Raw genomic sequence first — 144,179 nt, 5'->3', positions numbered from 1 at the left:
ATTGTTTCAGCTGTTAATCATTGTTCATCTTCAATTACGGCACCATAAAATTAATTTTTTCCTTGTACATTGATGTGGATGGTCTACTGCTGTGAGCTTCATCTTTAATATTGTCTCATTTCTTCTTAATAGGAGTTATCCATTTGTAAACTACTGATTTATTTGGGTTATATTCCCTATAAACTTTTGTTAAGCATCAATAATTTCACCATTCTTCTACCCAAGCTTTACCATAAGGTTGATGTTTGTTCTTGCTTCAGTTTTAGCAGAATTATGTTCTTCTGATAGAGACTCAATTCAAACTAATGTGTTATCACCCTTAGTGTTTCAAGCTAGATCCTGTTCAGATATATTGTAAAAAGTCAGTATACCTTTATTTAGCATAAAGATTTTCAAATCCATGCATAGCTTTTTTATAATATGCATTTTCCACAAACATTTTGAACCACCTCTCATGCATGTTGATAAACTTCTGTTTGTTTTTTCTTGTCTAATCTGTCTTCTGTTACGAACTTAGAAGAGTAGAGGGAAAAGAATATTTTCCTTCTGTATATCAGCATGTCTAGAGTAAAATATAAAATGAGAAGTAGAATTTAAAAAAAGATAGCAGTAGCCCATTTTCAGGAGCCCTTTAACTTTACTTTCCTTATTATTATTTTTTTTTTATAGAGACAGGATCTTGCTCTGTTACCCAGGGTGATCGCGAACTCTTGGCCTCAAATGATCCTTCTGCCTCGTACTCTCTAAATGCTGAAATTACAAGTATGAGCCTCCATGCCTGGACTGCTTTCCTTATACTGTGACATAGTGCTCTTTTTCTAATGTATTATGTAGGATACTTAAGTCATTTATTTTCATACTTAAGACTTGTAGGGATGGAAAGGTTTTGATACCTATTCTCACCCCTCCTGAAGGTCATGGCTAACACTCTTACAGCAAAAGACAGGTTGACACAAAATATACATAATAAATTTATTTAGTTTTATTAAACACAAGAACCTTCAGAAACGAAGGCCCAAAGATCCAGAGAAAACTGTCCGTTTTTATGCTTAGGTTTGATGAAGAATGACTAGCCACATACAAATGTAATTGGGCAAACAGTTATGATCTAATGATAATAGACTAAGTGGGGAAACCCAGCAAGGTCTATCTATTCATATTTTTCTAAGACTCCCTATGTAGCATTCCTTGTTTATGAGTATGAGGCTAGACCCCTCTGGAAAGGTCTTCAAGGAAGAAGGAAGGAGGCAAAGAGTGACTCTTCTAAGTTTTATGGCTTACTTTGGGGGAGAGGGGTTTTAGTTTCTATTTCCTGTCTTGGGGAAGAGGAATTTTTATTTATATGACTCACTTCCAGGGGAGAAAGAGGGACAGGAAACAGGAAGATAGGAGAAGGTCGGAAAGAATTTGCATCTGAGATTTTCCAGTCTCTTTTAGTTCAAATACTCAACATGTCTAAACAACATGCTTTGGGTATTATTTTCTGTAACCCACAGATTAAATTTTCTTCCTGGTGCCATTTAGAACTTGTCCCATCTTTTACGACACATAGTGCCTCACTTAATTGCAGTCCTAAATTTTTTTTGATTTAAAACTTGTGTCATTATACTCCCAAATGTTTCAGAAATTTTTGTCAATGTTATTGTTGTTTCTGTTTACTCTTAATTAATATGTCTATGCTCTGGATCAAGAGATTGAACTTTATGCTACCTCTGATTTTTGGAATATATTACATTTTTGTGATCAAATTATGTGTTTGTGTCCATCTTTTAAAGTATGTCGTAGTTATTTGATAAGAGAGTATATTTTTATTTGCTGACTAAATAAATATGTAATTATTTATGTTATTTATTTCTTCTTTGTTCCTACTACTGTTTATCTGCTTGATCTTTTTTGATCAGATGAAAATATGTTTAGCTACTGCTTTTAGTATTTTCTGTCATTTTTTTCTTTATTTTCAAGTATTTAGTGCTTTATAGGTTTGATGTAAAAATCCGATGAAAATTCAAGACATAGTATTACTATTTTGAATGATATACTTTATCTTTACATCAATGATTAACCTTTTGAGTTAAAATCTGTAATTTATTTTCATATGAGGATATGTATATACATTATGCAATTCAAATAATTTAAAAAATGTCATTTTAGCAATTATTTGAGATAATTTTATGTTTTTTTTCACATATAATGTCTTATATATATAGTAAAATTTCTGGACTCTCTTTTCTGTTTTGTTGCTATAATTGGCTATTCCATAACATTGCCATGCTATTTAGATCATTATGACTTTAAAATGCATTTTAATATTTGAAAAGGCATGTATCCTTTTTAATTATTTTTTCATATTTTTCTGCTTTTATGTTTATATACAGATAAAATTAGAATAATTTTATGAAGTTCCAAATTTAGCCAAATTAATTTTTGCAATAGATTGTAATAAACTGATCTTTTCATCAAGGAGAAAGATTTTTCTCAGAGTTTGGATTCAGATATTCTGAGTTTGAATTCTGTGTGAAAACAAGTAAGACCACCCAAATGAGAATAAACAATGGCTATTTATTCAATGCTTGCTACAGCAAGGCAATCAGCCATTATCACTTGCATTTGACAAAGACTCAAAGGCAAACAGAAAAGTGTAAAAGCCTCACAATGAATTGAAGACTTCATTATGCCCTCATTGTAGGCTGTTGGCATGGGGAAGCTGAAACTAGGCTAACTAGAAGCAGGCTACCTTATGTTATTGGTTAAGGATGCATGTGTAGCGTTCTCAGATTGGCCTTACGTTACAGGAGTGAAAATTAGGAAAGCTGTCAGATATTAATCAATTCCTAGTCATTTGGGGCTAAGTGTTATAGGGGTTTAGTTTGACTTCTCACAATTGTTATTAGAATTAGTAATCTGGCTTCTGGGAACAATTTACTATAAATAATGGGTTGGCTAGCTGGGCTGGTTGCTGGAGATTGAGGGTAAGAATTCTATTTTTATTTATGGTCTGGTTATTGTCCAATTTGTATGTTCAGTCTTCCACCTGGCTCTGATATTTACTACCTGCTTGATCTTAGGTAAATGATTTAAGCCCTTCCTTTCCTAATTTTTATCCAATGTAAAATAATGTTAATATTAATATCTATGAAAAAGATTTTTGGTGATGATTAAAGGGTAAAGAACTTAGACCAGTGTCTGGCACACAGTAAGTGATATTTACATGCTTCTTATGTATTTTTTATTTCCTTGAATAGAGTTGGATAATTTTCTAGTTTTATTAATACAATTTCTGTACATTTATCTTTCCTGTTCATACTTTTAACAAAAGATGTTTTAAAGTATGTCTTGAAACTTGTATTTTAAAATATCATAAATCTATTTACTTTGCATGTTTATTTTATAATTTATCATTTTCCTAAACTCTCATTTTAATGCTTTTCAAATACTGTTTTTCAGTTTTCAGCTCTACACTATATTATTTACAAATCGCATGTGCTTTCCTTTCAAATGTTCATACTTGTTTTTTTAATTGTCTAATGGCAGTGGTTAGAGCAGACAATGTTTTTTAGATTTAATGATAATGCTTTTTATATTTTACTCATAAGGACGATGCTGGCTGTTTGTAAAATTTATATTTAAATATACTAAGAATTATTATTCTATTTATTCTTTGCTAAGGAGTTTTATGAAAAAAAGATACTGAATTCTATCAAATGCTGTTTCCCACATAAATCAAAGTTAGTATTTTCTTTTAACTTATTAATGTGGTAGATTATAGTTCTCCTAATATTAATACATATTGTTATTCCTGAAATGAATGTCAAAAACTCAGCTCTTGGTATTTCTGCCTCATTTCCCACCTACTCTTTCCATGATTCACCTTAATTAATAGTAACTCCATTCTTTCAGTGTTTGGACCAACATCATCTGGGAAGTCTTGTTGGTTCTGCCTACAAAACTGAGCACCTCTCATCACTCCCAAGACCACTGTCTTTAAGTCACCATTACCTCCTGTTTGAATCTTTGCAGTAGGTTCCAAACACCTGCTTCTGATTTTATCTACTCTTACTCAGACAAATCTCGGCAGCCATGAGTAGACAGATGTATCATATGCCAAATGCCAAAATCTTTCTCAATGAGGAAATGCTAGAAAGATGGTCATGAAAGTAAGAAGCAATTCAAGGATACCCAATATTGCATTATGAAACATTTTGTGGAAGGGGTGAAAAATACTATTAGATAAGAAAAATGACTGAAAATTACAGATATTGGAATAAAGATGTATTATAGACTGTGAGTTTGAAAATATGATAGAAAAAAATCAAGTACTTAATTTACGAAGGCAACAAAAAAGAATAAAATATATAGTTATAAATTTAATGAGAAAGGTACATGATTTATATAAAAAGTTATTAAAATTATATTAAGACACACAAACACATATACAAATAACAGAACAAATGAAAAAGTATGCCATCTTCTTGGACAGGAAAACTAAACATCACAAAGATGTCATTTTTTCTACAACAGAAGAGTAAAAATAATAATTTCCAAAGAAATAAAAACATTATTTTCTATATAGCTGAGCTAATTCTATATTTCATATATAGATAATATAGAAAATAATAATAGAAAATTTCATTGAAAAAGCAACTTACAATAAAAACAAATTGTAAAACTACAATGTGTAATACAGAACATTACTAGGGTACATTTTGGCATAATGATTAGAAAGACCAGAAATAGAGGAACATACCTTTTGAATCTAGAACTTGATATATTGGGTGAAATAATTGTTCCATAAATGATATGGAGGCAATTGGATAGACTTTTGCAAAAAATGTGATTCTGTATTTAATAGCTACACCAAAGTGAATTACAAATGAGACATATTTAAATATGAAGAATAAAAGTATAGAAAATGGACTGGAACAATACATGACAGAATGGATGTTATCAAAAAAAACCTGTTAAAGAGAGTCTTTGTAGGTATTCCACATAACTAAGAAGCCTAATGAGAAATACTAGAGAAATTTGAGTACGTGAAAAATTTTAAAAATTAAATATAATGAAGAGATTCCAAATATAATATCAAACTGATCATCATAATTCAGAAAATAGAATAATTTATTTCATGTGCACAACATTTAGAGATGTACATTGACAACTGCCAACAGTCAAATAAAAAGTGAGAAAAATATGTAAAGAGAGATTTTACAAAAAGGAAAATGCATGTTTTCTTAACTATTAGTTGTGTTCAATCTTTCACACATGGAAATATCTGAATTAAGGGTTTATTGATATACCAATGTTCAATTATCAAATTAGTAAATAACAAAAAGTTTGATAACACATTATAGTGGAAAATGGTGGGGAAATATGTACACTTATTTTTGATCTGTTGATGGGAACAATGTCCACAGAATAAATTTTGATGGTAAAAACAAAATTTAAATAATGTAGGTTTTATTCCTGAAATTCTATTTTTAGGAAGATATTCTACTAACATACACAGTTTTGCAAAGTAGGTATGCTAGAAAGTATTCAACACAGAATTAAATGTACAAAATTGGTATATAATATGAATGACCACTACTAGTAAACCAATTAAATAATATACTATGCATCTTTTATTGTAATAATAATGATACTGTTCAAAAACATGAAATTTAAGTATCTCCTAGATATATTTAACTGAAAAAGAAAGATCTTTCAAGTATAAAAGTTACAGTATTGTGAAAAAATGTGTACACATAAAAAAGAGGAACAAGTCTTTAGAGATGGCTCTTGCAAAAGACTGGCAAAACAACTAAGTTCTATCAAAATTGATAAAATTGGCCAGGTACGGTGGCTCATGCCTGTAATCCCAGCACTTTGGGAGGCCGAGGTGGGTGGATCATGAGGTCAGGAGATCAAGACCATCCTGGCTAACACAGTGAAACCCTGTCTCTACTAAAAATACAAAAAAATTAGCTGGGCATGGTGTGGGCGCCTGTAGTCCCAGCTACTTGGGAGGCTGAGGCAGGAGAATGGCGTGAACCCGGGAGGTGGAGCTTGGAGTGAGCCGAGACCGTGCCACTGCACTACAGCCTGGGCAACAGAGCAAGACTCCATCTCAAAAAAAAAAAAAAAAATTGATAAAATTTTAAAGAAAAGGCACAAACGAACAATATTAGAAATAAGGAAAGTAAGGGTATAATGTCAAAAAAGATGCTTTTTTAGTCATAAAAAATATGCACAATTTTATGTCAACATATTTGAATATTGAACAATTTTTTTTGAAAAATTATAAACTAGCTAAATTTACTAAAAAGATGAAAAAGGGCCAGGCACGGTGGCTCACGCCTGTAATCCCAGCACTTTGGGAGGCTGTGGTGGGCAGATCACGAGGTCAGGAGTTCAAGACAGCCTGGCCAACATGATGAAACCCCATCTCTACTAAAAATTTGAAAATATTAGCTGAGCATGGTGGCGTGTGCCTGTAATCACAGCTACTCAGGAGGCTGAGGCAGGAGAATTGCTTGAACTGAGACCCAGGAAGCAGAGGTTTCAGTGAGCCAAGATCACACCATTGAACTCCAGCCTGGGCTACAGAGTGAGACTCCGTCGCAGGAAAAAAAAAAAAAAAAAATGAAAAAGACCATGTACTTTAAGTGAATTGAATTGTTATTCAAAAAACTATTCACAGTCTCTAGGCATGTTTTACCCTTCTTGAAGGAACCTATTTCTATTAAGCTAGAATCATAGTATCTAAACAAAACAATAGCAAAATAAAAGAAAATATAGATAAATCTCACTTGTAATGGTCTGTTTTCTGTTGCTATAACAGAGTGTCTGTAACTATCTTAAATTCCTCTTAAAAAGTAATTTATTTCTTACAGTTATGGAGGCTGAAAAGTGCAAGTTCCAGTGTCCACATTTGTTGAAAACTTTCTAGCTGGAGAAGACTCTCTGAAAAGTTTCTAAGCAACTCAGGGTGACACATGGTGAGGGGCTGAGTGTGTTTCTCAGGTCTCTTCCTCTTCTTTATGAAGCCATTAGTTTCATTCCCATGATAACTTATTAATCAATTCATCTATGAATCCATAAATGAATTAATCTATTCATGAGGACTGTGCTGTCATGACACAATCACCTAAGGCCCCCGCTTTCAATGCTGCCATATTGGGGATTCTCAAACCATAAATAAAATCACTTGAGAACATATCTGCAAAAACACAAAAATGCATAACTTTATATGTATGTACATACAAGTCAGCCTAACCATATGTTTTTTAAAACTATGAACATGTAATGTTCATCATAAAATGCAAAGGTTTAAAAATAGAAAATTTATTTGTTACAGCATGAACAAATAAAACAGTATAAATTCAATCAATGAAAATAAGTTGATAATATTAAGCATACAGAAAATATTTTAACAAACCAATATTGTAGAGTAACTTACTTCACTTTACAAAATTATCTTCCACGAATCCATAGCAAACATCATATTGGATCATGAAACATGATTTTCTGTAAAATCGGAATAAATATAAGAATGCCTGCTACAACCATTCTATATTCTGTTCTTACGTCAGGTCCTAGGAAATTGATTGAAGCAAGCATAAACAGATAACCAAGCGCTATTTTTATTAATTGAAGATGGAATACTTTTCTAAATAAGAAATTCAATAGAAACTAAAGACAAACTGAATTCATTAGAGAGTTTAGCTAAATTGCTGGATTCATGGTGGATATTTTTAAAATCCATGAATGAATTGAAAAGTTTGTATTCAAAAGTTTAATTTTAAGAATAATGCTGCTTTTCAATACATTACTACAGTTCCAGTCTGTCATTTTCCCCTTCCAGCACTGGCGAGACTGAGCAGTTTGGACTCTGGAAGAATTCCCCACAGCACAGCACAGTGGGTGTGGCAGATTGTCACCACATTGCCTCTTTAGACTTAACGGAACCCATCCCTCCTCACCGGGTAGGGCCTCCCTGTGGGAATTTTAGTAGCAACTCCAGCCAGGAGATATGGACAGAACTCCTATTTCCCTGGGACAGAACTCCCATTTCCCTGGGACAAAGCCCATCGGGTGAGGGGTGGCTGTGGTTTCCATGGGTCAACAGAATTAGTCTTTTCCCCTGCTGACTCTGAGGAATTTGGGCAGTCCAAATGAGAGAGATTTCCACCAGCACAGCACACCCACTCTGCCAGTGGGCAGCCAGAATGCTTCCTTAAATGGGTATCTCGTGCCTCCTGACAGGGTGAGATTCCCCCAACAGGAGTCGCCAGACACCTTATATGGGAACATTCCAGCTGGCATCAGGTCAGTGCCCCCTTGGGACGGAGCTCCCACAGGAAAGAGGAGGCAGACATCTTTGCTTTTCTGCTGCCTCCACACCTCCAGGAGCAGGAGGAAACCAGGAGAAGAGGGTCTGGAGTGGAACCCTGGCAAACCACAACAGCCCTGCAGAAGAGGTGCCTAACTGTAAAAACAAAAACAAACAAACAAAAAATAAAGCAACAACTAGAACAACATCAACAAAAAAGTTCGCACAAAAACCCCATCCAAAGGTCAGCAGCCTCAGTGATCAAAGATAGATAACTCAGGAAGATGAGAAAGAATCAATGAAGAAGTTATGAAAACTCAAAAAGCCAGAGTGCCTCTCATCTCTTCCAAATGATTGCAACACCTCTCTAGCAAGGGCACAGAACTGGGCTGAGGCTGAGATGGATGAATTGACAGAGTAGGCATCAGAAGGTGCGTAATAACAAACTTTGCTGAGATAAAGGAGCACATTCTAACCGAAGGCAAAGAAGCTAATAACCATGATTTTAAAAAATTACAGAAGCTGTTAATCAGAAAAACCAGCTTGATCAAGCTGAAAATAATGATCAAGCTGAAAACAACACGAGAACTTTACAGTGCAACCACAAGTATCAATAGCTGAATAGATCAAGTGGAGGAAAGAATTTTAGAGCTTGAAGACTATCTTGCTGAAATAAAACAAGCAGACAATATTCAAGAAAAAAAATGAAAAGGAATCAACAAAATCTCTGAGAACTACGAGGTTATGTACAAAGACCAAACCTACAACTGATTGGGGTACCTAAAAGAGATGGAGAGAATGGAACCAAGTTGGAAAATACACTTCCAGGAGAACTTTCCCAACCTAGCAAGACAAGCCAACATTCAAATTCAGGAAATCCAGAGAACCCCAATAAGATACTCCATGAGAAGATCAACCCCAAGACATGTAATCATCAGATTCTCCAAGTTTGAAATGAAGCAAAAAATGCTAAGGGCAGCCGAAGAGAAAAACTAGGTCACCTGCAAAGAAAAAACCATCAAAGTAACAGTGGACCTCTCAGCAGAAATTCTACAAGCCAGAAGAGATTGGGGACCAATATTCAACATTCTTAAACAAAAAAATTTCCAAACCAGAATTTCTTATTTACCCAAACTAAGCTATATAAGGAAAGGAGAAATAAAATCCTTTTCAGACAAGCAAATGATGAGAGAATTCATCATCACAAGGACTGCCTGGCAAGAGCTCCTGAAGGAAGCACTAAATATGGAAGAGAAAAACCATTACCAGCTGCTACAGAAACTCACTGAAATACACAGACCAATGACACTATGAAGCAACTACATCAGCAGGTCTGTGCAATAATCAGGTAGCATCATGATGACAGGAACAAATTATCATAATAATATTAACCTTATATGTAAATGGGCTAAATGAGCCAATAAAAAGACACAGAATGGCAAGCTGGATAGAGACAAGACCCATTGGTGTCCTGTATTCAAGAGACCTATCTCACGTGCAAAGACACACATAAGCTCAAAATAAAGGGATGGAGGAAAATCTACCAAGCAAATGGAAAGCAGGAAAAAGCAGAAGTTGCAATCTTAGTTTCTGGCAAAACAGACTCTAAACCAACGCAGTTAAAAAAGACAAAGAAAGGCATTACATAATCATAAAGTGTTCAACAGGAAGAGCTAACTTCCCTAAATATAGATAAACCCGATAAAGGAGCACCCAGATTCATACAACAGGTTCTTAGAGACCTACAAAAAGACTTACTCTCCCACACAATAATGTTGGGAGAATTTAACATCCCATTTTCAGTATTAGATCATTGAGACAGAAAATTGACAAAGATAATCAGGACTTGAATTCAGTGCTGGATCAAGTGGACCTAATAAATATCTACCAAACTCTCTACCCCCCTCCCAAAAGAGAATATACATTCTTCTCGGTGCCACATGGCACTTACTCTAAAATTGATCACATAAAGTCCCAACAAATGCAAAACAACTGAAATAATAACAGTCTCTCAGACCACAACATAATCAAATTAGAACTCAAGATTAAGAAAGTCACTGAAAACCAAACGACTACATGGAAATTGAACAACTTGTTTCTGATTGACTCTTGGATAAATAATGAAACAATGCAGAAATCAAGAAGTTATTTGAAACCATTGAGAATAAAGAGACAATGTATCAGAATCTCTGCGATACAGCTAACGCAGTGTTAAGAGGGAAATTGATAGCATGAAATGTCCACATCAAAAATCTAGAAAGATCTCAAATAGACACCCTAACCAAAAGAACTAGAAAACCAAGTTCTCTTTGTTGCAAACAAGCCCCAAAGCTAGCAGAAGAAAAGAAATAACCAAGATCAGATAGGAACTGAAGGAGATAGAGACATGAAAAACCCTTCAAAAAATCAATGAAACCGGGAACTTGTTTTTTTGAAAAAATTAATAAACTAGATGGACTGGTAGCTAGACCAATAAAGAAGAAAAGAGAGAAGAATCAAATTGTTACAATTTAAAAAATAAAGGCGATATCACAACTGACCTCATAGAAACACAAACAACCATGACAGAATACTATAAATACCTCCATGCAAATAAACAAGAAAATCTAGAAGAGATGGATAAATTCCTGGACACATACACACTCCCAACACTGAAACAGGAGGAAGTCAAATCCATGAATAGATCAACAAGTTCTGAAATTGAGGCAGTAATAAATAGCACACCAATCAAAAAAAGCCAAATTCTACCAGAAGTACAAAGAGGAGTTGGTACTGTTCCTTCTGAAACTATTCCAAATAATTGAAAAGGAGGGACTTCTCCCTAATTCATATTATGAGGCCAGCATCAACCTGATACCAAAATCTGGCAGAGATACAACAAAAAAATAAAATTTCAGGCCAGTATCCCTGATGAACATCTATGTGAAAATCCTCAATAAAATATTGGCAAACATAATCCAGTAGCACATTAAAAGCAGCACAATCAAGTCAGCTTCATCCCTGGAATGCAAGGCTGGTTCAACATACACAAATCAATAAATGTAATTCATCACATAAACAGAACTAATGACAAAAATCATATGATTATTTCAATAGATGCAGAAAAAGGCCTTCAATAAAATTCAACATCCCTTCATGTTAAAAACTCTAGATAAACTACTAGGTATTGATGGAACATATCTCAAAATAATAAGAATCATATATGACAAACTCACAACCATTATCATACTGAATGGGCAAAAGCTAGAAGCATTCCCTCTGAAAACCAGCACAAGACAAGGATGTGCTCTCTCACCACTCCTACTGAACATAGTATTGGAATTTATGGCCAGGGCAATCAGTCAAAAGAAGGAAATAAAGGATATTTAAATAGGAAGAGAGGAAGTCAAGTTGTCTCTGTTTGCAGATGACATGATCCTATATCCAGAAAACCCCATTGCCTCAGCCCAAAAACTTCATAAGCTGATAAGCAACTTCAGCAAAGTTTCAGGATACAAAATCTATGTGCAAAAATCACAAGCATTTCTATACACCAAAATAGACAATCGGAGAGCCAAACCATCAATGAACTTCCATTCACAATTGCTGCAAAGAAAGCTAAATACCTAGAAATACAGCTAAAAAGGAATGTGAAGGACCTCTTCAATTAGAATTACAAGCCAATGCTCAAAAAAATCAGAGATGACACAAACAAATGGAAAAGCATTTCATGCCAATGAATAGGAAGAAGCAATATCATGAAAATTGCCATACTGCCCAAAGTAATTTATAGATTAGATGCTATTCCCATTAAACTACCATTGACATTCTTCACAGAACTAAGAAAAGTAATTTAAAATCCATGTGGAATGAAAAAAGAGTTCCCATAGCCAAGATAATCCTAAGCAAAAAGAACAAAGCTGGAGGCATGCACAACTCGACTTCAAACTACACTACCAGGCTACAGTAACCAAAACAGCATGGTACTGGTACCAAAACAGACACATAGACCAATGGAACAGCGTAGAGATCTCAGAAGTAGGACCACAGATCTACAACCGTCTGATCTTTGACAAACCTGACAAAAACAAGCAATGGGGAAAGGATTCCCTATTTAATAAATGGTGCTGGGAAAACTGGCTAGTCATATGCAGAAAATTGAAACTGGACCCATTCCTTATACCTTTTGCAAAAATTAAGATGGATTAAAGTCTTAAATGTAAAACCCAAAACCATAAAAACCCTGAAAGAAAATTTAGGCAACACTATTCAGGACATAGGCATGGGAAAAGATGTTATAAGAAAAACATCAAAAGGAATTGTAACAAAAGCAAAAATTGACAAACGAGACCTAATTAAACTAAGGAGCTTCTACACAGCACAAGAAACTGTCATCAGAGTGAACAGGCAACCTACAGAATGGGAGGAAATTTTTGCAATCTATCCATCTAACAAAGGTCTAATATCCAGAATCTACAAGGAATTTAAATTTACAAGAAAAAAAAACAAACAAAAAGTGGGCAAAAAACATGAACAGACACTTTTCAAAAGAAGCAATTTATGCAGCCAGCAAACATACAAAAAAAGTTCAACATCATTGATCTTAAAAGAAACACAAATTAAAACCACACCTGTCAAAATGGTGATTTTTAAAAAGCTATAAAACAACAGATGCTGGTAAGGCTGTGGAGAAATAAGAATGATTTTACACTGTTGGTGTGAATGTATATTAGTTCAACCATTGTGAAGACAGTGTGGTGATTCCTCAAGGATCTAGAACCAGAAATATCATTTGACCTCACAATCCCATTACTAGGTATATACCCAAAGGATTATAAATTATTCTACTATAAAGATATATACAGTCATATATTTACTGCAGCACTATTCACAATAGTGAAGACATGGAGTCAACCCACATGCCCATCAATGATAGACTGGATAAAGAAAGTGTGGTACATATCCACTATGGACTACTATGCAGCCATAAAAAGGAATAAGATCATGTCCTTTGCAGGTACCTGGATGGAGCTGGAAGCCATTATTCTCAGCAAACTAATGCAGGAACAGAAAACCAAACACCACATGTTCTTCCTTATAAGTGGGAGTTGAATGATGAGAACACACAGACACAAGGAGGGGAACAACTGACACTGGAGCCTGTTAGAAGCTGGTGCAGAGTGATGAAGAGCATCAGGAAAAATAGGTAATGCATACTGAACTTAATAACTAGGTGTTGGGTTGACAGGTGCAGCAAACCACCATGACACACGTTTACCTATGTAACAACCCTGCATATCCTGCACATGTATCCCAGAAATTAAAAAACAAAAACAAAAACAATATGCTGTTAAAATAACAGAAGCCACCTATGATTCCTATAAATACATTTATAATAATGCTGCAAGAATTTTATAGAGAAATTATAAGCAGTATATGAATTCAGAAGTTTAATTTTGAGGTAATTGTTATTACAATAATAAAAACTATGATACCTACAATTTATAATAATTATGTAGGAATTTTATACGGAAATTATAAGCAGTACTAAAGGATGTAATGGAATCTTTAAATAAATGTAGATATATAGTATGTCCATGGATGGAATACTCTATATCAGTATTGTTCTTAAAAATGTAAGGAGAGATTCATGTATAATTTTGAATTTTCAATGGCCATTTTTAAAGACCAAAAATAATAGGTGAAGATAATTTTAATATTTCATTAAAATTATGTTCACAATATTATGATTGCAATATATAGTCAGTTAATGAAATATAGCAGTGATGTATTTTAGAAATAAATTTTTAGGTCGGGCGCAGTGGCTCACGCCTGTAATCCCAGCACTTTGGGAGGCTAAGGCAGGTGGATCACGATGTCAGGAGTTCAATACAGTCTGGCCAAGATGATGAAACCCTATCTCTACTAAAAATACAAAAATTAACCGGGCATGGTGGCAGGCACCAGTAATCCCAACTACCCAGGAGACTGAGGCAAGAGAATCGCTTGAACCCCGGGGGTGGTGGTTGCAGTGAGCCAAAATCACGCCACCGCACTCCAGCCTGGGCGACAAGAGTGAGACTCCGTCTCAAAAAAGTTATCAATGCCATTGAAATCCAAATCATTTTTATTTTACATTAAGCCACATTTCTAGTGGCTTAATGTTCTCAATAGCCACATGTGCCTAATGGCCTTCTGTTGGACAGATGTCTCTCCATATCATAAAGATGGCAGGCAGTGCTGTTCAAATAAATTTGTAAATATGATATGAATCTGTATTGCCTGAATTTATAGTGCAGCTTCCCTAGTAACAGATTTACAACCTCTGTGGCCCTAGGGATATGAGATATTACTATTATTGTTATAAAAATTTTGTAAGTTAATACTGGGAAATATTTAGGACCTAGAACAATACTTGAAATACAGTAGTGACAATATAGTGTTTTAGTCAGGCACGGTGGCTCACACCTGTAATCCCAGCACTTTGGGAAGCTGAGGTGGGTGGATCACCTGAGGTCAGGAGTTCAAGACCAGCCTGACCAACATGACGAAACCCTGTCTCTAGTAAAACTACAAAAATTAGCCATGCGTGGTGGTACACACCTGTAATTCCAGCTGCTCAGGAGGCTGAGGCAGGAGAATTGCTTGAACCTGGGAGGCTGAGGTTGCAGTGAGTTGAGATTGTACCATTGCACTCCAGCCTGAGCGACAGAGTGAAATTCCATCTCAAAAAAAAAAAAAAGTGTTTTAAAAGTAAATACTTATACATAATAATTTCTTTACAACTTGAAAAAGCAATACTAAAATTATTATGAAAATTTGATGGGTACCAAGCAGCAAAACCAGTTTGAAAACAAAAAATAAGTGAGTTATAGAAATATTTGCTTTAAAATATTCAAAATTTTACAAAATTCAGCAACGAACTGTTGTGCTACTTAAATAGGGACACATTGCATAAACCAATGGGTCAGAATAGAAACTCAGAGAAGTCCTATACATACAGGAGAATGTTAAATGACACATGGCATTATTAATCATGAGGTAAGAAAGAATTAAACAAAAAATGGTGCTGGGACTTTTGGTCATATGTATGAAAAATATTGGAGCCTTCAAAATATGCAAAGAAAACCCCCAAAATTTTAGGACATAATAGTTGACAAGTTTAAAAGCAAGAATATTTAAACTAAAATATTTAAATAATATAATTATGTAATTGTGATAAAATAATATTTATACATGAAAGACAAAAAAGGTTGGAGAAATCCAACCTTGAAGGAAAAGAGGGACATGTTTGAAAGATTTGAAGTTAATTTTGTTGTTGTTGCTATTATTATTGTTCAGGAAATAACAATAAACATAGTGAAGAGGCCAGCCACAAACTGGGAGAATTATTGTGGCATTTTGAACTAGGCTATACATTTTTAAAATGTCACAATAGAGAAAATAAATCAGATAGAGGAATAGGCAATTTAATGATTAAAAAACCAAATTATCCTTTATCATTGGGAAATGTGACTTACTTCAGCCTCAAGAGTAGAAATGCAAATAACAGATATAATGCTGTTCCATTTCAGACCCCTTCTATTGGCAAGAATGAAAATATCTGTCACTATCAGTGTTAGAAAACACAGGGATAAATGCTTTCTTTTACTATGTGTAGGAATACAGGTTGGGAAGGTGTCTGGAGAAGAATTTGGCAACATTTAGTAACATGAGAAGTTCTTCACTGCAGCCTTGTTTCTACTGCATAAGGATTGGGAAAAAATATTATTAGGAGATTTAGTAAATAGGTTATTGTGTGCTGATTTCTTGGAGTGCTTTAAAACGGTTAAAATAAATCATGTATCTTTATGTAGTAATATAAATATACATTTAAAAGCTGAGGAACATATTGCAGGTACTGTGGTTATGTTTAAAAGTTATCTTTTAGAAATCATACTAAAATATATAGAGATTATATGATGTTGGAAATTTGCTTCAAGATAATCCATTTGGAGATGGGAGGTGAATAGGAGTCAGATGAAAGAAAGGGATGCGTTCCACATCTGGATTTAGCTACCTGGGGGTCTATTTTCTTAACCTTTATATATGTTTGAAATTTTCCATAATAAAACCCTAGAAAAGTAAACAATGATTTGTACAGAACATATTGAATGTACATACAATTTTAAATAAAAATATTTTTATTCTGCAAAGATTCATCAGAGCACTGGAATTATGAGTTAATTCACTGTCTTTTTTTTTTTTTTTTTTGAGATGGAATCTCGCTCTGTTGCCCAGGCTAGAGTGCAGTGGTGGATCTCCACTCACGGTAACCTCCGCCTCCCAAGTTCAAGCAATTCTCATGTCTCAACCTCCGAGTAGCTGGGATTACAGGCATGGGCCACCACCCCTGGCTAATTTTTGTATTTTTAGTAGAGACGAGGTTTTACAATGTTGGCCAGGCTGGTCTCAAACTTGACCTCAAGTGATCTGCCTGCCTTGGCCTCCCAAAGTGCTGTGATTACAGGCATGAGCCACCACATCTGGACAAGTTAATTCATACTTAATCAAGTACTTACAGATTTCTAAAACGAATTTTCCGAACTATAAGTGAAAATTTTATATGACATATTGTACAAAATTTTCTACAGCTATGAAACACACATGCATGTGTACACCCAAAACAGACACCGAGCAGACTTCTCACACTGATGGTGCCACTCAAGAAAAGGGGCAATTTTTTTTCATGCTTCCAGATTTTTTTGTGATTTTTTTCATTTTTAAGTTAATATAAATAACATGTTATTGCATCCTTCCATAATCATTCAAAGATGATAGTCCCAAAAATACTTTAGAAAGAATATTTTTGAATTAGTTTTACAATCAATATCCTTCCTTTAATATCTTTATAGCTGCCTTTCCAAATGCCTTTATAACTGCCATTTCAGAGCATGCAAATCTTTTTTTAAAATACTGCTTAAATAGTATTACTTCAGGTTGAAATTATTCTCATCAAGTAATTTATTTACTCACTTAAAACCCAGGATTTAATGAGCAGAACAGATTATGGAATTACGGGATACCTCTTTTGTGGTTTAAGTTCTGATAAAGAAGTGATTCTGTTGGTGTCATTGATTGATGGTTGTGCTGATGAATATGTGGTGGTGAGAGGAGAAAGACACGAGAGGTGAGAGAGGGAGGAAAAAAAAGACAGAAATCTTGGTCAATATATCTTAGACATTTTAGTGCTATTCAGCCTAAACTTGTTATTCTTGTGATCATGCAAATATACCTGTAAATTATCCTGTGAGAGCCTGGAAGAAGTTGACTCGGCTCAGAAAAGGTATGTAAAGAAGGACACTGCTAGTGTTACCCTCTGAGTCATTACCATTTTTAGGGGCATCACTTCTCTCAGCTTAGTAATATGGAAGGAAATTAAATCCTTCAAGATTTTTTTCACAGTTATTTTTTCTCAGTTGATGAGAACAACGGAGGATGATTGAAGAGCTAAGACCCAAAGACTCTTTAATTTCCCAAATTGCCTTCCTTTGATGGAGAAGGAATGCTACATTTTGTTAAATTGTATTATGATAAAGAGAAGCTGGTCACTTCTCAGCATGAATCTGAAAGCAAATAATTTCCACAAAAAAGGACTATGTATTTAACTAGACAAGTAATTACATTGTGGTGCTACTATCCCCGCTGCCTCAGATTAGAAAAGTATTCGATTATCACTCCATTAGATCAAGAAATAATTTTAGTGATACATTTCAAGTGAATTAATTTATTCCTAAATAGATTCCAATGAATTTTTGGATTAACCTTCATGAATTTTGCTGATTAAATTCTTTAGTCAATGCTTTTACTTCAAAATCAAATTTAAACCTGTTTTATGTTTGATTAATATTTTCTTCACTATAAATTTTTTTCTTAAATTATGCAGTAAATCATATTCAAATTACAGCATAGGATAATTGAGTTAATTGCACAGTTTAACTAACCTACTATATTAGTGTATTTCTAGACAATTCCATGGTTTAATTTTCATTATTTTGCAATGAGCAATATATACAAATATATAGTAAAGGTATATGTTTACATAACTTAGAATAAAACCATATGGTAGAGTGAACAGAGAGAAAGAGAAAAGCACATATAATTAAGAAACTAAATGGCTATAAGTACATTTTACTACTTCTTTTTCAATTTAGATGACTGCTATATTCATTGCTTGCCTTATTGCCTTGGCTAGAACCTCCAGTGAAATGCTGAGTAAAAAAAGGAGGGGTCAGGCATCCTGGACTTTGTCCTGATCTCAGACAAAAAGCATTTAGTCCTTTATCATTAGCTGCAATGTTAGCTTTAATTTTTGAAAGATGCTCTTTATCAGATTGAGAGAGTTTGTTTTTATTCCTAGTGTGCTAGAGTTTTTTATTGGAAATAAGTATTAAATTTTATAAAGTGCCTTTTCTGCATCTAATGAGAAATTACCTTTTTAAAAGTTTTATTTTTAATGAAGAATAACATTTATTGATTTTCAAATGTTAAACAATAACCTTGCACTTCTAACATATATCCCACTTATTTATGATGTATTGGCCTTTTCAGACACTTGTGTTTAACAATTTTACATTGGAGTTGATGAGGAATATTGCTCTATTGTTGTTTTTTAAATTGTAATGTCTTTGTGCAGTTTTGGTGTCAGGTTAATGTTGGCCTCCAGGTGAATCAGAATATATTTTCACCCCTTCAAATGTATGTTTGAAAATGTTTTTCTTTTTTAATGTTTCATATGATTCATCCCAGCCTGAAGTTTCTTTGTGGGAAGGTTTTAAAAATTATGAATTCAATTTCAGAAGTAGATTTTAGGACTATTCAGGTTATTAGGGTTTTTTTGTTTGTTTGTTTTAATAAGCTTTCATACTTTGCATCTTTCATGGATTCTATTTTATCTAAATAGTCACATTTATTGACCAATCACCTGCTAATCCCAGTATCCAGCCCCTAAACCTTTTCTAAGGGTTGAAGGCAGCACAGGGACACAGATTTGAGTTTGGTTTCTCTCTCCTTGAAAGTAAAATTTCAATATAAAGCTTTCCTTAAAAACTCCAGTGCCATAGTATTGAATTCTAGCGCATCGGGCAGCTAGCACTTTTTGCTCAATAACAACTTTAAATTTCTTTAAGTTATCCTGCATTATTGAAATTAAAAGAAGAGTAGGAGTAAGAACCAAAGGAGGAGAAGAATAAAGATATGGTTCACCTAGAACCAAACTAAAGGACAAGAATAAAAAATAGTAGAATCTATTAGCCAAACAATTGAATTTTCGGCACTTGACTTAGATACATAAAGAATCCATAAACATATTTTTTGTTGCTAGGTAACAACATTTTCTAATCCTGGATGGATATCAGAAACACTCAAGGAGAGATTTAAAATGCAGTTTATTTGTTATTATATTTGGAGATTCTAATTTATAGGGGATATTATAAGATTGGTGCAAAAACAATTACAGTTTTTGCTATTACTTAAATGTTTTGCACCAACCTAATATAATGGACCCCTATGTATCTATTACCCACCTTCAACAATGAATAACATTTTGCTAATCTTATTATATCTGCCTTAAATGTTTCTTTTAAAATAATTCAGGAGCATATTAAAGCTAACCGTAGCCATCATCATCTCATTTTTCTGTAGATAGTTTATGTATCTTTATTACTAAGCATATTCTATAAGAGTATTTTTTAAAATAACCACCAAGTTAATATCACTGTCAAACAGAAATTTTTTAACTGCATAGAATAGCCTGTCTAGACTGAAGTTTTCTCAACAGCCCTTAATAATATACGTTTTTAAAATTGGTTTGATTCAGATCAGGATTTGAACATCTCTTGTGTCTTTTATTTAATAACAATTCTTTTTTGCCCTGATATCATTTGATGTGTCCGAAAAGCCACATCATTTATCCTGTAGATGATGGAACACAGATTTGATTTTACCTAAATTTTTCTGACTGTTACCTCGTGATGTTGGTTATCTTGTTCCTCTACCCCCTTTAGTTCCTATACAATTCTGCTACATTGTTCAAAGTTTAAGATTTTTTTTTCTATCATTAAAATCATTTCTGTTAAGGGTACTCAGTCAAAATATAATGTTGAAAGTCACAGGACCCAGTTAGCTTCTCTTGGAGGTTATAGTACTTCCTTGATATAGGGTTTAGTGTATCAATTTTAGTTTGCTTTCTATTTATACTGCTTGTGTCTTTTTGATTGAATATTCTTGGTTTCAGAATCAAAACTATACAAGTAAATGTATTGTTAGAAGTCTCATCTCTGTTTCTATATTCTCCCCCAGTTCCCTCTTTCCTCATGTAATTGTATTTGGTTCAGTCTGGCTTTATTCTTTAATAGTTTCATCTTGAAAATATAAGCATGAGTGTATATAATGTTTATATTGCCAACATCCCTTTTTCATAGAAAAGGTAATTTATTATAAAGATGTTTCTAGATCTCCTTGTTTTTTTTTTTTTTTTTTTTTTTTAGCTTGACAATACTTTCCTTTGGCTTGGTTTTTTAAAAATCTTACAGTGTATCCTAGAGATAGTTAATCTTCCTTATTTTTTGTTAATTTATCAGGTGTGCCTACCATACTTTATTCAACTAGTGTCCTACAGTTGACAAAAGGCCTATTTCTAGTTTCTTATTATTACTAACATGCCACAATAAAAATAATCTCGTGTATATGTCATTTTAGTATTTTGTGGTTTTGCCACAGAATCTTAGGAATAGAATCCTAGAATTTATATTTCTGAAACTAAGAGTAAATTCTCATCATATACTTAGAATAGAGAATTTTCCAAATTCCCTTTCACAGAAGTTGTATCATTTTGTATTTCCACTAGCTATGATGTCCGAAAGCCTATTTATTTTATAGATTTACCAACAGAGAATGATTTTTAACTTTTTATTCAATATATGAGAAATAGTATTACAGTGTAGTTTAGTCAGCATTTATGTTATTTTGAGCCAGATTGAGTAGTTTTTCATAAGATAAAGAATCATTTGATATTATGTTTCTGTGTACTATGTTTTCAGGCTTCTAAATAGTAAATACATTTTAAAACTATTTTTATGTCTAAACTTAATTGATTCCCAAATATATTCATGCAATAATATAGAACATATTAGAGCAATTAGAAGCTATCATATCCTATGAAAGTAATTTTTACAATTTCTATCCCAAACATATTTAGTCATGGTTAAGACTTTAGTTGTAGAAGAATCTACAAGTCCCAATAGTATTTATTGAGAAACATGGAGAGTAAATGAAAACAGTCAACAGAAATACTTTAAATACTTTCAATAATTAAAAAAGTTTGTTCTTCTAGCTAAAAGAGTAAAGGAAATGGTTGAGTAACATTTGCAAATCTATGAATATAAAGGCACAAGGAAAAATAAGTTATTACCTATGTGTGAACTGCATAATCAAAAACAAGGATGACTAGGCTACCTTGGGCATGAAGCAAAACATTGGCAGGAAATATGGCAGGAAATATGTATCTTTCCAGAAAGAATGTATTCTGTCTGACAGTCAATAGGGATATGCCACGGGCTTTTTATCTGGGGTGGGGCTTGGTTATGTTTCAAAGTTTGCTTTATTGGTCACTTTTGCTGACTGACTGATGCTCAGCTGATAAAGTTGCTGATGTTCATTGACCTTCGCTGTATTCCACGAGGCTCCCTGAATCCAGTTCACCTCCCTTTCCGAGGTTATCTTCTTTGTCGTAGGAGTCAGTATTATAGTTTTATAGTACCACTGAAAAAGAGGACTATGTCAACAGCTGGGAAGAAGTGCACCCCTCACATATTCATTCAATCTGTGTTTATGTATTGAGCCTCTATTATACACCATGACTGGGATAATTATTGAGAAGAAAATAATTTCAACAATTTTGCTTTATAGATATGTAAGATTAGGTATGCTTTTAAATAAAATATACATTATGACGTAGCAACATTGAAAGGCAGGTAACACGAAAATATGCTGCCTGAATACATCCAAGTATAACGAATACATACAAAAAATTTTAAATTCATACCAACTTCAAAGAAAAGTGAGAGATTCAAACCACCATGGCATGTGTTTACCTATGTAACAAACCTGCACGTCCTGCACATGTATCCCAGAACTTAAATTAAATTAAATTTTAAAAAACATAGATAGGAAAGACAGTTCCAAACTATGTTAGGGCCATTAAATAAATGCCAGTTTTCTTAGTTAAAACAAATGGAGGCGAAATACAATATCAGAGATGTTATGTGGTACTGATGCTTTTATTCACCTGGTAGAGCTGGGGAGAAGGGAACAAGAGAGGTGAGGTTGTAGGATTTAATAACCAAGAGGCTTGCACTTAAAAGCATTTATATTCAACCGAGCAGGATAGAATTTATTGGCCCATGAAAATGATCAAGAACACTAAAAATGTAAACACAAAGAGAATGGATAAATATGGAAAACTCATGCAGAAAGAGATGACAAGAAAAATTCCATATTTAAATTTAGGATCTAGATAAGAAAATAACAACAAAAGACCGTTGCATAGCAAATCATAATTACAGTCTTCTTGTTCCATAGGTTCGAGGCAAAATTCACACTATTTACCTGCCTCCTTATGAACTGGTAAACATATGTAAAAAGTGCTACTGCGATGGTTGTATCACCAGAAATTCTAAAGCTAAAATCCTAAATTACAAAAACGTAATAGGAAAGAATCTACTGTGTTTGACGGTCTATAGACTAAATAGGAATATCGGGTTCCTCATCATTTTACATAGTATAATTATCAGATATTGACAATAACTTAAGTATGTTTAAAATTATTGAAGAAGAAACGGAAGGCTTAAAAACCCAAACTACTAACAACTACAATTAACAAAAAGAAGATGAATTTGAGCAAGCATCAAATAGAATTTCTAGAGGTGATTGATGTAGTTTCTAAAATTAGAAACTTGGTGGCCTAATCAGTAAATCAGACATAGCTAAATAAACAATTAGGGATTGTAAGACATATTAGAATAAATATTCTGGAATCCGTATACACAGAGTTGACAAATGTGGCATATTTAAATCTATCATAATGAAACTGTAGAACAGAAAAAATGCAGAGAAGATCTTAAAAGCAACCAGTGAGAAATGACGTATTGACAGTCTACTCCTCAACAGGCTTTACAGGAGTCAAAAAGCTGTAAATATGTTTACCTAGAAGTATACCCTAGGAGCATCTACAGGAAGCCATCTAAGAAAGAATGCAGTCACCAGTGGTCAGACGCCAGGTTTGATCCCCATTTGCCTAGCCTCTTTAGCAGGAATTATCGTAAGCAAAGTCAGCCCCTGCCCACTCACTCTAGCTCATTATCAGTCAGAAGTCAAAGTCACCTCACTGTTTTCAACTTGATTGCCAGTTCTTCAAAGTCATGGGCATGTATCATATGCATTCTCGTGATGTACACAGTGCCCTATAAATAGAGAAAATGTAACATCTTAATACAATTTACTTTTAGTGCCTCTCTCTCTATATATATGTATGTATATGTATTATATAAAATATACAGTCAACCCTTGGTATCCACAGGGGATTGATTTCAGGACCCCTCATATACAAAAATCCACAGATCTGAAGTTTCTTATGGTCAGTCCTTTATACCGAGTTCCATATTCAGAAACCACAAGTATAGAGGGTCTACGGTACACACACACATACATACATATACACACACAGTCACGCACATACAAATATATGTATACATACATATATATATATAAATATGTATATGTGTGTGTCTGTGTGTGTATAGTGTGTATAGTATGTTAAAAACTACACACACACGGCTGGGCGTGGTGGCTCATGCCTGTAATCTCAGCACTTTGGGAGGCCAAGATGGGTGGATCACCTGAGGTCAGGAGTTCAAGACCAGCTTGGCCAACCTGGTAAAAACCAGTCTCTACTAAAAGTTAAAATAATTAGCCAGGTGTGGTGGCAGGTGCCTGTAATCCAAGCTACTCTGGAGGCTGAGGCAGAAGAATTGCTTGAACCCAGGAGGCGGAGGTTGCAGTGAGCCAAGATTGTACCACTGCACTCCAGCCTAGGCAACAAGAGCGAAACTGTGTCTCAAAAAAAAAAAAAAAAAAAAGAAAAGAAACTATACACACACACACACATGCATATGTATATATGTTTGTATACATATGTGTGTGTTTGTGTGTATATAGTGACTCTGATTATACATATATACATATAGGTGTATGTGTGTATAGTTTTTAATATGAGAAACTAAATCAGTTATTTCTAGTTCTATTTGTTGTTACTTCAATTTTAGCTGTTTTTGTTGGTAGGGGTTGTTAGAGTCGTGTTCAGATTGTTTTATAAAGTCTTTCAATGCCAGACTGACATTTTCACTTCAGTCAGTTGGCATAGGCAGCATTTTGCACGTTTGAGGAAAGAGTTGTCAAAGCTTTATGTTTAGAAAATGTAATGCTGTATAGCCATTCTATTTCTTTTTATATTCCAGAGTTCCAGGTAAAATGTTCAAGTTATAATAAATATTTAATGAATTTGATTCAATTTGCTATTCATCTCCTTGGTAAATAAATTACTGTATTTTCATTTTATATAGAATAACATTAAAATGTGAGTTTTTAAAAGTTACTTTTAATTACACAAGAAATAAATGCTCATTTTGAAGATATGAAAAGATGGAGTTAAACCATTCATAGTTCCACTACTAAAGACAATCACTGTTAAAATTTTGTTGTATACATATCCAACTATTTTTTATTCATAATCATATACATAAATATAGAAATATAAAGCAAACATGACATATGTATATGTGTGTATATAAAACTACGTTTATATAATACTTATCTGTATACATACATTTTATAACTTGTTTTTATTCTCCAGTGTATATTAAAATATTTATATGTCAATAACAACACACTTTTATTCTTAATGCTTGCATGGTATTTTATTTTATAGTTGTATTATTTGATTGGTTATTTTGTGGATTTTAAGTTTCGACTTCCCTTATTCTCAGGAACACTATTTCTCAGAATATATTTCTAAATTGGACTTTGCAGGTTAAATGATACAAAAATTTGTAAAGCATTAATAAAATTTGAACCAGTATTTTTTCACTCTCACCAGCAAATAGAAAATTCTGAAGATTTAGGATTCCACTACTTGCAAATGAAAGCCATGTTTTAGTTTTCTTTCTTTCTTAATCAGGTTTTTCTTTAAATATATTTAGATTTTAAAGTTTTGCCTTCCAAAAAAAACTCTCTGAATTTTCCACTTTTGGAATGTCTCAATTACAAATTTCTCAATTACAAATTTCTCAATTATAATTTGAGAAATTACAAATTTCAATTTGTAATTTTTTGTGTAATTTCTTGTAACTAAGTGTTTTGCAAGAGCTGGATTAGATTATTTTCTAGCTACCATATTCTATGAGATAATATAGATATAGAGATACAGCTACATCATACAAAGATACATCATAAATAATAATACATATTTTACATATCTATAAAATCATATCTGAACATATATAACAAAAGAAAAATGTATCAGATATATGTGTTTTTATTTTTTCTAGTCATATATTTAGACATATATATTTGATATATTTTTTGTTTCTGTAAGTAAATTTGAAAATAATATAAATTTAAGACCTGACTCAAAGAAATCAAACAAAAAATGATATGACATTTGTTGAGATAGCATGGCCTTCAGCAACTTGAAAATTAACTAAAATGCTTACTGTTTGCTTTTTTTAGTTTATGTACTTACTACTGTCCCAATCAAACTGAAAGCCTGAATTTCATATTCCACTTAGAAAGGCTAAAGAATATTTCATTCACCAAGTTGGATTTATGTAAAAAAAAAAAAAAAGACACATTTTGTATTCTGTCATTTAAGCACTTTCTGAAGTATGCTATTTTATTCGAATCTAATGCCATTCTAACTAACTCCTCTCCAATTTGTCCTGCATGAAGCAATTATAACCCCAGATTGCTACATGGTCTGGGAGCACCAGGAAGACTGTTAACACTTTGCCTCTCTGGCACAAGATCACACTCAACAGCTTATTAAGATTCAGGCCTCAGCACCAATGACCAACATGCAGCAAAGTCCTGGGATTTACTTCCAACTCATTTAATTACAGAAATCAATGAACTCCTGGAGCTGGGCCAGGTGAGAGAAAATGAGTCTAGCCCAACTGACATTTTGTTTATGCTATCAGGATAGTTCAAGCATCCCTGCCTAAAGACACTATTGCAATCTACAAGACCTCAGACTGGCAAAATGGTGAGAATAAAAAAGTCCGAAAGGTTTGCTTTTGGATAAAAAATAAATATGTAACCTAGGTTTGCTATTTTGTTAAATCACCATGGTGTTGAAATTTTTTGACCATTACCCAAGATAAGAAATACATTTTAGATCACAACCCATTACACGTGCACACACACACACACACACACAATGACAACAAAACCTACTATCAATGAGTTTTTAAAGACATAAAACAAAATTCATGTTGTGGCACGGTGTCTGGCATTTGGTAGATTACCCCAATAATATTAACATTTTGTATTAAATTATTCTAGAATTTATCAATCCAGAAATATGTACAATTTCACTATAAGGTACAAAGAGAATTTATTTTGAAAAGCAGTTGAAATATCTGAATACAAGGTATTCGTAACCTGATGGGAAAGTGTAAAACAGAGCATGGTAGTTGACAAATGAATTATACAGAAGGTAAAGCCCATAGACATTTAGAAGCAACAACGGCATGGTGAGCTAGAGTGGCATCATAAGATGCGGCACTTGGACTGGGTGTGGTAGTTCAGGCCTGTAATCCCAGCACTTTGGGAGGCTGAGGTGGGTGGATCACCTGAGATCAGGTGTTCACGACTAGCCTGGCGAACATGGTGAAACCTCGTCTCTACTAAAAATACAAAAATTAGCCAGGCGTGATGGTGGGCGCTTGTAATCCCAGCTACTTGGGAGGCTGAAGCAGGAGAATCACTTGAACCCGAGAGGTGGACATTGCAGTGAGCCGAGATTGCGCCGTTGCACTCCAACCTGGGCAACAGGAAACTCTGTCTCAAAAAAAGAAAAATGTTAAATATTATCATTAGTATTAAAGTTATCATCCTTCCTACGTGTATATAAATACTACAGTTATGTTACTACAGTTATTATGTTTACCTTTCAATTATTAGGCACTAAACACTTATTCTCCTTTCCTTCATTGCAGCAAGCATAGTGTTTGGCAAAGCAATAGCATCTCTGTAGAAGGTTACTCTTATTCAGCATGAGCTAATTTTCTGAGAGATAAGTAGATATTCCCACCAATAGATGATGGATATCCAAACATTATTCTATACAGGGATATTGATTCATGTGTTAAAAGCTTGGTTGTAATTTTTCTCCAGATCTCTAGTTTTTTTTTTTTTTTTTCAATAGTACTATCATTTTCTCTTTCACCCATGCTAGAAGTCTTGAGTGATTTTTCATTAATATGATGCAGGGGAACATGGACAGAAGAGGAATAATGTACCCACAAATGAAACAGAATTAATCATCTGAAACGTGGACAGCTGTAGATATGTGCCATCCTAACATTGTATTCACATAAAATGCATTACTTCTTGGTTTTCTTCATTAAATTCATTGAAAAATTATTTTGATTTTATGCCACAATATATGTAACAGTGATATATTCAGAGTCTACAATGTTACAAATGTCATGTTTGAAGTTGTTGGCACAGGGTTAAAAAACAGACGAATTGGTCTATAGAATGTATTACCTATACCAGATACAAAAAGTATAAATTATTATAACATCGTTTGATAAAAAATTTAAATAAAAGACATACTGGGATGAAGCCAGGGATAGGCTGAGGATAAAAGTTCCCATTCAGGATGAGGATTATGTTTCAAGTAGGCAATAGATATATGCCTTAGCTCAGTCTTGAAAGCTGCATAGAAAATAGTCGACGTAACTATCTGCTAGCGCTGCCGTAATAAAGTACCACCGACTGGGTGACTTAAATAATAGTAATTATACTTTCACTCTTCTGGAAGCTAAGAACTCTAAGAGCAAGGTGTCAGCAGGTTTGGTTGCTCCTGATGTCACTGTTTGGTTTGTAGACTGCTGCCTTCTTACATGTTCTCATATGGCCTATCTTCTGTGCTTGTGTATATGTGGTATCTCCTTGTGTTCAAATTTCCTCTCCTTATAAGGACATTAGTCATATTATATTAGGGTCCATGCTAATGACGTTATTTTCACTTAATCACCTCTATCTCCAAATGCAGTCACATGCTGAGGTACTAGGGGTGAGGGCTTCAACATGCGAATTTTGAGAGAATGCTATTCAGCCACAGATGATAATTGGGTGAGTTTCAGCCTTTTTAAAATTCATTCAAGTACAGTCGGTTCTGCTATAATGAGAAATGTGTGTTCTGAAGCCTCACTATTCTCTGAAAACTTGGCACAATAAAAGCTACAGGGCTTATGAGGAAAGTAGGGTTGAGACACAACACTCGAATACTTTATCAGTAACACATACAAAAAGAGATAGGAACCTAGCAAAAATGGCACAACAGTTCTACACATTTTATATGTTTGAAAATATGTAAATACTACAATAAATGTGACATTTTATATTGAGAAAGACCTGAAAGCATTTGTGGAAATGGGTATGGGAAAAGCTGCAGCTTGGGAATTATTGTGAAGTGGTAAAAGATTTATCTGAAACAAGATTTATATGAAAGGGAAAGTTATGACACCAAATTTGGTAGAGGCTGACTTATAATGCATACAGAGAATTAAGATAGCTGGTAGGAGTGTGAGATGTATGCATTTTGCATATTCCAATATCACTTGCTTCTTTTAAGTATGGTTTTCTATGTTCACCTAGTGTTTCTCAAGGACAAAATTGCCCATATACAAGAGTGAAATGTATGCGATACTTAAATTGTCAGTTACAGCAGAACTGACTCTACATGAACATAATTAAATCAAACATCCATAATATGTAAAGTGCCCTGCTGAGTTTGGATGAGAGAAGGAAGTATAAAACACAGCCTCTGCCCTCAAGGGGCTCACACTCTGCTAAAAAATAGCAATCTGACTCCACCATATAACACAATGCTTTAGGAACTTCTACTATTCCTGTATAGTTGAAACAAAGTTTGATTGTGGTTGGGGGATGTGAGCTGAGGTAAAGCATCCAGGAAATAATGGGGAGAAATCTACAATATGCATTTGTATTTCAGTTCTGCCACTTTTTTGCTTTGTAATTTTGGATATGCTGCTTTGGTGCTCTGTTCCTCACTCTCCTTGTCTATAGAATCAGGTCATAACATTATCACCTACTTTTTTAGAAATATGTGAGGAGTAAAAGGAACTACACTATATAAAATGAGTAAAACAATGCCTGACACATAATAAGCATTCTAGTTAGTGCTCATTGTAACTACTATCAGTGTCATTACTTCTATCAGTGCTAGATTTATTATTATTTTCATGGGTGAGCTGGAATATCACATAAAGGAGATTGACATTCTACCTAGAAGCAGTAGGAAACCAGCATAAGAATTTAAGCAGGGAAGTCAAAGCATAATATTTTTATAACAAAGCTTTGACAACGCGTTGAAATATGGTTTGAGGACAGGTAAAAGTGGAAGCAAGTGTATCTCCTTGCTAAATTAAAGTGAAGATTGAGAGTGGACAGTTACAGGAAGATGAAGATAAAGGAGGCCGGGTGCGGTGGCTCAAGCCTGTAATACCAGCACTTTGGGAGGCCTAGAGAGGCGGATCACGAGGTCAGGAGATCGAGACCATCCTGGCTAACACGGCGAAACCCTGTCTCTACTAAAAAAATTAAAAAAAAAAAAAAAAAAAAAAAAAAAAAAAAAACTAGCTGGGCGAGGTAGCGGGTGCCTGTAGTCCCAGCTACCCAGGAGGCTGAGGCAGGAGAATGGCGTCAACCTGGGAGGCGGAGCTTGCAGTGAGCTGAGATCCGGCCACTGCACTCCAGCCCAGGCAACAGAGCAAGACTCTGTCTCAAAAAAAAAAAAAAAAAAAAAAAAAAAAAGATAAAGGAACATATTAAGACATGAGATGAAGCCTGTAGGTCTTTTTGATTGATTCATTATACACTAAGTGAGGAAGAGAAAAAATAATCTGCAGAGTTCTAGATTTCTGTTTCAACTAATTGAATAACCTTTTGGGTTATTCACAAGACTTAGGAGTACAGCTAAAATAGATTTGAATGAAAAATAATGTCTTGTTTTGGATTTATGAAAATGGAAGTGGCTATATGATAGCACAATGCATAATTAAAAATAACAGTCATTTTCTTAATAAGAAACAGGGCCTCACTATATTATCTAGGCTGGACATTGGCTATTCACAGTAGTGATTATGTTACACTACAGCCTTGAACTTCTGGGTTCAAGAAATATTCTTGCCTCAGCCTCCTGAGTAGCTGGGACTACAGGTGCACACCATTGCACCCAGTCAAAAGTAAGAGTCTTGGTTAATGAGAAATGTCTGAATCAGTGATCTGGATTTGGACTGTGCACAGTATCAATAGTGTACAAATGTATAGTTCCAAAATTATTATCAGTCCGTTTCACCTTCATTGGCACAGTGCTCTTTACTTGGCGTCTTCATCACAACCCTCTAGTTTCTCAGTCTCATCCTAAAAAAATTTTGAAATGCTTCCTTTTAACCCATGGATATATATATATATATATATATATATATATATATATTTGTACACACACACACACATATATATATATTCATACATATTTATACATACACACACATCTCTGAGTGATACTGAGTTTCTAATTATAACATGTAAAATATTTTCTCCCATTCTCTTCCATGCTTCTTCTTGTTACCAGCAAAACTATATCACTTGCTACTCTGCAATGTGCCAACCAATTGCCACTCTCATGAGGAACTTTCGCTATTACCACAACATTAATGGCCTACTCTCAACTGGCTAAAATTGTTCCAAGACTCAGATCATGCGGTATCTCCTGTTAAGCTTTTCATGAGTGACACCATTAAAATGTCTCCATTCTTTAAACTACCTCATTTATCTCCTGATGCTCTGTTTTGGAAATTTTTATATATCTGTCTTATCCAGCAAATATACAATATTTAATTGATTAGCTTATGAAAATTTATGGTATTATGTTTCCACGTGATATACTGTTAAATGGATGTTAGATGTAGCAGTGGAGGAAACAAGCCAATATTTGGAATCCTTAACTTGGAGAAACATGTTGTAAAAATAGGTAGTTTTGGCAAGTGACTTTTCAAAGAACAACATAGTAACTACATAAAACTGTCAAAAATACAAATAGTAGCACAGATTGCTTGAAATGTGATAGAATAATTGCTAAGGAGTGAAAGTTTTTAAAAATAACAATGATAACATATTTTCATAGATACTTTATTGATTTGTTTAAAAATTTTACTGAGCTTAAGATATATCAGAAGGAAAAAAAAAACACAAAATAAAACAAACACACAAAGATCTCTGCCATTCAGATAAGGCACACACTTCAGTAGAGGAATAATGATTTCTTACTCGATTCAATGGGGGTTGTGGGAAAAACAGAAGTGCCCCAGACAACTGCAGATTTTGACCTCAGTTGGTTGCCTTTCAGTAGAAATGAAAAAGTTTGAAGATAGAGTAAATTTAAGGGAAACAATTAAGTTTTAGGCATGTTGTGATTAATATTCAGTAAATATTCATATGGAGAGGCTGGTAGGTAGCTGGCTATAAACCAAGGCACATCAATTGCTGGGTGATGGGAGCAGCTATCAAGGGTGAAAACTGTTTTTTGGATCTTAGCTCTAGAGATGTTTTTTTTTGTTTTGTTTTTTTTTTGAGACGAAGTCTTGCTCTGTTGCCCAGGCTGGAGTGCAGTGGCCGGATCTCAGCTCACTGCAAGCTCCGCCACCCAGGTTCATGCCATTCTCCTGCCTCAGCCTCCCGAGTAGCTGGGACTACAGGCGCCCGCCACCTCGCCCGGCTAGTTTTTTGTATTTTTTAGTAGAGACGGGGTTTCACTGTGTTAGCCAGGATGGTCTCAATCTCCTGACCTCGTGATCCGCCCATCTCGGCCTCCCAAAGTGCTGGGATTACAGGCTTGAGCCACCGCGCCCGGCCTAGAGATGTATTTAACAGTGGCCTATGCTATAATTGCATGGTGATCATAAAAAGCAGACCCACTTTTAATCAGACTTAATATATTCTCTTCAAATTATGACACCACCCTACAGCACTTTTCCTTCGCCCTTGGCATGACATTGAATATATGGGTATGATATGTAGGGGCAGACTGGACTATGGATACATTTTGGAATTAAGAGCATATTATATAGTATTTAAAGCTCTGAGTCTTTATGAGACCAAGCATAGTGTTTGAAGATAGAGAAGGAAAAGCACCAAGAACTGATTTTACTTCAGAAGATCAGTAAGAAAGGAGGAAAGAATAAAGTGACTGGAGAGGTAAGAGAAGCACTAAGTTACTGTGGAGTTGTAAAATCCAAGTGAAGAAAGTGAAAAGGGAGAAATCTGAGGTGCCAAAAAGAGAAATCAGTGGTCACTTTATGAGTTAAATGAGGATTGAGAACTGACCTGGAATTTAGCGATATGGTCAAAATTTACAACTATGAAAAGAACAATTTTATTGCTGAGGTACAGATGAGAGATTGATTAGAAGAAAATTAAGAGACAATTGGAAAAAATAATTTGGAGAAAGTGAGATAAACTTTTCCAAAAAGTTTTGCTGTCAAGAATAACAAAGAATAAAATAATAAGACAGTATAGAGTCAAAAAATGTTGTTTTATTATTGTTTGTGAGATTGAGAGAAACAACAGAATCTTGCTTGTTTTTTGTATATTTAAGATGAAGGCATTTGTTAGAAAAATGTTACAGTCTCTCAGAATAAGGAATTTCTTTGCTTCTATAAACTGTTACTAAGATTGTACCTGAAATATAAGTAAGCTCTGCAATCCAAATACTTATATTCCATAATTTTATAATGCAATTGCGTAATGGCTAAACAGATTAACACTGCCGTTATTCAGTCTGATATAAATTTCTGCTTTACTGAGAGGATTCTTAGAAATCTGGAAAAACAAATAAGCCTTTCTTTGTTCCAGGTTCCATCAGTAAAATGGTCTTTTTTTAGCCATCTCATAATGTTGTTATGAAATTTGTATGAGTCCAAAGTTATCACAATGCCTAATAATTCATAAGCAGCTAAAACATCATACAATCATTTATATTTTCATATTATCAGCACTCAAGAGAATGTATAGCTGCAAGACTTTAGTAATGTGTTTATATTATTAAGTGTATGTGTGTTTGTGTATGTTTTTAAATACACTATCAAAGAATATTTTTTAGCTACTAAAGTTCTTTGTATGGATTTCATGTGAAAAATATCTGCAATTAGAAATATAAAAGAACGAACTTAAATTGTAAAGATTATTTATTAAGAAACAATAACTAATTTTATTTCTAACTCTCAAATATTTAAAGCATTTTCTTCAAAATCAGAAAACTCAAGGATGCTTACAAGCATCTTTTTTGATTATATTCAATAAGCAGTATTTTAGCCAATGTAATATGACAAGAAAATGGATAAAAGTTATAAGAACATTAAAAAAAACTGCCTTTGTTGTCAAATGACATGATGTTTACAGAGAACATTCAGAAGAACCACAGGCAAAGTATTGGTTATTAAAATTAATAAGAAGGCAGGGTGCTGTGGCTCATGCCTATAATCCCAGCACTTTGGGAGGTCGAGACAAGCAGATCACCTGAGGTTGGGAGTTCAAGACCAGCTTGGCCAACATAGTGAAAATCTGTCTCCACTAAAACAAAAACAAAAACAAAAACAAAAACAAAAAACTTAGCTGGGTGTGGTGGTACATGCCTCTAATCCCGGCTACTTGGAAGGCTGAAGCACAAGAATTGCTCGAACCCAGGTGGCAGAGGTTGCAGTGAACCAAGATTGTGCCATTACATTCCAGCCTGAGTGACAGAGTGAGATTCTATCTCAAAAAAAAGAAATAAAAATAAAAAGTAAAAAATTAATAAGATTTGCTAATGATTATTAAAATATTATCTATCTAATATAAAATATATTTATAATCAGTTAAGGATTTATGCTAAGTGACATAACATAGATCCTCTAATAAAAAATGTGGATAATTTTTTAAAATTTATTACTATATTAAAAATAATAATAGTTAACACTTTTTGAATACTTCTTATTAATATGCTAAGGTATTTATATTATTTACTTTATTTGGTTTTTATGACAGTCTTATGACCTAGGTATTTATTTTATTTTACATATTAGATAGTTAAGTCAGAGAAGTTATATAAATTGCTGAGTAATTCACATCTAAGGAGTGGTAAATTGGGATTTGAACTCAAATCACGGAACAAATCTCCTGTTTTTATGTTCTTATGTTGCACTGGTCTAATGGATATAACATATATCTTAATACAGTTGTAATGGCTGTGAGAACTTATGTGGAACTGTGAAGTATTTTATAATTTAGAAAATGCTGTCCCATTCATTGTCTTCTTTAAAGGTAATGATAACACTGTGTGGGAAGCATTATTTTCTGCAAGTTACTGATGAGGAAATTGACTTCCTAATAAGGTAACTGACTTGCTTGGGACCACAGTGCAAGTTAATTAGAGCTTAGATTCTCTGAAAATAGATTTGGGTATATCATTTGAAGATTCAAAAAACATGTAGATGTGCATTCACAGAGGATATATTAGATGACATAGTATAAAGAAGGACATAGGGCAAAATTTTACTTATGTAGACCAGCAATGGAAAGGAAGCAGTAATTACCATGAACCAAGAAACAGTAGCTAAGAATCTAGAGAGTTAGCTAGAATAATGAAATTTAGGAGAGGTCCAAAAAATAATATTTTTTGATATTCAATTAAAAAATGAAGTTTTGGGCCAGGCGCGGTGGCTCATGCCTGTAATCCCAGCACTTTGGGAGGCCGAGTTGGGTGGATCATGAGGTCAGGAGATTGAGACCACCCTGGCTAATATGGTGAAACCCTGTCTCTACTAAAAATACAAAATAATTAGCCAAGTGTGGTGGGGGGCGTCTGTAATCCCAGCTACTCAGGAGGCTGAGGCAGGAGAATGGTGTGAATCCAGGAGGTGGAGGTTGCAGTGAGCCCAGATGGTGCCACTGCACTCCAGCCTGGGTGACAGAGTGAGACTCCATCTAAAAAAAAAAAAAACAAAAACAAAACAACAACAACAACAACAAAAGTTCTAGACTCTTAGTTAATTGTCTCCTGGATCAGGGAAAAGACCCGGAAAGGAATGGGGATTCTCTATATAATGTAGATTTTCCTCATAAGAGACAGCTTTACAGGGCTATTTCAAAACATGTCAAATAAATATATTTTGGGGTAAAATACTTCTATTTCTTTCAGGTCCTGCTATCTGTCATCTGATGCTATATTGAAGTCAGGGTGGAATTTGATGTTTTATTGTTACAAAAAGTCTATATTATCTGTCTTAATCTCTGTTTTAATGATAATACTGGTCAGCTCTCCCTGAATTCCAAAGGGAGGAGGGTATAATGAGGCATGTCCATGTCCGACCACCCATTCCCATCATGGCCTGAACTAGTGTTTCCGCTTTACTTTAGAGTTCCCTGGATGAGAAGAGGGGCCCATTCAGTTAGTTGGAGGACTTAGGATTTCATTTTTGGTTTACAGTGGTGATGGCTGTAATTCAGTGTGAATGTAATAAATATCACAGAACTGTATACTCAAAAATGCTTAAAAGGGTAAATGTTGTTATGTATATTTTACCACAATTAAAAAACAGTGATCAAAGGTGAGATGATTCGTTTTACATGTTGACTTCACTGGACTGCAGCATGTCTAGATATTTAGTTAAACATTATCCTTAATAAGTCTGTGAGTGTTTCTAAATGAGATTAATATTTCAGTCAGTAGATTGAGTAAAGCACATTTCTGTGGTTGACACATCCAATTTGTTAAAAGACTGACTAGAAAAAAAGTCTGAGTAAGAGAGATTTCACTCTCTGACTTTAAGCTGGGACATCCATCTTTGTCTGTCTTCAGGTAAAGTCAAGAAATATACCCATGGTTCTTTTGGGTCTCCAGCTTGCCAAAAGCAGATCTTGAGATTTCTCAGCCTCCATAATCACATGAGCCAACTCCCTATAATATCTATCTATCTATCTATCTATCTATCTATCTATCTATCTATCTTTCTATCTGTCTATCTATCTAATATATATTACTGGTCTGTTTCTCTGGAGAACCCTAAAACAAAATAAAAATCTATTGAAATAATTTTATAGTATTTGTCTTTAGTTCTGTTTACGTAATGAATCACATTTATTGATTTGTGTATGTTGAACCAATCTTGCATCGTGGAGATGAAGCCAACTTGATCATTGTGGATTAGTTTTTGATGTGCTGCTGGATTCAGTTTGCAAGTATTTTGTTGGGGATTTTAAAATTCATACAGAACTCAAAAAAGAGCCTGAATAGCCAAGGCAATCCTAAGCAAAAAGAACAAAGCTGGAGGCATCAGGTTACATGACTTCAAACTATACCACAAAACTACAGTAACCAAAATAGCATGGTACTGCTAAAAGAAAAAAAAGTACATTGACCAATGGAACAGAATAGAGAGCACAGAAATAAGGTCACATATCTATAACCATATGATCTATGACCATCTGATAATTGGCTAGTTATATGCAGAAGATTAAAGCTGGACTGCTTTCTTATACTATATACAAAAATCAACTCAAGATGGATTAAAGACAAATGTAAAACCCAAAACTATAAAAATTCTGGAAAAAAATCTAGGCAATATTATACTAAACATAGGAATCGGCAAAGATTTCATGACAAAGACACCAGAAGCAATTGCAACAAAAGCAAAAATTGACAAAAGATATCTGATTAAACTAAAGGGCTTCTGCACAGCAAAAGAAACTACCAACAGATTAGGCAGAGAACCTACAGAATGGGAGAAATTATTTGCAAACAATTCATCTGACAAAAGTCTAATATCCAACATCTATAATAAACTTAAACAAATTTACAAGAGAAAAATACCATTTAAAAGTGGGCAAAGGACATCAACAGACACTTCTCAAAAGAAGACATCCATGTGGCCAACAAGCACATGAAAAAAAGCTCAGTATTACTGATCATTAGAGCAATGCAAATCAAAACCACAATGAGATATCATCTCACCAGTCAGAATGGCTATTATTAAAAAGTCAAAAAATAACAGATGTTGGTGAGGCTGTGAAAATAATGGAACACTTATACACTTGGTGGGAGTGCAAATTAGTTAAATGATTGTGGAAAGCAGTATGGTAATTCCTCAAAGAGCTAAAAGCAGAACCACAATTAGGCCCAGTAATCCCATTACTGGGTTTATACCCAGAGGAACATAAATCATTCTACTATAAAGGCACATGTACACGAATTCTCATTGCAGCACTATTGACAATAGCAAAGACACAGAGTCAGCCTAAATGCCCATCAATGACAGATTAAAGAAAATATGGTATATATACCCCATGGAACACTATGCAACATAAAAAAGAATGAGATCATACCTTTTGCAGGAACACGGATGGAGCTGGAGGCTATTATCTTTAACAAACTCAGAAACAGAAACCCAAAGATGGCCTGTCTTTACTTATAAGTGGGAACTAAATAATAAGAACTTATGAAAATAAATAAGGAAACTTCAGACACTAAGGTCTACCAAACAGGGGAAGGTGGGAGGAGAGAAAGGATAAGAAATGATAACTAATGGTACTGGGCTTAATACCTGAGTGATGGTGTAATATACACAACAAATCCTCATGACATATGTTTACCTATGTAACGAACTTTCACATGTACTTCCAGACCTTAAATAAAAGTAAACAAAAAATTAAAGGGTAGTCATAAATATAAAACATGGGAACTCATAAAGAAAAAAATAACCATTTAAATAGAAGGAATATAACAATTGAAGAGAATATTTTGCAAGCCTCTATAAAAATGAATTTGAAGTCTTTGAAGAACTGGAAAAAGTCCTAGGGGGCTTGGATTTGTAAAAAATTGACCCAATTAAATAGAGAAGGCTTAAACAGAATAAATTAAATAAAAATATAGACAGTTTTCAAGAAACAATTCTAGTAAAAGTTCTGGGCTCAGATATTTGACTTGTAAAGACCAGATAAACCTGAAAATGCATACCTTATTTACAGATCATAAAAATTAAAGGAAAATATATAAATTATTTAATTATTTTTATGGGACAAGGATAATATTATTTACTAAACCTGATACAGTACTAAATAAGTAAATAAAACCACTTTAATATCAATTATGGATATCAATGCAAAAATACTGAATAAAATATCAGTAAACAGAATTTAATAACACTTTTAAAATAGCAAAAATAAATAAGTGGGCTTTATTTTATAATACTAATACCAAATCAATGTTTAAAACTCCATTAAAATAATGAACCCTAGTAATAGATATAAACAGAAAACTTTTATAAATATCTCAATGCTGAAAAATCCTTTTTCAAAATCCAATATACATTTCTGATATAAATAGTCAAGAAGGGCACCTGTAGTCCCAGCTACTTGGGAGGCTGAGGCAGGAGAATGGCATGAACCAGTGAAGGCAGAGCTTGCCATGAACTGAGATCACGCCACTGCACTCCAGCCTGGGAGACTGAGTGAGACTCCCTCTCAAAAAAACAAACAAACAAAAAACAAAAAAGAAGAAGAAGAAGAAGAATATAGAAGTATAACTTTCGTCTCAAAATTGCATATGTGTGTTTTTGTGTTTGTGCATAGGTGAATGTGTGTGGGTATGTCTTTGCTTGAATATACCTTAATCCTAAAAGAAGCATTACGTCTACTAGGAAAATATTTACTCTAGGTTTTACAAAATTTCAGGAAACAGTTACAGATGCTCACTATTTCCACTACTACATGAAATTAAACTAGTGACATCAATCAATGTAAGAACTCACGGAAAATTTTTTAGAAAAATAAGAATTGAAACAACAAAGTGAAATTAGCTTTATTAGCTGATGATAAAATGGTGTACTTGCAAAATCATGAAATCAATACATAAAACTATCTCACACAATAATATAAATCAGTAAGGCATCAGGATATAAAATTACTCTCCAGAATTAGTAGACTTTGTATGCACAAATAGCCAGTTTGAAAAAATAATGGTTGTTACAAATTTATATATAGTAACAACCATGAAGACAAAAATGCATAAAATGAACTTAAATAATTGTGAAAGTTATATAAGAAAAAATTGTAAACACCCTGAAAGATAGAAAAACAGATATAGTTAAATGGAAATATATTTCTTTTTACTTGGATAAATGATTCATAGACATCATGAGCATTCCAGTTGCTTTTTAAAGTTTAAAACATCTCAAAAGGAATACAAATAATATTTTTATGAAGCTAGACAAGTTAACAGTAAATTTGACATAAAATAATTATAAACAAATATGTAGAAAAACATAAAAAAGCTATAATAGTATATTATCCCTGTATGGTATTAAAGGTACCATACAGTCTATATATAATTTAAATAGCCAGAAAGAGTTAAGAGTAGACTAGAAGGTACAGAAATAAATTCTTATATATATGAAAATTAACACATTACATGTACCTCAAATCTTTAGGGCAAAGATGCACTTTTTAATAAGTAATGATGGAACAACCATATAACTATATAGAATAAGAAAATATATCCATACCCTATAACATACACAGTAAAAAGCTCCAAATGACTTCAATATCTAAATGTAAAAATGAATAATGGATGAATAAAACCATAGGAATATTAGAAGAAATTCCACTTCAGCATTGGTGTAGAAAAAGCTTTTATATTTATAATTTAAAACTCAAATGCAATAAAATAGTAGTTCTCAATTAGGTGTGATTTGGTTGTACAGGTAACATCTAGAAATGTCCGTGGATAATTTGGTGGCAACTGAAAAGAAAATGAGATGTGTGTAACTGGTATCATGTAGGTAGACGTCAAGAATGAGACTGCACATCCTGCATTGCACAGGTCAATTCCCAGAACAAAACATTTTCTTGTTCAAACTAGCCATCATGCTGCAACTGAGAACTCTTAAAACAAAGGAAATTGTAAATATATTTTACTACATTAAAATGCATCTTTTGCTTGTCAACAATATTCAAAGTCAAAAAAACTGTGAGAAAATGTTTGCAAGATATATAAAATATAGAAGGGTACTAACCCTAACATGTTTTTTTAAATCTACAGAGTTAAGATAAAAGGACCAACAATTTGATAGAAAAATGGGCAAAGGCCATGGCCATGAAAAGACTCTTTACATTCCCTCGCATTCACACACAAGAGTTTTAAAAAGTGATCCTTAAAATATTGAAATTCTGACTCTGCCATAATAGAAAGACCTTATTGATCATCCCAGCCATTTACATGTAGCCCATTAAAGGCTGTGAGTGAAGAGTAAGGACACTGTAGAAGGCTAAATAGTAAATATTTTAAGCTTTGTGAGACATACAATTTCTGTCCCAACTGCCCAAATCTACCATTATAATGTGAAAGTGGCCATAGACTAGATACAAATGAACAAGTATGGCTGTGTTCCAATAATATCTTTTCATGAAAACAAGCAACAGGCCAGATTTGGGCTATGTGTCATAATTTGCTTAACCCTGACTTAAAGTCAAAGGCATGATTTAGGACTAGGTTCTAAACTAAAATGGGTCAGTTTTAATAAGGAATAAAAGTATACCTAACAGGGACAAGATAATTTTCCAGTAATTTAGCTTACAATTGAACAAAACTCAAAACCATTTTTTTAAATGGTAACATCATCTCATGAATCATCATCAATGTCAAACATGCCATCAGAAATTTTTAAAATACACAAAGAAGCAGAAAATGTGATTCATAGTCTTAGGAAAAATCAGTCAAGGAAAAAAAAATGAGATGACTCATTTATTTGTATTAAGTAAGGATTTAAACGTAGTTATTGTAAATATGTTTAAGAACTTGAAGTATAGATTATGACTGCACAGTCAGGAAATAGTAAAAGGTAAAGACATACTATATAAAAAAGAACTAAAATGAAATTGTAGAGCTGAAAATGACCAGATCTGAAAAAAAAAAAAAACTTTACTCAATTGACTTAACATTTTATTAGATACTGCACAAGAAAATCAAGTCAATAGAAATTATCTATTCTGAAGAAAAAAAATAGAGAAAACTATTTAAATTATATAGGGACTTGCAAACCATAAAACAATAGTAATTGAAGTTGCAGAGAGAAGAGAAACTTAACAGAGCTGAAAAAACATATTTGGCAATGTATAAGAGTTCAAATTTTCCAAAATTTTGCAAATAAACAATATGTACAGTTCCAAGTAGCTCAGTAAACCTCAAGCAGGATAAATGCAAAAAAAAAAAAAAAGAACCATGCTTAGGCACATAATCAAACTGACGAAAGCTAAAGATGTCTTCAAAAAAAAATTCTGAATTAAAAAAAACTTATTGAAACAGCAATATGTATGATAACTTACTATCTATAATTGACTCTTAAAATCAAGAAAAAATGAGATTACATGAAGAAAAAGAGAAATAAACTCCGTCAACCCAGACTACTATAACCAGCAAAAATGTCCTTCAAAAATGAGTGTCAAGTAAAAATATTTTCAGTAAACAAAAACTGAGGTAATTAATTGCTCGTAGAATTGCATTATAATAAATGCTAAAGGAAGTTGTTTAAGCCAAGAGAGAAAGACATACACATATATGCACATATTTAATATACATGAAGAAAAAAGAGAAAGTAGGGCAAGTGGAGCAAAATATAGGCAATTGGTGAAAATGGATAAAGGACATATTGGAATTTCTTGGTGGTTTTAAATAAATTAAAATTACACAAAAATAAACTATTCATTCCAAAATAATGTTTTATTCATCAAGATGACCTTGGTGAATATCTTTTCTATGCACATGATTTGTATAAATGTACATGTGTATGTGTGTTGTACGTTTATAAATGAAACAAAATGGTATATTTTTCTTTTAATCTTAGTAATGTTGCTAACTAGATATGTTACTCTATGTTTAACCCTTATGAAAACAACTTTCTGTAAATGGAGAATGAACATAGTTATATTAATTTTACATTCCTCCAAAAATGAGTATATATGTGAAATTCTTCAATCTTTAGAAATTCAAAATCTTATGAGATTCCCATTGTAACTGGTGTGAGTAATGAGCCCTTTTTCTTATTACTAGAAATATTCAGTCAAAATAAGTTTAACCTTAAGTCCACTGAGGCCATTTAAAATTATGGAATTCTTTAATTTGATTATTTAGGAATACTTTATGTCAATAAACACCAGCAAATGTGTACTATGCTTACTAACTGGGTAGTGATATAATCTGTGCACCAAATTCCTATACAACAAGCCTGCACAAGAACCCTCAAACCTAAAATAAAATTTGAAAAAAAAAAAAAAACAACCAAAAACCTCCCAATATAGTTAGGTACCAATGTGTTCTAAACCTAGAATCATGCAAGGAAGTTATTAAAATTGTAGATCTTGAATGACAATCCTAGAAATTCTTAGTAAACCTGAGCTTTCTTAGACATAGTTCATATCAATGTATTTTGTTTTCTGTCTATTGCCATGCTTTTTATTCTGTAAACTGGACACTTGACTATTATAATGAATGCACCAACTTTGGAAATCAGATTCTATCTCCTTCCCAGAGATTTGTCAGGATCTGTTGTTTATTCTATTATAGCTGTTGTTGCTTGTTTGGTACTATCGTGAACTTAGTCCATAAAGTTTGTATTAGTTCTTACAAATGTCCCCTGGAGTTTCTGTTATGTGTTCTTCATGATCAGCTAATGGTCTTTTTTTTTTTTTTTTTTTTAAGTGACTAGAACCAAAAAATCTCCTAGTCTTTGCTGAGGGATTCTGTGTCTATTTGGAGCACATTTTCCACATTCATCAAGGCAGTTAACAATTTTGCCTTAGCCTTCATTTCCTGCTTTCACTAAGCTTCAGGGTCAGCAGGAGATGAGATCTTAGCAAAATCTTCTTATCTTTCCTGAACACACATACAGCCCTGAACATGTAGGTGGGCTTTTAGATTCCAGGAATATGTTGGGGCTTTTCAAAACACTTAATAACATTTCATTCCTGAGCCTTTCGTCTCAAGCTTTTTGGTTAGCTTATTATCTGTTCCAACTGCTATCTAGTACCTCAGGCAGTGGCAACCTAAGATATTAGTTTATAAATGTTTTCACAATACCACCTGGGAAGCAACTTTAGTACTAAGCTAGCTTAAAGTTTGTTAAAATAAGTGCAAGCCTTTTAAACTGTTCTTTCAGCAAGCAACTGGGAACAGGTCATATCAAATAACTAATTACAGTTTTTTACAAGTAATTCCTCTTTTATACACTTTGGTGCTGGAATGCAGCCTGTTTTCTCCTCCTCCTCCTCCTCCTTCTCCTCCTCCTCCCACCCCTCCTCCTGCTCCTTCAGGCTCTTACTCTGTTGCCCAGGTGGGAGTGTGGTGGTTTGACCATGGCTCATGGTAGCCTCTATCTCCCAGGCTCAAGCAATCCTCCCACTTTAGCCTCCCAGATAGTCAAAACTACAAGTGTGTGTCACCACACCCAACTAATTTTCTAATTTTTGGAAGAGACAAGGTCTCTTTCTGTTGCCTTGGCTGGTCTCAAATTCCTGGGTTCAAGCAATCCTTCTGCCCCAGCCTTCCAAAGTGCTGGAATTACAGGCATAAGCTACCATGCTCATCCTCAGCCTGTTATTTTCATGGGTACCAAGCTTTGGAGTACAGAGTGGCTAGGGGCAATTTAAAATGCCACAAAGTTTGCTATTATTACCAAGAATTAGCCTTTTTTTTTTTTCTTGAATAAATGGTGCCTAGTTTTTCTTGAGTAAGAGTTCCCAACAAAGCTTTTCACAACCCTTTGGTTAATACCTAGAATTTCAAAAAAAGAAAAATTGATTCCAACAGTTTTTATCCACTTTTTAATATTTTTTAATGGAAGGGAAGAATTTGAAGTTTTTTACTTCCCTTTTTTTAGCCGACATTGCTTCCTTTTTTTTTTTTTTTGCGAAATTACAAAAAAAGTAAATGATTATTTGTACATTTTATTTGTATAAATAAATTGTACTTATCTGTGTGTATACATACATAATTAAATGTGTGTGTGCATTTTTTAAAAACTGCACTTTATATTTCATGATAAGTTGTATTGTGCATCACTCATTATTTAAACCTATTTTGATCATGTACCCTTTGGTCCATTACTATAGTGTTTGAACATTTTTGCCTACCTTTTGGAAAATATAACATAAAAATATTGGTGGTTAGCAATGACATATTTGTACTTCATGCTTATGATTTGACCTCATAGTCTCTTGACCACAATTGACATTTTTGCTTAGGAGTATGTTGATAATAGGTCCTGATTTGCCTGATTCCCTTCTAATTTATACCTATGTCTGGTTGTGGCTGTTAAAAAGCACATTATAAAAAAAAAAGAGAGAGAGAGGAGAGTCCTGGTTCAGACTCTACATTATATGATGACCCTACTTACAACATTTCAAAAAAAAAATAGAGAGTGTGTCAATGAATTTCAATGATACTCAATTTAAAAAACTTTTCCAGTATTTCCACTAAAAATCAAAAGTTCTGAGACATGGTTATGTGAAGTACAGAAGCCTGGTTTAAATGTTGAGTCTACCTACAACAGAACTTAGCAAGTAATTTCTTTTAACAGTGTTTCAATTTTCTTTTTGTAGCACGAGGCTTGTAAACTAGTAATTCCTTAGGTTGACTTAGATATAACAAGTTTTTTAATCTGTTATGTGTGTTTATCAAATATTGAAAGGTTTTGATAGAGTAAATTTAAATATATGTTGAATTAAGACAAATATTGTTAACTATATGTGAGATATTTTTTAGTAAGTTTTTTGATGTTATAAAGGAGTCCTGGGAGTTCGCACCCCTGTGAGGTTCACTCTTTAATAAAATTTTAAATTAAAAGCAACACTGTTCTCTAAATAGACAGAATACTTTAGCAATTTATTATCCCAAGAGACTATGAGATAAAATGTATAGGTGTCTACATTAAGAAATAATTTAATGCCATTAAAAATTATATTTATAAAATAAAGTTATAAATACTCATGATAATTGTATATAAAAAGAACTCTACAATATATGCAACATAATCCAAAGTTAAGAAATAATTTAATGCAATTAAAAATTATATTTATAAAATACTTAGTTATAAATACTCATGATAATTGTATATAAAAAAAAACTCTACCATATATGCAACATAATCCAAAGTTTTCATATATTTTAAAAGAAAGGAAGAAAATGAGACCATGTATTAATGTTATGAGCTGAATTGTGTCCCTCTAAATTCACATGTTAAACTCCTAACCCCTAGTATTTTAAAATATGACTGTATTTGGAGTTAGAGCCTTTAAGAAAGTAGATAAGACAAAGTGAACTCATGTAAAAAATATTTCTTAAAACACACAGGGGCTTAAATACTAGCTCTGCCACTTACTAGTTTTGTGAACTTTCTTAGTTGCAGATTCCTAATATGTGAAGTAAGGATTAAAAATTCTATCTTACTACATTATTACATATAACTTGTTTATTTATGTCACTGATACTCTATAAGTATCAATAAGTGATGGTGGTAGCATTAATATCTGTAAAAGTAGTACCAGTGTAGAAAATAGCATGGCTAAAAAAGATGCTTTTTAAAAATGTAATCATGTGTTTTCCAAATTTCCTACAGTGGTCAAACTGTATTAATTTGGAAAAAAAGAATCAATGTAATTTAAAAATATTTTAAGAATGTATAGATAAAATAAAGTCCTTATAGTTAATCATCTGTAAAAAGTGCTGTCTTATTCCATTTAGGCTGTTATAACAGAATATCATAAACTGGGTGGCTTATAAACAATCCAAATATATTCCTCACAGTCAGTTCTGGAGGCTGAGGAGTCCAAGATCAAGGGGCAAATAGATTTAATGTCTGGCATTGATATAGTTTGTATATTTGTCCCCACCTAAATCTCGTGTTGAAATGCAATCCCCAGTGTTGGAGGTGTGGCCTGGTGGGAGGTGTTGAGATCATGGGGGCGGATTTCTCATGAATGGCTTGGGCCATCCCCTTGGTGATAAGTGAGCTCTCCCTCTGAGTCCTCATGAGATCTGCCAATTTAAAAGTATATGGCACCTTCCACAGCCCCTCTTTGCTCCTGCTTTTGGCATCTGAAGTGCCTGCTGTCACTTCACCTTCTGACATGAGTCAAAGTTCCTTAAGGTGTCCCCAGGAGCTGGGCAGATGCCAGTGCCATGCTTGTTACATAGCCTGAAGAAACATGAGCCAATTAAACCTTTTTTTAAAAAAATAAATTACACAGTCTCAGGTATTTTTTTTATAGCAATGCAAGAATGGCCTAATACTCTCCTGGTTCTTAGATGCTTGTCTCCTAGTGGTGTCCTCAAATGGCAGATAGAGGAAGCAAGCTCTCTTGGGATTCCTATAAGGACAAAAATTCCATTAATGAGGGCTCAATTCTCATGACCTCATCTAATCCTTATTACCTCCCAAAGACCCCGCCTTCTAATATTGTTACAGTAGAGGGTATAGTTTCAGCATATGAATTACTGGAAGTACAAAAGTATTAAGTTTATAACAAGTATTACATTTTTAAACACATCAACCAATGACCTCTAGATGCAGGCCTGCACTCCAACAAAGTTGGGTTTATTTAGCTTCCAGCAGCAAAGAAGAATACACATAAGAGCAAACAAACAGCATCTTGGTAAAAGAGAGTTATGAAGAGGTTATTATGGAACTCGAATATGTACAAGATGATTCTAAGGAGGTTGTACAGAAAGCAGTGGCCTTTTCGAAATTGCAGGCTGTCAGGAAGCAGGGGTAATGCTGTGATTGGGTATCTTGGTAACTTTTAGCTAGAGGTGAGAGGATTAATGTGAAATTAGAGCCGTTACTGGTGAACAAACAGTGGTCATTCATGTTAGCTGGAAGAGGAGATACATATTTTTGTGGGTCCATGGTGTCTTTTCCAGCTAGTTTCATCATAGAGTCTCTGGGTCACTGTTATGTTCCTCCAAGGTCACACAATGGGTTTGTCTGTGAAAGTTTTGTTTTGTGTTTTTGGTTCATGTTCAGTTTCTAACAGCCCAGCCTGGCTTCTTTGGCTGTCAGCTTCTAGCTGCCAACTGCCAGACTTTCCTCTTCTTTTTCCTCTTTTGTCATTTTCTTAATTTTCTTGCAGTTTAAAGACTGCTGATGTGGATGTCCCAGGAGAAATTATGGTGTCACATTCTAAATTTCTTAGTTATTCTTTGTCGCCATTTGTCAGTACTAAATAGACCACCCTGCTGGACAAATTGCAAACTGGCGTTCAAACATAATTTATAAGTAAATAAGACTGACTCAATATAATATTAATATTAAAAGGTTTTTTTGCAAAAATAAGGTTATCTCACTGCAATTCCATAAATTTTTTGATAAGGAATTTACTGCCAGTCATTTGGAGCCTAAAACACACCCCCTCCCAAAGTGGGAGTTTATAGGTAAAGTTTCTATTAAGTGTTAATATCGAACTACAGAGGGAGAAAGATTCAGTATGTTGGCAGGCCTGATCTCTAACTAGTGAATTAGTTAAATGTGATACACTGAAATGATTTGCCTGCTGCGAGAGCTTCTGTGAGCTTGGTGACTTCTCCACTGTTTCCTGCTTGCCCTGAAGGCTGCATAAGCTGCGGGGAACATGGAGGAGAAGGTGAAGAGAATCTTATAACTTTGTCTAATTGCTTCTGCATGAAACACTTGGCTGTCCTACTGAGATTTCCTGGTGCCTGTGTGTTGGGGTGCAGGTGGGAAATGGAGGCAGAAGGACATTTGGAGAGAGATTGCTTTAAGCTACTTACTCATAGCAAGCGACAAAAATGTTCTCATTTTCTTCTTATCCTGGTGGTGAACTGGAATCCAGCAAAGCTTCAAAAATTAGAGGAGTCTCACAGGGCCTTACTGAAAGAACGCAGGTAATCAACAGAGGCAATTTTTAAAAGTAATAATCAGAGGGGAGCGATGTAGAACTTGCAATTATGTGCTGGAGAAAGTTGAACTGTGAAGGGCCGGAATTCACAGGGGGCAAGTATCCAGCTAAGGACTCCGCTAATGAATCCAAAAAGGCTGTTCTTGCTTTGAAAATGTCAAAGAATAAGAATCAGTTAAATTATAGAAGGTGAAACACAAAAAACCTTAGTGACTGATCATGGTAAAAGAATATATGAGTCATTTAGATATTGATTTAGAGGACTTCTTATTAGATGAAGAAAAAAAATAAATGCTTACTTCTAGGGTTAATAAATTTGAGTTAAAAATTCCTGTGAATGTTTAGTAAATCAAATAAGTGCTAAACTCTAAGGTAACACACACACACACACACACACACACACGTACATGTATATACCTTTGATAGATTGAACAAGAAAGATCTCAGTGAAGGGCAGCTAATCTACAAAGAGTGATAAAGTGAAGAATAAGAGTACCAGGTCTAAGTTAGTTATATGTGGAGAGCAGCACAGAACTAAGACAATGACATTTTGTGTCTTTTGGAAAGTGCTGGCTGTTTAAAATACCAACTGCCTAGAGTATGCTGCCTCAGGTAGGATAACCAGTAGGAAACTCCAGCATTCTTAAGAATTGCATAGTAATTTGCAAAACCCTTTTCCATTATTAAAATAATTTACTTAAGAGTAAATTAACTTTTTTGAGCATAGACATTGCTATTGTTTCCATATAAGACCAAGATAGGGAGATTAAGCAACATGAAAATGCAAGGCAATTCTTCCTGAAAACCTTAAGTTTTGTTTGCCAGAGTTCCATGCTATTCCTTTCTGCTCTACTTATCTCACCTCTGGGAATCCTCCCCAGATGCCTCAGGTACGCAGCTACCTGTGAGAAATAGTCCCTCTCCACTATTAAAATGTGCTTTGGGGAAATACTGTGCTAAAGACATTCACATTGAGACGTAACTGATCAAAATTTGTGTAAACAGTATTTTAATAGGTGGAAAAGCTTTGTAAGGCTGAGGAGTAAAACTTTAATGGAGGGATTTAGATAGAAATCATTAGGTAGAACTTGTCTGTGGTACCTATATATGAAATTCCACTAACATCTCCATATCCTTTTTTTCTCCATGCCATGCTTGCTCTGCTCCCATTTGTGTTTCTAAGAGATCCATTTTAGATTCGACTGGGCTAAGTGAGCTCAATGGCCACAGCCCCTCAAGGCCTCTTCACAGATGTAGACTTTTCTTTGCTGAAAATAGGGTCCCATGAACTAAAGAGTGACTGAATGCAAAGCATGCCTAGGCACAATTAAGGAAGAGAAAATTGAAGAATTAAGCAAAGTGGTAATAGAACTCAGTAAGACACTACTGAGTACTGATATAGTTAAATGAAACATGAGGAAAAGAGTTGAAAAGCAAGACTGCTGGGAAGTGATATGGCTGCTGGTTTTGACAAAGAAGGCTCAATCCACCAACACAACTCTTACTTTTATTGTTTTGGAATCTTCATTCTCAGCCCAGAGAGTGGCTTGGCAAAGAAAAACATATCTAATTGGACTTGCAGAGTGAGCGTGGCACAAAAAAAAAAAAAAGAAAAAAAAAAAGGATGAGTAATAAGATCAGTTTGTGTTCAGGCATTCTAAAAGTCAGACAAAAGTCAGGGGCCAAGTTGAGAACATGTTCTAAACCCAAGAAGGAACCGAGTCTCTGAACCAGTTGACATCATGATCATTTACAATGACAAAGGTCCTTTCTTCTTTCCCTTTTAGATTAGAGATGACTTCCTCTTAAGCCAAATAGTTTTTAAAGTATTTTTTTTTCCTGTAGTGATGCTCTTGTTGGTCCTGTGATCTTTGAGTGGGACTGTAGGTGAAGATGCTAATGACTGTAGGTGAAGATGCTAAGAGACAAAAGGCCCTGAACACCACTGGCATTAATTAACAATGCAAACAGCACAGTCAATAAAATTCGATAAATATTTTTGAATATCTACTTAAAGCCTGCCGCCATGCTAGAGATATAAAGATGGGTAAGTATAAAATCAGAAAAAAAACACCACATGGATAATTCACTGTGTTTCAATCTAATACCTGTTTTTAGAGGAGCTTTAAATAAAACGTTATAGGAGAACAAAATAATAGGTTGTTAGAGGAATGGGAATGAATAAAAGAGAGTTTTAGGAGAGTTATCAAAAAATTATGACATCTAGTGGAAGCCTCATCATGTTTTCATTTCCTTAGGAGAGTTTCATTATTGTTTAAGTTTCTCACTTTCTTCCTTCTCTTATTCAAAGAAGGTACAAGCTGAAATCTTACATTAAAATGAGGGTGAGCATTATAAAAAATAATAGACTATGGAATCTTTTAATTGGTATCAAGTTCTTCATTTTTTATCAAACAGAAGTCATAATAAATTTAATATTTGCCTTTTTATTTTTTAATCTAAAGAACGAATTTATATCAAGAGTAGTTCAATCTAAAGACTTCAATTCTACAAAGACAGTGCCTTTGGGTAAAGCAACTGTGCTTTTGAGAGGATCTGAATAATTATCACTAGCCTGGACTTCAGAGGCTATGTTTTCTGAAAACATAAACAAACAAAAATAAGTAAATAAAAAGGAAACATAGCAGAGTGCCTCTAAACTGCTGCTCAGCACATTTAGCCTGCTTACCTAGCGAAGCATTTCTTGGAACAAGCCCCCTATTGGTTTCATTTTAGAGAAGTACTCTGTTCACACTGGCATACCTTTGGTGATTGTTGGTTTAAGGGAAATTCAACAGAACCAGCAGGAAAAACTGTTCACAGTTCTGATTCCATATTTCTAAAGATAAGGGTGAATATTACAACATCTTTAGAAAGTCTATGATGTTCCTATACAAACTGACATCTCTATCTTTCTTAAAATATTTCATCTAAGAAAATGCTTCTTGATGTTATTTAAAATGTTATTTGTATTCAAATTTTGCAATAAAAACATGTAATTTATAGAAAATAGTATTTTTTCCTCAGTTGTGCCAGTTTTTAAATTTAATCTTCTAATTAATTCTATTATTGCCTAAAGGACTAGACACATTTTTTGTTTTTAGGCAGTGTCTCTATAGTTCTTCTTTAATATTCTCCTTTCTTGTTCCTGCTTCATTCCCCTTCCTTTTAGATACTCCATATTATTCTGATTACCTCCTACTTACCTGCTGGGAATAGAGGGATATCTCACCCTAAATAGTGTGAGATGGCGAAATATGTGATACCCAAAACTGGACAGATATGATTGGCAGCAGTTTATTAGTCACAGATCCTCACAGCCTTGGGTAGGGGAACACTACACTCCATACAGGGTCACATTGGCAGGGTTATTTATTTAGAAGTAGAGTGAACCAGCAGGGGCTATGGTAGGCAGGCTTTGTAGTAACCAGAGGATTGGTGCAGCTAGTCCACCTGATAGCTGAGTGGAGAACTTTTCCCAATGTTTGGGAATGATCTGACAAGAGCAGGAAAACTCATGGCTGGATGTCTATAGTGCCATAAAACCCAAAACTATCAAGGTAACACATGGAATGTTTAGGTATTGTAATAAACATATCTATCTACATATGTTCTTCAGCTATCCATGGTCCCAAAGCACTGTACTTGCTAAAGGAAGCCTTCCAAAGAATGCCTTATGCTCTGTTAAATAAAATTTACTGGAAGCCTTTGTTTTGGACTGACTTTATGCACTTAACCCCAACAGACCAGACCAAGTCAGGATGGTGTCACTTGTGGTAGGTGTCATGTAATTAAACTGAACTTTAAGATGGACTAATTTTCTAAGAAATGGAAAATTTATAGAAGCCAATAGAAAGAAGCCCAGTGTACTCAAGCTGGCATGATAAGGAAGTCCCCTCTGTTTTAACTTTAAAAGGAAAGAAAGTTTGAAATATCAATTTGATTTTTGTTCTTTGTTTCCGCTTTCCTCAGCCTTTTCTGTCTATAGGACTCACTTCTGCTCAACTTATGAGAGTACCTTTTCTATTTCATAGATGTGGTGCTGACCAATTCATGAATCACTAATAAAAGTCAAATCTTAAACTAAATTTGTTGAAATTTTGGTGTTTGACAGGTCTGATATCAAAATTTCACCACTTATAAAACTAAATTCACTTTCACTTTTGAGAGAAAATGTATGAACAAATTAATTCTCATGGAGGTAGTCCTTGGCTACTCTAGTTGCACTATCCACAAGAAAACCACTCATGGTGCTTTAAAAATACACACAACCTGGCTGGGTGCGGTGGCTCACGCCTGTAATCTCAGCACTTTGGGAAGCCAAGATGGGCGGATCACGAGGTCAGGAGTTCAAGACCAGCCTGGCCAATATGATGAAACCCCGTCTCTACTAAAAATACAAAAATTAACTGTGCATGGTGGCACATGCTTGTAATCCCAGCTACTCGGGAGGCTGAGGGAGGAGAATTGCTTGAACCAGGACCTGGGAGATGAAGGCTGCTGTGAGCTGAGATCATGCCACTGCACTCCAGCCTGGGCTACAGAGCAAGATCCATTTCAGAAAAAAAAAAAAAAAAAAAAAAAAAAAAAAGGAAAATACACATATCCTGGCATTACAATTCCAGAAATTCTAACTAATAGGCTTGAATTACTGCCTACAGACCTACGTCCAAAAAAAAAAGAAAACAAAATACCCACAAAACTTCCTGCTCCTCTTTTTTGAGTTACTGATAGATATAGCAGGTAAATAATCAGTAATGATTAACTACCATTGATTAATTGTATCTGAAATTTGTAGACTACTTTATCCAACAACAGCAAAATATGCACTTTTCTGAAGCTCACATGTAAGATTCATCAATATAGACTATATTCTGGACGAGGAAAACCTTACACCTAAACACATTTAAAGGAATACAAGTTATGTAAACTATGTTCTCAGACTGCAATAGAATTGAACTAGAAATCAACATAAAGAAAGGTGGAAAGTTCAAAATATTTAGGGATTAAACAACATACTTCCAAAAACAGAAAAACAAAATGGCTCATAATTAATTTAAATGTATTTTGAAGTAAACAAAAATGAAAGTACAGCTTATCAATTTGTGGAATGGTGTAAAAGCAGTGTTTAGAGAGAAACTTATGGCATAGAATTAGAATAGAAGAAAGCTGTAAAATCAATAATTTGTTTCTGCCCTAGGAAACTGTAGAAATTAAAGTAATTTAATCCTAAAGGAAGCAGAAAATCAGCAATAATAAAAAATAGAAAAGAAATCAATGAAAATGAAACAAGATACCCATAGAGAAAATAATGAAAGAAAAACTTTTATTTTGAAAAATGATCGGCCGGGCGCGGTGGCTCAAGCCTGTAATCCCAGCACTTTGGGAGGCCGAGACGGGCGGATCACGAGGTCGGGAGATCGAGACCATCCTGGCTAACACGGTGAAACCCCGTCTCTACTAAAAAAAATACAAAAAACTAGCCGGGCGAGGTGGCGGGCGCCTGTAGTCCCAGCAACTCGGGAGGCTGAGGCAGGAGAATGGCGGGAACCCGGGAGGCGGAGCTTGCAGTGAGCTGAGATCCGGCCACTGCACTCCAGCCTGGGAGACAGAGCGAGACTCCGTCTCAAAAAAAAATAAATAAATAAATAAAAATAAAAATAAAAATAAAAATAGAAAAATGATCATAATATCAATAAAATAAAAGATGAATGAAATTGATAAATGAAAGTGGTGTCATGGCTATCGATCTCACAGGCATTAAAAGTATAATTAAAGAATACTAAGAACAGCTGAGCCATACACCTACAAATCTGACAACCTAGATGAAATGAACCAATTACTTGAAAGATATAAACTACCAAAACTTAAAAAACGGAGTAAGTATATATTAATTTAATTAAGTGTATATTAATGTTAAAAAGTATAATTAATCGCTTTCCAAACAAGAGACATCAGGCTCACATTTTTTCATTGGTGAAATCCACCAAATATTTTAGGGAAAGTGATATCAATTCTCTATATTCTTTTCTATTATAGAGAATAAAAGCAGATAAAACATGTTTTAACTTATTCCATGAGGTCACCCTTAACAAAAACTTGATATCAAAACCCATTAAATACCTTTCAAGAAAGAAAATCTACAAAGCAATTATTTCTCCTGAACAGAGTTGAATAAATTGTCAACACAATATTAACAAATTATACCAACAGTGTACAAAAAGAATTATATACCATGACCAAGTAAAATTTGCTCCCAGCAAGGCTAGTTCAACATTTTAAAGTCAATTAATTTAATAAATCAGAATGCTATAAAAGAAATATAAGAATTTCAATTGATGCAGAAAAATAATTTGACCAAATTCAGCATCATTCCTGATAAAATCTCTAGGCAAACTAGGATTAGAGGAAACTTTCTCAACTTGATAAAGAATATCTGCAAAAATCTGCTGCTAGCATTATATTTGATGGCAAAAACTACATGTACCTTAATATTAGGAGTTAGATAAGATTGTTTACTTTTATTGCTTCTATTCAGCATTGTACTGGAAGTCCTAGCTAGTGCAATAGGAAGAAAAGTTAATTAAAACTATATACATTAAAAAGAATAAGTATAACTCTATTTGTTTCCATGAGGCATGATTATCTATGTAGTAAAATTTCATTGAATTAATAAAAATCTCCTAGAACTAATAAGTAATTTTTAACAAGTTCATAAGATTAGATTAACATACAAGAGAATTGCTTTCCTATATAACAGCAATGAACCATTTGGAAGGAAATATTTGCAAAACATTTATCTGATAAAATGCTTGTATCTAAAATATTTTAAAAATTCTAAAACTCAGCCATAAGAAAATAATGCAATTTTCCAAATGGGCAAAAGATTTGAACAGATATCTCAGCAAAGAAAATATATGGACATTCTCTGTCCAAAGTTGGTGACAAAAAAGAAGATATACTGATGGGAAATAAGCGTATAAAATATTCACTCTTATATGTCCTTAAGGAATTGCAAATAATAGAAGAACAAGATGCAATTATACCACTATTAGAATGGGTAAAATTCCAAAAAGAACAATGCCAAATTCTGGCAAGGATGCTGACCAAGAGCAATTCTCATTCATTTCACTGCTGGTGAAAATGAAAAATGATGTAGCCACTTTGGAAAAATGTTTGGCAATTTCTTATGAATCTAAATACAATTTTACCATGTAATTCAGTCATTGTGCTCTTAGATATTTATTCAGGTGAGTTGAAAAGTATGTCCACATACACAAAAAAAACTTATACATGAATATTTATGCCAGCTTTATTCATAATTGTAAAAAACTGAAAACAACCAAGATGTCACTTAATAGATGATTAGTAAACAAATTACATTACATTCATATAATGAAATCTTATCTAGCAAAAAAAAAAAAGAAAAAAAATAGATAAATTTGTACTATAAAGATTTATATGTGTTAGGGGTTCAGGAGGAGAAGAAGCTGCAGATATAGAACCACAGGGAAATTTTAGAGTGGTGAATCTATTCTGTGTGATACTGTAATCATAGATACATAACATTTTGCATTGTCAAAACCTGTAGTACTGTACAACACAGTTAATCTTTTTTTTTTTCTTCAACTTCTTAAGTTCAGGGGTACATGTGTAGGATATGCAGGTTTGTTACATATGTAAACATGTGCCATGGTGGTTTTCTGCACAGATCATCCCATAACCTGTGTATTAAGTCCAGCATCCATTAGCTGTTACTCCTGATGTTCTCCCTCACCCATCCCCACCCCTCTGACAGGCCCCAGTGTGTGTTATTCACCTCTTATGTCCATGTGTTCTTATCATTCAGCTCCCACTTACAAGTGAGAATATGTGGTGTTTGGTTGTCTTTTCCTGCATTTGTTTGCTGAGAATAATGACTTCCACATGGACTCCATCCATGTCTCTGCAAAGGACATGATCTTATTCCTTTCTGTGGCTGCATAGTATTTCATGGTAGATATATACCGCATTTTCTTTATGCACTTTATCACTGATAGGCATTTAGATTGATTCCGTGTCTTTGCTATTATGAATAGCGCTGCAATGAACATATATACACATGTGTCTTTATAATACAGTGATTTATATTCTTTTGACTATATACCCAGGAATGGGATTTCTGGGACAAATGGTATTTCTGCCTCTAGGTCTTAGATGAATTGTCACAATATCTTCCACAACAGTCGAACTAATTTACACTCCCACCAACAATGTAAAAGTGTTTGTTTTTCACTGCAACCTCACCCCAGCATCTGTGTTTTTTCAATTTTTTTTTTTTTTTTTTTGAGATGCAATCTTGCTCTTTCCCCAGCCTGGAGTACAGGGGCACTATCGCAGCTCACTGCAACCTCCACCTCCTGGGTTCAAGCGATTCTCTTGCCTCAGCCTCCCAAGAAACTGGGACTTTGGGCACACACCACCACGCCCAGCTAAATTTTGTATTTTTAGAAGAGACAGGGTTTCACCATATTAGCTAGGATGGTCTCGAACTCCTGACCTCATGATCCACCTGCCTCAGCCCCCCATAGTCCTGGGATTACAGGCATAAGCCACCTCACCTGGCCAACTTTTTAATAATAGCCATTATAACTGGAGTGAGATGGTATCTCATTGTGTTTTCAATTTGCATTTTTCTAATAATCAGTGATGTTGAGCTTTTTTTTCTATGTCTGTTGGCCACATATATCTTTTCTTTTGAGAAGTGTCTGTTCATGTTCTTTGACAACTTTTTAATGGGATCATTTATTTCTTTCTTATTTTTGTTTAAATTCCTTGTAGATATTTTTTTAAGTTCCTTTGTCAGATGGGTAGATTTCAAAAATTTTATCCTATTCTATAGGTTGTCTGTTGACTCTGATGACAGTTTATTTGGCTGTGTAGAAGCTCTTTAGTTTAATTAGATCTCATTGGTCATTTTTTGCTTTTGTTGCAATTATTTTTGGCATTTTCATTTTGAAATTGTCCCTTGTGCCTATGTCCTAAATGGTATTGCCTAGATTTTCTTCTAGGGTTTTTATAGTTTTGAGTTTCACATTGAAGTGTTTAATCCATATGTAGTTAATTTTTGTATATGGTAGAAGGAAGGGGTTCAGTTTTAATTTTCTGCATGTGGCTAGCCAGTTCTAGCATCATTTGTTAAATAGGGAATCTTTTTCCATTGCTTTTTTTTGTTGGGTTTGTTAAAGACGTGATGGTTGTAGGTGTGCAGTCTTATTTCTGAGTTCTCTATTGTGTTCCATTAGTCTAGAATGTCTGTTCTTGTAACGGTACCATGCTGTTTTGTTACTGTAGCCTTGTAGTATAATTTGAAGTTGGGTTTAATGATGTCTCCAGCTTGTTCTTTTTGCTTAGGATTGTCTTGGCCATATGAGCTCTCTTTTGGTTTCAGATAAATTTTAAAATAGTTTTTTTTTTTTTCTAATTCTGTGAAGAATGTCAATGTTAGTTTAATGGGAATAGCATTGAATCTATAAATTACTTCAGGCAGTATGACGATTTTCATGATATTAATTTTTTCTGTCTATGAGCATAGAATGTTTTTCCATTTTTTTTGTGTGTGTCCTCTCTGATTTTCTTGAGCAGTGGTTGGTTCTCCTTGAATAGTTCCTTCACATCCCTTGTTTGCTGTATTCCTAGGTATTTTGTTCTCCTTTTAGCAATTGTGAATGGGAGTTCATTCATGATTTGGCTCTCAGCTTGCCTGTTGTTTGTATATAGGAATGCTAGCAATTTTTACACATTCATCGGGTATCCTGAGACTCTGCTACAGTTGCTTATCAGATTAAGAAATTTTGAAGCTGAGACAATGGGATTTTCTTGATATAGGACCATGTTATCTGCAAATGAAAATAATTTGACTTCTTCTCTGCCTATTTGAATACCCTTTTATTTCTTTCTCTTTCCTAATTGCCCTGGCAAGAACTTCTAATACTCTGTTAAATAGGAGTGATGAGAAGGGGCATCCTTTCCTTGTTCTGGTTTTCAAAGAGAATGTTTCCAAGTTTTTGCCCATTTAGTGTGATATTGGCTGTGGGTTTGTCATAGATGACTTATATTATTTTGAGGTAAGTTCCTTCATACCTAGTTTATTGAGAGTTTTTAACATGAAGAAATGTTGAATTATATCAAGGGCCTTTTCTGCATCTATTGAGACAGTCTTTTTTTTTTTTTTTTGTCTTTAGTTCTGTTTATATGATGAATCACATTTATATGTTGAACCACCTTTGCCTGTTGGCACTTACTCTAAAATCGATCAGATAATTGGAAATAAAATACCCTTCAGTGAATCCAAAAGAACTGAAATCATGGCAAACAGTATCTCAGACCACAGCATAATCAATTTAGAACTAAAGATTAAGAAAATCACTCAAAACCACATGACTATGTGGAAATTAAACAACATGCTCCTGAATGACTCTTGGGTAAATAATGAAATTAAGGCAGAAATTAATAAATTATTTGAAACTAATGAGAACAAAGAGATAATGTACCAGAATCTCTGAGATGCAGCTAAAGCTGTGTAAGAGGGAAATTTATCACACTAAATGTTTACATCAAAAAGCTAGAAATATCTCAAGTTAACAACCTAACAATCTAACATGACCTAAAAGAACTAGAGAAACAAGAGAAAACAAAGCCCAAACCTAGGAGAAAAGAAGAAATAACCAAAATCAGAGATGAACTAACAGAGATAGAGATACACAAAACCCTTCAAAATATCAACAAATCCAGGAGCTGGATTTTTTTTTTTAATTAGTAAAATAGACAGAATGCTAGTAAGACTAATAAAAGAGAGAAGAGTAAAAGAAATACAATCTGAAATGATAAGAGTGATATCACCACTGATCCCACAGAAATAAAACCATGAGAGAATACTATAAACACTTCTATGCACATAAGCTAGAAAATGTAGAAAAAATGGATAAATTCCTGAACATATACACCCTCCCAAGACTGAACCAGTAAGAAAATGAATTCCTGCATAGACTAATAATGAGTTCTGATATTAAGGTAGTAATAAATAGCCTAACAACCAAAAAAAGCCCAGGATCAGACAATTCACAGCTGAATTCTACCAGAGGTAGAAAGAAGAGCTGGTACCATTTCTACTGAAACTATTCCAAAAACTTGAAAAAGAAGGACTCCTCCCTAACTCATTCTATGAAGCCAGCATCATCCTGATAGCAAAACCTGGCAGAGATATTACAAAGAAAGAAAACTTCAGGCCAACATCCTTGATGAACAGTGATGCAAAAATTCTCAATAAAATACTGGCAAACTGAATCCAGAAGCACATGAAAAAGCTTATCCACCATGATCAAGTTGGCTTCATCCCTGGGAAAATAGTTAATCTTAATATTTACAAATTAAAAAGAAAAAACTTAGGAGGTCAAGGATCCCGGGAAAGAATGCTGTTTGTGACAAGATAAGCTGATTATAATAACAATGTATAAAACAATCTCACTGAAAGGAATATGAGAAGAAGTATCAATCTAAGTGATTTTGGAGATAAATGGAATCTGCAACATTAAAGGCAAAATGAATGGCACAATAAGCAATAGTTGGCAAAATTGTTTCTCATGAGGATAAAGGTTAAAAAAATGTGCTACGATACATGTATACTGTAACTGAACAATTAAGGAAATGGATGGCATATGATGGGAACTATATTCTTAATGTTTGAGTAGAAATTTGTAAATAAACAACAAAGAAAGTGACTAACATGATCTATATGGTATCAGATTAGAATGAGAGACATCAGTAAGAAACTATGTTTAACTTAGTATGTGTCCCTAATATATATATGGATTAGTGTTTTTTACTATTAGCTGGGAGCAACTGAAAAATGTCACCCCAGTAGCAATGAGCACACCTAATACCTAGATCTTGGTTTCTATCTCATCCCCAGTGAAAGAAAATAGAGTTTCCTAAAGAAACTCTGATTTGGGAACTGGAAGAGGAAATACTCAAATGAGCCTAGGGAATCTTGTAGTACCAGAAAGTAAGGAAGCAATACAATAGCAACAATAATCCACAATAATAAGGGTATGTCAAAGTGACACAGGAGTCAACTAAAAGCTCTTGATGTTCAAAGAGGGAACAATTTGAGTATCAAAATAAAGTAGTGTTGGATTTTAACCTAAAGTATAAAATAAATCTTTATGATTTCATATTAATATTAACAAATGAATTAACAAATTAATAAATGGGGGAGAAGAGATAAATCTCTCATATTGAATTCCAAATAAATTATGTAGATGTTTCACCCTAAGGAAGGGGGAGCATATAACATCCCACTCCCTAAGTGTGAACTAACATAGTGACTTTCTGCCGATGATGGCAGTATGGAGAGTGTGTGGGGTGAGCGTAACTTTACAGTGGAGGCATCTGACAAAAATTACTTCAGTCAGGACCATGGTCAATATCAATAGTCATAAGTGATATTGTTTGTACCCTTGATATATGATAAAAATGGCACTTTACTTTGTGATCTTCTTTTCCCAACTATAACCCCAGTCTAATAATGATAAAAGCATTAGAAAATTTTTAATATAGAGGTGTGCTACAGGAAACTTAGTCAAAACTCAAAACTTCCAATGTTAGAAAAAACAAGAAACATGTTAGTGGAAGAAGTAACTGCAGATGTGGAAAAATAGGAAGAGAATTAGAATTAGGAGGGAAGCCTGAAGATGTTATTAAATTGCTGCAATCTCTTGATCTAACTTGAATAGATGAGGAGTTGCTTCTTGAGAATGAGCAAAGAAAGTCGTTTCTTGAAATGGAATCTACCTGGTGAAGATGCTATGGACATTGTTGAAATGACAACAAAGGATTTAGAATATTACATAAACTTAGTTGATAAAGCAGTAGCAGAGCTTGAAAAGATTGACTCCAATTTTGAAAGTTTTTTTGTGGGTCAAATGCTACCAAAGAGCATTGCATGCTACAGAGAAATTTTTTTTTGTGAAAAGAAGAGTTAATAAATGTGACAAACTTCATTGTCTTATGTTAAGAAATTGCCAGACACCTTCAGCAAACACCACCCTAATCAATCAGCATCCCTGAAAACGAAGGCAAAACCCTTTGCCACCAGATGTTCTGTAGCATTTTTTAGCAATAAAGTATTTTTTCATTAAAGTAGGTAGGGTTTTTAAGACATAATACTATTGCACACTTAATGGATTATAGTATAATGTAAACAACTTTTATATGCACTTGGAAATAAAAAAATTTGTGAGACTCACTTCATTGTGATATTTGCTTTATTGCATTAGTCTGGAATCAAACACATAATATTTCTGAGGTTTGCCTGTAATGAGGGTTTGGAGCACCCTACCAAGCTAAGCTATCTAGACTAGAAGAGATGTTAGACAAGATTAGGGGAATCTAGAATGGGTAGGAGGGTGGGAGATCATGAGTATTTATTAGAAGCTCATGACGACTTGTAGTGCCAGGGACTATATGGTTCCCTGCTAACCCTCCTGGAAACAAAATCAACAGGAATCCTGGAGCAGCTGTTTCCAAAAGAAATAAATTTAAATGATCAAGTAAGGAATTACAGTGTAAGGAGTAGACTGTAGTCAATGACTGTGGTAAGCCTCCCTGGGCTGACCAGATATGCTCTCAGGACTGACATGCTCATTTCTTAGCTGCTGAGAGAGGTGGCTTCTAAATGCACACTGAGCATCCCTTTCTGGAAATTGCCCTCATCCAAATGGAACTGCTTCTCCTAAGGTTGCACGTTCTTCTTGAAGACAGCCTTTACCCTATGATTGGTTAATACTTGGTATGTAGGTCCAGGCTCTCATCTCAGTTCAGGCTATCTCTGCACTGCTGTCCTTATGGGATTGACTAATGCTGCTGATGTGACTTCATCAATTCAACTTCTTCTGATGAGCAGCCTTTTTTCTCTAACACAATCCCAAAAGTCACTGCTATTATTTGATTGTATGTGTCCCTCCCAAATTCAGATTTTGACACATAATCCCAAATGTGATAGTATTAAGAGGTGAAGCCTTTGGGTGGTGATTAGGAGAGGTTTCCACCTTCATGAATGGCTTTAACAACCTTATAGAAGGGCTGGAGGGAACTAGCTAGGTCGTTTTTTCTCATGTGATGGCACAGCGTTCTTTTTTCTGGAGGATGGATGCAGCATCACTATGCCATCTTGGATGCAAAGACCAGGCCGTCACCAGAGAGTGACCTTACCAATGCCATATTGAACTGCTCATTCTCCAGAACTGTGAGAAACAAATTTCTGTTCTTTGTAAATTACCCAGTCTCAGATATTTCATTATGGAAGCAGAAACAAACAAAGACAGCCAACTACACACAGATCTTAGTCTTACATTTTCTGGGTAATCTGACATATGTCAGTGAATTATACTTCAATAAGAACTCAAGTTTCAAAAGGAAAATATAATGAGATGATTTGATTATAAAAGAGTAGCTCATATCACACTAATCATTTACCAAGAGCAATCACTTTATTTCAGGTACATAGAAGATCAGTCTTACCATCCTACTTGCAGGCACCAAGGAGCATGAGTTAATAAAATGAACTAAGAACCCTTCATTGATAGATGCATTAAATATTTATTAGAACATGCTATGTATATAAAGAACACTGTTGAAATCACTGATATGGGTTTCTCAGCAAAGGTGGGTAATTTTCTCCAGGACAATCTGATACAATTCAATTACTTGTTCTGGACAAGCTTCCAGGCTCTGTGTTCATGTATAGCTTCTGCTTATATAAAGTCTTCCAAACAATGACTATTGTCTAAAAACTGCTCCCAGTTTGCAGGTAAACTTTCTGTTTTCCAGATGCCTAATGTAAGGCTTGGAGTCACCTAGAGCCTGGAATGTGTACCGTTGGTCACTTCATGGAACATTCCACACCAGTGGACAAAATTGCTCTGGCCCCTGTTAGAACTGACAGCTGTGGGGATTCTGGGCCAAATGTCACTTTGCTTGTGAGCCAAGAGCTGGAAACTTGGAACAGAAAGAAGAACCTGGTTTGTATCAGGCTGATGTTTAGAACACCCTTCACTCCTCCTGTCATCACAGGAACTTTTCTGGGTCTGAAGTATACTCCCTGAATGTACTGGGTTCAGTCAGCCAGCAGCACCTTGGACAATTAGCAAGTTTTTCGTTGATTACTTTTCATTTTTTGTTTTTGCTAATTTGCCCCATTTTGTAACTAGTTTTTTCCCCTAGTATCCTTTCATTTTCTTCCTTTTTCCCATATGCCATATAACTTATTACAATTATTTGCACCTGTTAAAACAGAAGCACTGTGCTTGGGATCTGAAGGTAGAAATATAACCCATAAATGATTGTTAAACCATATGTTGCATGAATGGGACAAATCAGTAACCCCTCTCTTCATCATCTTTGTTCAGAGGGAGAATAAAAAGAAATGAGACCTGGCAGTATTAACTCTGAGTAGCAAAGAGCAACCATTTCCTGTACGAATGGTTTGTCTTGTAATTGCAGGCAGGCCTTATGTGGGCAAGACAAAGCCAAGAGCATTTAAGCAGCATAATGTGGAAAAGAGTGGAGGGAGGTACAGGAATAAGAGGCCTATTGTTCCTAAAGGAGAAGCAAGTAACTTTGTAAGCAATACTGATATGAGTTCTTCCTTAGAGAATCGTCCTACGGTGTCTACAAAGGAAATTCATGTTTGTTTTGGGTTTTGTTTGTTTGTTTGCTTGTTTTTTATGTAGGGAGCAAAGTTCTTTCCAAGGAATTCAATAATGAGTTATCTGAGCTAGAATGAAAACATCCATATCCAAATTTATTCATGGGTGAATAAATTTAGAGCAATCTCTCTCAGAATCCTGTGGTCAATTGCTCAAGGGTTAATATAAGGCACATTTTGTGTTTACAACAAACGGAAAGGTGCCATGGAACCAAATAGTTTTTGTGATTCAGGGTTTAGTGAAGTACTGGAGAATCTCAACACTGGACAAAAATCTATCCATACCCTCCATACACTGTCACTGTAACACCCTCAGAGACTTGTCTATCCTTCCAACAAAACTTACAATACATCATCTTAGCCTGAGGGGCTTAATTTACCACAATATACCACATTTTCTTGCCAACTTCAGAAAATAAAAAGTATTCATCCTTCAGATGAATTACATTAAGAAATAAATTCGCATTATTTATTAGAGGTCAAGTGTTCTATCGCTTTGAGACCTGCTGGAGAAGAAGCATGTTATAAGAAGTAGCAGCATGTAGAGTTTCTCAAAGATCTTCCTTACTCACCTGGGTCCAAAGAAAGAAGAATGTTATAGAACAACGATGCAGGAATTTTTTGTTCCCTAGCTCAGCCAGGTTCAGGTTGTTGTCTCACCACCTGGAAGAAATAGGCATGCAGACATTGAAGAGTCAGTGGAGTCAAATTCATTATGCGAAAAGGAAAGCTCTCAGCAAAAAGGTTCTTGAAAGCTGGTTTTCACTCTTCCCAGTTGAATACAAGAGCTTTTACATAAAAGCTGATAAGGCTGGTTTCCCTGTTTGTATAAAGTGCAAATTCCTGGTGGCTCCACCCCATTTCCCCAGTGCGCTTGAGGGCCCCTGCGGGCAGGTTTAGGCAAGCCCCCTATGCAAGTTCCCTTATCTGCACAAAACAGGGGTCCGAGGTTCTAGAGGGACCCTTCCCTTACTGTCTGCCTAAAGCAAGTTGGCTAACTCTTTTCAATGATATGTAGAGGATGATTACAGATGTATACATAATATTATATATGCATAGAAAAACACACTAGGGGATTCATGAACATGCCAGTTATCTGAAACTTAAAGTGTTCAAATTTGAGTTCTCAAAACCTTTCTCATATATATATATACAAATATAAGCATAGTTAAATAAATTATATAAATGATATCATTATTAAATAATACCATCTTATATGGTATAATAAGTTACATGAATTATCTAAAAATGTAATATATGTTCCCACAGTCTTCTTCCTAAGTTAATGACAGCTCTGTCCTTCAGGTTTTTAGGCCAAAAATACTTGAAGTCACCTTTCCTTTGCTCTATTTTTTATTCTCTTCATTCAAACCATGAAAGAATATTATTGTCACTGCATTTAAAATAGTGCCGGGATCTGATCTCACTTCAGTATCTCCACTACTCCTGTCCTTTCCTGTCTCCTACCTGAGCCTCAAAACTGCTTTTCCAGCTTAGATCCTTGTCTTTTCTGTCTATTCTTAATTAAAACCGTCAGAGGAAACATTTTTCTGAAGCCTGAAAACTTATAGGACCATACAGAGAGCCTAGGTTAATCTAACTTAGACAATGGGCCTCAGTAACCATTGCTCTAGTAAAACCCCTTCATTTCCTACATTAGGAGGGCAAGGCTAGAGACACATCTCACTCAGCAAATTAATGGCCCTGTGTGGCCTGTGAAATTTTCTTCTGACCTGACCTAGGTGGTTTTTCAATAGATGTCTCATCCATCTGAGCACCCTTGGAGTAAAGAGCTGCAAGACTAGCGCCTTGATCACACTCATCAGATTGTTCTGCTCTTAGGGTCAGGGTAACTCCTGACTGAGAGATATCTTGGGAATCAACCTCTTTCTCTAGCATGAACCAGTAAGTATTTTGACAAAACCCATTTTTAAGGCTATCTATGTCTGCGTGTGGAGTCCAGTGTAGTGACTCAAATAGGATGCAGCTGGCCTTGGAATTCTTACAGAATAAAGAAGAATAGTCTATACTTTTGTAAACTATAATAATAATAAAAATGCAAGGTCTTTTACAAACATGTAGCATTTCTGAGTGGGGCTACCTGTTACCCGAGAGAAATGGGGAGCCACACCCAAAATGTCAATAAAATAAGCTAAAGGAGGATTCTACTCTGATCTCACTCCCTTGACACATTTAAGTAGATTTGATGCCAAGAAGAAAAGACTTCTCTAATTTCAATCTAAAAGGAACCTTTCACACCATTTAGTTCAATATTCTCACCCAGTTGAGGATATTAGGCCCAGAGCGCAAACTAACTTTTTCAAGTTTTCCGCACTAGTTAAAATTAAACAGAACCTAGAATTAAGCTCTCAGTTTTGGTGATTATTCCACCTCCCAGTATAGTGAGAACTGGAAAGAATTTAGTTATAAGTGGAATTTTTACAGAAAATCTCTACAAATTCCTTTGGGTTCCCATTATGATTTTAGCCTTTTAGTTCCTTCTTATGAATCTTTGACCTCTTACATAACAGTATTCAAATAAAGTACATAATTGAAAAAATTCTTTCAGAAATTTATTTTTCACTCAATAGCTTCTAGATATCTATATTTTATACATATTTATCTCCCACATAGGTAGACATATAATACAACTATACTAAAATTTAAAAATTAAATAATTATTTCCTCTTGGTATCTCTGATGTCTTTCCAATGGCTTCAAACTGAGGTTTTAAATCAATTTGGTCAGTCCTTTTTTAAAAATATGAATACCATGTTTCAGGTATTTTTTATGGCAGTCTCACTTCATTCCTTTTCCTAATCTATCTCAGAATGATCCTTTTGTAACATCATAGACTTGAGGTGCTATGCATAAGTTGAGATTCTGGATGACTTTAGGGATGAGTTCAAGGGTGATGTGATGTTAGCCTGTGGGCTGCATATAGCTATGCTTCCAAAGGAAGCAACCAGGGCTTTAACCAGATCAATACAGACAGAAAGATTGCTAACACATGCCATATAGTCAAATCCTAGTGGAAACTCTTCTAGAAGGGAAGACAGAAGCAAGGACAGAGAAAACAGGCTAAGCCCGATGATGTGTAGGAGGTAGACCAGGAACTTGAAGTGGTTTATGTAGTCTCTTCTATGGGTGCTGGTGGGGGAATATCAAAAGGGAGTTGTGATGGTCATTATTACCTCTGTCTACAAATTATTTCTATCTCTCCTCTTCCACCACCTTGGAAATAAGTGGAGTAAAATTTCTCCAAAGAAACTTTATCAAATTGTATGCATGTTATCATGTTCCCATGTGTAACCTCTTTGAACACATATGTTGTTTGGAGCCTCTGTCAGCCCAAGTAACTGTAATAAGCATTGCTCCCCTTCCGGCATCCCTACCTGATGACTTGCACTGGACACATAACACTTAAGGAATCAACCTTTGCTGTTTCAAACCATAAGGGTTCTGTGTTTTTTTTAAATTATCTCAATGTAAACTCTCTTAACTATGTGACACAGAAATTTAGTTGTTTTGAACATCATCTGCACACTCAGATTATTTTCCATAGGTAAAGGAGAATGAGACTTGCTATAAATTCATTTGGAAGCAAGTTTTCCTGTGTACTGGAATTACATATTGAGGCCTGTTTACCAGGACCTAGTAGACTAGAATGTGAAGTGGGAATGGGACTCAGTGAGTCAGGCCAAACAGACTGTGATGGGAAATCATCTGATTCACTTTGGGAGAGTCAGTCAGACTTGGAATATCACTGGAGTGGCCACGGCTATCTTCATGAATAGACCAAGATCATCCCTCAGGAGGAATATATCTAGGGGATACATCCCAGAAGATTGTTCTTTTATAAGGCCAGTGCTAACCAGTGGAAAGTAACTCACACATATTTCCATGTGTAACATATTCAGGTTTCCTTTCACATTCTGATATTTTACTCATTTAAGTAGCTTCTGTTTCAGGGCAAAAACAGAAGGATATTCTGTGAAAACAAATACAATTATTCAAAACTAATGAAAAAAATACATGTTTTCAACAAATTTTAAAAGATGGAAGAGATTGACTTTCAGTCAAGTCAATCAAGGGACCAGGGTCCTGGCCCCAGGATGAGAAAGCTACTTCATCTCATTTTGCCTTTACTTAACTCAGCTGCCAACATAAGACATACGTAGGTTATTTTTAGGACCCCAGTTTAGCTCTAATATTCATTGACTCTGAGCCATTTTGTTACTCATTACTTTGTGTAATCAGGTCAGTTATATATTTGTAACATATCCCCAGAATGCTTTATACTCTAATTTTAAAGAACTTTAAAAAAAAAAAAAGAAGCTAAATGTTGTTAGAAGTGTTTATGTTTTCAAAAAAAGAAAGACTCAATCAGCATAAAAACCACTTTAGTATTTTAAATTGTACTGTTCTTCTGAGCCTTCTTTACACAGCAGTTTGGATTACCCCCTAAGGATCTATAATTGACAAAAAGAAAACTACAGTTAGAATAATGATTAGAATTGCTAATCTGTGATATTCTGGATCTATCAAGCTCTATCTTTCCTGTTAATTGAAAAGCCATCAGAAGATTCAAGTAAAGTTAACTTTGCTTTAACACATTTAAAAATTTCAAAGATAAATAATACAGCCTACATCACATTTTTTTAGTGAATCATGATCTTTGTGAGACCATCACACCTGCATGCGAATTTGTGATTCATTACGTCCCATATTAAAACACAATACAGAACTTCTCTAGTATTTTTACCCTGTGAAGATTATTTTAAAGCAACAATTACTTTTAATAAGGTGTCTCTTTTCTTGTAGAAAGTTCAAGAGATTAAAACTTTCTGGCCTCCATGGATTTGATGTTTGCTAGACTAAGCAATCAAACATTCAGATATTCATGGCAATCCTGGGGTAAACTGTGAGAATTCTCATTTTTCAATGGCTTAGACTAAATTGCTCTCAATGCAGACCCTCAGACAAAAGTTTCTATACAGAAAACAAAAACGATAAATTTTGCAATCAAGCAGGGAAACAGAAAAAGAAAATGTAAGAGGACATTGCTGAGTTCCACCACTATGAATGGCTGGTGCTCCCTCCCACAGAATCCAAGAGATCTAAGAAATATGCCTGAGATCTTTTTGTCCAGGGAAAGAAAGGAAGAAACACATATCAATTATCAATGGGATATTAACAACTTTGCACTTCTGGATTGTTTATGTATGGGTTCTAGTGGATTCCTATGGGTGTCTTATGATACAGAATAAGAGAAGCTCTGGACCAAGAAACAAGAGAAGTTAAGAGGCTTTTGGGTTACACTTGCATGAACCTAGCTGAAGAACACATCAAATTTACTATTAAAATAGGGGTTGAACTAAAAGTTAAAGCTAAAAAGTTTAGAAGTGGTACACAAATGGGGCCCCAAACAGTCCAGTTTTTGGACTCCTCAGATGTATTCATACCTTCCACTAAATTCAATATGGCAAAGTGGCCCTTTCAAGATGACAGCGAGTCACAAACTCTGCAAATAATTGACACAAGAGGGTTAGAAGAATAACCTGTAGTCTTCACTGTAGCAACATAGTCCTAAACATGTATTGATATTTATTATTTCCTTCCTCCCTCAATTATTCCAGGATTCCCTCACTTTTGACTAGATCGTCAACTGGTCTAATTGGCTTGCTTAAAATATGACTGAAATTTCTTCCACAAGTACTTAATTGTCTTGCTTTCTGGACCTTGGTTGCTACAATTGCCCATTAACTATTATCGCTGAAAATGGCACCACAAGAGACATCATAATGAATCCTCTCTGACCCTGTTATATAGCTAGAAGACTAGCTATTTAGAGTAATTGGAATAAATTTATACCCCCAGTATAATAACTTGCATTTTTCTTGTTTCTACTAGTATTAGGAGCTCAAAGTGACCATGTGCTAGTTCTAGCTTCAAGGTCTTTGGAACCTTTACTGTATCCTCTGAAAGAAGAAGTTCTCAAGAGTCAGGGCTTAGCAGACCCTAAGTCTGCGGAAATGAGAAAAAAAAATTACACATGAATGACTGAAAATGCTGGTGAGAGCGCCCAATTCTGTTACTTGCCCTTGGTTCCCAGACTTATGTATTTGAGTTGTCAGGCAGACAATGCCATATAGGTAATCTAATGTGTCGAGCACCATCTTTCACTCTAGATTGTGGCCTCTAGAGGATTGCCAACACCGAGCTTGTCAGAGATGCCAGTTCTGCCTTCATTGTACATTCTTTACAGCCTAAAGGAAAGGCATGCCTGTGGGCCCACCCAGGGAATTAAGTCATTGCTTGTTGGTCCTCCAATTAATAATCACAGACTTAAAGACAAGAGGCTTACTTCTCTGAACATTCTGACCACTTCATCAGTAGTAGTCCTTGTACTTTCTGCATCATTTATTCTGTAAACAGAGTTATGTCCCAACTTCAAAAGCCACCCCAGCAATGTACTAGAGCAAGGAAATCTTTCCAGAATATTGAATCTTAAGACAGTGGTGGATGTTCACATACCATCTTTAATCTACACCCTTGCCCAACCACTAAAAACATCTAGAGATTCACATCCATATATATTCTGTCTCTGTGTGTATGTGTGTGTGTGTGTGTGTGTGTGTATAAATAATTGGTACGTATATATTATATATATAAGATATATGGAAGTGAATATATATGGAAGTGAATATATATAATATATACATATATATGTACCAATTACTTCTAGCATATATTAACCAGACTTTAAGTGTATTTAGTATGTAAGCTATACCCTCAAAGAGCAGTGGCTGAATTTCCTGATTGGATTACACTAAGCCCTGACCCTAGTATTGGCATGAAGGTAGTGTCGGGTGGTAGAGGCAGGGGCAGACCTTGCAGATGGCAAGTGTAAGTTTGAGAGATAATTGCTTTAGGTGAGTATTTATAGAATCACCAAGCCTGGGAAACTCTTCTCCTAAATCTCAGGAAGGTAAATTTTTCTGCTGGCATAGAGGTTTCAGAGGACTTTTGGTAATTTTAGGCTCTCAGGCTCAGCTACCAACTCTTTATGTACTAGATTTCGGGGCTCAACTCTTTTCTTTCCAGGCCTCTGACATTGACATAGAAAACCTGTCACTGAGTCTCCAGGCTTAAAATTAAAGACTGGAATGCATTTTTAGAACTGTGTCTTTAGGGGCTATAGTGAGAAGGGTTTCCTTTATTTTATTTTATTTATTTATTTATTTATTTTTTTGAGATGGAGTCTCACGCTGTTGCCCAGGCTGGAATGCAGTGGCGCGATCTCGGCTCACTGCAAGCTCCGCCTCCCGGGTTCCCGCCATTCTCCTGCCTCAGCCTCCTGAGTAGCTGGGACTACAGGTGCCCGCCACCTCGCCCGGCTAGTTTTTTGTATTTTTAGTAGAGACGGGGTTTCACAGTGGTCTCGATCTCCTGACCTTGTGATCCACCCGCCTCGGCCTCCCAAAGTGCTGGGATTACAGGCTTGAGCCACCGCGCCCGGCCGGGTTTCCTTTAACATTGCAATGGAGGCACTCCAGTTTCCTTGAGTTGATTGCTGTCTGACCAAACCTTTCATTATGTTTTTGGTCATAATTTCCAAAGCAGTTAACAAATTTCAACTTATATCATCAGCCTTATAACTAAAGTTTTCCCCATACTGTTTAAGTGCCCTAACTGTCATATAATTCAATGCTTCACATCTCACATGCCCATTGTCACAATTAACCAAAGGTAAGATTCTCAATGAACATGTTACTACATGCCATGTGTTAATCTCTAACCCCAGTCCTGGTCCTGTATCAATGTTATTAATCTGAGTTCCTCCCAAAACAGGCATAAAACAAAGATTTATGAATGGTATGTTATTTGGGAATGTGATTTAATGGGGCAGGAATAAGGGACAAAGGAAACAAAACCAGAAAGAAGGCAAAACCAATGCAAAAATATTTAATCAAATTGGCTAACATTAAGGGCAATTAGTTGTTGAATGCAGTGGGTGTTTTGTGAAGCCTTAGAAGATATTTCATAAAGAAAGTGAGGGTAATCACTTATCCGTCACCCTCATTCCACGCTGTAGGGACAGAATACAACTTTACCTCAAAGAAAACTGGGACTTGTTAGAAAAGTAAATTTTTTGGCTACACCCCAGCTCTGGTTGGGTGATTCTGTTATGCATTTACATTTGAGAGTCACTAAACTATAGCAGGGTTCTGCAAACTAGTCCAGGTGACCACCTGTTTTTGTAAATAAAATTATATTGGAACACAGCTATGCTCATTCATTTGCTATTGATTGTCTATGGCTGCTTTTACTACAATGGGAGAATTGAGTAGCTGCAACAGGGACTGTATGGACTGTAAAGAGAAACATATTTACTATCTGGCCCTTTCCAGAAAAATTTTGCTGACCCATGAGCTATAGAACCCAAAAAGAGAGTTATATGGTAACACAGGCTGGATGCCAGCTGATTATTTATAGAGACAACATGTGCCATAGGATTTAAGCGGGAAAGACACAAGTGCAAAGCAAGCTACTCAGGGAAAGATCCAACTGTGGCTGGAGGTAAGAAGTTGGGTAAGTGGAAAACAGTAAAGAAGGGCACCTTTTCAAATTTTCTAAGAGATGAGAATCTATGTGAAATAGTAAATACCTCTGATTCATAGGAATAGCTAACTTAGGTAGTATTGAGATGTAAGTTGGTTACAGGTTAGGGTTCTGATTCTAGAATTCATCAAGATTTCCTCATTTTATATTTCAGTGTAAGCCACCCATGCATTTTCTTCATAAGTTAGGAAAAGCATATTGGGTTTGAGTCTCAGCTCCTATACTAAATAGCTAAGTGATCTTGGGCAAATTACTTAGCATCTTTGAGCTTCATTGTACAACATTCCTGTATAAGAGGATGCCTATAAGGAATAAAATTATTTTGAATATGAAAAGTAATTGGCAGAATGCCTGGCATATAATTATGGGTTGAGTCAGGTAGAGTTCTAAATTGAAAATAACAAATTCCACTTTAACTGGTTTAATTAGCAAAGAAATCCATTAAGGGAAATTAGCTCATAAAGGACAGAATATCACACTTGGAAAACTTGCAGCTAGGAACAACACTTAGCTTCACTATGGTCTGACACCAGCAAAGATGCTACAACCACTGCTGGTGGGCATGGATCCCACAGCTGACACTGATGAGGGTGTCAGTAGGACTCTTGTTGCTGCTGACCCTGGAAACCACAGTTCTCCACAGCTCCACTTGCCAGAAAAATGGCTCTGCTTGGTGCATGTTTCCTCCAATTACTCAGTTCCCAAATCAAGGTTAGGGAGACCAGTTTCCAAATCAAAGTCTTGTGAGACTCATCCAATTAGTAAAGTCTAATTCAAATGCTGCATGGCAGTTTTCAAGGAGGCTAGCAAAGGCAAGTTTTAAGACTTCTTCCTTGGGCAAGCATGACTACTAAAGCAGAAAATCCTCAAACATCCTGAGACTGTTCTTAAAGTGATAAACAACCAGAAAACAAGACAAATGTTCGGCATCAGCCTCAATATTATTCATTTCCTTCCCACTTTGCACGCCCTTAGAAAACCTGCTAGTCTTCCTTCATGACAAAAATGCCAAAAGCAATTGCAACAAAAGCCAACATTGACAAATGGGATCTAATTAAACTAAAGAGCTTCTGCACAGCAAAAGAAACTATCATCAGAGTGAACAGGCAACTTACCAAATGGGGGAATATTTTTGCAATCTACCCATCTGACAAAGGTCTAATATCCAGAATCTACAAGGAGCTTAAACCAATTTACAAGAAAAATACAACCCCATCAAAAAGTGGGCAAAGGTTATAAACAGATACTTCTCAGAAGAAGACATTTATGCATTTAACAAACATATGAAAGAAAATAGCTCGATATCACTGATCTTTAGAGAAATGCAAATCAAAACCACAATGAGATACCATCTCACACCAGTCCGAATGGCGATTATTAAAAAGTCAAGAAACAACAGATGCTGGTGAGGCTGTGGAGAAATAGGAACACTTTTACACTGTTGGTGGGAATGTAAATAAGTTCAACCATTGTGGAAGACAGTGTAGTGATTCCTCAAGGATCTAGAACCAGAAATGCCATTTGACCCAGCAATCCCATTATTGGGTATATACCCCCAAAAATATAAATTATTCTACTATAAAGACACATGCACATGTATGTTTATTGCAGCAATATTTACAATAACAAAGACATAAAACCAACCTGAATCCCATCAATGATAGACTGGATAAGAAAATGTGGTACATATACACCATGGAATACTATGCAGCCATAAAAAGGAGTGAGATCATGTCCTTTGCAGGGACATGGATGATGCTGGAAGCTATCAACCTCAGCAAACTAATATAGGAACAGAAAACCAAACACTGCATGTTCTCACTCATAAGTGGGAGCTGAACAATGAGAAAACATGGACACAGGGTGGGGAACATCATACACTGGTGCTTGTCAGGGGTTGGGGGGGTGAAGGGAGGGAGAGCATTAAGACCAATAGCTAGTGCATGTGGGGCTTAAAACCTAGATGATGGATTGATAGGTGCAGCAAACCACCATGGCACCCATATACCTTTATAACGAACCTACATGTTCTGTACTTGTATCCCAGAACTTAAAGTAAAAATTTTTTAAAAAGACCAAAATATAAACACACACACATACACACACGTGCGCACACACACACAAATTGTTTCCAAAAAGATTGATAAACATAAAATATGTTTGCTAGGAATGCTTCTTTTCATCTTGCCTGAACTGTGGTGAGACAGCCTGTCTGAGAATGAAGCCATGTAGAGACTAAAGTGGCAAAGAACGGAAAGAGACAGAGGCCTAGTGACATCATTTGAGCTCCTGGATCCAGTTTTTCCTGAAGCCAGTTACCCCCAGTGCTTCTCGATCACACAAGACAACAAGTTGTTTTTCTTTTTTTCTTTCTTTTTTAAAGAAAGAAAACCTACCAGTCTTTCCTCCTGCTAATACTATAGAATCACCCACAAAAAAGTTTCATTTATTCAGTTACATACTTGTAGCCTATCATACTTTTTAACTTCTTCTATTAAAATTGTAAGACATTATAAGAAATAAACAAGCATAATATATAGAAAAATCAAATTGCCCTAAAAATGTCAACTTTTAAATGTAATAGGGATTTTTCTCATTCATTGCTCCTGCCAAAATGTCACTCAGGAAAGAAACAAGTGAAAAGTCAATGTTGACTTTCTCAGCTACCACCTCCTAAAGCTATTTCTTCTCCACTGAAATTCCTCTAAACATTGGCTGACTTGTTATAGACGTATGAATTAATGGGAATTAAGCATCCACTCTTTCAATAAGGACTAATAGGTAGGTGTATTGCCTAACAAATTGTAACTTAACATCACATAAAGGCATATAAGATCTCAAATTTAAATGTACTCATTATTTACAAATTGTTTTCAAGATAACCAGATAACAAATTAGGACACCTATTTTGACTCAGATCACTAGATGGCTATGGGACTCCAGGACAAATTATTTCACAACCTAGTACCTACACTTTCCATTTTTAAAACCAAAGAAAAATGTTTTCCTAGCTTCCAATGTTTAATCTCATATAGTTTAAAAAGTTTGCATGCACGATTGGTGTAGTCTTATTTTTAATCAATATTACAAGTAAATAGCTTGGGAAGTGATTGAACAAAAGGTCTAAATACAAGTAAGTAGGTAATGAGGTTAAACTAGTTAATTCAAGTGGACACAAAGACAACCTATTTCTTATAATAGGATAGTAATAACAATGGGCCATTCTAAATACAGAGTACGAAAAGTGTCTGTCTGTCATTTGGCTTTACAATCTTCCTTTCAAATTGCTAACAAATGGCTATGTTTTGGAACAGCAGAAGAAGGAGGTGGAGATGGAACCTGGCATTTGCTCTGTAGATAAGTCTATAGAAGATGAGGATAATTGTTTTTTTTTTTTCTTCTTCTTTCCCATAGCCCTTCTGCAGGGTGAGTTCTTGTTTGTTTTGGAAAAACAGGACTATTGAGTAATTTCAGACTGGAGATGGCTTTTATCCCTGTGTTTCTTTAATGTGCATGTATATTCCTTTTGCCAAGAACTTGGAATTTGCTACAGGAAAAGATGGGTTTTCTTGTTTTTGATTGTTTGTTTGTTTGTTTGTGTTTTAGGGTTATTGTTGTACTGCAGGAAAGAGAATATAAATTCTAAGCTTTTCAGAAATTACTACGTACTCTTCACAATTTCATGCATTACCATGTCACCAGGTTGACTTAGAAAATATCCATTTGGGTTAGGCCCAATTTTTTTGTGCAGGGAAGGGAAACATTGGCCCCACATTTAAATGAAAGCACATGCTAACTGATATATTGTATGAAACATCTGCATAATGTATTATATAGAACATAGACTCTGTGATGAGAAATTCAGATGACAGGACAATATGAACCTGTCTAAAGACTTATCATCACTGCATAGCAATTCTAAGAAGTTATAGGGCAAAAAGCTTATATTTATGATATATATGAGTTAATGAAAAGACATTATTATCTTCTGATTATTACAGTACCTTCATGGAAAATCAATATAATCTAAAGTGTGCTTTCTTTCATTCCCTCGGCAGTAAAAGACACTTGGTGGGCACCGTCTTCCAATCTGACCACCTGGTGTATGCTGCAGATAATCGATCTTTTCTTCACCCCTCTAGGCATCACCATTCTCTCTTCCTTCACCAGAGATAGGGAGGACACCCAGGACACTGTGCCATGCTGTCAATTGTCATTTCTACCACATAAGCAAAGAGAAAAGCCAAGACTGGGCTTCAAATTCATTTACAGGCTTATATATGGCTTAGTTTTATTTTTTTTTCCAATAACTATAACTACTTGATTGGTCTGATAGATGTCAAAACCTGATAAAATAACCAGCATAGCTTTTCGCTCTGAATCTCACCTCCAAAAAAAAACACACAGGCCAGGGTGATTTCTCTCTTCAATAGAAAATGTAACCAGAGATGAAACTAAGCCTTCTCTGCATGGTTTTCATGTGCATGTGGTTTCCAGGGAAACCTTACCCTGATATTTTTAAATGTTAGGATAGTAACTGGTACCCCTCAGATTCTGGTTTTGAGCATATTAAGAATGTTCACAGAATCAAAGAAAGAGAAAAAGGAGCTATTGAAAAAAAAAGTTTCTCGTAAAACTGAATTTCATAATTTTAAAAGAGATATGTCATAAACTACATTTAAAAGGGTCCACAGAAAATGGAAGATTAAGACTAAAATTTGAGTGAGTGGAAAAGGAAGAGAATTGTTTGTTCAGGTGAGCAAACAAATACATCCTTATTTTAGGGTGGTTTTTCAGATTTCAGAGTAAGGAGAAGACAGTAAGCTGAAAGTTTGGTATTTCAATTACCTGATTTTCTCTATTCTAGATGAAAAAGGGTCACAGGAAGACAGAGAAATGGCAGGTTACAACCCTCTTAAAAACAAATTTAGTAAGAGAGACCAAAAAGTAACCTAATAAAGATAATTTGCCTTAACTCTTCAATTTACATTAATGTATATATATATTAATGATGATTATGAAATAATAATGACAAAAACATTACTCCAAAGCAGTGCAGCTCTTTAATAAAGAATACAATTTACTATCTCCTGAATTTATAACTTTTATTATTCTCATCCAGAATTTATTTTCTTTCTACCTATTCAAAACCTACCTTTTGATTTTTAATGCCCCTTTTCTCTTTCATGTCTGCTAAATGATGCTTGCTTCATCTCTCTCTTCTCAAATTCACTTAAAACTAATGAGAGACATTGGATTAATTTTATATCTGAAAAAGATAACTTTCTAAACTACCTACTACTAAACTATGTACTAAACTACTACAGTTTCTTTGGAAATAAAATGTTATTACTGGATAATATTCCTTTTCTGTAGAAAAATGAATGTACTACAAATGTTGTACACATCTTAACCTTCTACTGGAATAATGTTCGTTTAAAACTCAACTCTAAAACAGACAGGGATGGAAACATGCTTCTAATAACAGGAAGGAAAAAAAAGGAAGGAGAGAGAAAGAAAGAGATTGAAAGAGTACACACATGCAGAAGTCAAGCACAGTCTGTGTTAAACGACACCTTGATTGGCTCCGATTAAGAATTATACAGCATGGCAGGTTACTATATTATTAGTGACTTCCCCCGACATTCAGGAAGCAAAGAATAAACAAGAGGAAAACACTTCCTCTTCTAGTATGGCTGTAAGAGGAAAGGGGTTTTGCTAAAAGTCCTCAATGTGTGAACTCATGGAGGAATTCAGGGATTAACAAAATGTTTATTTTACAACCATTTTGACATGGGTTTATTATTTATTCATTGATTGGATATTATTTTTGTGCCTTTCTGGAAAACATAGGCATGTTTTACTTTAAGTTTGGGTTCTCATTATCTAGCATAGTCCTTGGCAAAAAATATATGTCTATCTCATGTTTGTTTGATGAGTAAGAGGATGGGAAGGTAATAGGATTACAGGCTGTCTCAGTCCTAGCTCAGGTTGTGCTGGAGGAAGTAGGTTTTCACCCAGATCTAAAAGCATAGCGTAGCAATTAGGTGGGAGACCATAAGGTGAGAAGTGAATCTGGACAATGTAAGTATGCAAAGAGATGAAAACCCTGAAACCTCCTGGATATAGCACTTCAATATTTTCAAAGTTGATCTTGTCTAATTCTAGAAACCAATTTATATAATTCATCATTTGAAGAAAATATTAGACCTGAGTTTTCTGGTTTAGTCATATCCTTTATAAACTAACTGAATAATTGTGATCTTTTATCTCATGCTGTGAAAATGCCAGCTTTTCAATGCCTCAAGGCATCCCAGTACAGATGGTCTCTCATTGCAGAGCCAACAACCATCACTTTATTTTACCAATATCTAAGAGACAGACTGATTACATTTACATCAATCATCCTGAATAATAGAGACAAAAATCACTGTATTGTTGCAAAATACATGTCTTTCACTTTCTAGAGAACTGTCTGTGATTTGCAACATTTATCTGTGAAATGTAGGAAAAAGTCATGTGACAACATTCTATTTGGTTAAGTCAGAGGGGGGAAATGTATAATTTTTGAGAGGACAAGCAATAAATGTGATTCATGATTTCAGAAATCTTCAGTCTTCTCTTGAGGACAAGACAGTGTTCCAACAGAATCCAGCAGAATTATTCAATTGTCTAGCACTACGGCAGTTCTCCATACACCAAATGGCTTAAATGTGTTGATTGAGGGTTAAAGAAAGCAAGACATTTACTCAAGCATCTTCTTCTCTCTGGGTGTTTTAACAAACTTTGGTACCTATACAGTCTTACAGTTTCAATTGAGATCATAGCTACAGGCTGATATAATATAATTTTGCTGTCTTTATAATTATGTCTTTCTAATTGGCAAGACTGAAATGGGCTATCCTTTTAGAAAATTGAAAAATAAACTTACAGAAAAGAGGAAAATGATTTATTAACTTGTGTCTTTCTCAACAGCCATAAGGGTGATGCAAGTTCACAAATGCTGGTTCTAGTTTTTAAGGTCATTTAATAAACAACAAGAAATTGCATTACTGAATATTTTACTGGATCCTACTTTCTAGCATACATAGGCAATGGCTATATATGAGATGATGTCTTTAAAAATGTTACAGCTATTGGATGTTTTACTTTTTTGATTTAAAATATAGTACTCAAAGATATAATTATACTAATTAGCAGACTGAGTTGAGTGTCTTCCTAAAGCATGGGCAATATTTTCCCACATTGTTTCCTAAATAGCACCAAATACTGACCAGATATTTTGTTGACACTCAGTAAATCATTCAGGGTTGATTGAGAGACAGTGTTCTCTGTTTTGTTCAACATTTATGTCACTTTTCCAAATACATAATTTATCAAATTACTCAAACAATAATCATGCTGTATTTTGTTTTTGCCTTTTCTTTCTTTCTTTCTTTCTTTCTTTCTTTCTTTCTTTCTTTCTTTCTTTCTTTCTTTCTTTCTTTCTTTCTTTCTTTCTCTTTCTTTCTTTCTTTCTTTCTTTCTTTCTTTCTTTCTTTCTTTCTTTCTTTCTTTCTTTCTTTCTTTCTTTCTTTCTTTCTTTCTTTCTTTTTTCATGTAGTCCACCCATTTAATTGTTTTGGAGTTATAGGCCAATGGAAAAAAAACAACAATTTTCCATCTTATTAAAATTAAGACCTCTTTGGGCAGTAAGTTAAAAACAGCTGAACAAAAACACTTCGAACTTGGCAGGTGGCTAGGACTCCTGAGGAATCATGTCACAGCTATGTTTCCAAAAAATATTTGAAATTAAGGTTTAGAGATTTTAAAGGTCTCTTCTGAGTCCAAACTTTTGGCAGATGTCAAAATTTTAGGAAATCATTTTGGAAGAGAGGAAACTAGCCCAAACTTTTTTTTCCCCCTTGCCCAGACAGATTGAAGCAAGGACTAAATCATCAATGGACTTTGAAAGGGAGGAATCCTACCATAATAAATAGATCTTCATTTCTCTGGCCTGATGATTGAGGTGTAAGAGGTGATCTGGTGCAATTGGAATCATCTTGGCAAGAATTCTAGTCTTAACTATTTGAATAATTAGTTGTATACCTTTAGCAAACTCCCTCATCTTCTTTGGGCTTCAGTTTCTCCATGCGTCTGATATAGATAGCAGCAATAACAATTGGGTTTTAACTGAAATATTTTTGAAGATACTTGCAAAAGATAAAGGAAGTTAAAATTATTTTGCATATCCCCCATCACCCCAAGGCTACCACACATAATTATAGGATTGTTTCAAATTGCTTACTTGGTTTTGTTTGTAGAGGCTTGTCTTAAGTGAGAAAAGAGGCTGAAATCACATCAATTCCCAAATCCAGCAGTTGTGATTATGTTTATTTAGTGCTGTGAAAGTCAGCACTGCGGTTTGAAGACTGATGTTATCAAGATGATGAAATTAGCCATGTGGTGAATCTGATTTGGGTAATCAAATGACCAAAATACCTGACCCAAAGTAAATTCTAATCATTTCCATTCTCAACTTTGTTAGTGATTTGGGTTTTCATTAAAATTATTCAACCCGGGCTCGGCACGGAGACTCATGCCTATAATCCCAGCACTTCGGGAGGCCGAGGCGGGCAGATCACGAGGTCAGGAGATAGAAAGCATCCTGGCCAACATGTGTTGGCCGCGTCTCTACTGAAAAAATGCAAAAATTAGCTGGGCGTGGTGGCACATACCTGTAATCCCAGCTACTCAGGAGGCTGAGGCAAGAGAATCACTTGAACGAGGCAGTTGGAGGTTGCAGTGAGCCAAGATCACACCACAACACCCCACCCTGGTGACAGAGCAAGACTCCATCTCAAGGAAAAAAAAAAAGTATTCAATCTGGCCCAGTGCGGTGGCTCATGCCTGTAATCCCAACACTTTGGGAGGCCAAGGCAGATAGATCATGAGGTCAAGAGTTCAAGACCAGCCTGGCAAATATGGTGAAACCCAGTCTCTACTAAAAATACAAAAATTAGCCAGGCGTGGTGGCACACGCCTGTAGTCCCAGCTGCTCCGGAGGCTGAGGCAGGATAATTGCTTGAACCCCGGAGGTGGAGGTTGCTGTGAGCCGAGATCGCACCACTGCACTCCAGCCTGGTCAACAGAACTAGAATCTGTCTAAAAAAAAAAAGATTATTCAATCCAAACCATGTTGATTTGCAGGGAAGAATGGAAAAGAAATGAAGCAACAGACAGGAAATATAACAACTAGGGTAAAACATTTAAAAGGAGAGGCAGAATTAACCCCATCAAGCTACCAACGAGTTTCTTCACAGAATTGGAAAAAACTGCTTTAAAGTTCATATGGAACCAAAAAAGAGCCCGCATCTCTAAGACAATCCTAAGTCAAAAGAACAAAGCTGGAGGCATCACGCTACCTGACTTCAAACTATACTACAAGGCTACAGTAACCCAAACAGCATGGTACTGGTACCAAAACAGAGATATAGACCAATGGAACAGAACAGAGTCCTCAGAAATAATACCACACATCTACAGCCATCTGATCTTTGACAAACCTGAGAGAAACAAGAAATGGGGAAGGATTCCCTATTTAATAAATGGTGCTGGGAAAATTGGCTAGCCATAAGTAGAAAGCTGAAACTGGATCCTTTCCTTACTCCTTATACGAAAATTAATTCAAGATGGATTAGAGACTTAAATGTTAGACCTAATACCATAAAAACCCTAGAGGAAAACCTAGGTAGGACCATTCAGGACATAGGCATGGGCAAAGACTTCATGTCTAAAACACCAAAAGCAACGGCAGCAAAAGCCAAAATTGACAAATGGGATCTCATTAAACTAAAGAGCTTCTGCACAGCAAAAGAAACTACCATCAGAGTGAACAGGCAACCTATAGAATGGGAGAAAATTTTTGCAATCTACTCATCTGACAAAGGGCTAATATCCAGAACCTACAAAGAACTCAAACAAATTTACAAGAAAAAAACAAACAACCCCATCAAAAAGTGGGCAAAGGATATGAACAGACATTTCTCAAAAGAAGACATTCATACAGCCAACAGACACATGAAAAAATGCTCATCATCACTGGCCATCAGAGAAATGCAAATCAAAACCACAATGAGATACCATCTCACACCAGTTAGAATGGCGATCATTAAAAAGTCAGGAAACAACAGGTGCTGGAGAGGATGTGGAGAAATAGGAACACTTTTACACTGTTGGTGGGATTGTAAACTAGTTCAACCATTATGGAAAACAGTATGGCGATTCCTCAAGGATCTAGAACTAGATGTACCATATGACCCAGCCATCCCATTACTGGGTATATACCCAAAGGATTATAAATTATGCTGCTATAAAGACACATGCACACGTATGTTTCTTGCGGCACTATTCACAATAGCAAAGACTTGGAATCAACCCAAATGTCCATCAGTGACAGATTGGATTAAGAAAATGTGGCACATATACACCATGGAATACTATGCAGCCATCAAAAAGGATGAGTTTGTGTCCTTTGTAGGGACATGGATGGAGCTGGAAACCATCATTCTTAGCAAACTATCACAAGAACAGAAAACCAAACACTGCATGTTCTCACTCATAGGTGGGAACTGAACAATGAGATCACTTGGACTCAGGAAGGGGAACATCACACACCAGGGCCTATCATGGGGAGGGGGGAGGGGGGAGGGATTGCACTGGGAGTTATACCTGATGTAAATGACGAGTTGATGGGTGCTGACGAGTTGATGGGTGCAGCACAGCAACATGGCACAAGTATACATATGTAACAAACCTGCACGTTATGCACATGTACCCTAGAACTTAAAGTATAATAATAATAAAAATAAATAAATAAATACATCTACAAGCTATTTAAAAAAAAAAGAAAAATACAATGTTCGTCATCAACATATTTGCTACACATAAATTAAGCAAGGTATTGCAGAGCATAATGTGATACAGAAAGAATTATGAAGTATAGTACTTGCACTTTAGAAGCCTATAACACCGAGGTCATGGACTTCTGCAAACACTTAATAATTACAAATGGAATATTTGTTATGTCTCAAGTGAATGGTATAGATGGATGGAAAAGGAGTTCAGAGAAGGGAAATAATCATTAGGAGCCAGGAAGTCAGAGAAGGTCTCAGAGCAGAGCCTGGCTGTGAGCAAACAAGTATAAAATCACCCAGCAAAGATAATGAAGTTTACCTTATTTCCTATGTATACTTCATACCAAAAGATGCTGTCACCAAAAGAGGGAGTTGTCTGGGAAGTGGGGGTAAGTTGAAAAAATGATTTAAGGTTAGAGTTACTCAGCTGGTGCAGTGGCTCACACGTGTAGTCCTAACACTTTGGGAGGCTGACGCTGGTGGATTGCTTGAGCTCAGGAGTTTGAGACCAGCCTGGATAACATGGCGAAATCCTGTCTCTACAAAAAGTGCAAAAAAAAAAAAAAAAAAAAATTAGCTGCTTGCCCCTGTAGTCCCAGCTACTTGGGAGGCTGAGATGGGAGGATCGCTTCAACCTAGTAGGTGGAAGTTGCATTGAGGTGCGAGTAAATCGTTGCACTCCAGCCTGGTCAACAGAGCAAGACCTTGTCTCAGAAAAAATAAAAATAAAAATAAAAAATTTAAAAATGTGAGTAACTTACGGAATTGGGATGAAATCACAAAAATGAGGAATAGCTAAACTTACTTGCAATGTTGGTGTCCGTACCCAAATTAACTAACCTTAAATGCAAGACTTAGCAGCAGTTATTTTCCATGTTGAATCACAGAGTTGTGGTTATAGGATGATCTATCCAGGTTGAGAAAGAATTCTGGCCAGCAGTTTGAAGAAATAAAAATCAAGATTAGGCTCAGAGGCAGAGGGTGGTAGGGCCACAGGGCAGGGAAAGATTCCAATCCATGAGACTGCAGAAGGGGAAGTGAGCAGCCTGTACCCATACGGATTAGGGTCTCATGGATGCCACTGGAGAGCATTCCAATCTCACTGGATATTGGTAGTTCACTAATCCCTGTCAGTCATGATTGTGACCTCTAATATATTGCTATATTTGGTTTTCATTTATACCAAAGTTCCATCTCTCCTTAATCCCAGTGTTTTGTTGGTCTTCTGTGCATCCAGGAAAGTAAGGCTTGAGGAAAAGAAGAGCTGACTTTCTAAGTGTTGTCCACTTTTGGTTATAGCTCCTTAATTCTGAATTGTCACTGAAATCCTCAACCAGCATTAAGCATCAAGTAGGAGATGCGGAGGGGCTATTTGAGAGTTTTCTCCTTCACTGCTGGAAGTGACTCTCTGGTTCCTAGATAAAATAGACCTAAGGATAGTTCAAAGCAGCAGTTAGTATAAACCTCTACATTTGACCCCTCAAAATCATATTGATTCTGCAGAATAGATGCAGATGTTAATTCTAGAGATTAATCCCACTGTAAGACTCAATATTATTAGCACCTTATAGAAGATTGTCCTAATTAAACACATACACACCATATATACATATACACACACACATATATATGTATATACGTATACATTAAAAATGGGTCATAGCATCTCTTATATTGGGCTAATGGTCAAAATGACATTTCTAAGCCATCCTCAAAGTAACTTTGTTATTTTCCAAGCCTTTCCCACTCAGCCTATCTATGAAGATCTTTGCTGCAAAGATTTTTTACTAGATGCATGCTAGACAACTGATAGGATACAATAAAAGAGCAATTCTTAGCCCACAGAGCTCAAGAGCCTCTTAATCAGTGGATAGTACACTGGCAGTGCTACAGACTGAGATTCCTTTAAAATAGCTATGCCGCAACCCAGACCAGCTGCTGACTGACAAGGTAGCATGCATAATCCAGAAAGAGAACAAAAGCCAGTTATTCTTGCTATCCAACCAAGTGTGCTTTTTACAGTGATTAATCCTTTTTGTTAATATAAAACTTACAATACCATTCATCTTATATCCCATTTATTCTTCACCACCCATGAGATCTGATGGACATATGTAACTATATAACATTATATCTTTATTTTACAGGTGAGGAAACTATGGTCAGGAGATTAAGAGGTATGCTTTACATTTCACTTTGTAAATCTAAGAATAGAAAATACAACCCACATCCCTTACCTCCTAGAACTACTGTCTTCCTATTGAAAGACACTGCTTGCCATGTTGTCTCAATGATGTTGGGATCTAAATTTATTCCTTAGTTACTATGTCAGTTTTTGACCTTTTCTTACCTACCAAATCAATAGCACATAGGAACACATTTTTAAATGTTATAATCCTTACATGATGAAGTCCTTTTTGTAACCCAAAACATTCAACTATTTACCTAAATGTGGTTCATTAGGCTGAATATGGCTTAGAATTCACAGCTTTGTAATCCGTTCTTTCACTCATAAAACATTCTTAGTCCTTTGGATTTAAATATTAATCAACACAGGAAACACTCCAACAGCAATGCTATGAGCTAGTGTATTGGGTTCTAGGTAGCAATGAATAGTGGATGGAAATTTCATTGTGACTTGATTCCTTTACTGGAGGAAGCTGCAACCAAGTTAGACTGATATTCAAGAACCAACTACGAACAATCTTACAATAAATGTAAAAATGTAAATATAAATAGATAATTTAAGCACTGATACTGATGAAGTATCAGAATAGTCAAAATGATATGAGATGAATTAGTGCAGGTAATTTCTAAAAACAAATATTTGAGCTGTATTTCAAAGGGTGTTCAAGATTTGGATTTAGAGTAGTACATGTATATGCATTTCACACTGATAGAAGAAAAGGAGAAGAAACCATGATTAGCAAATTCTGTGCCCAAATCAAAAGAAAATATTTAATAATTATCAACCTAGCAGAAAACCAAACAACTCAACTTATACTGAATGACTTTAGTGATTCTTTATACTATTATATAAAATCTTTAACGTTTATGGAGTAGAATCACATAGGCCTACATTCAAATCATGGCTATTCTAACATTTAATGTGTTAAGTAGCTAAAACTACTTGACCACCTTTATAGTATATGAATAATTTTACCTATCTATCAAAATAATTTGATAATAGAAAGTTAAAATTGTCTAAGGTATAAGTAAATGTTTAAGTATAAAAAAATGTGAGCTTGCTCTCTATAGACACAACCATGTGTAAATCTGTGTGCCTGTATCTTTATATGAATGTGTATGCACACAAAGACATTAATTTAAAGCACAGAAATATTTATTACTGGACTATAGCATATGTGAAATACTTAGCATAGGGTCTGTCATTATGGCTCTACGCTATCATCTGAACATATGTAATACTATTGTGTGTTGCAAATAGGGGTAAAACTTTTTGTTCCTTTTATATAAAGTGCTTAAAATGCCAGACTGAAATTTAATTGAATTCTGCAAACTTCCAACTTTTTGAACATGTGCAATCATTAGATAATACTAGACACATGGTATATTAACTAATGTTCTAATTTGCCTCATGGCAAGTGCCTTCTCTGAGCTCAAAGTCTACATTTTTATTTTAAAATGTTTTATGTCATGTGACATATAGTTGCTCTCATTTTCCACTGACTTATTTCCCATGAGTTTTCTTCTTAATAAAATTAAAATGTCTATGTCATTTAACTAAGTGCTTTGTAGGGCAAACAACTTGCTTATGTATGCCCTGCTTACAAGCATCTAGAAGACTTTATAAAAGTGAAATACTCTATAAGATTGAATGGATTAATGACTATAACATAAAAGTGAGGGGACTTGGTCTTGGTTCAAAAGAAGATCTTGTGCAGATTTTAGTCACCTCCCTTTTGTCATATCACCACCAGGCTACTAGATATCTAGGATGTCTTGCTAAAAATTGGTGGAATTTGGAAGTTTTGGGCCATTGAAAGAGAGGTGCAGTACACTGGGTAAATTGAATGGGGCTGTACATGTCTAGATGCACTAGGGTTCTCAAAAGGGACGGAACTAATGTGATATATGTATAAATGAAGGGGAGAATTGGCCTAAGTTTATTAGGAGAATTGACTCACCTGATTACAAGGTGAAGCCCCACAGTAGGTCATCCACAAGCTGAGAAACTAGGAAGCCAGCCCCCAAACCTCAAAAGTAGGGAAGCCAACAGTGCAGCCTTCAGTCTGTGGTAGTAAGCCCGAGAGTCCCTGGCAAATCACTGGTGTGAGTCCAAGAAACCAAAAGCTGGAGAACTTGGAGTCTGAAGTTTGAGGGCAGGAAGCATCCAGCACAGAAGAAAGATGAAGGACAGAAGATTCAGCAAGTCTGCTCTTTCCAACTTCTTCTGCCTGCTTTATTCTAGCTGCACTGGCAGCTGATTAGATAGTGCTCACACAGATTGAGGGTGAACCTGCCCCTCCCAGTCCACTGACTCAAATGGTAATCTCCTTTGGCAGCACCCTCACAGACACACCCAAGAACAATACTTTGCATTCTTCAATCCAATCAAGTTGACACTCAACTATCACGCTAGGGTTACAGATCGCCATCACTTCTCCAAGATAGCCAACTGGATTTGATCAATTAAAATATGCATCAAATAGCTTATTAACTTTAAAAGATATATTCATTGATGTTTATAAAGATGAGAAATTATTTATGATGTGAGATTGAGACTCAGTGCTAAAGGTGATCAGAGAGGAGGAGGATTAATTCAGGCTCAATACCAAGACATGAATTATACAGAAAAAAGTGATTAGAATTCTGAGACATATTTCCAAGTATATTTACTGGTAAAGTTAGGGCTGTAGAATATAGTATATAAAAGATCCTTTGCTCTGAAGGTTAAAAGGGCTGTATCAAGGCAAGATTTTGTGAAAATTTTTAAAAGGCATTTGGTGTCTACTGAGAACTTGTCAAAAAATTGAAAAAGAAATCATATCTGAGGATCAGAGTTCTGAAAAAACCCATGCGCTACCACAGCTCCACTGAAACTACCTCTAGAAACTGCCATTGTAACTCCACACTTGATGGCAGTATTCTGCAGCAAATCTGGGGGAAGTGCTCAGACAACCGCTCAGCCTGGATTCAGATTAATTGGGAAGCCTGGATCCATTTGTGCACGTTATTCTTACTGAGAGTCATCAATGCTTTGTCAAACTCTAGACATGTCTTTTAAATGACCACGAAAGTAAAAATACAGCGAAATGTGGGAGCCAAGCCTTAATGCAGTTGTAATAATTTTCACCCCTAAATCTGAGATCCCAAATTATCAAACCACAGAAAGAACACAATTAGCATGCAGAATACAAATAAATGATGGTGATGGCAGACTCTTCCTTTGGCTCTTGGGTTACTTTCTTGTTTATGTTCCTTAGCTAAACTGACAGAAGGAGGGCCAGGAAGGAGAGATTACAGATTACTTTGGATTATCTTTCAGTCTTTTTAAATATGTCATTGTAGACATACAAATCTTTTAGGAGACCAGGGTTTGCAAGGAGAAAAATATAATTTGATGATAGGAAGATGAAACTGTATAAGGTATATTCAAATATTTAAGTATAAATAAATGTGAGCTTGCTGTCTATAGACGTAGCCATGTGTAAATCTGTGGGTCTGTGTCTGTGTGTGCATGTGTACGTGCACAAAGACATTAATTTAACTCATCCGGATATTTATTTCTGGATATGATTGCTGGAACTATATCACACAAGCTTCTAAATTTCTATCCCAAATGCTGTTCAAGAATTTAGATAATTAAATATATGTAGTATATTCTGCATCAGAGAAGCAGAATCAATAGCATACTTTCTAGTTAAAAATTTGTACCTATTCATAGTTTTGGCATTTGTTACTTTCAGAAGAAATTGTGGCTTATCGAATTGATTCAGTATTTTACTAGGATATATAAAGTCTTTAAATTTGGCTGCTATTATTAAACAAACCATAATCTCAGCTAGGCACTGTTTCTCAGGTACAAAAAAGACTACAAAGAAGTCCATGCAAGACAAAGTAACATGCTGACTTCCCAAAGAGCAAGTTAACTTGATACATATAACCCTCAGTCTTTTTAGGAAGTATAGTCATGTAACAATAATGGAATTGGCCTCATTACACCAGCCATCTTTGATTTCTTCTGGAGATACTCTCAATCTTCAACTAATCATCTGGTTCTTGTAGTCCATTGGTCCCACAAGAAACCACATGAAAGTGTATGGAGCAAAATGATACTACTCCTGAGCCTAGAATTTAAAAATTAGTTAACAACACTGACGGCTAACATTTGGGTAAGAACTTGTATGTTCCAAAGCATATTTATCAGTCTCTGTCTCTCTTTCTCTCTCCTTTTCTTGTAATAGCTTTGTAGAAAAAATATTTCAGTCTTTATTATAATTGTTGATGGGTAAATGAAAATATAAGGAACTAATTACTTTGCCTTGTTGATGGGTAAATGAAAACATAAATAAGTAATTAATTTGTTTAAACAAAGATTGAGAAACTAGTAAAAGGGAGGGTCAGAATGTTAATGTAAGTGTCCTGATATTTTGAGCAGTATTCTTTAAACATCACTGTCAAGATCTGGCCGAATGGGTAGAATTTCAACATATCCACCAAACACAGAAACACATCATAAAATGTATGAATCTGTATCTCCAAAAAAATGTGTCCCCTTATAATGGCAGTGTATGGGCCAAGGGAAAGATTCCCCTCTGCCCTCTGAAGATTCCCTGAAAATGAACTGACAATAGACAAATTAATTAGGAAGAGGTCTACAGCTTTATTTAATCTGCACAGCATGGGGTAATCACAGTATTACCTATTAACCCAGGGGACTACAGATGCATATATACCCTTATTCATGGTGTGGGACATAGAAAATTTAGACAATCCTTTTGAGGGGGTGGTAGATGATTATGAGGGCGAATGAACAAATTTGGAGTCCAAAATTATATGATTCTCTATGGAATTTAAATGATCCCAGGAGGCAGGCATTATCTTGTGAAAATCTTCATCCAGATGTGGTTTCATTCTTTAGTCTTCTTTTCCATGATAGATAATGAAATATCAAGAAGGAATTGGAAGGTAATTGTGTTGTTTTTGGTGGATCCAGTCCTAAGGTAGATAAGGGAATAGCAGAGAAGAGCCTTTTCCAAAATCTGACTTTCAAGAGCGTTTAATTTAAAATAATTAGCATACCAGGGTGTCATATTTTGGGATAAAATTATCTGGAATTCTTCAGCAGTATCCCTGCTGGTTTGACTTAACTTCGCTTACACCTAGCTTGATTTCGGAGCCTAGTCTCTACTAAAAAATTGATCCACAAGTCATAAAACTGCCTACAAAGTTTGTATGGTCCTATTTTAAATATATCAAATCAGACAAAATTAGAGAAAACTTAAAGTTCTTATTTGTATCTGTGATGTTCCACATGACAGTATTATTCCAGGATATACTTTTATCTGAAATATCCTATTCAACTGTAGACACAGAGAAGCAGAAGACTTTATTGTGTATTAAATATAACTACATTAATATTTAGCATTTTATAGTACCACATTGTTTCAAGACATTGTTTTCTATTTATTTTATCTAAGTATAATGATGAATTATTATAGTTCTGATTTTGTAACTAAGGAATGTAAAATCTAATGACTTACCAAGATCTTACACCTAATTTGTGGCAGAGCTAGGGCTAGAATCCCTAATCTTAGTCTAAGTAAGTCCCAGCCTAACTCCGAAGTCCTTGAGAGGTTCCCTCACTATACTTACCAAACTAAGGGATCTTACTGTTATTTTTTCAGTCAGAATAGTCTGACCAAATACTAATATAGGGAACTCACCATCAGCTGGTGCTGTGAAAGCTAAGCTTTTAGTTTGATCATGGGTGTGGAAGGTAGAATGGTGAAGAAAACCAACGAATTTTGTTTTCGGAGTTTCTTTCTCATCAATCCATTCATTATCAAAAGATGAGCAATGTTTATTGGCCATAAACTGTGTGCCACTCTGTGCTTGTCTTATACAATTCAAAGAAAATAAGACAAGTCATTTGCTTTTATTCTCCATATGTTCCAAAAGTCTTCATGGTTTCTGCTTTCATGTTCAGAGCCCTCTGATTCTTTCTACCATAACTCTTTCTCAAAATCATACCTAAACATATAGCAATTAATTTATAATAAGTTGTTCAGACATAAAGGTGGAGATCTTTTGGGACAAAGACTGCTTCCAGAAACTAAACATGGAAGCAATTCAAGGTTTTATCTGTTTCAACAGCAGTCCCACGTATAACAAAGAAAAATCAAAGCAATCAAAAACATTGAAAATTTCCACACAGATCCAAGCCTGGCTCTAACATTTGCAAGGCTCAGTACAAAAGTGCAAGTGGAAGACTGTAACCCACTCACATTGTTTTCCTTTCCCACTAATGCCCATTTTGTGCTACAGTGCAAGGTGTTTCAGCTATGTGGATATACCAAGCACCTTCCTCCACACTGTTAATCCCTGCAGTTTCTAGACAATCTACTCCTGGCTGTTTCACATGGGTGGCATGGTTTGTCCTGGGAAGGACATTCTGAGAATGAAGCCCATGTAGTTCCTAGAGGTGGATGCAGGACATTTGGAAAGAGAAGAATGCATGTGATATAGAAGAGAGAGTTTTGGGCTCCAGAAAGCACCTCTTCTTTGCCCTAAGATTGTCTTACACCGGGGGAAAAGTCACTGCCATAGAAGGGCCAGATCTGCATCTTTTAAAGTATAGCCCCCAGGACAGGGGTCCTATTTCCCCAGAGCTAAATATGGTACCATTCAGGCTTGTTCCAGAAAAAAATTAAAATTAGACAAACTGTATTCCCAGATTTCTCACCCATGTTTGTTTTTAGCTGTCTTTAAAAAGAAACAAAAAACTGTTCTTCAGGTTTTTAGGATCCCACAGACTGACCCCTACAGCCCCCATCTGGGAATGCTCCACTGAGGAATTTCTTTATACATGGTGCTTACCTTTCCACATTTATTGAGTTTCATCAAGCTACATATAGATATGTTGGAAACATACAGAAAATAAACTACTTAAAGAATCTTAGCTCCCATCTCCAGACTTACTGAATCAAAGTACAGGTTTTAGAAAGGTTTGAGAGGCACTGATCTAACAGACTTAATTTACAAAAAGATATAAATGACTTATAGTTTCCTGAGATTAGTGCAAGATGTAAGTATCAAACTTTAAAAAGTAAGAATATATTATAAAGGAACATAAAACAAGTACAACTAACAAATAAAAACAATGGTAGGAAAGGATCAGATAAATTAAAAATTCTCATAAGTATAAATGGCCTAAACTTACCCATTAAAAGAAAAAAAAAATGTTGGCTTAGATTACAAAATTCCAGATCCTTTTTGTTTGACATACTGATAGTAAGTAAAATACTTTTAATAACTTAGTATTACCTCTTTTCTTGAGATAATACAAGATAGTATTTCGTAGTTTCAAAATGAGGTCAATCTCAGCTACTGTGGCATTCATACCTCACCTTGCCTTGGCACATAATATATATTTTAAAAATATTGAATGAATGGATATATTATTTCAGAAAACTTTGGTGAATCATACCATGTTGGCCACTTTCTAGTTTGGTTCTGCAGCCAGTTACTATACTGGAACTACAATGGCCCCCACAGTTGTTATCACTCTTCATTGTCATGTTTCTTATGCCAAAAATTCTTTAGAGCTATTTGTATTTCTGCCAGTGACTGAGCACTAAATAGTAAATGGAACCTATTTATAAATAGTAAATGAAGCTTATTTATATATTAATAAGTAGAATTGTAGGGTTATAACAGTCAAACTAATTTGAGGAAGAAAAATTAACAAAACTAGTTTCCACAAGTGCTACTTGGTGTAAACATTTGTGTATTTTTCTAACACAGCGGTTATTTTACTAGCAAAATATACCAGGTAGGACAAACAAGCACTATCCTTAAACTTTTTTGGGTTTCCTTTGTTCCATAAAAGTCCAGTCCAGATAATATTTATAATTTTTAATGCTTTTTGGTTTCTACTTAGATGCTGATAAGAGTACAAAAGATAAAATTCTCACTACCCTATTTTTAACTTATCTCTTTGAGCAATAAAAACCCTCAAGTGGCTTTTACTTTGTCCAGCTATTTTGACTCGTCATCTTCACTGCCTCTCTTAACTCACAATTTTCAACTCTCTCAGGCATCAGCCTCTGAGCTTTGGCAACTGATTGTTATGTTTCTTCTTAACCATATTGGCGTTCATTAATCTTTAAAGTTGTATGAGTGGGTGTTAATTGAACATTACTGGATCTACCTCAGCTCTTCTTATATTTTGCTCACTGGACACTTTTTATGCTCATATGTTCTAGGTGATTCTTAAAATCTATATTATAGCATTATCTGCAACTTTTCTGGTTAAGTCTTCCCTTATTTAAATACTTTATGTGTGTGTAAGTATATATATATGTGTGTGTGTATATATATATTATATATATTATGTGTAGATATTATATATACACAAAGTGAAGGCAGTCAAATACTTTTCCAAACTTTGTGATTGTTGAAACACAGCCAAGGCAAAAGAAGAAGTAGAAAAATATGCTCACATTGGCCTGAATTATAAAAATCTAGATAAGAACAGGGAGTGGAATTTGGGGAACATCAAGGGATTTGAGTATTCCAAAGTTTCTGTTAGATTAGTCTAAGATACAAGTGTCAAACTTTAAATTATAAGGACAGATTATAGAGGAACATAAAACAAATTCAACTAACTGAAATAAATAGCAGTGGTAGAAAATGGTCCCATAAATTAAAAATCACAATAAGTGTAAATGGACTAACGTTACCCATTAAAAGACAGAAAAAGAGTAGATTAGATTACAAACAATCTAGTTACTTTCATTTAAAATACTGAAAGACTGACGGTAAAAGCATTTGTTTTAAAAGCAACATCAAGCAAATACTATCCAAAATAAAACTGGTATACATATGTCAGTACAAAATATTATGTTAATATTGGACAATGAGGATAATTACCTAATAATATTTTCAACTAAGATACATAAACATTTATTTTTATTTCAATAACTTTGGGGGTCCAGTGGTTTTAGGTTACATGGATAAGTTCTTTAGTGGTGATTTCTGAGATTTTGTGTGTCCATCACCTGAACAGCATACACTATACCCAATATGTAGTCTTTTATCTCTCATCCCTGTTGAACCCTTACCCTGCAAGTTCCCAAAATCTATTATCATTTTTAAGCCTTTGCACTCTCATAGCTTAGCTCCCACTTATAAGTGAGAACATACAAGATATAAACATTTAAATACGTGTATTCCTAACAAAATTGTCTCATAATATATGCAGCAACAATGTTATCACTAAAGAAGGAAAATCCAATATTAATGGGAGGTTTCAGGTGAATTGGAGAGTAAAGAAGAGAGAACAGCTGAAAATATAGAAGACTGAAAAAACAATATGAACAGACCTTTGCTAAAAACCTGGATACAAATTTTCTTCTGACATTAAAGGATACATATTTTTTAACATACATTAAATTTTTATAAAAATTAAATAAATGCTCAATATATTTCTAAAAACAAGATCTTATAGATAATGATGTATCAATCACAGTGCAACTAAGTTGGAAGTTAATAATTTAAAAATAAGTTCAAAATTACCATGTTTCTAAATTAAAATATATACAGATTAAGCATCTGTAATCAGGAAATATGAAATTCAAAATGCTCCAAAATCTGAAACTTTCTGGGCACCAACATGACCACAAGTAGAAAACTCCACAGTTGACAACTTGAATTTCAAATTTTTGGATAAGGCTTGCTCAACCTGTACAGGTACTCTTGTGATGTTACTGTGTTGTTTACTTACCCTGAAGACTTTGTTTTTTCACTGTATTAATGATATGCCATATTTTGTGCTGTTAATTACTTATATGTGAATAAGTATAAGACTATAATTGCTTACCAGTAGCATATAAATGCAGAGTCAGAAATGGCGGTGAGAGAAACAACCACAGATTGTTCACATGGGTAGATGAGATAGTGACACCTTTGCTTTCTGATGGTTCAGTGTACACAAACTTTGTTTCATGCACAAATTATTTAAATATTACATAAAATTACCTTCAGGCTATGTGTATAAGGTATATATGAAACATAAGTGAATTTCATATTTAGATTTGGGTCTCATCCCCACGATTTCTCTCTTTCTCTCTTTCTCCATATATATATATATAAATACACACACACACACACACACACACACACACACACACACACACACACACATCCTCCATTCCAAAAAAGTCTGAAATCTGAAACACTTCTTGTTCCAAGCATTTTTGGGTAAAATATTTTCAGTGTATACTGCTAAATAGCTTATGGGTTAAAGAAAAACTATAATAAAAATTTAATTATTCCTAGAAATAAAAGATAACGTAAATACTGTACATCAAAACTGAAATTAAAAAAGGGAAAAAGATTTAAAAAGAAGTAGAAGAAAAATAATAAGAAAATAAGAGCAAAAGTCCGGGTGTCGTGGCTCACACCTGTAATCCCAGCACTTTGAGAGGCCAAGGCGGATGGATCACCTGATGTCAGGAGTTTGAGACCAGCCTGGTCAACACGGTGAAACCCCATCTCTACTAAAAGTACGAAAATTAGTTGGGTGTTGTGGCGAGCACCCGTAATCCTAGCTACTCGGGAGGCTGAGGCAGGAGAACTGCTTGAACCCACAAGACGAGGCTGCAGGGAGCCGAGATTGAGCCGCTGCATTCCAGCCTAGGCGACAGAGCAAGACTCCATCTCAAAAAAAAAAAAAAAAAAAAAAAAAAGCAAAAATTAATAACATTTAAAAAACAAAAGAAAGATATAATGATATAATAGAGAAGATCCAGAATGCCAAAATGTGCTTCTTTGATAAAATTTATTTCATAGGTTGATTAAGGAAAGAAGAAAGTCACAGCTAAATAATAGCATAACTGAAAGGAGGAACATGCTGCAGATAAAGTAGATATTTAAAAAGTAATAACAATAAAATTAACAACTCTATACTAACAACTTTGAAAACTTAAGTCAAATAAATTTCTATCATAAATGTGTTTACCTAGAATGAGTCAAGAAGAAATAAAAAGACTTGTGTAAACTTGTAGCTATTAAAGAGACTGTACAAAAAACTAGCCGGGCGAGGTGGCGGGCGCCTGTAGTCCCAGCTACTCGGGAGGCTGAGGCAGGAGAATGGCGTGAACCCGGGAGGTGGAGCTTGCAGTGAGCTGAGATCAGGCCACTGCACTCCAGCCTGGGCGACAGAGCGAGACTCTGTCTCAAAAAAAAAAAAAAAAAAAAAAAAAAAAAAAAGAGACTGAAGCATTGGTTACCAGAAAGTGTCATTGAACTTTTAAGAGATCTATCATTCCAATTTTATACATACTCTTACAGTAAGCAAAAAAGAATAAATACTTCCCAACACATTCTAGAAGTCATCAAAACCCTGATGTCAAAACCAGAAAAATACATTATAAGAACTTAAATAAAAAAATAATTTCATTCATGATGAAGACAAAAGCATCCTAAATATAGCTCTCACAAACCAAATCTAGATTGCATAAAATGGTAATACATGACAAAGTCTGATGTAACCAAGATGTGAAGATTGCTTATATTAGATACTTATATGTAAAATTAATCATATTAACAGAAAAACAGAGAAAATTATATGATTATCTCAATTGATATAGTCTTGAACAACTTCAATACCCACTTATAGGAAAAACTCTTAGTAAGTTAGTAGGAGAAAGTGTCTTCCATAATATGGTAAAGAGTATTCATGTAATTTTAGAGTAAAGATTATTGTAAATAATGAAACTCTAGAAATGTTACCTTCATATTATATTAAAAGTACTATCCTGTGAAGTAAAACAAGAAAAAAAATACAGAGGCAGGAGGATGGGAAAGAAAGAAATGCAACTATTATTCTTTGCAGAGAATGTAATTATTTCCATAGAAAGTACAAAACATTTTTAGATATATTGGCAAAATAATAAATGAGAAATAGACCAATTCAAAAATATGTTGATATTTTTGATATATTTGGAAACTTATTAGTAAATAAGATTGTAATAAGCAATAACAGACTAGACCTTATTTTTCAATATACATGGAACAGTTGTCAATTTGATAATATATATGGCTAATAAACAAGTCTCCACATGAAAAAAATTAAAATCATTTGATATATATTCCCTCACAGCAACAAAATTAAGCCAATAAGGAAAATGTAAATAACGACTAATTCCCCCAGTGTTTGTAAATTGAGCATTGTATTTCTAAAAATTCATTAGTCAAAGACAAAGTCAATACAAATTGGAGAACAAATTTTTTTAATATAACCTGGCAAATAAATATTTATAGGTTGTCGCTTATGACAGTAATATATGTATTGCCTTTCAGTTCCAAATCTACCATCCTTGGTTTTCTGGACCTCATAGCATTTCTCTTTTGTCAACTGGCACTGGGTCAAACTTACTTACTAGGAAGATCTGGAGATACACTGCAGAAATTGAGGTCTGTTTCTGGTTCTAGACTGTTTCTGTTCCTGAGATAGGTGGAAGTTACCTCTGCACAGGATACCAGTGGTGCTCATTTCCAGTGAGTGTCACAGTGTGATTGGTGCCTCTTTGTCAACAGCTTCCTCAAGCATCCTAGCAAGTTATTTCCCTGTGCAGGGTGTATTAGCAAATACCTTGTATGGGCAGCTTCCCAGTCAGTTCCACAAATCTAATACTTCCTATTCAGTCTGGATTATAGCTCTAGAGGAGAGAGACTGCTCTTCCAGATTTTCCCCTTTCTTGAGAGTCCTACCCTAGCCCCAGACGTAGTAGTTGCTCCTTTTATCTGTTATTTATTCTTTAGAGCTCTCTTTATATCTTGGTAGGTAATTCTTTGCTATAATTAATAGTTCTTTAGTAAAATTATGTGCAAATTGCAATGGGGGTTTTGTCTCTTGATGAAATCCTGATGATATACAAATAAAACTGCATGAAGGGAAATGTAAAGCCTGCAATGCATATATTTGAAACGAAGAAAACTTCAAAATCAAGTGTCTAAGTATCTACCTCAAATAACACACAGAAATGCATGAAAAGCACAAAGTATTGACGCTCAAGTTTATTAAAAGGTTTAGTTTACCTTGTAAAATCAATTAATATAATTCACATATTATCAGAAAATTAAGAGAAAACATACAATCATATTAATAGATGCATAGAAAGCATTAGAAAATATTCTACATCCATTTATAATCAAATACTCTTAGCAAAGTAGGAATATAGGGGACTCTTAATGCAATAAGTACTATTTATAAAAACCTATGCAAATAACAATTAGTGGTAAAATTTTTGGAAATGTTTAACTTGAGAATCAGAATAAGGCAAGGAAGACAATACTGATTAATACTGACAAAGCAGTACACAATATATATGTGCCTTAAAGAAAAAACTGATAAAGTGAGCAACATTCTCATTTAAAGCTTTTATTTATCAAAATACATCACTAAAAGAATGAAAATGAAAGTGTATGACACATAATGGGATAAAACATTTGCTGTATTTGTGTATTTGCTATTTATTATAATTATATAGATATATTTATATATTTTCAAGTATAAAAATATATATTTATATTTGCTGTTATATATGAGTAAATTATTACATATAAGTAACTATATAATAGAAAATATATGTCTTTTTATATTTAGAAAAATTATATATATAACTATATATACACAATGTATACACACACACATAATTGACATCCAGAACATAATGACTTAAAAAGTATTTAAAAACAGATAATTCAATTGAAAAGTAAACAAAAGCGTTAAATTTACACTTCATTATCCAAAGGCTAATAAACATATGCAAAATGTTTGATATCATGAGTAATGCAACTTAAAACCTCAATGACATACCACCACATATCTACCAAAATGACTAAAATAAAAAATGGATATCATATCAACAACACAATTCATGGTGGCCCAAAACTAAATCATCAACATTTATCAGCAGTAGAATGGAAGAATCATTTGTGTTAGAATTAGCAAAAACTATTACACACATAAGCATAGAAGAGTCTCAAGAATCTAACACTGCCAAAGAGCCAAATGCAAAAGACTACTTACTGAATGAGCCAGTCTACATAAAGGTAAAACTACTCTATACTATTACATGGCTATAAAGAACACTACCTGTGCCAGGCCTGGTGGCTCACGCCTGTAATCTCAGCACTTTGGGAGGCCGAGGCGGGCAGATCACGAGGTCAAGAGATTGCAACCATCCTGGCCAACATGGTGAAACCACGTCTCTACTGAAAAAATACAAAAATTAGCTGGTCATGGTGGGGCGAACCTGTAATCTCAGCTACTCAGGAGGCTGAGGCAGGAGAATCACTTGAACCAGGCAGTTGGAGGTTGCAGTGAGCCGAGATCATGCCGCTGCACTCCAGCCTGGTGACAGAGCAAGACTCCGTCTAAAAAAAAAAAAAAAAAAAAAAAAAAAAAAAAAAAAAAGGGAAAGTTTAGTTAATCTTTCAGGAAGTACAGGTGACTAGCAGGACTCTAGTCTCAGAAATTAATTTTCAGGAGTGGAGCAGTTTAAACTGTAAAAGCACCAACTAAATGGGAGTGGGAATTACTGATGGAGTAAGGTACCAGAAAATATGTAAGAGTCTGATTTAAGAGCAAAGGTGAAAGTTGGCCATGAATAAGAGAAGTTGCACCTAAATTTCTAATACTGGAGGAAATGATCTGTGTGAGTGTGTGTGTGTGTGTAGAGAAAGGGAGAGAGTTTTTTGTAGATTTATGAGTGGTAGTTACTGAAAAGTTGAGGCAGATCACACGTAACAACTTCAGTTTTCTGGAATAAATAAAAGAAAACTTCTAATTACACAGAAAATAAGAAAATTGATTTGGGGCTAATTGAGTTATCAAAGATGCTATACTACACTTCTGCTGAAGTTCTCTTGATTAAATGAACTGGAATTTATTGTCTCTGCTTCTAATCTGCTGCCCCCAGGAGTCTAATTCTCATCTGGACTGCATCTACCCTTAATTCCAACTGGGTCTTCCTGCTAATATTATGTTACCTTCTGAATACCATCTCTACAAGGTGCTTTTGCTAACCTGTGTCCCCCTCAACTTTAATTTGCTCATAAGATTCTTCCTCCTACAAACTTTACTAGCTTGCTTTTGATTAATTGTCTATTATTTACCTTTTAGGCAAATCATGTCCATGTGGATTTTAGATTACTTTTAGCATTATTATATCGTGTATCTGTAGACTAGATAATTAATTTAGTCTAGTTTTTTACTTGCTAGAAGTAGAAGCTGTATGTAGGTGAGGTGGTCTCATGTAACAACTTCAAATAAAAAAAAAACTTGAAGAGAATTTATAAGAACAATTATGTTCTTTAATTAAATACAAATAATGCAAACATTTCATTTAATTCAAAGAATGACAATCAGGTTCATTCATACCTCACTGTATATGAACCAGGTAATCATCCCTATGAACACTCCCTTGGGCTTCTAATGCACACAAAGAAGGTGGAAATTGCAAGAAATTAGCAAGAGTTTTGCTAGATTTGCAAGCATTTAGAAATTAAACTGACCTTTGGTACAATCAGAAAAAGTGCTTTGGGCTTTAAGCTAAAAAATGAAAGGAGCAGGGGTCACAAAAAGTTATTCTAGTTAATTTTAATAAATAAAACTTGCACGGGTCTAATTTTAAAGTAGGTTAACTTTACTAAGAAAGTTAACAAGTTGCCACTGTATTATAATTCACAAAGAGAAACCTGTGCTCTTGTGAGCCAATTATCAAACTAAATAAATCCTGGCCCAGATTTAAACACCTATTATGAAGCCCTGCTTGGTTAGAATAATTCTTACTGTATACAAAATACTCATTTCACATCTAGTCATACTGTTCAAGAATTTGCAAAAGGTGATTTTTATTCATTATGCCAATCCATTTTTCTTTTTACTAGTTTTTGAGTTCATGAAAATCTGGCTTCAATTTTCCTATTGATTAATACACAAATAAGATAATCTTTCTCTCATATGCTATACCCATTTCTATGTCTGTAAATATATCTTTGGTTGTGTTTTTCCCACTCTCTAAACACTATGTTCATCTAAATCTTCCCAACCTGAAAAGGTAAAGTGAAAATACATAACCTCATTGACAATTTTCTAAACTATCTCAAAAATCAATCTGCAAATTCTCTGAAGTGAACTACATTTGGAGATTGCACATCACAAATTTGTACTTACCAAATGCTTGATTTACAAATTATTTATTTAGCATTTTACATGTATTAAGTGGAGGACTAATCTCTTGGGAGATCAAAAATCTATTAGGTGTTCCTAATTTTATATTCTATATATTTCACTATTTTCTATCTCTATTGACCTTTTTCCAAATTTGATTTTTTAAAAAGTTAGAATTATGGTGCCCAGAAATTTAGAGTACCCCAGAACAATGTCGTACATTAAGTAAATGCTCTGCAGATGCTTCTTGGTTGGCTGATTGATTGCTTCATTAAGTTCAATGTCAGAGTTTGAATAAAAGAGCCATTTTTGTTTGCGTTTTTAGTGACAACAGGCAGCAAGTTAACCTAAATATCTATAGGAGCTTTTTGTGGCTACAGAGGTTTTGTTCACCTGAAACATAAGTACTGTCAGTGTTCACACTCATGCTTTTCACTTTATTGAGTGTTCTAAGATGAAATTATATCAATTAGAAGTGATATTATATGCAGCAACTTTTCTGAAATATAGAATATTTCTAGAAACATTTTAAAAATATTTTATCTGTCTTCTTTTATAGTCTTATGAGAATGTTCTCAACAGCAAGTTATTCATTTTAATTTCATGAGTATCAAAAAAAGTTTCTCACAAAGTATTAGACTTTAAAAGCATTATGTTGAAGATTGACTCATTTACTAGTTAGAATAGAAGAGAGAAGCACAAAGTGAACAAAGCAGGAAGTACAGGCCAGCAAAATCCAATTTCCTCCAGTAAATTACTGTGTGCAGATAACAGCAAACAGGTCATTTAAACAGACTAGATGTGTCATTTATCCGTTGTTCAGAGTTAGCAAAATTCATTGCCCTGTAGGAACATCCTGGTTATTGACACAATTAGTGTGTTATGTCATTTATCAAGAACTTACCAGTTTAAATGAACCAGTTTAGGAACTTCTTCCTAAATCAGAAATGAGAAGACATGTTAGCTTAGAGAATGTAAAACTGAGGAAGTCACCTAAAAATCTTTTTAGATGGCCTCAATCAGACAACCTCCTTCAATGAGATATTTTCTAGGAATTGTGGGAAGGGTGCAGCATCATATATATATATAAGACTTTCAAAAAGATGCCTCACCTAAACTAAGTGCTCAATTTTATATTCCCATATTATTTTGTCTGTGCTGGTATTTTATTTTCCTAACTTTAACATACTTGTTTTATGAATAATCATGTATAATACATCTCAATTAAAAAATAGATTATGGGGTACATGTGCTAATTACATGAGAATTATGTGTATAATGGTGGGGATTTGGCTTCTACTATACCCATCACTCAAATATTGGACACTGCATCCATTAGATAATTTTTCATCCCTCACTTTTCTCCTTCCCACTTCTGGAGTGCCAGAGTCTTTCTTCTCCATCTTTATGTCTACTATATATTGATTTTATCCCCAAGAACTCTGAAATCAGAATAGGGGCTCAATAAGCGCATGTTTAGTAACTGATGAAGATCACAAATTACCTGATTTTACTTTTCAACAGTTTTTGTAGGAATGATTAAGTTATCAACCTAGACAAGGGGTAATTTTTTCTGTGTAGACCAGATAGTAAATATATTAAGCTTTTTGGGCAAAAGTCTATGTGGCAACTAATCAACTCTGCCATGGTGCTTTAAAAGCAGTAGCAGACAGTAAGTAAACTACAATATTAACTTCTTTTAAGAAATGTCTATTCAAATCTTTTGACCATTCTTTTGTGGGGTTATTCGACTTTTTCCCAGTAGAGTTGTTTGAGCTCCTTGTATGTTCAAGTTATTAATTCCTTGACAGATGGGTAGTTTGTACATATTTTCTTCCATTCTCTGTGTTGTATCTTCACTTTGTTAATTGTTTTTTTTTTTTTTTTTTTTTTTTTTTTTTTTTTTTTTTCTGTGCAGAAGCTTTTTAACCTGACGTGGGGCCAATTTATACATTTGGCTTTGGTTGCCTGTGCTTGTGGTGTATTACTCAAGAAATTTGTGCTCACTCCAGTGACCTGGAGAGTTTCACCAATGTTTTCTTTTAGTAATTTCATAGTGTGAGGTCTTGGATTTGAGTCGTAAGTCATTTTGATTTGATTTTTGCATGTGGCAAGAGAAAGGAGTCTGGTTTCATTCTTTTGCATACGTATATCCAGTTTTCCCAGCATAATTTATTGAAGAGACTATCCTTCCTCCAGCGTGTATTCTTGGCAACTTTGTCAAAAATAAGTTCACTGCAGATGTATGGATTTATTTCTGGGTTCCTTATTATGTTCCACTGACCTATGTGTCTGTTTTTATGCCAGTACCATGCCATTTTGGATTAAGGAAGTATTCCTTCCTCCTTTATTTTTGGAATAATTTCAGTAGAATTGGTATTAGTTCTTTACATGTTTGGGAAAATTCAGCAGAGAAGCCATAGGTTCCCAGGCTTTTCTTTCCTGGGAGAGGTTTTATTATGGCTTTAATCTCATTACTTTTTTTTTTGGTCTGTTCAGATTTTTTTTTTTTTTTTCCATAGGTAAATCTTGGTAGGTTGTGTGTGTCTAGTAATTTATCTATTTCTTCTAGATTTTTCTACTTATTTGCATATAGTTGCTCATAGCAGCCACTAATGATCCCTTGAATTCATGCAGTATCAGTTGCAATGTCTCCTTTTCCATCTCTGATTTTATTCATTTTGGTCTCTTTTTTCTTTCTCTTAGTCTGGCTAAAGGTTTGTCAATTTTGTTTATCTTTTCAAAAAACCACCTTTTTGTTTCATTAATTTTTGTATTATTTTCTTCATTTTAATTTCATTTAAATCTGCTCTGATCTTTGTTACTTTTTCTTCTTCTTCTTTTTTTGAGATGGAGTCTCGCTCTGTCCCCCAGGCTGGAGTGCAGTGGCGCGATCTTGACTCACTGCAAGCTCTGCCTCACGGGTTCACGCCATTTTCCTGCCTCAGCTTCCTGAGTATCTGGGACTACAGGCGCCCGCCACCACGCTCAGCTGATTTTTAATATTTTTAGTAGAGATGGGGTTTCACCGTGTTAGCATGGATGGTCTGGATTTCCTGACCTCGTGATCCACCCCCTGACCTCGTGATCCACCCGCCTGGGCCTCCCAAAGTGCTGGGATTACTGGCGTGAGTCACTACGCCTGGCCTACTTATTTTCTTTTAGTAATTTTAGGCTTGGTTTACTCTTGCTTTTCTAGTTATTTAAGATGCATCATTAGGTTGTTTATTTGAAATTTTTTCTTTCTTTTTTTGATGTGGATACTTACAGCAATAAACTTCCCATTATTACTGCTTTTGCTATATCCCCTAGGTTTTGGTATGTTGTGTTTCCATTATCACTTGTTTTAAGAAAATTTTAAATTTCCTTCTTAATTTCTTCATTGACCAACCAGTCATTCAGAAACAATTAATTTCCATGTATTTGTATAGTTTGCAAAATTTCTCTTACTTATTTCTAGTTTTATTCCACTGTGGTCAGAAAAAATGCTTGATATTTTTTCAATATTTTGTATGTTGTCACACAACATATAAGAGACTTGTTTTGTGACCTAACATAGCTTATCTTTGAGAATGATCTCTGTGCTGGGGAAAAGAATGTGTATTCTGTAGCTGTTGGATGAAATGTTTGGTAAATATCTCTTAGATTCATTTGCTCTATAGTGCAGATAAAGTTCAATATTTCTTTGATTTCCTGTCTAAAAGATCTGTCCAATGCTGAAAATGGGGTGAAGTCTCCAGCTATTATTCTATTGAGGTATCTCTCTCTCTTTGACTCTGATAGTATTTGTTACATATATATCTGGGTACTCCAGTGTTGGGAGCAAATATGTTTACAATTGCTATATCCTCCTGCTGAATTGACTCCTTTATCATTGCATAATGACCTTCTTTGTTTCTTTTTTATAGTTTTATCTGATAGCTACTCTTGGTGTTTTTGTTGTTTTTCTTTGTTTGTTTGTTTGTTTTGATTTCCATTGGCATGAAAGGTCTATTTTTGTCCTCTTATTTTTAATCTATATGTGTCTTTGTAAGTGAAGTGTATTTATTGTGGGCAACAGATCATTGTGTCTTTTTTTTTTTTTTTTTTTTTTTCCCAGCCATTCTGTAATTTTATTGATGAATTCATTTCATTTGCATTCAGTATTATTATTCATACTTAAGGACTTACTCTTGTCATTGTTATTTGTTTTCTGGTTGTTTTGTACTCTTCTCTTTCTTCTTTCCTTTCTTCCTGTCTTCCTTTTAGTGAAAATGATTTTCTGATGGTATGATTTAATTTCTTGCTTTTTATTTTTTTGGTGTATCTATTGTATGTTTTTTGATTTGAGGTTATTATGAGGCTGCACTTACTGTCTTATAACCCACTATTTTAAGCTATAACAACTTAGCACTGCTTGCATAAATAAACTAACAAGCAAAAAGAAAATTAGTAAAAACTCTACACTTTAATTTTGTCACCCTGATTTTTAACTTTGTGTTGCTTCCATTTATATCTTATTTTACTGTTTATATCTTGAAAAGCTATTGTAGTTATTTTTGATTGGTTCATCTTTTAGTTTTTGTACTTAAGACTACACGACTATTATAGTGTTATAATATTCTGTGCTTTTTCTGTGTACTTACTATTACCAGTGAGTTTTGTGTCTTCAGATGATTTCTCATTGGTCATTAACATCCTTTTCTTTCTGATTATGTACTCTATCTATAGCATTTTTTTTTAAGACAGGTCTGATATTGACAAAAATCCCTCAGCTTTTGTTTGTTTGGTAAAGTCTTTATTTTTCCTTCATGTTTGAATGACATTTCCACTGGATATAATATTCTAGGGCACAAGGGTTTCGTTTGTTTGTTTGTTTTTTCTTCTGAACTTTAAACATGAGATACCACTCTCTCCTGTTCTTTAAAGTTTCTATTGAAAAGTCTGCTATCAGACATATTGGAGTTCCATTGTATGTCATTCTTTTGTTTTCTTTTCTCTGCTTTTCTTATCTTCTTTTCTTTTCTCTTGGGTTTTTAGAATCCTGTCTTTATCATTGACTTTGAAAGTTTGATTATTAAATGCCTTGAGGTAGTTTTCTTTAGGTTAAATTTGCTTGGTGTTTTATAACTTTCTTGTACATGGGTATTGATATCTTTCTCTAGATTTGGAGAGTTCTTGGTTATTATATCTTTGAATAAATTTACTACTTCTATCACTTCCTCCATCTCCTCTTTAAGGCCAATAACTCTTAGATTTGCCCTTTTAAGGCTATTTTCTATAACCTGAACACATGGCTCACTGTGTTTTATTCTTTTTACTTTAGTCTTTTCTGGCTGTATATTTTCAAATAGGCTGCCTTCAAGCTCATTCATTCCTTCTTCCACTTAATTAATTCTGCAATTAAGAGACTCTGGTGCATTGTTCAGTATGTCAGTTGCATTTTTCAACTCCAGAATTCCTGCTTATTTTTAATTATTTCCATCTCTCTGTTAAATTTATCTGATATTATTTTGAATTTTTTCTGTGTGTTATCTTGAATTTCTTTGAGTTTCCTCAAAACAGCTATTTTAAATTCTCTGTCTGAAAGGTCACATCTCTCTGCTTCTCCAGGATTGGTCCTTGAAGCTTTATTTAGTTTGTTTGATGAGATCGTATTTTCCTGGATGGTACTGATGCTTGTGAATGTTTGTTGGTGTTTGGGCATCAAAGAGTTAAGTATTTATTTAGTCTTCACATTCTGGGAGTCAAAAACTTTAGAAATCTACCTGATTTTCAATTCTATTGTGGCTGAGTTGCACTCACACCATGAGACACAGTACTTTCTACTCTTTCCTCCACTTTTAACAGGCAAAGGAGCCTCACCCATGACCACAACAGACACCTGGGAAGCACTGCTAGGCTACCACTGATTTTTATTTAAAGCCCAAGTGTTCTTTGGTTAGCTTGTGGTGAATGCTGCCAAGCCTGGGACTCATCATTCATGGCAGTTGGATATTTTCTGATCCAGGGCAAAAACGGAAATTCTATCCAAGATTCAAAGCCTAAAATTGGGTAACCCATGAACCCATTTGGTGCTGTACCCAAATAAACTAGTACTTAGGGTACAAGACAAAGTCCCTCTTTTTTTCCCTCTGTTTTTCTCAAGCAGATGGAGTCTCTCACTGTAGCCACCACAACTTGGGATATTCTGGGACTCACCTGAAACCAGCACATCTCAGAGTCTCATCCGAGGCTTATGGTGTACCTGGGTATCACTAGAGATTATTCAGGGACCAAGGGCTCTTTAGTCAGCAGGTAATGGGTCCTTCCAGGACTGTGTCCTTCCCTTCAAGGTAGTGGGTTCCCTTCTGATACAACATGTGTCTAGAAATGTTTTCCGAGAGCTAGGATCTAGAACGTGGGACTCACAACTCTAACAGTGCCCTATCCAACTATTGTTTAACTGGTATCCAAATAGCAAGACAAAGTTCTCCTTACTCTTTACTCTCCTCATCTCAAGTGGATGGAAGGGGTCTCTTTTTGAGCCTTGAACTGTGCAAACTAGGGTTGGGGGAGGGGTGGCATAAGCACTCTTTTAGCAGCCTTAGCTGGTGTCAAATTCACTGGCTCTGAGCCCAGCTCAGCACTAGTACTTGCTAATAGTTGCAGTTCTTGTGGCCTAGACATCATTTTAAGTTGATTTATGACTCCAGAGCTCTTTGGCCTGCAGTGGCAAGGCTTGCTGGAACTCAAGTTCTGACTCCTGGGATGGGTGATTCCTCTCTGACTGGGGCTGATCTAAATGCTCCCTCTGTGGGTGGGCATCAGCTGAGTTCAACTAGGTTTTGCTTTCTGCTGTGCCAGGGCAGCACTGAATTCAATGCAATGTCTTTCAATCACTGTGCTGTCCTTCTCCCAAGTGCCCAGATTCTCTCTCTGTACTATGTAGCCTACTACTGGGCAATGGAGGAGAAGTGGCATTGGTAATTCAAGTCTGTCTTTTTGACTGTCTTCAGTGCCTTATTCAGTGATGTAAAGTTAAAAGCAGGTACTATGAGTGCTCACCTGATTTTTAGTTCTTATGAGGGTGCTTTTTTGTGTAGATAGTTGCTAAATTTGGTGTTCCTGTTGGGGGGACAATTACTGCAGCCTTTTATTTGGCCATCTCACTCCACCTCTTCTCCCTGATGCCACTTTATATGAGAGATTTGAGCATCCATGGATTTTGGTATCTGCATGGGCCTTGAAATCATTTCCCCATGGACAACAAGGGATTTCTGCCTATATATCTGTGTATATTTTTAAAATTGTTCTTTATATTTTCTTAAAATCAAAATCTAGATAAAGAGTTATTTAAGAAATACATTTAAAATAATTATTTAAATAATTTATGCAATTCAAATATTGAGAGATTAAGCGGACAGGAACATGATATTGTAAGTCATATTTATTAATGATATTATTTTATGAGACAGTGAGTTTAAAAAGTTACTTAGCCTAAACATTTTATGTATTTAACACTGTATATTATTTATGCTTGAAATGTTTTGTCAGTGTATTTATTTACCCAAATGTCAATAAAAATTATCTCTGGGCTGGGTGCGGTGGCTCACGCCTGTAATCCCAGCACTTTGGGAGGCCGAGGTGGGCGGATCACGAGGTCAGGAGATCGAGACCACGGTGAAACCCCGTCTCTACTAAAAATACAAAAAATTAGCCAGGCGCGGTGCCGGGCGCCTGTAGTCCCAGTTACTCAGGAGGCTGAGGCAGGAGAATGGCGTGAACCCGAGAGGGGGAGCTTGCAGTGAGCTGGGATCGCGCCACTGCACTCCAGACTGGGTGACAGAGAGAGACTCCGTCTCAAAAAAAAAAAAAGAAAAAAAATTATCTCTGAATTATGGTGTTGTGGTAGTTTTTTTTTTTTTTTTCTTTCTTACTCTGTTTTCTTCTCTGAGTTTGTAAATTATGTCACTTCAGACACTTTTTTAGAAAATTAACATAAATGTTGCCTGTAGCTGTCTTTATTTAGTAGGGTCTATAGGAACAAAACACAGGGAACCAAGGAAGAGCCCGTTACATCCTGTACTGTCCCTCAGCACCTTCCACTGGCAAAGCTTGCCTTTTTACCAGCTGGCAAGGGAGATAATGGAAAAGATAATACTATCTGGAGTCATCAGAGGAGAGAATGGAAAGTGAATGAGGGGAGCCTGATATTGTATCCAGTATCTTGATAGTTTTTTTATAACTGAGGTGTAGATTAAGGAAGATATAAGATCAAGAGAATTTTTTAAATAATGAAAGTAATTCACTATAGAAGGACAAATTAGCAATGCAGAAGAAAGAATAAATGTGAAAGCAAGTCATTAAGTAAGAGAAGGCATAGGAGCAAGTGCTCTAGTTGAATGACAGGCTGAGCTTAGGAAGGTAGACATCACAGTAACCAGAGAATCGGTGAAGTACCTGAGTTTAGATGCAGGTTGGTTGTCCACTTGTGGGATAAAGAAAGGGAAAAGTAATGTATACCTCTAGTAATTGCTTCTAAGATTTCTGTTAACCCACCTGAAATCCCCACTAGAGATGATCTCAAAGAAAGCCAGGGAATTCTCCAAATAGATTTTTCAAAAGATCAGTTAAGATTGACCGTAAAATGCAGAATGTACAGTTGTATTTGAATATGACATAAACAATAAATTTTTAGTAATGTCCCAAATATTGCATGAACAAATTTGATATAAGTAAATTTGATATGATGCAATATAAAATTCAAATTTGACTGGGCATCTTGTATTTTTATTTTCTAAACCTGGTAATGTCTCTACAGTTTAAGTAGAAAGCATATAAGCAAACCCTGGTAAGCAGAAATATGTGCTTTTTAGAAGATTCTCAATTATTTTTATGATGCATACGATCTTTTTGTGAAAGTGGAAAAATGTTAAGAATTTAAACCCACTCATGTAAGAAAGGTGATATGCAAAGGTAGAATAAGAGGTTGCCTATGAAATGTTATTTTATGTTTAATATCTCTGTGGTGTACTTTCTGGAGCAAGCAAGTATATAATATTAATTTAGTAATGGTAATATCATCATTTAGTACCTTAGGGTAAAAATATTTGCCATGCTTCTTTATGAGTAACATGAAGGAACTTAAATCAATTCAGTACATTTTATAGGTGCTTTACATTTTCCAGATGAGGAAACTGAGTCTCCACATCACACATAACTTTCCCAGAAAGTGAATGTGGTCTGCCCAACCAGTTCTCCATCAGAGTTTGGAGAAATCCTTCCCCTCAGCAGACAGCGATGTTTGTTACAAGACATCAGTCCCTAAATGGAACATGAGGCCTTGCTAAAGGGTTCAGGTGAGAAGAGTGACTTTTCATGAGTATTGTTTATCTGGCAGGCAGGGTGAGAGAGTGAAGAATGGAAAGAGGAGTAGGAAGAACATACACACAAATAATTGTGCCAGTTTCATCGATTGCCAAGTCTATCTATTTATTTTCAGCTTCTCGTTTATCTTCTCTAGACAATTAAAGCTCTATTGAAGCTTTCTAGGTAGGAAATTATGTTACACGGACTCTATGATGAATAAGACTTATACCAAAGAAAACTGTACTTTATTAGCTACACTACTAAGTAATACTTGGAAATGAAAGATATGCCAAAGGTAGTAAAAGATTTGATAGTGACAAATTAATTGGAGGGGGAAAAGATTTATAGAGAGATGGAAGATACTGGCTTACAGAAGAATTTAAGGTTTCATGGATGATATGGTGTGGCTGTGACCCCACCCAAATGTCATCTTGAATTGCAGCTCCCATAATCCTCATGTGTCATTGGAGGGATTCAGTGAGAGGTAATTGAATCATGAGGGTGGGTTTTTCTTGTGCTGTTCTCATGATACTGAATAAATCTCACAAGATCTTATGTTTTTATAAAGGGCCATTCCCCTGCACACGCTCTCTCACCTGCCACCACCTAAGACATGCCTTTGCTCATCCTTCACCTCTGCCATGATTGTGAGGCTTCCCCAGCCATGTAGAACAAAGAATCCATTAAACTTTTTTTTACTTTTTTTTTTTTTTTTTTTTTTTTTGAGATGGAGTTTCGCTCTTGTTGCACAGTCTGGAGTGCAATGGCATGATCTCGGCTCACCACAAACTCTGCCTCCCGGGTTCAAGCGATTCTTCTGCCTCAGCCTCCCAAGTAGCTGGGATTACAGACATGCCCCACCACGCCTGGCTGATTTTGTATTTTTAGTAAAGACAGGCTTTTTCCATGTTGGTCAGGCTGGTCTCAAATTCCCGACCTCAGGTGATCCGCCCACCTCGGCTACCCAACGTGCTGGGATTACAGGTGTGAGTTACCATGCCTGGAGTTTTGTTTGTTTGCTTTTTTAGGACAGAGTATTGCTCTGTCACCCAGGCTGGAGTGCAGTGGTGTGATCTCGGCTCACTGCAACCTCCACCTCCCAGGTTCAAGCGATTCTCCTGCCTCAGCCTGCATCCCAAGTAACTGGGACTACAGGGATGCACCACCACACCCAGTTAGTTTTTGTATTTTTAGTGGAGACAGGGTTTTGCCATATTGGCCAAGCTGGTCTTGAACACCTGACCTCAGGTGATCCACCTGCCTCGGCCTCCCTAAGCACTGGGATTACAGGCATGAGCCACTGCACCCGGTCAAACCTCTTTTCTTTATAAATTGCCCAGTCTCAAGTATTTATTTCTTCATAGTAGCATGAAAATGGATTAATACAATAGAGATTAGACATTCACTTATACTAGGAGTGAAAATTAAAAAATGAGTATTCACAATTTCTGGCAAATTCAGATGTGCCCCAAGTAAAAAGATATAGAAAGAGAAAAAACAAGCCATTTACACTATCTTTAAAAAACATTGAAATATTGAATATCTCTCAAAAATGTACAAGATTTCTTCAAAGAATAAATGGAGTGGAGATGTACATTGTAAACGTTATGGAATGGAAGATTCAATGTAAAGATATTTCTCCATGAAGTGATCTATATATCCATTGTAAGTCCAATAAAAATCTCAGCCATTTTTCAAAAGAAATTGACAAGCTCATTAAAAAAATAATATACGGAAATGCAAGGGACAAGTACAGTCTAGGCATTCTTAAGAAGAAACAAACCCTAAAAGATTTGGAAATCTTAGATTATAATGGTCACCCTATTCTAATTAAAATTTTCTGGACTTGTTACAAGGATAAGCAGATATACAACTAAAATAGAATAGAAAGAGCAGAAACTCACATATATACAAGACTTGATGCATAATTTATAATACAGTAGGAAAAAAATGGCTTTTTAAATAAGTCTGCATCAATTTAATATTCATAAGGGAAAAAATGAACCTTAAATTTCTACCTCATAAGCACACATAAGTCAATTTTAGATAGATGGCAAATGTAAATATACAATAAAAGGTAAGATAAAAAAATCAAAACTTCTACATGTCCATCAAATGATGAATGGATAGAGAAAAGGTGGTATACAGTTGATTCTTGAACAACTTGGGGGTTATAGGGTCTGACCCCACAGGCAGTCAAAAATTCACATGTAAATTTCAACTCCCAAAAATCCTAACTTCTAGTAGTGTACTGTCTACCTTAGTGATAACATAAACTTTGATTAACACGTATTTTTTCATGTTATATGTGTTATATACTATATTCTTAAAGTAAATTGAGAAAATAAAATGTTAAAAAATCATAAGGAAGAGAAAATATATTATTTTTTAAGTGGAAGTGGATCATCATTAAAGTCTTAACCCTTGTGGTCATCTTCACATTGAGTAAGCTAAAGACAAGAAGGAAGAGGAGGGGTTGGTCTTGTTGTATCAAGAGTGACAGAAGCAGAAGAAAATTCATGCATAAAATAGACCTGAGCAGTTCAAATCTATCTTTTTAAAGGGCCAACTGTATTTATAACATTGAATCTTATCCATATGAAGAAAAGAAATCTTGATACATGCTATAAAACATAGATGAATTTTGATAATATTATGTTGAGTGAGAGAAACAAGAAATTACATGTTATATATGTCCATTTGTAATAAATGTCTAGAATATGCAAACCTATAGAAACAGACAGTAACTTAGTGGTTACTTAGGGCTTGGAGGTGCAGAGAGTTAGGAGAATGATAGATAAAGGCTATGGGGTTTCTTTTGAAGATGATGAAAATGTTCTAAAATTGACCGTGGTGATGATTGTTTATATCTGTAAATACACTAAAAACTAGCAAGTTGAACCTTTAACTGTAAGGAAAAAAAAAAAAACACCTTAATTGTACCTCAAACTATTAAATAGGTAGATTTTATGGTATGTGAATCATATCTCAGTAAAGCCACCATTTTTTTTTTAAAGTGAAAACTTCTAAAGAGCAATAAACAAAGAGAGAAAATATGGCCTTCAGGCTATATGCAAATATTTTATATACTGGACAGAAAACACACTAATCATAAGAAAGATGATAAGTTGGACTACTTTAAACCCTTCGTTAAATCAATATATGCTGTTAAGAGTTAGAAATTCAAATCACAAAGTGAGAAAAGATATTTGTAATACAGTTACCTATAAAAGAATCATATTCAATATACAAAGAACTCTCCGAATTGTAACCAAAATGCCAACAGGTGAACACTAAAATGAGCAAAGAGTAAAACTTTACAAAAAAAAAGAAAAAAAAAAAACAATGGTTTTCCAAACAGTCAACAAAACTATGAAAAAAACCTTCATCATCTCTGGTCATTAAAAAGGGTAAATTAATAATATATGCAGTAACACTACACACTTACTAGAATGGACAAAATTTAAAAAAATCAAATGTTTGTGGGTGTATGAAACATTCAGAACTCTTGTTTATTGCACCTGTGTGGTCATATCTACTAGAGTTGTTTATACACATACCTATTGCCAAACAATTTCTCTCCAGGTTATATATCTAACAAAAATACTTGCATATTTACCAAATAGCATTTAATAATATTCATAGCAGTGAGGCTGTCCTCACTGGGTTAGCAAGAGTTCTGAATAGAAATAGTTATAATTAAGCATTAATCAAGGTTGCACTTTGACCCATTTCCTTATAACTAAGAACCGTACAACACTAGATACTGACCATTTGCATCCCCATTGTCCTTTTAGACAAAATCTCTGAAATTAGGATTATAAGGTTTTCATTTAATAATAGATCAAGGCCAGTCACAGTGGCTCACGCCTGTAATCCCAGCACTTTGGGAGGCCGAGGCGGGCAGATCACAAGGTCAGATTGAGACCATCCTGGCTAACACGGTGAAACCCCGTCTCTACTAAAAATACAAAAAAATAGCGGGGCGTGGTGGTGGGCGCCTGAAGTCCCAGCCACTTTGGAGGCTGAGGCAGGTGAATGGCATGAATCGGGGAGGCAGAGCTTGCAGTGAGCTGAGATTGTGCCACTGCACTGCACTCCAGCCTGGGCGACAGAGAGAGACTCCATCTCAAAAAAAAAAAAAAAAAAAAAAAAAAAAGCAAAGAATACATTAAGCAGATTCTGCATTTCATTGGAAATGCTAATGCCAGCTAGTTTAAAGAGCCCCACCAATGAACTGAATCAGCATGAGAAAATTTACCTGTCCCATGACTTCACCCTGCATTCTTTGATTAATCAAGGATCTCCACACTTCAGTCCACTCCAATATCCTTAAAAACTTTAGCCCTGAACTCCTCAGAGAGATGGATTTGAGGTGTCCAAATCCAGAAAGATGGATTTGAGGTGTCCAAATCCAGAAAGATGGATTTGGATGGAGGTTCAGCAGTTCTAAACTTAAACCTCTTTCTCTGTTGCAACCCAGTGTCTCTGTGTATTAACTCACCATGTACACTGGGCGATGGACCTGTTTTGATTACAGTAGCACCATTTATGTTATTCCCAAACTGGAAACATCCAATATTTATTAATTGTAGAGTTGATCAACAGGTTGTGGCATTTTTATAAAAATAAACCACTATAAAGCCTTGAAAATACATAATCTACAACTATTAACCTGGATGAACATCACAGACAATATAATGCAACATTAAGAGAATATTTCAGGCACAAAAGCATATATATTTTATTTTTTCGTTTAAAATATATTTCAAAGGCAGTTTTTTCAAAAAACAAAAAACAAAAAAAAAAACAATGGTAATAGATGTCAAGCTAGTGATTACCCATTAGCGGGAAGCAGCTAGGGTGGTTCTAGTAAGTGGAAAGTGGGAAAGGGGATCAGAATATGCCAAGTTAGCAGAAACTTATTTTGAGCTTAAGGTAATTGAAAAACAGTCAACACAGGAAGAACACTCTGCCCTCTTCTTTTCTGCCTAAAATCAGGGCATAAATTTCCCCTTTCACATTCATAAAGCTGTTTCCTTCTCCTGTATAAAAAAGAGAACAGTTCATCGGCATAAAAATTGTACTCAACAAACCGTATTTTCCATGCATTCCCAAGTCACTTTCCTACAATCTTTCATCCCTAGAAGCCAATCCCCTTTTTTTTCTTTGTTTAGCCACTTTTTAATAATTTATTAACCTGTGTTAAGATATTTAAGCTCCAAAGTCTGATCACTTTATGAGTTACTCCTTGTGTTAATTTATTCAAGCTGCTATAACAAAATACCCTAGATTTATGAACAATAAAAATGTATTTATTGCTTACAGTTCTGGAGGCTGTGAAATCTAAGATTGAGGAGCGAGCAGATTTGGTGTCTGGTGAGGGTCTATTTCTCACAGATGGCACCCTTTGTGTGTCCTGTCATTGCAGAAAAGGCAAGGCAACTCCCTTCAACCTCTTTTTTAAGGGGACTAATCCTACTCATGAGGTTGGAGTTCTAATGACTTAATCAGTTCTAAAAAGCCCCAATATTAATGCTATCATTTTGGGTATTAAGGTCCAACACATAAATTTTAGGGGAACACCAACATTCAGACCACAGCACTCATCACTGAGTCTCCTCATGTGTATGCAAATTCCATATGTAAATAAACTTAAAGAAAAATTCTGTTAATGTCTTTTTTCTCTGTCTGCATTCCCCAGACAGAGAAGAGAAGTGTTCAACAAGAGCACTAAAGGGGTTTCTAGGGTATTTTAATGATCTGTTTATTGATCCAGAAGGCGGTTGCAAAGGTGTGCTCATTTAGTAAAAATGTATGGAGCTGTATACATTTGACATTTTGTATGGTTTACTTCACTAAAAGTATATTTGAATCATGAAAGACAGAAAAAAGTATTGAGGGCTATTCATGTAGAAAATAGCATTAGTAAAGATAAGAGGACAGAAAAGCACCAGCCCTATCCAGAAATAATGAGGATAGTTTGACTGAAGCCAAAGATTTAACTTCCATTATTACCACAGATGAAAAAATGGAAAAGGCTGTTTAGAAAAAATATTTCATTTTCCTGCTAAAAATTTTCCAGAGGAAGCTCTTTTGAGGAGGTTCTTAAACAAGTTGGGGTTTATTTTCTAAGTATCAAGTACAGTATGGAAACAGGGAAGTAGAAATATACTGAAAATTTGCATTTTTATATGCTTTATTCACAAACCTCAGTTGTGTGAATTCTTTCTTTGGGGCTTGAGATATAAATAAAGGGCAACATTTCTGTTTTCTCCTGCTAGAAACATTTATATAACAGAGGTGAAAATGTGTTATTGAATTTAAGATAAAGTAATAATTTTCTAAGGGTGAAATTTCAGGCTTCACTAAGCTAAAAATGGCAGACATGAAGGATGGGGTTTGGGAGAGAAGGTGGTAAAAGAACCTTCTTTTCCTAGAATGTGCCTAGGATCAGAAAACATTTTAATCACAGAACCAGATCTAGAAAGAGACCAACTCACCTTTGGGGCAGAATGCAATGGGGACATGCTGCACCATGTTTGACTTATAAAGGCAAGGGCGGGTGTATGCATCCCAAGGACTCAAAGCCTGTGGTTGTCCTTCAAGTTGTATCTTTAAATGTTTCTGGCTGAATGGTTTGTAAATATGTGTATGGATGGTATGGTTTTCTATTTTTTTTTAATATAACTCAGGTCTATGAAGTTGTTTATAAGTCATTGACATAATTCCCAAACTATTTTTCAATATTATGTAAAGACTCATGAGAATTAGCCTCAGCATAGAACAAGAGTATTATAATGGTTAATTTTGTGTGTGAACTTGACTGGGTCATGATGCCCAAATAGCTGATTAAACATCACTTTTAGGTATATTCATGTAGATGTTTCTGGAAGATATTAACAATTGAATTGGTGGGATGAGTAAAGTAGATAAACCTTCCCAATGTGAGTAGGCATTATATAATCTATTGAGGGCCTAAATAAAACAAAAATAAAGAGGAGAGTTTATTAATGCTGCCTCACTATGTCAAATGAAATGTCAAATTTTTGCCCTCATTGCTCCTAGTTCTCAGGCTTTTGAACACAGAATGAAATCTACACCATTGGTCCTCCAGTTCTCAGGCCTCTGAACTATGCCATTGGCTTTCTTGGGTATCCAGTTTGTAGATGAAAGATCTTGGGATTTTTCAGCCTCCATTATCACATGTGGCAATACCTTATAAAAATATTTTACTACATGTATGTATATATCTACATATTTATATCTCCAAGTCTATACCTATATATTTATATAGAGATGTCTATATAAACTATAAATTTATATATCCCGTTGGTTCTGTTTCTCTGCAGAACCCTGACTAATAAAAGCATTCAGGAGATTTTTATTTGGAGATTATGTTTAGGAGCCCTTGGCATATGCTATTTAGTGTCTTATATAAAACCTGTCTCGGCCGGGCACGGTGGCTCACACCTGTAATCCCAACACTTTGGGAGGCCGAGGCAGGTGAATCACGAGGTCAGGAGATCGAGACGATCCTGGCTTAACACGGTGAAACCCCGTCTCTACTAAAAATACAATTAGCCGGGTGTGGTGGTGGGCACCTGTAGTCCCAGCTACTCAGGAGGCTGAGGCAGGAGAATGGGGTGAACCCGGGAGGCAGAGCTGCAGTGAGCCAAGATCGCGCCACTGCACCCCAGTTTGGGCGACAGAGCCAGACTCCGTCTCAAAAAAAGAAAAAAAAAAACCTGTCTGCCAGGAGCAGTGGCTCACGTCTGTAATCCCAGCACTTTGGGAGGCTGAGGTGGGCAGATCACCTGAGGTTAGGAGTTTGAGACTAGCCTAGACAAAATGGTAATCCCTGTCTCTACTAAAAACACAAAAAATTAGCCAGGCACGGTGGTGCACACTTGTAGTCCCAGCTACTTGGGAGGCTGAGGCATGAGAATCGCTTGAACCCAGGAGGCGGAGGTTGCAGTAAGCCAAGATCCCACCACTGCACTCCAGTGTGGGTGACAGAGTGAGACTCTGTCTCAAACAAATAAACAACAACAACAGCAACAAAAAACCTGTCTCCCCAGAAGAACTCCCTTTGAAAGTAAACACTTGTTCCACCTTCTCAAATCTAAATATTTATGTGCAGTGATTTTCTGTGCACTAATTCCATTCCTTTCTATGCCTAAGAAACTTGAGTACGTCTAACTTTAGGAACTTCGAGTACATCTAACTTTCCTCATAATGTGTTTCTGAAATTGCCTGTAAATTTAATGTATTTAAACTGAATTCTAGTTTAGGTGCACCAGGGAAGTTCACTATTTACAGAAAACATGAGGTGAACCCTTTGTAATTTGAACAAACATTTGGTAAGGAAATAATCATCTTTCATTACCTTGGCTTGTTATTACTCTATCCTTAAAGTGTGAGTATCACCAAATTGATTCTTTATGTATACCTGGTTAAAACTTCTTTCCTGATTTTTTTATGCTTCTCTTCAACAGAGTCATCTGTATTGTGTGCACCAGTTTCTACCAGAAGTTTTATTTTTTGAAGTACTTTGTCTACTGTTTGGCCTAGATATCTACCCAATTGAAGCATTCTTATGATGGTAATGATGAATGTCTCTGACATATTCTAACTACTGTACTCCTTGGATTCATTTTCTCCAGGTGCTTCATTCAAGGCTGTGGTACTCCAGGAATTTAAGTGATGTCTTTAAAGATTTTTTAAACTTTACTTTTTTTTTTTTTTTTTCCTAGTGAATCCCTCCAGTAGAGACTGTCAGTCCCCAGGATGTATTTTCCACTACCTACTTAGTAATAGAACCCCCAACTTTTAAGTGGACACTAGCTTCCCAAGGGAAAAGTAGTACATTTCCCAGCCTCCCTTGCAGCTAGGCCTGTCCTGTAACTACATATTGAAAATGGGATGTCAGCAGAATCATGGTGTTCAAATTCTAGAAAATATACTTAAAATAAAATGGCATATTCTAGTTCCTTTTCTGATCTTTTCTGATAGTTGAAATACAGACATTATGGATTCTGAGAAGAAAACCACATGCTAAATATTTCAGAAAAATAAATTAGAGTGAACTTGGGTCCCTCTAGACTTATTTGAAACAAAAAGGAAATAAATTACATTTATTTAATTTACTAGTATGTTGAATGATCTGTCCCTCACAGGAACCTAATAGTAATTGATGCATTTCCATTTCCTACTCGTTATCTATGTGACTTCTACAGTTTGAATGTCCCCACCAAAATTCCTGTTGAAGCTTAATCCTATGTGGCAGTGTTAAAAGGCAGGGCCTTTAAGAGGTGATTGAGTCATGAGGGCGCTTTCTAATGACTAATGGGTAAATGGATTAGTGAGTTATCATGGGAGGGGAATTGGTGGCTTTATAAGAAGAGAAAAAAATGACCTGAGGACAGCATGTTAGCATGCTCAGCTCCCTTGCCATGTGATGCCCTGCACCACCTCAGGACTCTTCAGAGTCCTCACCAGCAAGAAGGCTCTCAGCAGATGCAACTCCTCAAACTTGGTCTTCTTAGCCTTCATAGTTGTAAGAAATAAAATTATTTACAACTTACCCGGTTTCAGGTATTTGGTTATAAGCAACAGAAAATGGACTAAGACAGTGACTTTGGGCAAGTTACTTAAGCTTTTAAAACATTTCCCTAATATGTGGAATGGAAACCGTATAGTATCTGCCTCAGGGGTTGTTTTGTGTAACTTGTGGGATTATTCATACAAATATATTAGTAAATGTCCTAGCCTATAGTAATCACCAGTAAATTTTGGTTTAATTATCTCAAACATTTTATGACTCAAGTATACTTAAATTCAGGATTACTATTTCTATTATTTCCAAATGCATGTTGAATAAGAATTCAACCCTTGACGTCTGTTTAGAGCTACCTGATATGAGAGCCCATAAATGCCTCAAGGTCATCATGTCTAAAAACTAACTTACTATATTGTTTTCAACTTGCTCTTTTCCTGAGTTTCTTATTTCAGTGAATATCCTTGTTGTCTACCTAGTTATGTAAGCAAAATATACCTTTATATTATGCTATTTGTTATGCAATCTATTATCTCCAAATACCCTAAGTTATGTCTTTATAATATTTTCTATTCACACTCCTCCTTTGCTTCCACTGTCTCTAGTTCAAGTACTCATCTCATTTGCATTACTACAGGACTCTCATGATTCTTCTTCCTATGTACATAAACCATGAAGGAATCTTATTATAGATGTATGTTTAGTCAGGCCAATATCCTGCTTAAGATCTTCTTCATGGCATGTTTTTGGATATAAATAACATTTAAACTTCATATCATGGTCTATAAAGTTTATGCTCTTTTCCTGCCTAACTAATATTTTTATTCCCTGTCTCTTTTCCACTCAAACCCTTAACATTAGCCATAAAAATAGCTAACATGTATGGAGTCATACTCTTTTTGAAGCACTTGACGTGAGCAGTCTTCATTAATCTGTTGTACAATCTTTTGAGGAAGATACCATTATTATTACCAGATAGTATTGCCAGATGAGGAAAGTGAGGTATTGAGAGGTCAGAGGCTTCTTCAAGTTCTCATAGCAAGCAAGTGACAGAACCAGAGTTCTAGCTTTCATGGAGCCTGCAATTGTTTTTTCAATAGCAACTCCTCTGAGATGGCTTCCTGACGCTTCCAGAAAGATAAGGCACTCCCCCACCAAGTGCTCCAGTAGCACATGGCCCATGCTTCTGTTACAGCCCTTACCCTCTATTGTTTGTGTATTTATCTCTCTGATCAGGTTGTAAGGACAGATGAGATTTGTGTCATTCAATTTGATAGCCCAGAGCATAAAATAGTGCATGGAACATAGTACTCTACAAACTTCTGTTGAACATATGAATAAAAAGAATAAGTGAATGTATAAGTGAAAGAAAAACATCATAATGGCCTAGACATACATATGCACAGTAACACACACACATATGCACAGTAACACACAAACCCACACATGTGCACATGGGCACATACCAAACAAAAATTAAAATGTGCAGTGGGAAAAGCAGTTCACTGACAATCAGGCAATCTAATTTCTAGATTTAGTATTGGAACTACTGATCTGGATTGATTTTGTAAATTTATCTTCTGTTTTGTGGCTTCTACTTTTGTTTTTGAAGCAGTTTATTTATTTAAAAAAAAAAAATCAGGTCCCATGAAGACATTAGGAACTCAGATCTGGCAAGTTATGCCAAGATAGAAACACCCCATGTGCCCTCTCAGCTGCATGGAGCAGATGCTCTTCTTGTTGGACACAGACCCTGAATGATGCTGGGTGTGGAAAAAAATGTAGTCTTTTTTTTTTTAGAATCAGCTTTTAAAAAAAAGGACAACCTTTTTGTGAGGACATGAGCATAGGTCCATATCTTCACCACAGCAATGAGACAGCAGGGTGCTATCAATTATGCTGCTGTTAAAGGGTTCAGCTGGAACCTGCCTGCCCTCCTGAACTGTCTTTATTCCAGGCTTGGTCTATCACCAGAGCCCTCCCTCCAGATCTTTGATTGTCACTGCCCATCTGCACTCTGAATCATCATGCCTAAATAAAGCTCTACTCAGGAATTCTAATCCTCTAGATCGCTCCACAGTCGACTTTCCAAACAGAATATATGCAAGTAGAACTTTTCTAAAGGCCCTTACATATCTAAATGATATGATTTATTTTGCCACCTTGGGATCTGGTCTCCAGGAATGCTTTGAATTCCATTAATAGATGAGTTCCAGAAAGATTCATTATTGCTCCTCATGGGACACATTTTTGCCTTTATTTTAACAAGAAAGGCAGCATTAGAATTACAGTATAATCTTCTCCAAAATAATATATAGGAATGGGAGTTTAGGAAGCTGAAAAATGAAACTCATGCACTTCTGGCCTCAGCTTACTGGTAACTGCTAATGTTTGTGCTACTAACTGAATTGCTGCTGACTTTTAATCAAAGAAGAAAAAGATCAAATATATAAAAATTGAACTAAACAAGGGAAATGATCAGGCATGTTTAGAAGGCATCTGGGAGATGAGAAAACAGATAACAATCTGCAAGTAGCCACATCAAAACAAAAGGAGGATGGGAAGGATATAGAAGAAGCACAACTTCACGGATAATAACCACAGACCCAAGTACGATAGCAACTGCTTGCTATATTTTGCAGGTTCCTAAAATGATTTTTTATGGCACACCTGAAGAATATTTGACAGAAATTTAGGAGATGAAGATAAAAACAGAGTAGCTCACTATATAATTCCCTAGCTCAGTGGATCTCCTTTTGGTCAATACCGTATTAATTTTTTATTGTCTTCATAAAAAATGATCACCAGTAGTTGAAGAATGAAAAATGGAAGTGGAATTCTCAGCCCCTTGGTTTAGTTTCAAATGTTCTGCCTGTTATCTTCTAGAATTTTTATGGTTTCAGGTCTTACATTTAAGTCCTTGATCCATCTTGAGTTGATTTTTGTATAAGGTGAGAGATGAGGTTCCAGTTTCATTCTGCTACATTGTGGCTTGCCAGTTATCCCAGCACTACTTGTTGAAAAGGGTGTCTGTTCCCTCCGTTATGTTTTTGTTTGCTTTGTTGAAGATTGTTGGCTGTAAGTATTTGGATTTATTTCTAAGTTCTCTCCAAAAGCAAATGCAACAAAAACAAAGGTAAATATGTGGGACTTAATTAAACTGAAGAGCTTCTGGACAGCAAAAGGAACAGTCAGCAGAGTAAACAGGCAACCCACAGAGTGGGAAAAAACCTTCAAAATCTATACATTTGTCAAAGGACTAATTTCCAGAATCTACAAAAAACTCAAACAAATTAGCAAGAAAAAAACAATCCCATCAGAAAACAGGCAAAGGACATGAATAGACAACTCTCAAAAGAAGATACACTAATGGCCAACAAACATATGAAAAAATGTTCAACATCACTAATGATCAGGGAATTGCAAATGAAAACCACAATGCACTACCACCTTAGTCCTGCAGGAATGCATAAACCAAAAATCAAGAAATAATAGATGTTGGTGTGTATGCAATGAAAAGGCAACACTTATACACTGCTGGTGGGAATGTAAACTAGTACAACCATTATGGAAAACAGTCTGGAGATTCCTTAAAAAATTAAAAGTAGAACTACCATTTGATCCAGCAATCTAACTAATGGGTATCTACCCAGAGGAAAAGAAGTCATTATACAAAAAAGATAATTGTACACGCATGTTTATAGCAACACAATTTGCAATTGCAGAACCAGCCCAAATGCCCATCAGTCAACGAGTAGATAAACAAATTTTGGTGTGTGTATATGAGTAGTATTCCATTGTGTGTGTCTATATATTTATATCGACAACCAGATACATATATATATACACACACACACACACACACACACCCTTATACATATAGACAACCAGAATGTGTGTGTGTGTGTGTATGTGTGTGTATATATATATGAACACACAATGGAATACTACTCAACCATAAAAAGGAACAAACTAATGGCACTCACAGCAACTTGGATGGAATTGGAGACTATCATTCTAAGTGAAGTACCTAAGGAATGGGAAACCAAACATCATATGTTCTCACTCAAAAGTGGGAGCTAAGTGTTGAGGATGCAAAGGCATACGAATGATACAATGGACTTTGGGCACTCAGTGGACAGGGTGGGATGGGGGTGAGGGGCAAAAGACTACAAACTGAGTTCAGTGTATACTGCTTAGATGATGGGCACACCATAATCTCACAAATCACCATTAAAGAACCTACCTGTGTAACCAAATATCACCGGTTTCCCAAAAATCGATGGAAATAAAAAGTTTTTTAAAATGCTCTCCCTATCTGTTATTCTGTATCTCCTAATGGGACTTCATGACTAGCCAGGTGGAATTAGAGAAGGAAGTGCTCATAGAAGCTGCAGTTAAGCATAGACTTGGAAGATCTCCAGCCTGATTCTGTAGTGCATTGATTCAAAAGAACAAAACCAAAGATCTCATGAAGCAGGTAAACCTTTATTATTCTAAAGAATTAGACATGGTGGTCCTTGCTGGAGTGAAGACTCAAGGTCTCATCAAGGGGAAAGCATGTCTAGTGTGTCTTCATAAATGCTATATACTGGTGTATTAATATCCTAATATTTCTTCTGCTTAGTTTTTAGCTGTTGGGAACTGTTTAGATGGCATTAAGCTTTATCCTCTTTCATTACATTAGGATTCTGGTTAACCATTTCCTTGTACCAAGCCACCCTAAAACTTAATAGCTTAAAATAACAATTTATTATATAGTTGGTGCAAAAGTAATTGTTGTTTCTGCCATTACTTGTAATGGTGCATTTGAAACTGCAATGAATTTTGCACCAACCAATAATACCTTCACAGTTCTGAGCGCTGACTGAACTTACCTAGACAGTTTTTGCTCAAAGCTTCTCATGTGGTTGCATTCAGACAATAGCTAGAGCTGGTATCATCAGAAGGATGGATTGGTCTAGATATCCAAGATAGCTCTCTAACAAGGCTAGAAGTTGATGCTGGCTGTCAGCTGGGATCTGAGGCTGTCTACAGGAACACCTATACATGGCTACTACATGAAGTTTGGGCTTCTCATCATGGACATTAGATTCACAGTGTCACTTCTGCCACACTATATTGCACAACATAGTCGCTGGCCCTGGATCACCCAGATTCAAAGGGGTAAAGAAATAGACTTGATGGTGGAGCAGCAACATTACACTATAGAAGAGTGTGTATTGCTTTGCTCATCTTTTGAAAATGTAGTCTTCCACAATTATTGGCATACAATCTTTGGGTTGCTAAACTTTTAGATAACATATGCCAAGAACTGGCCAAGTCCTCCATATTTTACACCTCTCTACTCGTCTTTTAGAGCCCTTTCTGATTATATGCTCTGCTTCTTAAATATTCTGGACTCTCATGTTCCCTTAATTCTCATTTTCAGCCTTTCCCCTATCAAAACTCTCCTATTTTGTGCTCCACTTTTTCAGGATCAGTTTTTCTGCTGGGTAAGTATGGGTAATGTGAGATGTTTAGCTTTGATTTTCTGTATTAGCATCTCTGTGCAGGTGTCTGATGATAAAATTAGGTTCCCAGAATATGTGGTACAATATGAATACATAATTTTCATTACTGGCTAATATTTTGGCTATAGAGAGTTATAGAGAACTTGGTTTTATAGTGTGAAAATGTCAAGAAAATGCCCTTAGCCATTCAGTTTTAATGCCTTTATGCCATTCAGGCACAAGAAGCCAGACTATTTTATTTCTCTTGATTTAGGCTGTGACTTTGCTGGCCTTACATAGCCTTTCAGAAGTGTAGCTGCCCTTTCCAGGCAACTCCTATCCCCAGAGAGGACACACATGTATACAACCAAAGACATTCACTATAGATACATCAGATCTACCTTAATTTCTTTAATGTCTCACAAAAAGCTACCATCATTAGTCTTGGAGAAGGAAGTAGGTAACCATTTCAAAGGCCAAGACAGTTTGTATAATGGTTAAGGACCAGACTTGGAGGCAGAGGTCCTGAGTTTAAATCCAAGACCTATAACTTATTATATGAAAGTTAGGCAGCTCACTGTACTTCAGTTTCCTCAACTGTAAAATGAGGGCAGTGATAGCACCTACCTCGAAAAACTGTTGTGAGAATTGTATATACCTGGCATGCAGCAAGTACAATAAGTATTTGCTATTATTCCTATTTTGTCATTGGCTACTTTTGAAGAATCTCCATACTATTGGAGAAGAGTAATAGACTATGTGATCAGTAAGAGATGAAATGATACACATCCTTTTGGTGTGTTCACTGGTTAATGTGTTGCCCCTCCCAGGGAATATAATGCTGTAAAAACCATCATTGTATCAATATGCTCCTGCTGGGTCCATGGCTCCTTAAGGAGGAGAGCATATGCTAGAATTTCAGGCACCATAGGAGGTCAATGAGGGGAATATTTTTGTTGAAGGAGAAAACTCTTTTAAAGTTGCTGATTACGTCTACCCATTGAGTCAGCTATACTCCTTAAGTATAAAAACAAAATTATTTGTATGTTTCTTTCTATTTTTTATTGTAAAGTTTTATATTATGTTTTCTTTTTAATTTTTAAAAATGCCACAATGTCAAACCATTCCAAAAGGTTATAACTCCCAAAATGTTAAAAATCACTGACTAGAGATAAATTGTAATTCAAAGCCCATGATCCCATAATCAGGGAAAATTTGTAGGCTCCAAAAACTAGTAGGATGATGACACTAGGTTCAAAAAGATGTATTATTCTAAGGCATATTCTGACCTGGATAATTACTGAGAAGCTCGGAAGAAAAACAATTACATATCAACATAATTGCTATCCAAAAACAAACAAAAACCATAACTAATACTAAAAAAGAATAGCAAAATATATTTTTAGCACCTACTCCATTAAAAGACCTTATCTCATAGGAGACCTATATTATTTTATTAATTCAATTTTATATTGGAAGAAGTGAAGGCTTGACGAAATAAAGCAACTTGCCCAAGTCCTGCAGGTGGTAGCTTTTTATGCCAAGAGTCAAATTCAGATATCTCTAGCTCTGTGCTCAAACTCTGAAACTGCAACCTCTGTTCACACATTCAGTGCTCACAACACAAGTCTTGACTTTTCATCTTGGCAGGAGAGGAGCTCCATAGTTAATCCTAAAATGCTTTTCTGCCTCATCTTTCTTCATCACCCCAGACCAATCCTCTGTTACAGCTGTGGCAGTCTTCTCACTGACCTTGTTATCTGTTGTGCATAACTGTGTCCTCTGGACCTTCAGGTTTCACATCCATAATAATCTCCTGTTCTCCACTCTGCTGATTTAAACCTTGATATTCCTCAGAACATTCTTAATGTAATCAGCTTCACACATCTTCCCCTGGGCTCCCAAATTTGGTGCAATTACCTGTCTGCTGGACTTCCTGTGTCATTGCTGGAGTTTTGTTTGACTGACATCATAGGTTCCTTTTGTTTCTGTGCAGCATACAGCTTGCCTCCCTGAATAGGGCAGGGTCTTATGCCTCCTCTTACATCTTTTATCTAACACATGGTAAGCCCTCAGTAAACACTAGGTAATTGACTAATGATCTGTTTTGTGACAAAAAAATAAAAATAAAAAAGCCTTTGGATGAGTCTGTTGTTTATTATAGAATTTCACAAGAGAGAATAAGTTCTTGAAAATGAAAGTGATTGAGAAGAGTTCATAGAAAAGTCTTCCTCGTTGGAGACCAGGCTGCTCAACATGGTGAAATCCTGTCTCTACTAAAAATAAAAATTAGCTGGATGTGGTGGCACACGCCTATAGTCCCAGCTACTTGGGAGGCTGAGGCAGGAGAATCACTTGAACCTGGGAAGAGGAGGTTGCAGTGAGCCGAGATCGCACCACCATACTCCAACCTGGGCAACAGGATGAGACTCCATCTCAAAACAAAAACAAACAAACAAAGGTCTTCCTCATAAGAGAAAATTTATCCTTCTCCTTTGCAGAAAATGCCTCTGTAGTACAAAAACTTTAAAAATGCAAATATTTTTAAAGAAAACAAAAACTTTATAAAAGCAAAGTTCAGCATAAATACATGTGACCTACACATGTTGTTGCTGTTATATAGTTAATATATATAATAGTTATATAGTTAATTCAGATTAGGCAAAGAAGTTGAATCAATACTGGGGAGAAAATAAGTACATTGACAGATCTTTTCCAGATAATCTTCAAGATTCCCATGGTGAGAATAAAAACTATGGCCAAGGAAATCAATAAAGAAAAAAAGTTACCCAAAGTCAGGTCTAATAATTTGAAGAATTTTACATGCTTCAACTAGATTCTCAGAGACATCAAACAACTTGTCCAAGTTCTGCAGGTGGTAGTTTTATACGCCAAGAGTCACACAGATGAGTGTGTTACTCTTCATGTGGTGAGACATGGACTTGCGCTTACTCTGTGACAAAATTTCATTATCTAGAAAACAAAGAAAGTGAACTGAACTGAACAATCACAAATGTTAGTTTGAGCTATTTTAAATTATTTGGCTTCAAACAGCGTTAATCCTAAAGAAATAAAGTAGGGAAATTTTGTAACTGGTGACCTCTTATTTTTCTAGAATTCACCTTCCCCACCCCGCCCTACTTCTAACCTTCCCAAGGCAGAAAATAATGTCATGTTGCCCTCTGGTTTATCACCAACAAATCTATACCTTTATATTACAGTTTGCAACCACTTTCTTGGGTATTATCTTATATGGCCTTCACAAGTTCATGTTATACAGAAACAAACCCCTTTTGCAGATGTTCAGTTTCATGGAGGTTAAAAAACGTACCATAAAGTTTGATGTGTTGGGGAAGGTAGTTGTACCTCCAGTGCTTTGTTCTTTCCCTGGGCCATGCTGTCTCTCAGGGGCCAACAATGCAGGTGATTCTCCAAACTGATCTAATGTTACTGAGCCTATGTCCCACAGCTTTGCTATCTCTTCTTCACTACTCAAATAAGAACTCTACTCAAGTTCCTCATTTAAATGGGATGCCTAGCTCTACTAAAATCTTAGCATAAAACAATAACATCTGTCTTAATCGATGACTGAAAGAAAGTTCCTCCCATAAATATCAAATAGAATGTCAAAGTCAACCCATTAGGCCTAGGGAGGGTAACAGTGAAAATTTTAAGTTTCAGGGCCTGTTTAAGAAGAAAGATAGGTAAGACTGAAAGACATATAGGTTTATATTTTCTTTAAAATCGTCCACATATTGCTTTGTCTTCAATGCACACACAGTGGCAGGAGTTGAGGGTAGGTAGGAGTGGAAATTCAACAGATGTAAAAGGTAAAGGTCCTATATTTAGGAAGATAGACATATAGAGTGGTAGATATATATATACACACACACACACACATGCATACACACACACACACATACACATGTAGATTTCTTTCATTTTAGGCAAGTTATAAATTGAATGTACAATTTATAATTCAGCAGCATGTAGTCAAATTCCAAACTGCAGGGATGGAGTGCTCAGTGAGGAGCTGAAAGAAGGGGTAAGGATCAGTAATAGAATGCAGGCTTAGGAAGGGGATTTGAGCCCAGCTCTGAAGGATGTCTAGGCTTTATACATGGGAAAGTGGAGGCGATGCTAGCTCTGGAGCTGACAGTTAAAGTGCACGCAAAATTTTGGTTGAAAACTACACACATGATCTTCACCTAATTTTCTTCCTCTTACTCAAAGATGGAAGAGTGAATCAAGGTGTGGAAAAAGGAAGGGAATAATATGACTCTGATATCATGAAGACTTTGTCTTAAAGCAATAAGGAAGACATCTTAGAAAACAGGAAGAGACTGCCTGTCACATGTGTTAAACTACAATTTCCCAAGTAATACTGCTTTTCTATTTGTGTTTTATCTCTTCCCTTGAGTCCCACCACAGTGCCAGGCCCTGGGATGCACTAGTCTTGAAACACTTCAGAACAACACTTTTACTGCACCCCAGGGAGGCAGCTAAATGCTAGCACATCTGTGCATTTTATAGAAACCGAAGCATAGGCAAATTGGTTTTTTTGGGGGAGAGGAGGAGGGATGTCCAACTGTCTGTTACTTCACAAGACTCTTTGAATTCAATCCACTTCATAGCCCATATGGCTGGTGTATATGGATGGACATAACCATTCAAACATTTTCAGAAACTGGTAGAAGTATCACTAAGGACTTGGAAGAGTCCAATTGCCTTACCTTCAATCACTGACACTCTTCAGTTTTCATTTCTCTTTGCCAGTATTTGGGCATATATATTTTTTCTTCTCTCTCTATTAACACTAATTAATAGACTGTATTTTTCAGAACAGTTTTACAGAAAAATTGAGCAGAAAGTACAATTCCACATGCCCCAACACCTTCCATCATAATTTTTTCTATAGTTAATACCTTGCATTATTACTGTATATTTGATGAACAAACACTGAGAAATTATATAAGTTAAAGTTTTTAGTTTACATTGGGGTCCCTCTTGTGTTATATAGTTCTTTGGGCTTTGACAGATGTATAATGCCAGGTATCAACCCATATAGTGTCATACAAAAGAGTTTCAGTGCCTGAAAATCCCCTGTGCTCCATCTCTTCATCCCTCAATACCCTCATACTTCTTTCTTTCTTCTTCTTCTTCTTTTTTTTTTTTTTTTTTTTTTTTTTTGTGAGACAGAGTCTCGCTCTGTCACCTAGGCTGGAGTGCTGTGGCATGAGCTCAGCTCACTGCAACCTCCGCCTCCCAGGTTCAAGCGATTCTTCTGCCCCAGCCTCCTGAGTAGCTGGGACTACAGGTGCCCACTGCCATGTCTGGCTAATTTTTTTGTATTTTTAGTAGAGACGGGGTTTCACCATATTGGCCAGGCTGGTCTCGAACTCCTAACCTTGTGATCTACCCACCTTGGCCTCCCAAAGTGCTGGGATTACAGGCATGAGCCACTGCTCTTTCTTAAAATGTAAAAATCTTTAGAACTATGAAGTGAGAAAGAGCTTATAATCTGCTATAGTCAAATCTTTATAGAAGAGACTGAACGTGAAATATTGTTAAATTTAATGATGGAATAGTGGTGGCATGCTAGTCCTGAATTCTTTCCTCCTGCCCTGCCATTACATGGTGTTTTTCAGGATAGAACATAAAGCTCAAATGAAGATCAACCACCACCCTTAAATTAAGTTTTTCAAATAAATAGGATTATAATGCTATTAGGATGGGAAGACATGTTTGGAGGTGTATTTAATTGGGGGAGGGCATAACTGAAATTCCCTAAGCAGATCTAGAGACATATGGTGGGGATAAAAAGGGACAGTTCAGGGACTGACTGTTTATGGCCAGCTTTTGGTTCCATCTTCTAAAGGGAAAAAGGTAAATTAATCTTTGAAGTTTTCTTCTAAGATTCTCAGACTGGCTTAATCAGGAAAAGCAGGGAAACAAGTTCCATGGCTCAAGAACAAAGCGTTCTTGCTAAAACATCTTTCAGTGTCATGATTAAGAACACAACCTCTGTAGTGAGACTGACATGAATTCAAATTGTGACTCCTGGATCTGTGTGATATCTGTACATCCCAGTTTCTCCAGCCCATGCGTGACCAACAGTACCTATATTTTAACTGGGACTTGTAAAGAAGAAGATGAGATGGCAGTTGCCAAGAGGCTCACTCAGCCACTGACCAACATGATGTTATTCACAAACAATAGTTCATAATATAGTGTCGTAATAATGAGCTGCTGAATGGTATGTTAGTGAAAAGAAGACTAACCTCCCTAAGGAGTTAGAAAAGAAATCAGAAAAAAGCTGGAGTGTGTGTGTGTGTTTGCATGTATGTACGAATAGATGATGTTTGAACAATTACAAAAGAAAAGGAGGACCCTAGGGATTGACAGACAGGATGGTAAATGATAGATGAAGTTTCCAGAAACGGAAGTAGGAGATCAGTGGGTACAAACCAAGTTTGTGAGTGGGCAGCATGCCGGGAATCCCAGTTAAGGCATCTTTCTTTGACCTTATGAAAGAAAAAATTCTGTTTTAAATTGAAAAACTACACTTTGTTTTATTAACTATTATTATTATCATTATTATTATTACTGTTTAATTTCCAGGTTCTTTATCAAGAAGATATTTTTGTTTTTGCCACCTTACGAAGTTAAATCAAAATAAATACCTGCCTCCAACCAATGAAATGCTAATGCATGTACTTAGCAGATAAATCACTTTAATGTTGGCCTAAACTCTTTGCCCTAGCATCACCGGACCCCATCACTGGAGAACACGAGTTAATAAGCTACGCAAAACCCTGCAACATTGTATTCTCAGTGTGCGCTTATGAGACAACTACCCAAGTAAAAGGTTAAAACAAGAAAATATTTAGCAGGAAGTTTAATTCTCTCTGAGGGATTAAAAATTGGCTTCCTGCATTTCTGTGTTAAGGCTCAACTGTTCTGTAGAGCCACACACCTGGGGACCCTGAGACCTGAGAACAAGGGTAAGTAAAGCCCTTTGACTGGTGGCGAAAAGAACGAACAAGCAAGATTCTACTAGTTTTCAAGAACTGTTATGAAATCCGAAGAAGTAGTTCTTGGAATTTCAGGCTGATGGCCCTTCTGTTCTCTACTGAAAGATTTCCCATTGCAGCTAGGCAGTCCACTTTCTTCCTGTATGTTTTGGTACCAAGTAATGGTCTCTAATTTGTGCACACTATTGGCCATAAATAGCAGATGGTTTGTACACACCATTTCAATTTCATTATAATGCTTTTCAAATTTTCATTCTTTGAAATGTTTAAGTTTTCATTCTTAAGTGAGCCATCAAAGCCTTACAGTACAGAAAAGTGAGGGGAAAAGACTTGGTGGTTTTAATTTTAGACAGCAGTTGTCAGATTGGAGAGAAAAACATTTGAGGAGGTAGGTGAGAGAGACAGGGAAAGACAGCCAGGGAATGTGTTGGGCCACTTAAACCAGACCAACCACAAATACATTCACCATGGAGAAGTAAATCTGACCCTCAAATCCATCCATCTACATGACAACTGTTCTCCTTCAAATGGTGGTTCATGTTCATAAAAAATTTAAGAAAGGGAGATGAATGTGTCTTACTTCAGTGTTTATGAGAGTGTTCTGGAAGGATTTTTTTCTCCGATATATAAAAATTCAGCATGCCTAGCAGAGAGGATTTGGTAAGGGACAGAGAGAAGCATTTTTTGTCATTATGTTAATGTACCATCCCAACTTCACTATTGATGCCAACAGCCCTCGGGGTGCGAGGATCTCTCTCACTCTCAGGTCAATTCCTCTGCGTGTGTTGCACAGAGAGCCCCCTTCAACAGGGAGCCTTGACTCGTGAACATAGACATACCTACTGGGCCATTCCCACACACATAAACGATAATCTCAGGACTGTTTCCTATTTTTTTATATTTCAAATCCAGGGTGTGGGTTTTTCAGTTGGAGCTCTTTGATTTCATTCAGGGACAGCAGTGTAAGGGAAGCTGGAAAACTATTCCACCAGGCTTCAAGCATATGCCTGGATTTGTTTACCATAAACAAAATCTTCTCAGCGACTGTTACTGTCACCATAGCAACAAGATTGAGGTTACATCTATCAACAAAGCACCACATAAGGCGAAGGCGAGCAGTTAATAAAGAAGAGCAATGATAATTACACAGCAGTCGGCCGCCAGCTCAAATACAGAGGCCTTTTTTTCCCCCCTAAATTCTAGTTCCATTTTCGATGTAGAAATGGAAAGTATAACTCAAAAGACATTTGGATGCCCATTTCTGGAGTTGTCTGGGAGATGGAAAAATAAACAGCTGGAACTTCTCCACAGATCTTAGCTCTATGGCATAACCCTGTTAGTAGGTTTACTTACCTTGGTCTGGTAAAACTGCCTCATTAATGATTAAGAAAAAGAAATCAGAAATGTCTGTGGAAAAATCAATTTCTGATTTAAAATACAAATATTGAAACAAAATCCCAGAGATCAAGAATGGGCTTACAGAGGAAAGTGAAATTAAATGGACACAATTTCCTGTGCTCTTCATTGAGACGAGTACGTTTAGGTGAATTGAATTTGTAGTTCCTAAGTCTTATTTAATATTGATCAAGCATCTTATACCCTATTTAGGTCATAGTTTCATACTTTAATTTCAAATGAACAGAACCATATCAAAGAGATACAGGGAAGATACAAAAATGTAAAACGGATTCATTCACTAAACTTTAATTGGATATTGAGATGAGTATAATGAATCAGGCATTATACTAATCCTAAAAGATGCTAAGGAAAAAACCCATAGACTTCCCATTCTCAGAGATGTTGATAATTTTCACTATTTTGTAAATCTACATAATACATATAAAACAAAGTTCTGGGAGTGATATTGACAAAATACAGAAAAGGCAGTGCTGTATTTTATGAGGTGATTTTTACCTAATTAGAAGTGAACTGTATTATGTCTGGCCTAGAAAATTCAGAATATCTACAGGTGGAGAATGCAATCTCAAAAGTAAAATGGACAAAGTATCCTCATAAATCTCAGCACCAACTTTTATATCTTCATCTTTGCCTTCAGCGTAATTTTCATGGCTAACCACATGACCTTTCCACGTGAACTGAGGCATTAATCTAGACACAGCAAGATGTGTTACCAATTGACCTGTATATTAGTTTCGTAGAGCTGCTGTAACAAATTGCCAAAAACTGGGGTAACTTAAAACAACAGAAATGTATACTCTCACAGTTCTAGAAGTTAGATATCAATATCAAGGTATACACAGGTTCATGCTCCCTATGAAAGCTCTAATCCCTATGAAAGCTCTAGGGAAGAAGCCTTCCTTTGCCTCTTCCACCTTCTGGTAGTTGCCCTGCAGTCTCATAACTCCAGTCTTCACCTCCATTCTCCCATAGTCTTCTCCATGTCTCTTAACTTCTTGCCTTTCCCTGTCCATCCTCCCTGCCCCTCAACCTCTGGTAACTGCCATTCTACTCTCTACTTCTATGAGCTCGACTTTTTAAGATTCCACGTATAAGTGAAATAATACAGTATGTGTTTGTGTGCCTGACTTATTTCACTTAACATAATGTCCTGCAGGTTCATCCATGTTGTCATAAATGTCAAGATGAAATTTTTTCTTTTTTTAATGTTGAATAGTATCCCACAGTGTATATATACATCAAATTTTAAAAACCCATTTGTTTGCTGATACATTTGATGATTGTTTTTATATCTTGGCTATTAGGAATAAGGCATATCGTCATTTGGTATACAGACATATCTTCAACTTACTGATTTAAATTCCCTTTGGTATGTACCCAGAAGTGGAATTGCTGAATATGATAATCTTATTTTTAGTTTTTTGAGGAACTTCATATTGGTTTCCAAAATGGTTGTGCTAATTTACAATACCAACAACAGGATTCCTTTTTCTCCACATCCTTGCCAGCACTTGTTATCTTTTATTCTTTAAATAATAACCTATGTAATAGGTGTGAGGTAAGGTGATATCTCACTATGGTTTTAATTTGCAGTTCTTTGATGATTAGAGATGTTTGACTTTTTTATGTATCTATTGGCCTTTTGTATATCTTCTTTTGACAAATGTCTATTCAAGTCCTTTGCCTATTTTTTAGTAGGGTTATTTGTTTCCTTGTTATTGAGTAGTCTGAGTTTCTCATATATTTTGGAGATTAGCCCCTAATCAAAGTATGATTGACAAATAGTTTCTCACAATCCATGGGCTGTCTCATCACTATATTGTTTCCTTTGCTGTGTAGAAACTTTTTAGTCTGATGTAATGCCATTAATATACTTTTGCTTCTATTGCTTGGGCTTTAGGAGTGCTATCCAAGAAATCACTTTCCAGATCAATGTCATAGAGCTTTTCCCCTATGTTATCTTCTAGCAGTTTCATAGTTTTAGGTCTAGAACATAGATATGTGGATTTATTTCTGGGCTCTCTATCCTATTCCATTGGTCAGTATATCTGTTTTTATGCCATTACCATGCTGCCTTGATTACTATAGTTTTGTAATATATTTTGAAACCTAGTAGTGGGATGCCTCCACCTATGCACATTTTGGACAAGATTTCATTGGTTATTTGGGATCTTTTGTGGTTCCATGAAATTTTTAGGATTAAAATTTTCATTTTATTCCACATTCAAGGGGTACATGTGCAGAGTTCTTCCATGGGGGGGGGGGGGGGTACGTGTGCAGAGTTCATCCATGGGTATATTACCTGATGCTGAGGTTTGGACTTCTAATCATCCTAACATCCAAGCAGTGAACATAGTATCTGATAGGTAGTTTTCCAATCTTTCCCCCTTCTCTCTCTCTCCACTGTTAGAATCCTCAGTGTTTATTGCTCCCACCTTTTTGTCTGTGTGTACCCAATGTCTAGCTCCCACTCATAAGTAAAAACATGCAGTTTTTGGTTTGCTGTTTCTGTGTTAATTCACTTAAGATAATGGCCTGCAGCTGTATTCATGTTACTGCAAAGGATATGATGGTGTTCTTTTTTTTAGCTGCATAGTATTCCATGGAGTGTATTTACTACATTTTAAAAAATCCAATCCACTGTTGATGGAAACCTGGGTAGATTCCATGTCTTTGCTATTGTGAATAGTATTACTATAAAAAGTGTGCAATGCTTTATGAATTTGCATATCATCCTTGCACAGGAGCCATGCTAATCTTTTCTATATTGTTCCAATTTTAGTAGATGTGGTGCCCAAGCAAGCAAAATTTTAGGATATTTTTCCCCTATATCTATGAAGAATGACATTAGAATTTTAAGAAGGATTGCACTGAATCTCTGGATCCCTTTGGGCAGTATGGACATTTAAATATTAATTGAATCCATGAACACAGGATGTCTTTCCATTTATTAATATATTTGTGTAATCTTTAATTTATTTCCTCAATGTTTATTGTTTCTGGTATAAAGCTCTTTCACTTCCTTGGTCACATTTACTCCCAGTTGCTTATTGGTTTATTTATTTTTGACGGAATTGTAAATGGAATAGTTCCCCTAATTTTTTTCACTAGTTCAATTTTGTGGCTAAATCATCCTTTTAGCTTAATATAATCCATTGATGCTAACACAAAGTAATTGCTTATACTCCAAAATATCTAGGGTATCTTCATAGACCCTCTGCATACTGCTATGCACTCATCTATACTCAAATGTCTGGGAAATCTTGGTCAACCTTATTCCCTAACCCTAATGATCATATTGTAAAAATACATAGGCCAGGGACCTATATAAAACATAAAGGCCAGGGACCCAACTGGACAAAAGATGGTTTTTAGAGTTGCCTCAAGAACCTTTTACCTTATCTATCTTCCAGTGGTGCCTCTTCCCAGCTGCAGACTTATCTGAACACTCTCGCTTACCAAAGATGAAGCCTTGAATATGCCTTTCAGATACACAATAGCCATACTTTCCAGCTTCCCAGAACACTTCTCCAGACTAGGCCATGAACAGGCGATCATGACAGTCATGAAAGAGATTGAGAATAATTCTGGGTCTGAGATAAGGAGCACTTGGGAAATTTTTAACATTCTGATTCCTAATCATATATGTGTGTGTGTGTGTGTGTGTGTGTGTGTGTGTGTGTGTGTGTGTGTGTGTGTGTATAGAGAGAGAGAGAGAGAGAGAGATTTCCAAGGGCAGCAGCTACTCCTAGCTGAAAAGTAACCTTGGTGTATCTTAAGAATGTTAGTAACCTGAGCCATATGAAAGGGAGCATGATATATAACAAGATTCTAGCTTAGATAAATGAATGGTAAAGGCCTACATTAGAATTGCTAAGGGCACAGATATGTCTCTCTCTATATATATGTAGAGAGAGAGAGAGAGAGGGAGAGAGAGAAACATAAACAGCCATCTTAGTTATTCCTAGGACTGCCTTTGATGTGGGGAACTCATCCCACTCACAGCCTCGGTTCTGTCACTCTCCCATTTCTCCAACTGGCATGACTTTGCTGCGTCTCCAGGGTACTGTACCTACTGTAGCTCTTCTGAAAAAATGTAGGCAGATTTGTTTTCTTCTTCTCCCCCAAATCCTCACATTAATTATCAATTTTGATAAAATATTTCTTTTTCCTTTTCTTTTTGTTTTTAAGCAAAAGCATTTAAAATAAAACTTGCTAAGATGCTATGGAAAAATAAATAATAAAGGAAAACATCAAAGCGAATTGCAGTTTTCTGATTCTGTGATGACAAGTGACATAAATTGTGAGGTATTCAGACTCCTGGTTCATATTTGACTCCTGACGAGTTGGGTCCTGGTACAGCCTATCTAGAAAAATCATTCTGTAGAAATATTTTTTGGTATGTGAGACTATTTCTTTACTCCTTGCCCTAAACAAGCTCTGGGGATTGACCACATGTTACTTAAGTTATTGCTGCAATGGGCATTTTAGGGGCTTCTCTAATTTTCAGCCTCTGGTGGCAGAGATACTTTAACTGTCTCAACATCTCCCACCCCTTCCAGTTTCAGGTCTGCACCCACTGACATCATCGTATATTACTTTTATCTGGAAATCTCTAGTTCTGTGCCCTTAGAAATTCTAATGTAGGCCTTTACCATTCATTTATCTAAGCTAGAGTCTTGTTATATATCATGCTCCCTTTCATATGGCTCAGGTTACTAACATTCTTAAAATACACCAAGGTTACTTTTCAGCTAGGAGTAGCTGCTACACTTGGATAATTCCTTCAGAATTGTAGGTTAAAAGCATTATTAATATTTTCCCTTTTTGTGGCTTCTCTTGTCCATCATTAAATCTTCTCTGATGAACATATGTATAAATATTCTTTATTCTGATAAAGTTAATTTTATTAGTTTTTCCTCTGTGATTATTTTAGTGCCCTGTATTCTGCCATATTATCTTCTAGAAATTTCATCATTTTTTCTTTTTCATTTAGATTGACAATAAACCTATATTTGATATTTGTGAATGTATGAGTAGGGGTCAGTTTTATTATTTTTTCATAGGAATAGTTGATTATCCAATCATATTCATTGAAAGACTGTTCATTTTACACTTCTCTAGTGTCATGACTGTCACTGTAGGTCCATATTGTCGTGGGCCTGTTTCTAGACTCCATTCATTTGGCCTTTTGTCTATTCTTAGCTTAACTCTATGATGATCTAATTTCTATAGATTTATAAGTATTGATATCTAATATAACATGCATTCACTCAATTTTTCCTTCTTAAAGGCTTCTTCAAATCTTGTTGGCTCTTTCCATTATCACATACATTTTAGAATCAGTTCATTAAGTTATAAGACACACATACACACACATACACACACACATCTCAGAAGAAAAAGCAAATTTTCACAATTTTGATTGATACTGAATCAAATTCATAGATTGATTCAGATATAATTCACATATTTCATCCTATTACTATGATTTGTCTCCTATTTATTAAGGTTTTTGTGTCAATACTATTTTTATAGTTTTCTGTTTAGAAGTCTTGCATGTATTCTGTTAAATTTATTTTTAAGCATTTGATTTTTTTATTATAAATGACATTTAAAAGATCACACCTTCTTATTTTTCATTGCTTGAATATAAAAATACAAATTTAAAAAAAAATATTGACTTTGTAACTACCAATCTTGCTATACTAATGTGTCAGTTCTGATAACTTATCTGTAGATTCTGGTGGATTTTCTTGTGGATTATATCTTCTGCAAATAATGACTTTGTTTTGAGACAAAGTCTTGCCATGTTGCCCAGGCTGGGGTGCTGTGGCATGATCTTGGCTCACTGCAGCCTTGATCTTTTGGACTCAAGCAATCCTCCCACCTAAGTCCCTCGAGTAGCTAGGACTATAAGTGTGCATCACTATGCCTGGCTACCTTTTTTTTCTTTTTGTTGAAATGAGGTCTCCCTATATTGCCCAGGCAGGTCTCAAACTCCTTGGCTTTTATTTATGTTTTCTCATCCTGACAAAGTTATTTATTGTTTTATTTTTGTACTAAGATTTCCAGAACAATATTGAGTGAAAGCATCTGTACTGGGAATTCTTGTCATTCAACATTTTATTATTATACATGATGGTTGTTGTAAATGTTTTTTCTACTTATATTTTATCAGATTAATGTAATTTTCTTCTGAATTTAGGATGCTAGTAGCATTTTTAAAATCATTACTGTGAGATGAAATTATTTTAAAAATACTTTAGGGGTGTTCCAAGATGGCCAAATAGGAACAGCTCCAGTCTGCAGCTCTCAGTGCGATCACCGCGGAAGACGGGTGATTTCTGCATTTCCAACTGAGGTACCTCAGATGAACAAGGGTTCATCTCACTGGGACTGATTGGACAGTGGGTGCAGCCCACAGAGGGTGAGCTGAAGCAGGGTGGGGCGTCGCCTCACCCAGGAAGCACAAGGGGTCTGGGGATTTCCCTTTCCTAGCCAAGGGAAGCTGTGACAGACTACCTGGAAAAACGGAACACCCCCGCCAAAATACTGCACTTTTCCCAGGGTCTTAGCAACTGACAGACAAGGTGATTCTCTCCTGTGCCTGGCTTGGCGGGTCCCACCCCCACAGAGCCTTGTTCACTGCTAGCGCAGCAGTCTGAGATTGATCTGCCAGGCTGCAAGGTGGCATACTGGCTGGAGGAGTGGCGTCCACCATTGCTGAGGCTTGAGTAGGCAAACAAAGAGTCCAGGAAGCTTGAACTGGGCAGAGCCCACCACAGCTCAACAAGGCCTACTGCCTCTAGACTCCACCTCTGTGGGCAGGGCATAGCTGAACAAAACACAGCAGAAAACTTCTGCAGACTTAAATGTCCCTGTCTGACAGCTCTGAAGAGAGGAATGGTTCTCCCAGCATGGCGTTTGAGCTCTGAGAACCGACAGACTGCCTCCTCAAGTGCGTCCCTGACACCCCGTGTAACCTCACTGGGAGATACCTCCCAGTAGGGGGCGACAGACACCTTATATAGGCATCTGCCCCTCTGGAACAAGCTTCCAGAGGAAGGATTAGGCAGCAATATTTGCTGTTCTGCAGCCTCCACTGGTGATACCCAGGCAAACAGGGTCTGGAGTGGACTTCAGCAAACTCCAACAGACTTGCAGCTGATGGACCTGACTGTTAGAAGGAAAACTAACAAACAGAAAGGGATAGCATCAACATCAACAAAAAGGTCATCTACACCAAAACCCTATCTGTAGGTCACCACCATCAAAGACCAAAGGTAGATAAAACCACAAAGATGCAGAGAAACGAGAACAGAAAAGCTGAAAATTCTAAAAATCAGGGCACCTCTTCTCCTCCAAAGGATTGCAGCTCCTTGCCAGCAATGGAACAAAGCTGGACGGAGAGTGACTTTGACAAATTGACAGAAGTAGGCTTCAGAAGGTCAGTAATAACAAACTTCTCCGAGCTAAAGGAGGATGTTCGAACCCATCACAAGGAAGCTAAAAACCTTGAAAAAAGATTAGACAAATGGCTAACTAGAATAAACAGTGTAGAGAAGACCTTAAATGACCTGATGGAGCTGAAAACTACGGCACGAGAACTTCGTGATGCATGCACAAGCATCAGTAGCTGATTCAATCAAGTGGAAGAAAGGTATCAGTGATTGAAGATCAAACTAATGAAATAAAGTGATAAGGGAAGTTTAGAGAAAACAGAGTAAACAGAAATGAACAAAGCCTCCAAGAAATATGGGAATACATGAAAAGACCAAATCTATGTTTGATTGGTGTACCTGACAGTGATGGAGAGAATGGAACCAAATTAGAAAACACTCTTCAGGATATTATCCAGGAGAACTTCCCCAACCTAGCAAGGCAGGTGAACATTCAAATTCAGGAAATACAGAGAACACCACAAAGATTCTGCTCGAGAAGAGCAACCCCAAGACACGTAACTGTCATATTCACCAAGGTTGAAATGAAGGAAAAAATGTTAAGGGTAGCCAGAGAGAAACGTCGAGTTACCCACAAAGGGAAGCTCATCAGACTAACAGTGAATCTTTCAGCAGAAACCCTACAAGCCAGAAGAGAGTGGGTGCCAATATTCAATATTCTTAAAGAAAAGAATTTTCAACTCTGAATTTATGAAGAAACTAAGCTTATGAAGAAACTAAGCTTCATAAGTGAAGGAGAAATAAAATCCTTTACAGACAAGCAAATGCTGAGAGGTTGTGTCACTACCAGGCCTGCCTTACAAGAGTTCCTGAAGGAAACAATGAACATGGAAAGAAACGACCACTAACAGCCACTACAAAAACATGCCAGATTGTAAAGACCATCGATACTATGAAGAAACTACATCAATTAATGGGCAAAATAACTAATGAACAACATAATGATGGGATCAAATTCACACATAACAATATTAACTTTAAATGTAAATGGGCTAAGTGCCCCAATTAAAAGACACAGAATGACAAATTGGATAGAGTCAAGACCCACCAGTGTGCTGTACTCAGGAGACCCATCTCACATGCAAAAACACACAGGCTCAAAATAAAGGGATGGAGGAAAATCTGCAAAGCACATGGAAAGCAAAAACAGACAAACAAACAAAAAAGCAGGGATTGCAATCCTAGTCTCTGATAAAACAGTTTAAGCCAACAAAGATCAAAAGAGACAAAGAAGGCCATTACATAATGGTAAAGGGATCAATTCAACAAGAAGAACTAAGTATCCTAAATATATATGCACCCAATAAAGTAGCACCCAGATTCATAAAGCAAGTCCTTAGGTCCTACAAAGAGAATTAGACTCCCACACAATAATAATGGGAGACTTTAACATCCCACTGTCAATATTAGACAGAGTAACAAGATAGAAGGTTAACAAAGATATCCAGGACCTGAACTCAGCTCTGCAACAAGCAGATCTGATAGACATCTACAGAACTCTCCATCCCAAATCAACAGAATCTACATTCTTCTCAGCACCACATCACACTTGTTCTAAA

At 35.5% G+C, this 144,179-nt stretch overlaps 1 long non-coding RNA gene and 1 other non-coding gene across 2 annotated transcripts; both read right to left on the bottom strand.

The window, feature by feature from the left end:
* Positions 1-26,954: 26,954 nt before the first annotated feature.
* On the bottom strand, positions 26,955-88,384 carry LOC114673803 (uncharacterized). Its single transcript, XR_013408457.1, has 3 exons — positions 88,045-88,384; positions 64,949-65,039; positions 26,955-27,439 (listed from the first exon to the last, which is right to left on the bottom strand). It is a non-coding gene; the product is annotated as an uncharacterized LOC114673803 (long non-coding RNA).
* Positions 88,385-137,856: 49,472 nt separating this feature from the next.
* Positions 137,857-137,959, bottom strand: LOC114673943 (U6 spliceosomal RNA). Its single transcript, XR_003724781.1, has one exon. It is a non-coding gene; the product is annotated as a U6 spliceosomal RNA (small nuclear RNA).
* Between the last annotated feature and the right edge of the window lie 6,220 nt (positions 137,960-144,179).

This window comes from Macaca mulatta, chromosome 18, assembly GCF_049350105.2.
Source record: "Macaca mulatta isolate MMU2019108-1 chromosome 18, T2T-MMU8v2.0, whole genome shotgun sequence".
In the NCBI taxonomy this organism is placed as follows: Eukaryota; Metazoa; Chordata; class Mammalia; order Primates; family Cercopithecidae; genus Macaca; species Macaca mulatta.
This window is presented reverse-complemented; position numbering and strand designations above follow the sequence as displayed.